This window comes from Alosa pseudoharengus, unplaced genomic scaffold, assembly GCF_046254945.1.
Source record: "Alosa pseudoharengus isolate Yale_2024_CS ecotype anadromous, Long Island Sound unplaced genomic scaffold, YU_APseudo_1.1 YU_APseudo_1.1_scf_19, whole genome shotgun sequence".
Classification (NCBI taxonomy): domain Eukaryota; kingdom Metazoa; phylum Chordata; class Actinopteri; order Clupeiformes; family Clupeidae; genus Alosa; species Alosa pseudoharengus.
In genome coordinates, this window is record NW_027468657.1 from 36,218,754 (window position 1) to 36,362,932 (window position 144,179).

At 39.8% G+C, this 144,179-nt stretch overlaps 1 protein-coding gene and 3 long non-coding RNA genes across 5 annotated transcripts; 2 read left to right on the forward strand and 2 right to left on the reverse strand.

Moving 5' to 3' along the window:
* Positions 1 to 26,965: 26,965 nt before the first annotated feature.
* LOC143132824 (uncharacterized) lies at positions 26,966 to 29,328 on the forward strand. Its single transcript, XR_012988371.1, has 3 exons — positions 26,966 to 27,507; positions 28,115 to 28,250; positions 28,829 to 29,328. It is a non-coding gene; the product is annotated as an uncharacterized LOC143132824 (long non-coding RNA).
* Positions 29,329 to 53,037: 23,709 nt separating this feature from the next.
* On the reverse strand, positions 53,038 to 118,047 carry nme5 (NME/NM23 family member 5). The gene is made up of 5 exons (XM_076292808.1): positions 117,907 to 118,047; positions 109,156 to 109,361; positions 97,289 to 97,389; positions 53,213 to 53,331; positions 53,038 to 53,138 (listed from the first exon to the last, which is right to left on the reverse strand). Exons 1-5 carry the CDS (start codon positions 118,045 to 118,047, stop codon positions 53,064 to 53,066), a joined length of 642 nt encoding a protein of 213 aa, XP_076148923.1. The 3' UTR covers positions 53,038 to 53,063.
* On the forward strand, positions 56,306 to 62,567 carry LOC143132825 (uncharacterized). 2 transcript variants are annotated; one of them, XR_012988373.1, is made up of 4 exons: positions 56,306 to 56,670; positions 56,754 to 56,837; positions 56,921 to 57,004; positions 57,086 to 62,567. It is a non-coding gene; the product is annotated as an uncharacterized LOC143132825 (long non-coding RNA). The 2 variants fall into 2 exon arrangements; XR_012988372.1 differs by having other exon boundaries at positions 60,136 to 62,567.
* LOC143133273 (uncharacterized) lies at positions 86,308 to 88,909 on the reverse strand. Its single transcript, XR_012988496.1, has 3 exons — positions 88,452 to 88,909; positions 87,202 to 87,262; positions 86,308 to 86,921 (listed from the first exon to the last, which is right to left on the reverse strand). It is a non-coding gene; the product is annotated as an uncharacterized LOC143133273 (long non-coding RNA).
* Positions 118,048 to 144,179: the final 26,132 nt, after the last annotated feature.

The window sequence follows — 144,179 nt, forward strand, 5'->3', positions numbered from 1 at the left end:
ATGAAAATTTGGTTAAAAAATGAAATGTTCTAATTAATATATTAGGTGCGAATTCCATATGTGACTTTCCGGACATGGGGAAATTGGCCATGTCCTTGGTAAAGATGACTAAAAAGTGTAGGATTTATATTTACAATGACATTGAAATATGCATTATGTAATTCATAACACTTAAATTAACAGGTTTGATCCTTTGAAATACATTTTGACACATTTTTACATTGTTGAGAGCTCATGAAATGGACCGGACGCAAAAGGCACCGGTTTCGTAGAATGACCCGTATGACAATACTACAGACAGATGTCTGCTTTCTTGGTTGGTACTCAACTGCGGAATACAGACTTCTGTAATCTTTTCAAAACTTATTTTCCACCTCATCCCTTTTAATAGGTATCTGCCTTTTTTTAAGGATTAGGGTTTTATTCAACTGCGGAATACAGACTTGTAATCTTTTCAAAACTTATTTTCCACATCATCCCTTTAAATAGGTTTTTAAGGATTAGGGTTTTATTTTCCTCTTTTTGAAATATAAAAATTAGACAAACAAATTCACATATTGTACTCTGAGCCTGAAGAAGACTGTTCCAAGACCATTTAGGCCTACTACTTGCCAGAGTATTACAGAGTTTCGACCTGTAGCTGGCATTTTCATGGTGTCAGGTGACACTCAGAAACAAGTATAAAATCACTCACTAAAGATGGCTTCAGACTAGAGCCCTGCGCGGGACTTCATCCCGCTACCGATGAATTTCTGACCATTACCTCCCGCTCAGGCAACGTGGGTGTTACACTACAGCCCGCTCCCGCAATGTGTATGTCCACTCCGGCCCACTCCCGCAAAACTTGCAATAATAGAGATGCATTGATTTTGTGTCTTCTCCTGTCCCGCAGGAGAAAACACGTCATTATTAATTAAGAGATTCATGGGGATTTTTTGTTTCTCCATCCTGTCGTTAGTGTTAACCTTTCCTTATTGCTTCGTTTCTGACCGTGGTCAGAAAACCAGGGGAGACTCGTTACCTCTAGGGCTGACATTATAAAATAAATAATGTTGGGGTAAAATCCCGTTTCTGGTGAGCAAATGAATGAGCTTGGCTTTTAGCCTGGGGTTTATTTCGGACACTGCACACACTGTACAAGGCTCTGCTCTGGGGCCGTATTCACAAAGCCTTTTATCTTACCACTAGGAGTACTCCTAAATCGCACTAAAAGATTTTACCTAGGAGTTTTCTCTTAGAAGTTATTCACAAAGCCTTTCAGACCTACTCTTAGTAAGGAAAAATGACAACTCCTAAACTAAGAGTGAGTCTTCGTTGCTATGGATGACGTCATTACTCATGCACGAGCTTGACTGAAGTGACCACCTTGATTGGCTGATGATTGTAACGCGGGAATGATTCCAAACACCTCCCTTACGATGATGAGTGACAGGTGACAGGTCTGAGAATGTGTGCGCTACACAAGTAGTGCGAAGGATGAAAGATGATGAATAACTGAATAAAAAGGCCTAGCCTAAATTAATAAAGAGTAAGGGAAAACAAATAGCCTAGTAGCCTAATGAAACATAGGCCTACGGATTGATGCAGTATCTTTGCAACATTACAAGGATACAAGGAAGTTTATTGTCACATGCATATAGTTACTGGAAGTAAGAAATGCAGTGAAATTATGTCTGGTGTCAGCCTATTTGTGCATTTATGGGGGGGTGGGGGGGGGGTAAAAAGTGCAGTAGAAGCGGGGTTTAGTAGATAAAGTGGCAAGGGCTGCATAAGAAAGGTGGGGGAGGATTGGGATTGGGGGGGGCACCAACAAGGAGCACCCAAGAGCAACAGGGGCAAGGAAAAACTCCCTTACTAAGGAAGAAACCTTGGGCAGATCCACGGCTCAAGGGGCTAACCCAACTGCCAGGGGTCTTGGTGTGTGTGTTGGGGGGATGACAGGGGAGATGGGATAGTGTGCTGTGTATGTGGGGAGAGGGCAGTGTGCAATATGTGTGTTGGAGAAGCTTCCTCATGAGACAATGTGCTGTGTATTGGGGGGGGGGCAGTGTGCTGTAAGTATGTTGGGGATGTGTGTTGGAGAAGCTTCCTAATGAAATAATGTGCTGTGTATGTAGGGGAGGGGGGGGGCAGTGTACTGCAAGTATGGTGAAGGGACTTACTATTGCAAGCATAGTACTGTATGTATGATGTATGTGAGTGATGACAGTGAAGATGTGTGTGTGGGCGGGAGGGGAGTGGAGCAGTGACTGTGTGTGTGTGTGTGTGTAGTGTGTGGGTAGGTGGGGGCAGTGTGCTGTAAGTATGTAGAGCAGGGGTGTAAAACATGGCTCGCGGGCCGGATGCGGCCCGCTAGATGGTTTAATCCGGCCCAGACTTGTAGAGAATAAATTTCTGACCCATTCCTGTGAGGAGTTATGAATTTTCAAAGAAATAACCGAAATGGAGTTGACTGGTCCTGTGCTGTCAGTTTGGCTACATTGTCGGGAGAAAAGCAGGCGTTGCGACAAAATTCAGAGACAAAGTGCAGCCTGCAAACGGAGGACAAGATGTTTGGGCATTTTATTGTATTTTGCACCAGGAAGTGTTGTGTTGTAAAACACTAAACTTGGATCATGTTAAAGTGTGGTTGTGCAAACTGTAAATTTAATCAGGTCGCGAGGTCTGACTCACCGTCAGTTTGACTGTTTTCTTAGTGATAATGACATTCTGTCTGGCTTACCATACCACGCTGTAGTACGGTGGTTAAGCCGAGGTGCCGTACTCAATCGTTTCTTTGAACTACGAGAGGAAATTGGACAGTTCTTGGAGAAAAAAGGCAGACCAGTAGCAATTTAAATGCCCGGAATGGGTGCAGGATCTGGCCTTTATGGTGGATAGCCTATTACACAGCACCACCACCTAGCCTACAAAATTATTTGATCTGATGTAACCTAATCGTATCAGTTGATCGTATTGCTCATGCACTGCTAACTTGTGTTTGTTAAATTCATTTTATTTTTCATACATTTGCACATTTACATTTTTAAGGCAGGATGTTAACTTTCTTCATAGCTCCCACTTGAGTTTAGTGTGGTGAGTTGGTTCAGGTGGTCAGATGTAAAAATGTAGGCCTAGCCACTCAACTATAAAAATAAACCAGTTGTTTATGAGAGTGAAATGCATTTTATTTCAATTTCATTGGCCTCTCTGGATAAATGTGTAATAATCTAATATATCCCTTGTGATTATGTAGGCTACAAATGTAGGCTGAAGGGTAAAGCATAGGCTACTGAAAAAAACTAAGCTGTGGATGTTTTGCAATTATTTCACTGGTCCGGCCCACTTGAGATCAGATGGGCTGTATGTGGCCCCTGAACCAAAATGAGTTTGACACCCCTGATGTAGAGGATGTGTGTTGGAGAAGATCCTGAAGACAATGTGCTGTGTATGTAGGGAGGGGGGGGGGGGGCAGTGTGCAGCAAGTATGTAGAGGAGGCTTACTGTAGGAAACAGTGTGCTGTATGTATGTGAGATGATGACAGTGATGATGTAAGTGTGTGTGTTTTTTGTGTGTGTGTTGGGGATGGGGGTGGGGCAGAAAGGCTAGGCAATCAAGGACATGGGTAGATGGAGGAGAAATCAAAATAATAAATAAAAAGTTCTATGGAGATGTGCAAAAGTTGGAGAAAGTCAGATGTGTGTGTGTGTATGTGTGTTTTGACGTGTGATGAAATAAGAAAATAAAATATAGCTGCAAGCAGCAATAAGGGGGCCAAGCAGATAAGCAGTTGAGCAGGAGTTGGAATGGAATGGATTGGACTGGACTTGACTGTGTTGTGTTAGATTGGATTGGAGTTGATTGGATTGGATTGGACTGGACTGGATTCAAAGGTCACCGAATTTATTGTGTGTCCTTAAGATGTACTCCTAAGACCACATACCAAGTTTGGTATAAATCGGTGAAAGTGTTGATAATTATAGCACCCCTAGTGGTCAAAGGTCACCAAAATAATTGTGCAGTCTTAATATGGGGTCATGACTCCACATACCAAGTTCAGTTTAAATCAGTGAAAGTGTTAATAAATATAGCGCCCCTAGTGGTCAAAGCACACCAAATTAATTGTGCGTCCTCAGGATGTAGTCCCAAGTCCACATACTAAGTTTGGTTGCGATAGGTGAAAGTGCTAATCATACTGCCCCTAGTGGTCAAATGTCACCAAATGGGTGTGGTCCTTAGGATGTGTTCACGAATCAACGTACCAAGTTTGGTGTCAATACGAGAGTCTTCCTAATTATAGCGCCCCTAGTGGTCAAAGTACACCAAATGCATTGTGCGTCCTCAGGATCAGGTCCCTAGTCCATGTACCAAGTTTGGTTTTGATACGTAAAGGCGTTACTGAGATATGAGCTAATTTCCTGTATCTCTAGCACCCCCATAGTGGTCGAAGATCACCAAATGTATTGTGTGTCCTCACGATTGGGTCCCAAGACCATATACCAAGTTTGGTTTCCATATATGAAAGCATTGCTGAGATATGAGCCTACTTCCTGTGATTATAGCGCCCCCCTAGTGGTCAAAAGACTCCAAATGTATTGTGCATCCTCAGGATGGGGTCTTAAGTCCATGTACCAAGTTTGGTTTAGATATGTGTAAGCATTGCTGAGATATGAGCCTACTTCCTGTGATTATAGCGCCACACAGTGGTCAAAATTTACCACATTTCTTGAGCCTCCTCCTAATTGGTGATACGTGAAAGCATTGCATCCCTTCACTTCCTGTTTGGTGGCTTCGCCGCCAATTTTGATTGGCTGTTACGGGCGAACGGTTTTAGGTTTTAATACAAAAAGGGATAACTTTTTTGAGGCTTGGACCGAAGATTATGTGTGTCAAGTTTGGTGTCAATCAGACAAACTTTCTGACCTGTGAAAACTTTTAGGTGTTTTTGATTAAATCCAATATGGCGGCTGGATCAATTACGTTGACGTCACAAATTCACATCTGTCGGACTTAGGACCTCCCACAGTATTAACAATCACCATTAGTAAGTTTTAATTCCAAACACAACACCCGTTACAGGCCAAAAGGTAATTTTGCTAATTATAGGGCCACCTATAGGTCAAAAGTCATGATATTTTTTGAGCCTCCTCCTTATTTGGTCCTGACCCCATGTACCTAGTTTGGTTTTGATACGTGAAAGCTTTGCTGAGATATCACTTCACTTCCTGTTTGGTGGCTTCGACGCCAATTTTGATTGGCTGTTACGGGCGAACGGTTTTAGATTTGAAGACAAAAAAGGATAACTTTTTTGAGGCTTGGACTGAAGATTATGTGTGTCAAGTTTGGTGTCAATCGGACAAACTTTGTGACCTGTGAAAACTTTTAGGTGTTTTAGATTAAATCCAATATGGCGAATACATCATGGCGGAAAATGACGTCATAGAACTCGGCCTGGTCTAAGGATTCCAACGATACCTCATATTTGACAATCGGGCCAACGGGTCAAAAGTTACTTGCATGAACGCACGTCCAACTTTGGCCTGTTGGTGGCGCTAGAGTGCTCGAGGTGCCAACTTGAAACTTGGTGAAATTAATCATGGGACTGTGCCTAATTTGTGTGCCAAATTTTACAACTTTTTACCAGACGGTTCTATGGGCTGCCATAGACTTCCATTACGGAATAATAATAATAAAAAGGAAAACGTAGAAACACAATGGGTGCCTTCGCAGCTTCGCTGCTTGGCCCCCAATAAAAGGTCTGTAGCATAGGGAGAGGGATGTAAAAGTGCTAAAAGTCTTGTAGGTGTGTGGGGGGGGGGAGGTCATGAGTGCTGAGGAGTGAATGAGTGCAAAGTCAGTATAGTGTGAGTTCAGAGTTGGGAAATGTTTGAGAGTGCTGAGGAGTGAATGTGTGCAAAGTCAGTATAGTGTGAGTTCAGAGTTCGGATGGCCTGGGGATAAAAACTTCTCCTGAGTCTCTCAGTTCTGGCTTTGTGACTACATAGGCGTCTTCTTGATTTCAGCGGTAGGAATAATCCATTGTTAGGATGAGAAGAGTCCTTCAGAATCTTTTGGGCTCTTAGGAGTACACTTCTGGAATAGATATCTTGTAGAGCAGGGAGTTGAGTTCTTATAGTACGTTCAGCTGAGCGCACTATTTCTGCAGAGTACTACAATCTCTAACTGTGGAGTTCCCATACCAGGTGATGATGCTACCAGTTAGAACACTCTCAACCGCTGAAGTGTAGAAGGCCTTCTTAGCTGACGAAGGAAGTAGAGTCGTTGTCTGGACTTCTTCAGAACATATTGAGTGTTAACAGTCCATGTTAAGTCTTCAGTAATGTGGACACCAAGGTATTTAAAACTTGTGACTCTACAGGTTGCCCGCTGATCATTAGTGGGGTGTAACTGTAGTTCTGCTGCTACCTTCTGTAATCCACTACCATTTCCTTGGTTTCATTGATATTCAGTGTCAAGCTGTTAGATTGACACCACTGTGCCACCTCATCAACCTGATCCAAGTAGAGCTGTTCATTGTTGTTACTAATCAGGCCCAAGATCACTGTGTCATCTGCAAACTTGATGATGGAAGTATGACTACTGTTGGCTTTGTAGTCATGTGTGTAGATGTTGTACAGCTGTGGACTCATAACACAGCTTTGGGGAGCACCAGTGCTGATGGTTAATGAGTCAGATGTCAGACCCCCCACTCTAACCACTTGTGAACGGTTGGTGAGGAAGTCAAATATCCAGTGACACAGGGTGGAGTTCATTCCTAAGGCCTTCATCTTTGTGACCAAGGTGAGAGGTACTATCATGTTGAATGCTGAACTAAAGTCGATGAACAGCATCCTCACATAATTCCCATTCCCCTCCTCCAGGTGAGTTAAGGTGGTGTGCATGAGGTTTGAGATGGCATCCTCTGTAGACCTGTTGGCTCTGTAAGCAAATTGGAGGGGGTCGAAGGAGGCAGGGAGGGATGAGCAGATAATGTTTTTCACAAGCTTCTCAAAACACTTCATCACTGTAGACGTCAGGGCTACTGGGCGGTAGTCATTCAGACATGATGGACTTTTGTTTTTCGGTACTGGAACAATAACAGACTGCTTGAGGCAAGTAGGAACTGTCTCTTGAGCCAATGATGTGTTAAAGATATAAGTGAACACAGGAGCTAACTGAGCAGCGCAGGATTTCAAAACCCTGTTAGAAATTCCATCCGGTCCAGCAGCTTTTCTACAATTAACCCTCCTAAAGGCATTGCTCACATCGACCTCAGACACAGAAAGGTGCATCCTCATTTGCTTCACATGCTGCAGCTAGTGCAAGATAGTCTGTGTTTTTCATGTCAAAGCGAGCATAAAAAGCATTAAGTTCATCAGGGAGGGCTTTACTCACATTCATCATAGGAGGGGACTTTCTTTCAAAGCCAGTGATGGTTCGGAGTCCTTTCCACACTCGTGCTGGATCACCCTCCAAGAAATCAGCTTCAACTCTGTCTCTATAGCGCCACTTAGCATCTTTAATAGCTCTACGTAAACTATAAGATGCTGCTTTGTAATCCGTCATATCCCCTGAAATAAGCCCAGCATTATAAGTCATGGTGCGTGTCTTTAATGCCGTTCTCACTTCTCTATCCACCCATGGCTTCTGGTTAGGGAAGCTTTGGATCTTTACAGTTGGGATGATGGAATCAGTTAGCATATTGATGTAACTCAATGATACTTCCGTAAATTCATTGATGTCAGCAGAGTTCGTCTTGAACATCTCCCAGTCAACGTTGCTAAGGGCGTCCTGTAGCCTGGCTTCCGATTGGTCAGTCCAGCGCTTGACCTCCTTCGTCACTGGGGGATCCGTATGACTTCTCTGTTTGTACATAGGCAGTAGGAAAACAGCGGCATGATCTGATTTTCCGAAAGCTGATAGAGACTTCGCTTTGTAACTGTTCTTGAACTGTGTGTAGCAGTGATACAGTGTGTTGTCACCACGTGTAGGGAAATGAATGTGTTGAATAAATTCAGGCATGGACCGGTTCAGATGTACTTGATTGAAATCACCGGCCACAATAAGCGCAGCTTCAGGGTGCGTGTGTTGTTGTCTATTTAACACTTCTTGCAATTCTGAAACTGCAGCATCTGTGTTGGCTTGTGGAGGAATGTAGACATCGTTGAATATTACTGAAGTAAACTCACGGGGCAGGTAGAAGGGTCGACAGACGATCGCTAGATGTTCTAGATGAGGCGAGCAGGACTTTGAGAGAACGGTGACATTTCTAGGATCACACCACCTGCTGTTCGTCATGAGGCAAACACCGCCACCTTTCGATTTTCCATTCCTCAGTCCTGTCAGAGCGAGCAGCAGAGAAAAACTCCACCGGAGTGATGTCACAGTCCGGTACAAGTTCAATTAGCCATGTCTCAGTAAAGCATAGAATTTTACAGTCCCTGATGTCTCTTTGACACTGTATCCTCGCTCTTAGTTCATCCATCTTGTTCACAAGAGACTGGACATTGGCTAGGAGAATGCTAGGCAGTGGAGGCCTATGAGCTCTATTCCTCAATCTGTTACGGGCCCCGGCTCGTTTTCCTCTGTGTTTTTTCCTTCTGCGCCGAGATGCGTCTCCATGGTTCCCTGATGCATCTCGGAGAATCTCAGTCGGCCACGTAGAATCGTCGATTAAAACATCCCAAAACAAAAAAGGCAATTCATTTCCGATGTTTCCGAGTGTAACGCCATCATACGTAATCAGTGCAGTGGAAAAGTGCAAAAAAGTAGGGTTTAATAAAAGGTAAAAGAGTAAATATAAGCACAAATTATTAAATTAATCTGTCACTATGCCTACGTTTGCAAAGAGGAGACCATTTTAATTTGATTCACAATGAAACGTTACATTTAATTTACATGTTAACAATGAGTAGTTTTGGTTGTTGTTGGTGGCGTTATTGCATCCCTTTTATAAATGCAAAATTGTTCCCTCGCGATTGGAAGCTCCTGTTGCCGCATAGGCGACGCATTTCAAAACATTGCAACGTGAAATGCCACAAAAAGCTGTTTGTGAATAGGTCTTAGTGAGTTAGGAGTCCTCTCGACTTCTTTTAAGCTGTCCCAGACTTAGGTGATACTTTTAGGTCTAAAATGCTTCGTGAATTAGGCCTACTTTTAGTGAAAGAGTCCTAAAGTTAGGAGTGACACGCCCATTATTTTTAGGAGTTGCTCCTAAATTCGCCACTTAGGAGCTATTTTTAGCCTTAAAATTCTATGTGAATACGGCCCCTGGTCGCATATACACGTCTGCTTCCTCTTTCTCTTTATAGAGTGTCCCAGTGACTTCCGTTTTACTTCCGCTACAAGGGACCTATCTTTCAAAAAAATATGAACGGGAGTTAATGGAGAGATAACAATTATTTTTTTGGTCTAGTTTGAATTGTGCCACGAATTTCACAGATGATGTGTGTGAATTTAAAAGATAATTTTTCACGTCAAGAAAGTACTGTTGTTCGATAGACTTCAAAAGTTATGTTGGTTTTGTGCGAAACCGCTCAGTGTACGTCACCAACGTAATTCAACGATAAGATTAGCTGTTATGCTAGTTGCATACGGTTGCATCTTGCTGCCTGCTATGTGACTTAACAGTATTTAATGTACAGTCTATGGACGAATACAACTTACCTGATGTGTTTAATCCTCTGACTCATGGTATTTTCATCGGCAAGGAAAGCCCAATTAAGACCTGTTGCTGGTATGCTTGTACAATCTAGTGTGGCTGTGAATGAGCTAACGTCACTAGCACGACTGATGGGTTTGTAGTCGTTGGAATTACGATCTTTCACAATGTTCAATAGTTACGAAACAAACTGCAAATGTCTTTACATGAAAGATTGTCTTTAAAATTGACAAACATCATATGGGTAATTCAAAGCACAAGTCAACCGGGACCAGAAAAGAATTTCTTTTTCGCCATAGACTGGCGTTCAAAATGTTTTGAAAGATAGGTCCCATGGAGGCAAACGGAAGTGGCGTCACTGGGACACTCACTTCCCACACACACAGACAGACGGAGCTCTGTCACTCCCCGATGTGAGTCGCTACCCGATGTGAGTCACGCATGCTCAGATTGATAGGTTTTACGGCATAACGCCAAGGGATCCGACTGAAATCCATAAAATAATTCACTTTTCTGTTTCAAAAACGTTTTAGCTATCTAAGATTGTTTGATTGCTACCGTTAACAAACGCCATTCAAGTGACAGCCTTTGTTGTGCTTGATTGCTTACTTACTTGCCAGCAGTGAACAAACTTCGTTATAGGTCAATTTTTATTGATATTACAGAAGTCTCTCGCTAGCAGGCTACTTCAGCCTCTAATCTAGAACTGACATTAGAGATCATGCCGTGAAAATGTGATGCCTTACGCTAAATAATACATTACTGTTGTGTAGGCTAATGCCATTATTCTGTGGCTAACAGCACTGGTAGTCGCAAAGTAGCAAAGTGACGCATGCGCGACTCACATCCGGTAGCGACTCACATCGGGGAGTGACAGCTCTCTTAAAGGAGCCTCAGCACAATTTTACAACACTAGGCTACATCCCGATCCCGCAGTGTTTTTTTTAGCCACCCACCCAATTGCGACAAACAACGATACTGATTAAAATAGACGATAGTTCCAAGTACGGTGACAAATCTCATTTGTACTCTGCTCCACTATGTGCTAGACATCCAGAGCTTCATTGAAACCCAAAATCGATGCGCAAAGTTTTCAGGAAATACTTGTATTAGCGAGAAACACAAAGACGTGCATTTGTAATGACGCGGAAGCGATGCAGGCCATAGTGTTGCATAAATTGAAGCAGAAATTAAGCAGAAATAGGCCTACACCAAATGTTGAAAAACGTTTACGTGTGATGAAGTCTTAGGTAGGCTGTTATTCACCTATTTTAAATCTGAAGGAGAATATCCTTTTGGAGATTATGATCGATCGTCTATTGAATGGAGGTGCGTCTGCGTGTATACGACGGTGTCCACTAAGCATACCATGCTTATTTCGACCTTCTGCCCAACATAGCTTGGAGGTTGCAGTGGTAATCGTGATGATAGTGTCCGTAATGGACGAATGGATTTCTACAGCAGGGCTAGTAGAAATAGGGCTCTAAACTACAAAGTCACCCGCAATATGATGCGAACTTCTGGGTAGTCAGATTACCCGCGAACTGATTTGAGGTTTAGAAACCATATACATCTTAGGTGTTGGTATACATCGTAGGTGTTTTCCTGTTAATTTGTTATGTGGGTAATATGAAAAAAGGAAAGTAAACCTGCTCAAATATGTTCATCCAATATTTACTGAAAGGTGCATCATTTGAGGTGGCAAATTAGGTGGGTAAATTTACCCCCTTCATAAACTTTTGTTTTACTCAAAGATTTTTACATTTACAGTAGGACTTTATCTCTGACCACTTTCAAGCCATGGCCTTTTGAAATTTTGATTTAAAAATCCAATGGTGTTGCTTTCTTAACCCTGACGCCTATAGTTTGCCAGGTTTAAAAAAGTTATCAGAGGAAAATATTTTTATTTGGTGTGAAACACACACATACATGTTTTTATGTTTTTCATTTGTTTTATAATTTGTATTAATATTTATTTTATCATTATTTTATTTATAAGCTAAGGTTGCTAGCACAGGTGTCTAAAACTAGATAAAAACACTTGCACTTTCTGTTTGCAGTTTTGTGTGGTATTTGAAAAGAACATTGCATTTTCAGAAATAGCCGGCCCTCCAATCAGATGACGTTGGCAGAATTGGCCCCCAGCTCATTTGAGTTTGAGACCCCTGGTATAACCATAATTTGATTGGCTGGTGCCGTCTGTTGTTGTCCGTTGGTGCAGCAAAAGTTGAACTTCTCAATGCGAGCGACGGGAGAAACACGACGCAATGGACCCACAATTCAGTTCGGTTGAAACACTAGTGCATGTCGACATCTCATCTCTGGGGATAGCTGACTCCTTTCTCAAAGCATCCCCTGTATCTCACACCAGGAGAGCCCATCAAATCACAGCAGCAGCTCTGAATTTTTGCAGCATCTGTTATGACCAATATTGTGAAACACAGACATACTGTACCTCTAAAGTTTGAAGGTTGGTGGACCGAGGTGAAGTTAGTTTGATATTTGATATTCGACAGATATTCAATTTTTTTTAATGCAGCCGGTTTTACCCCGTGTTTGCAGACAATGTACAAACATATGACCTGTCTACTTGCTCCCAGCCGACCTACTTAGGGACCGTCTATAAAGTGCCTTCTGAATTACCTTCATAGTCTTTTTTTGTCAATAGCTTTGACATCATGTGACCTAGTGACTACAAACCAATGCAGAATAGTTATCCTATATGGGACTAATCAGACACACCTATTCTTATAGCCACTGTATGCATACTGTATTTTATATGAATATTTTGTAAAAACAAATACATTATTTCCTATATGAATGGTCCTCTTTTCTCAATACCTCCCAAGTCATGTGACCTAGTGACTCCACTACTCCACAGTGAGTCACTAGGTCATATGGCTTGGGAGGTATTGAAAAACAGGAGTCTGTTTCTTATATGAAATAATGCATTTTCTTTAAAAAAATACATATAAAATACAGCGTGCATACAGTCGCTATAAAAAAAGGTGTGTCTGATGAGTCCCATATAGGATAACTATTCTGCATTGGTAGTAGTCACTAGGTCACATGATGTCAAAGCTATTGACAAAAAAGACTATGAAGGTAATTCAGAAGGTACTTTATAGACGGTCCCTAAGTAGGTCGGCTGGGAGCAAGTAGACAGGTCATCTGTTTGTACATTGTCTGCAAACACGGGGTGAAACCGGCCGCATTAAAAAAAAAATTGAATATCTGTCGAATATCAAATATCAAACTAACTTCACCTCGGTCCTGGTTGGTGCCACCAGAGAACTGAAAACACCCCACAATTTCAGTACTGGTCTGTTGTACAGTGTACCAGGGAGGCCGTGTATGGGATTCAGAGGCTTGTTATCAACACCAGAGCTACCTTCACCAGAATCCTCCATAGAAATGCATGGGGTTAGTTTGTAACATCAGTAGTCCTATGAAGTTCACTAACAAAAAAATCTTTGCCCATATAAAGAGGTCTGGTATGAGATTTTTCCTATGGGAAATTAACATGGGGATGTTGAATTATCAAACCTGTTAAACTCTAGCGGGGATGAAGAAATTGGAAATGCAGATGTTTGGCTCGTCGCACTTTTGTCCTCTGCCTTCAAGTGGATACTATTATCTTCGGTACAAACATTACCTCATTATCAGGGTCAATAAGTGGGAAGAGTCCTTGTTCATATAATATTTTTAGGCTTTGGTATAAGTTCATATTCTTTGCAATTTGCGTTTCTGTTTATTCTAGCCTAAGAGGTGATGCGCCGCATCATCAGTAATTGACATCTTAAAAATGATGCGTGAGTGAGCAGGACGTCTCATTTCTCCTATCTGTCTCTCCTTACAAGGATATAATACAAGGAGGTTTTGTCACATACATAGAAATACTAACGTAAAGCATGTACTGACATTTCGTTTGGTGTTCAGCTTTTTCTTTGCAAGTGTGAAGAAAGAAAGATCAAGAAATATTTTTTAATAAATACAGGGATTAAAGTGAAAAAAAAAAATCGTTTGACTGAACTTTTTTCAGGCCATAAGTCATACGTTGTTCATATCTACCTATAGAGATAGCACCCCTTTTGCGGTCTTGACCTATTGGTTTTTAATGTACAAAAAGATGCAAACAGCAAAGTAAGGGGAGTATTCGCCTTATTCACATGGCGGCCATTGTTTAAACCAAAACGAAGCTACAGGGTACACTTACTTTATAATTAATGCCACCTACAGGTGAATGCATAGAACATAACAATCATATGTTTTGTGTACCCTGTAGCCTCGTTTTAGCCGCCAATGGCCGCCATGTGAATAAGACGAATTGAGAGTGTTCTTGATTGAGATTGAGTTTTCCTGATGAACAAAAATATATTTCAGTACCATCCCTGACCATTGCTGATTTGCCATTGCTGTTCTTTTCTACTGCAGCAATATTGTAGAAAGGCTTTAACTTACACTCTTATTTAATTACTTCAGGCCAAAAGTGTTTAAAGGGGAGATTTTTTTCTTGTTAATATGCAATTCAACACCAAGTAAAATCTATAACACCATTTCCTCATCAAAGTAACGAATCAGAACATTCTAGATCTTGTTCATATTTACAGTGCATGAAAATGCACTGTATTGTTATTCCAAAAGTGTTCTTATTAGAGTGCATGAAAATGCACTCTACTGTTATCCGATTTATTACAGTGCATGAAAATGCACTGTACTGTTATTCCAAGGCATTTTATTGTTATTACAGTGCATGGAAATGCACTGTACTGTTCTTCCTAGGCTTTTTATTACAGTGCATGAAAATGCACTATACTGTTCTTCCTAGGCTTCTTATTACAGTGCATGAAAATGCACTGTACTGTTATTCCAAGGCATTTTATTATTATTAGAGTGCATGAAAATGCACTGTACTGTTCTTCCTAGGCTTTTTATTACAGTGCATGAAAATGCACTGTACTGTTCTTCCTAGGCATTTTATTAGAGTGCATGAAAATGCACTCTACTGTTCTTCCTAGGCTTCTTCTTCTTCTTCTTCTTCTTATTAGAGTGCATGAAAATGCACTCTACTGTTCTTCCTAGGCTTCTTCTTCTTATTATTATTATAGTGCATGAAAACGCACTATACTGTTCTTCCTAGGCTTCTTTTTATAGTGCATGAAAATGCACTATACTGTTCTTCCAAAATTTCTTATTATAGTGCATGAAAATGCACTATATTGTTCTTCCAAGTCTTCTTATTATAGTGCATGAAAATGCACTATATTGTTCTTCCAAGTCTTCTTATTACAGTGCATGAAAATGCACTGTACTGTTCTTCCTAGGCTTCTTCTTCTTCTTCTTCTTATTTATAGTGCATGAAAATGCACTATACTGTTATTCCAAGGCTTCTTCTTATTACAGTGCATGAAAATGCACTGTACTGTTCTTCCTAGGCATTTTATTACAGTGCATGAAAATGCACTGTACTGTTATTCCAAGGCATTTTATTATTATTATAGTGCATGAAAATGCACTATACTGTTCTTCCTAGGCTTCTTATTACAGTGCATGAAAATGCACTGTACTGTTATTCCAAGGCATTTTATTACAGTGCATGAAAATGCACTGTACTGTTCTTCCTAGGCTTCTTCTTATTCTTCTTCTTCTTCTAACGCATTTAATGCAGCTTCAACCGTTTAACGTAGAAACTTCATTCAAACTTTGTTACGTAGGTCTTACTTGGGATAAGAGTGCTATGTATTTTTCATCTTTGTAACTTTTATACTTTTTAAACTATTAATTAAAAACTATCAAAATTTCCCCATTGACTTAACATTGCCCTTTATGACATCACAGCAATTAGAATCCTGTGGCAGGTGTTCGGGCCACCTGGATCAACTGCCACTTTCAGGCTTTAAGCATACAAACTGGCCCTATTAAGACTACACATCCTGTCCAACTGCTTCCTCTGCCAAAAACTGTTTCAAAATAAAAGTCCTCACTACAATATTTCACTGTTAAACAATTTAAGCCTTTAAACTACTGAACTTTTTAACTGTTCAGCCATTGTAACTGTTACTTGTCATCAACTATGACTCCTACCCACTGTAGCTAGTTAGCTAAGTTAGCTAAGTAACTTGGTTAGCATAGTTAGCATGCTAGCATGTTAGCATGCTAGTTAGCATTTTTTTCAAAACTGCTAAAAATGATTAGCTAAGTTAGCTAAGTAACTTGGTTAGCATGCTAACATGTTAGCATGCTAGTTAGCATTTTTTACAAAACTGCTAAAAATGATTAGCTAAGTTAGCTAAGTCACATGGTTAGCATAGTTAGCATGCTAACATGTTAGCATGCTAGTTAGCATGTTTTGCAAAACTGCTAGAAATGATTAGCTAAGTTAGCTACATAGATATATACACTAGATGTCGCCTTCTGCTTCTCAGCATGCGTCAACACCGCCGCCATCTTTGTACAGGGATCTGAATCGCTAAACTAGTTCTCCTGTATTGTCAGCGTTAACTATTTAGCGACGTTTGGCCATCCCCAGCGATAGAAAACCTTTTTAACGATTAGCGACAAATTTGGGAACTTCTCACAATGATGGCAGATCGGCTTCTTTGTTGTTGAAACGTAAGAAAATCATCTTTCTCATGGCTTTGTCATTTATGAATTCAGCTACATCTCGTTTGCCCATGGCACTGACCCATGATTATAAAAGTAACGACTGGCGTAGCCTATGTAGTAGCAGAGGTAAATGTTCTACAGATCTACAGCAACTTCTGGTGAGATTACAACTTACATGAGTAAACGAGACGAGGGGTATGTGGCCTCAACCAGAGCCTGTCTACGAAGAGCCTGTTTACTTTCATTGTATCGAACCTGGTTGCAGTTTACTCATTGTTCCTCTAGGGGCCGCCGCTAGCTAGTGCAGAATGAATGGGAGTCTATGGGGCTAGACGGGTAAAATGTATCTTTATTATCGTCTTAAGCTTAGTTTTCTGTAGACTCAACCATAAATACATGCCTGTCAGTTGGAACAACCCAAAAAGTTAGATAATTGCTTGAGATTTTGACGATTTATGGTGATTTTATTTTCGCTAGATCTTTGCCCAGATTGACGCTAATGCATTATAGAGGAGTGGATCACTGAAGCAAGATGGCGTCTCGATTGACGCATTCGTTCCAATGAACAGCAGTAGTCAAGGCGACATCTAGTGTATATATCTATGAGTTAGCTAAGTCACATGGTTAGCATAGTTAGCATGCTAACATTTTAGCATGCTAGTTAGCATTTTTTGCAAAACTGCTAAAAATAATTAGCTAAGTTAGCTAAGTCACATGGTTAGCATAGTTAGCATGTTAGCATGCTAGTTAGCATAACTGTTAAAAATGTTTAGTGAAGTTAGCTAAGTCACATGGTTAATATAATTAGCATGTTAACATGCTAATTAACATAGTTATCATAACTAATAACAATGATTAGCTAGGTTAGCTAAGTCATATGGTTAGCATAGTTAACATTTTAACATTGTTAGCATGCTAGTTAGCATGGTTACTTGGTTAACATTATTATCTTTGTTAACATAGTTAGCATAACTACTAGCAAACATTGGAGCCATTCCAACTGTTAGTTATCGTCAACTATCTGCCTAAATAATTTAACCATTTCAATTATCAACCTATTTAACTGTTCAGTCATTCCAACTATAGTAAACCTTATCTACCAAGCAAATAATTTAACCATATGAACTCATCATATTTTTGCGTTTTCATGCACTGTATTTCCTTCAGGAAATGCTTTTCTAGTTATAGTGCATGAAAATGCACTATACTGTTCTTCCTAGGCTTCTTATTATAGTGCATGAAAATGCACTATACTGTTCTTCCAAGTCTTCTTATTCTTACGATTATTATTATTCTTCTTCTAACGCAGTTAATGCAGCTTCAACCGTTTAACGTAGAAACTTCATTCAAACTATGTTGCGTAGGTCTTACTTAGGACATGGGGGCTTTGTATATTTCATCTTTGTAACTTTTATACTTTTTAAACTATTAATAAAAAACTATTAAAAATTTCCCCATAGACTTAACATGGGCTGATGACATCACAATGGACTAATTAACTTGATTTGCACCTGGTATCATCTTCCAGCTGCTCATCTAGGCCCCATCAAAGAATCAGTTCAACTGATTGCACCTGTATCAACTGCTTTCTACTGAACTAGACCAACTCTCTCTGTCTCTCCATTCTACAAGGATATAAGACACATTTCCTCCAACTTTCTATCCATTCATCCTCTTCAAACCATTCACTCATCCACCCATTAAACTATCCATCAACATCCATTAAACAATCTGCCTATCAACATCCATTCAACTTTCTGTCTATCAACATCAATTACACTATCTACATTTAACTTTTAAACTATATACTCTGTCTCAGGCTTTAAGCATACAATATGGCTCTATTAAGACTGCCGTTAAGCAATTAGAATCCTATGGCAGGTGTTCGGGCCAGCTGCATCAACTGCCAGTCTCAGGCTTTAAGCATACAAACTGGCCCTATTAAGACTACACATCCTGTCCAACTGCTTCCTCTGCCAAAAACTGTTTCAAAATAAAAGTCCTCACTACAATATTTCACTGTTAAACAATTTAACCCTTTAAACTACTGAACTTTTTAACTGTTCAGCCATTGTAACTGTTACTTGTCATCAACTATGACTCCTACCCACTGTAGCTAGTTAGCATGGTTAGCATAGTTAGCATGTTAGCATGCTAGCACGTTAACATGCTAGTTAGCATTTTTAGCAAAACTGCTAAAAATGATTAGCTAAGTTAGCTAAGTCACATGGTTAGCATAGTTAGCATGCTAGCATGTTAACATGCTAGTTAGCATTTTTTATAAAACTGCTAAAAATGATTAGCTAAGTTAGCTAAGTCACATGGTTAGCATAGTTAGCATGCTAGCATGTTAGCATGCTAGTTAGCATTTTTAGTAAAACTGCAAAAAATGATTAGCTAAGTTAGCTAAGTCACATGGTTAGCATGTTAGCATGTTAATTAGCATAGTTATCATAACTAATAAAAATGATTAGCTAGGTTAGCTAAGTCATATGGTTAGCATAGTTAACATTTTAACATTGTTAGCATGCTAGTTAGCATAGTAACTTGGTTAACATTATTATCTTTATTAACATAGTTAGCATAACTACTAGCAAACATTGGAGCCATTCCAACTGTTAGTTATCGTCAACTATCTGCCTAAATAATTTAACCATTTCAATTATCAACCTATTTAACTGTTCAGTCATTCTAACTATATTAAACCTTATCTACCAAGCAAATAATTTAACCATATGAACGCATCATATTTTTGCATTTTCATGCACTGTATTTCCTTCAGGAAATGCTTTTCTAGTTATTCTTCTTCTTCTAACGCAGTTAATGCAGCTTCAACCGTTTAACGTAGAAACTTCATTCAAACTGCGTTGCGTAGGTCTTACTTATGACATGTGGGCTTTGTATTTTTCATCTTTGTAACTTTTATACTTTTTAAACTATTAATTAAAAACTGCTCAAAATTTCCCCATAGACTTAACATGGGCTGATGACATCACAATGGACTAATTAACTTGTATTTGCACCTAGTATCATCTTCCAGCTGCTCATCTAGGCCCCATCAAAGAATCAGTTCAACTGATTGCACCTGTATCAACTGCTTTCTACTGAACTAGACCAACTCTCTCTGTCTCTCCATTCTACAAGGATATAAGACACATTTCATCCAACTTTCTATCCATTCATCCTCTTCAAACCATTCACTCATCCACCCATTAAACTATTCATCAACATCCATTAAACAATCTGCCTATCAACATCCATTCAACTTTCTGTCTATCAACATCCATTACACTATCTACATTTAACTTTTAAACTATATACTCTGTCTGAGGCTTTAAGCATACAATAAATATGGCTCTATTAAGACTGCCGTTAAGCAATTAGAATCCTAGGCCAGGTGGCCAGGCCACCAGCATCAACTGCCAGTCTCAGGCTTTAAGCATACAAACTGGCCCTATTAAGACTACACATCCTGTTCAACTGCTTCCTCTGCCAAAAACTGTTTCAAAATAAATGTCCTCACTACAATATTTCACTGTTAAACAATTTAACCCTTTAAACTACTGAACTTTTTAACTGTTCAGCCATTGTAACTGTTACTTGTCATCAACTATGACTCCTACCCACTGTAGCTAGTTAGTTAAGTTAGCATAGTTAGCATGCTAGCATGTTAGCATGCTAGTTAGCATTTTTAGCAAAACTGCTAAAAACGATTAGCTAAGTTAGCTAAGTCACATGGTTAGCATAGTTAACATGCTAGCATGTTAGCATGCTAGTTAGCATTTTTAACAAAACTGCTAAAAATGATTAGCTAAGCTAGCTAAGTAACGTGGTTAGAATAGTTAGCATGCTAGCATGTTAGCATGCTAGTTAGCATTTTTAGCGAAACTGCTAAAAATGATTAGCTAAGTTAGCTAAGTAACATGGTTAACATAGTTAGCATGCTAGCATGTTAGCATGCTAGCATGTTAGCATGCTAGCATTTTAGCATGCTAGTTAGCATAGTTAGCAAAACTGTTAACAATGATTAGCTAAGTTAGCTAAGTAACATAGTTAGCATGCTAGCATGTTAGCATGCTAATTAGCATTTTTAGCAAAACTACTAAAAATGATTAGCTAAGTTAGCTAAGTAACATGGTTAGCATAATTAGCATGCTAGTTAGCATAACTACTAAATATGAAAACATTAGCCAAGTTAACTAAGTTAAGTAACTTAGTTAACATTATTTTAATAACATAGTTAGCATAACTGCTAGCAAACATTAGAGCCATTCCAACTGTCAGTTATTGTCAATTATCTACCTAAATAATTTAACCATTTAAATTATGCATCTATTTAACTGTTCAGTCATTCCAACTATTAAACCTCATCTACCTAGCAACCAATATAGAAACCACCTCAAGTACCCTAGCAATAGCTTAGCAACCACTTCCACAGTTACAACCTAGCAACTAATATAGCAGTTTAACCTAGCAACCGGCATAGCAACCACCACAACTAACCTAGCAACAGCCTAGCAACCACCTCATGTACCCTAGCAACAGCCTAGCAACCATGTCAAGTACCCAGGCAACAGCCTAGCAACCACTTTCACAGTTACAACCTAGCAACCAACATAGCAACCAACGAGTTTAACCTAGCAACCAGCATAGCAACCACCACAACTAACCTAGCAATAGCCTAGCAACCACCTCAAGTACCCTAGCAACAGCATAGCGACCACCATAACTACCCTAGCAACAGCCTAGCAACCACCCTCAGTACCCTAGCAACAGCCTAGCAACCATGTGAAATACCCTAGCAACAGCCTAGCAACCACTTCACAGTCACAACCTAGCAACCAATATAGTAACCAATGAGTTTAACCTAGCAACCATTATAGTAACCACAACTAATTTAGCAATAGCCTAGCAACCACCTCAAGTAGCCTAGCAACAGCCTAGCAACCACTTCCACATTTACAAGCTAGCAACCAATATAGCAATCAATGAGATTAACCTAGCAACCATCATAGCAACCACTATAACTACCCTAGCAACAACCTAGCAACCACCTCAAGTACCCTAGCAACAGCCTAGCAAACATGTCAAATACCCTAGCAACAGCCAAGCAACCACTTCCACAGTTACTACCTAGCAACCAATGAGATTAACCTACCAACCAGCATAGCAAGTCAAGTCAAGTCAAGTCAAGTCAAGTTTATTTATATAGCGCATTTCATACACAGAGGTCATTCAATGTGCTTTACATAAACAAAACCAAACAATAATAACAAATAAAAGCATAGAAGGGCAATATAGTCAAAGAATAGTTAAAAGGTAAAGATCATAATAAAAAGGAAACATAAAACAAGGTAAAATAAAATAAAGAATAATTAGTAAGCAAAACAAAGGCAAAAGTAGTAAAAAAAGTAATAAAAGACAAAGTAGAATAATTATCAAGGCAGATTCAGAATTTGTAACTCGGCACAGTTAGCAGAAAGCATCTGAGAACAGTTTGGTCTTAAGTCTAGATTTAAAACTGGAAAGTTGGTTCCACAGCTGAGCCGCATAGCAGCTAAAAGCTGCTTCACCATGTTTAGTTCTAACTGTAGGTTTTACTAGCAGGTTTTTCACCTGGGACCTGAGAGGACGAGAAGGTGTGTACTGCTGAAGCATGTCTGACAAGTATTTAGGTCCTACTCCATTTACTGATTTATAAACAAGCAATAGTGCTTTAAAGTCAATTCTGTGACTTACTGGAAGCCAGTGCAAGGACTTAAGAATTGGAGTAATGTGGTCAGTTCTTTTAGTTTTTGTTAGAATCCTAGCTGCTGCATTTTGTATCACCTGAAGCTGTTTAATAGTCTTTTTAGGAAGGTCTGTGAACAGTCCATTGCAGTAATCAACCCTGCTGGAGATAAATGCATGAATGAGTTTTTCCAAGTCATATTTTGACATCAGCCCTCTGAGTAGCAACCACCATAACTACCCTAGCAACAGCCTAGCAACCACCTCAAGTACACTAGCAACAGCCTAGCAATTATGTAAAATACCCTAGCAACAGCCTAGCAACCACTTCCACAGTTACAACCTAGCAACCAATATAGCAACCAATGAGATTAATCTAGCAACCAGCATAGCAACCACCACAACTAACCTAGCACAACTAACCTCATGTACCCTAGCAACAACCTATCAACCACTTCCACAATGACAACATTGCAACCAACATTAATAACCTAGCAACTAGCATAGCATCCACTATAACTACCCTAGCAACAGCCTAGCAAGCACCTCAAGTACCCTAACAACAGCCTAGCAACCATGTCAAATATCATATTCCTTTCCAACTGTCAGTTGTCATCAGTTATGTCTCCAGACAGCTAAATTAAACCACCACCTACCTAGCAACCAATGCACAAGTTCAACGCTATAGCTAAATAGGTGATTTAGGAATACCTGGTTTACTGTAGTAAAATTAAGGTAGAATTTAAAGAAAGAAACTTCAATTTACACACACCATCTGCAGGATTTTGAGTGCAATATCAAGGGAAAAAAGAAATTGTAGAACTGGTAATGTAGAAATTGTAGAAGATAGTCGTTTGAAATAACATGCTGAATCATAATTTGATCTTTTCCTATTTCATTGTTGTCTACTGCTTGTTGGAACATAGTGTCAATAGGCGCATTCAAGATGAACTCTGACTGAGTCCATCTGGCGGCTGTAGATGGCTTGATGAAGTCAGATAATGTCGTATTCGCTTAATCTACCCCTACAACTCTTAAACAACACTTTCATAAGTAGGCCTATAACAATATGTTCACTTCCAAAATGTCTGCTGGAGTGTTTAAAGTTAGCATCAAATGCAATATTTTGCTCTGCTTCAGGCCTCTCTATTCGCATTAATTATATGCATTTATTACATCAAGACTTGTCTATTGTACCTCACTTTATTTTGGTTTGCCCAACTCTACTAGCGATTACAAATGGTTAAGAATGCTGCTGCTAGATTTCTCACTGGAACTAAGAAGTGTGATGACACTTTTTTCCTTAGCCTTTAATATGCTCTGATAATGTTCCTCGTTTATTTTAACTGCCCAGCCTTCAATTTGATGTGATTATTGTATAATACACTAGGCCTATATTATTTTCTTTTTGTCTCGTTAAACTATCATTTTGATTGCTGACAACTGTTTTATTTTATTTTACTTTATTTTAATCTCATTATTATTGATGTTATTATTGTTGTTTTTACTATTTTGTTTATTTTAAAGCACTTTGGATCAACTCTGTTGTGCATTAAGTGACCTGACTTAACCTACCCATGCTTTTCAGTCAATGACGTCGCTCAGTCTCGCGCTTGACAGCTTGCCTCAGAATCCGCGGAATCCCTCGTCTACTCCACCAGCCTCATTCTTGTTGTAACGTTACTGCTACCTGAGCTGACTGAGTGTTTCGTCGCCTCTGTCAAGTTTGGAGCCCCAAAAACTTCGCCCTGGACTTTGTCACATTACCACAAATGTAAGTTTTATTCTCTTAACGTTAACACAATAGGTATTTTGGTAAGGTTAACAGCGTTCTTTGTATCCATAGCTTAAATGAGCCTGGTACGCGACTAGCTAACGTTAACGTTAACTTTCGAGCTACTACCGTTAGCTGCTAACCTTAACGACCACGTTAATTACTCTAATCATATCACTTTTATTCGACGTATATGTTGTCAAAAACAATTGTTTCCGAACAATTAGTAGGGTAGTACCATAACGTTAGCTGACTGAACGTCTGTCATTTGGAAATTATCGAAATGTAACGTTAGAAGTTAGGACTTCTAACGTTATGATACATTGTTCGGTATCTGAGGTAAAGTTTGGCTGCTAACGTTATGTCTAGCTATCATTTACTTTAAATAGACATGTAATTTGTGTGACATTCATTATTACATAAACAACGTCTATGAATTATGTCCGACAGTTGGTCGGGTAACGTTAGTAGGTGCTAGTAGCTAGCTAGCAGCTAACGTTATAGTTGACTGGTGAAGTCTGCCATTTGGAAATAATGGAAACGTAGCTAGAAACTAACTGTACATTGCTCGCTAACGTTACGTTGTCTTGGAATGAAGTTTGGCAGCTAAAGTGGCCAACTAACAGGTCTAGAACTAGCTATTATCTAGCGCTACTTTAACTAGACATGTACTTTCTGTGACATTCATTATCACTTTTATTCGACGTAGCTTCTATGTGTTGTGAAAAACAACGTCTATGAACTATGCCCCACAGTTGGTCAGGTAGTAGTATAGTTGACTCGTGAAGTCTGACATTTGGAAACTATCAATAGTTTATGCTATATAACACTGCGGCAACACAGAAAGGTCAGGGCCACAACGCAAAACCGCGACCGAAATGAAAGGGTTAACGTTAACGCACGGAAGCGTTTGACGGTATGCCTTGAACTACAGGGTGTCCGCGCGGTAGTAAAAGGTAGTAAATAGAATCTACCAAAATTAAGGCCCTTGAAAGGTAGTAAAAGGTAATAAATGCAATTTGACTTGGTAGTAAATTTTTCATCACCACCTCAATATATGAGTTTACATGTTTTGCTTAATATTTGTGTCTACATGTTTTAACTTCATCTTGCCTAATTAAAAAATATATACGTGCTAACAGGACCTGAGTGAGTCGGAGTCGATAGCAATGACGTAGAAGTAAACTGTGTAGAGTTCCGTGGTTGACAGCCAACAAACAACATTTTCGCCTTTTTGCTTCAGTTGATATTACAGGGATACAAACAACACGCTTTTCGGTGTCTCCTTCACGTTGCTTTGGGCGACTTATATGAATCGTGCAGATCCGAAGAGTTTTTTAGGGGCCAGGGATGCAGGGATGCTTTTCGGCGACTCTCGCGTTTTTCACGTCATCTAGGCCCTACCGCAGGCTACCAGAGCTGCGTTTATCATATGGGCCTGCTGGTCTGGTGTCCGGTGCTTCTGTCACTCATCTAATAATATTTGTTCATGTAGCAAAGGAGCGGTAGATGTAGGCCTAGGCTAGCCTATCACTCGGATAGCAGCTAAAAAATATATAGGCTACACTCACTCCGTTAGGAGGCAACTCTCTCAGTTTACACTAGGCTACTTCAGCTGGAAGTTTTAACAACTGTGGACTTGACTAGTGTAAGCTTTCGTTCAGCTGACGGTAGCGCTGCCATCTGACTGTGATCATCCAGAACCGTGCAATAAAATTCCACCTATCCCATCAGTAACAAAGTTCAAACTAGTCACTGACATAGTAACCGACAACATTTTTTTAACGTAACCTAGACCTAGTATCTAATGTTACGGAATTGCAAGAAAACGAGTGAAAACAATTCCTTACTTTTAACCACGCAAGTGCGCGTGTCATTTATTAAAACGGTAGAAAACTGAATCAAAGACGGAACTGTCCATCAACAAAAACAGCATGCAGTTTAAAAGTCCCGTTATTTAAAGTCCCAGACATTTAAAGGGACAGCGGTCACTCAAGACAGACCTACACCACAACTGAGTGATGAACGTGAAATTCTTTGAATAGCCTACAAAACACTGCATTTAGATGACAACTGCGTGAAGAACCACGCGAATCTAGTTAATGGCGAATTAAGTTTATGGCATTCACATTTAAATCATTCAATAGCCTATGAAAACTTGATCAGTTAAATTGTTCTCATAAAAGGAACAGCAAATTATACAAAATATTCCAAATAGGCTAGTTTTATTGCAGTGACAGAAAACTGCAACATATGAGTTTAAAACCATGTTAAATTTGAAAGCATCTAGCTAGTGACAGGAGGTTTTAGGGGGGGAAAGAAACTCTGTAACCTACTTGATTCCACAGTCAATGTTCAGTATTTGGCCTATAATTTAGCCTATAATATTGGCATTTGAATCCATGAAAACTAACCAAAATATATCATTTCCTATCGACAACAGACCAGTAACGCATCGAATCGCATTGCTACACATTTTGAAGTATTGAAAATAATCAAATCATTGGCTTAAAGAATCTATATTTTATCAAATTGTGATTAAACTTGATTTACACTCCTAAATGGCATCCTTACCTACCTACCTAACTGTTGTTTTGGGAAGTATTTATCATGCAAGCCTCGTGCATCCATGCTGAGTAATGCAATGAAATCATAGTTTTCAATTTTGCATTAAAGCAGTCCACTGATGTGCATGTTTTCACGGACTGCTTTGTGTCAAATGTGCAACAACAATACCATACCAATAATAATGGCTTTATATATCCATATAAATAGATTTCTGGGCCTATCCTTAGACTAGAGTTGTTTCGGTGGTGTTTGTTCTTCATTTTTCACCACACATGTTTGGTGTTTTAGCGTCATTTGTGCCAAGGTTATCATTCACCTTATTAGGGCTAAGGGCTGGTTAGGATAACTCAAGGGCTAGGGTTAAGGTAAGGACAACTGAAACTGAACTCCTCGACACTACAAAAAAACATTGTCATTGACAATGACCATACTTAATGATCACAATTAGAAATTATTAGTGTACCTAATATGTATGATTTATACCTTATAGCAAGTAGTAAGTGGTACCCCCCCCCCCCCCAAAAAAAAAGGGCTGCTGCTTGATGTCGTGTTGGTAGTAAAAAATATTGTGGAGGTAGTAAAAAAGGTAGTAAAAAGTAGTAAATTCAACTCTATGATTCCTGCATATACCCTGAACTAGCTAGGACGTTAACGTTACATGACCTAAGGGCTAGATTTGGCCAACATGCCCATAATATGAACCTCCATAGGCATATGGGCAATGGACAACAGGATGATAAAACACAAAAATCTACCCTGAATCCAATGCTATCACATATTTTCTAACTTTATGGTGGCGGAAAAATAAGACATCTAGAAATTCTTAGCCTATCAACATACTGGCCCAATTCTTTTCTGATTAGAATGTTACAGACTTATTTCTAAGTGTGCCCCTAATATTTGTGTCGAGTACATGTTATGCTATTTAACCTAAAGGTACTACTTGGTCACACAGATGAGAGGTTGTGCTGCATTTTGTTAATTTAACATAATTGTGTTGCATTGTAATGTTATAGCAGTGGTCACGGTTTCACACAATTTTCTTTATTCAAAACAGAAAGCAATTGTCTTTTTAAAGACTCCCTCCATCTCCACCTTCCCTTGTGCTGCGACAGTCTTTGCCACAACTGCATCTCAAGACTCCCATCTCCCATCCTGTCTTCCCTTGCTGTGCTGCAGACTTTCAAGGTATGTCTTTTTATTATTTTTTACTGCTAGACCAGCTATGCTGCTTGCTTACACTTTTTTTTTTTGCTTTCACAAACATGTAAATTGTGTTTTACTTGATGGGGAAGAAAAATAGCTACTTCACTGATTTGGTGTAGACATATTGTAACCTATGGAGGCAATTTGAATGACAGAACTAGCAAGCTAGTTAAACTAGTTGATTTGCAGGTTGCTTGTCTTGATGTCAGAATGCTCAGTCCTCCATATTCTTAAGTGCCTACCATATCGGCATCGACAACTACAAATGTGTCCAAACTTTTTCTTTAACAATTAACCATCACATACAGTAAATCTAAGGGTGACGACAGACAATCTAATGTGCAGCTGCCTACAAAGTCTGGTCCTGAACAGTATAATATACAGCTGAATTTTGTATTAGTTTTCTTTGCTCCCTTCGCTTAATTCATCCTACGTCACTAAAACCAACCTATCATTAAAATAGATAGAACCAAGAAAGCAGCAATGTTGCCGTGTGTGTTGCTGCTTATTTTAATTTAACATAATTGTGTTGCATTGTAATGTTATAGCAGTGGTCATGGTTTCACACAATTTTCTTTATTCAAAACAGAAAGCAATTGTCTTTTTAAAGACTCCCTCCATCTCCACCTTCCCTTGTGCTGCGACAGTCTTTGCCACAAAAACACTGCATCTCAAGACTCCATTCTCCCATCCTGTCTTCCCTTGCTGTGCTGCAGACTTTTAAGGTATGTCTTTTTATTATTTTTTACTGCTAGACCAGCTATGCTGCTTGCTTACACTTTTTTTTTTGCTTACACAAACATGTAAATTGTGTTTTACTTGATGGGGAAGAAAAATAGCTACTTCACTGATTTGGTGTAGACCTATTGTAACCTATGGAGGCAATTTGAATGACAGAACTAGCAAGCTAGTTAAACTAGTTCATTTGCAGGTTGCTTGTCTTGATGTCAGAATGCTCAGTCCTCCATATTCTTAAGTGCCTACCATATTGGCATCGATAACTACAAATGTGTCCAAACTTTTTCTTTAACAATTAACCATCACATACAGTAAATCTAAGGGTGACGACAGACAATCTAATGTGTAGCTGCCTACAAAGTCTGGTCCTGAACAGTATAATATACAGCTGAATTTTGTATTAGTTTTCTTTGCTCCCTTCGCTTAATTCATCCTACGTCATTAAAACCAACCTATCATTAAAATAGATAGAACCAAGAAAGCAGCAATGTTGCCGTGTGTGTTGCTGCTTATTTTTGGAAGTGTGTAACGTGTGTTTTTTTTTTCTTTTTTGTTTGCCTTTTAGGCTTGTTCCAGACCAGCCCTGTCAAAGTGGTGTCTGCGTGTCACTTGTGACGCTGCCTGTCATCGTCTGCAGCACCCTGCACTACACTGCACTGCACTGCACTACACTCATATCCCACTAACGCCTACCTGCAAACATATCTACGACAAGAACCTAACACTTCCTGAGAACATATCTGACTGCACATACTATACTCTCGACTCCTTTGAATCCTTTGACTCCTTTGAATCCTTTGAACTCTTTTGAGATTGAAACGCACTTTGAATCATATCATATTGAGACTCTGAATCCCACTCATACACATACCTGCAAACATATGACCGACAAGAATTGACCACTTTCTGATCATACATACCTGGCTACACACACTGAATACTGCTCTGAATCATATTGAGACTCTGAACCAACAGAACATAACATACCTGCAGACATATTTCTGACAAGAATTGACCACTTTCTGTCAGCACATACTCTGAACTATATAAAGATTCTGAACCATACTGAGAACTACCTGTGAACTATTCACATACAGAACTATTACTGTTTGAGACTGAAACCTCCTTTGAATTCTGAACCATTTTGAGACTGAAACCGCCTTTAAATTCTGAACCATTTTGAGACTGAAACCTCCTTTGAATCCAATTCTGAACCATTTTGAGACTGAAACCTCCTTCAAATTCTGAACCATTTTGAGACTTTAACCTCCTTTGAATCCAATTCTGAACCATTTTGAGACTGAAACCTCCTTTGAATTCTGAACCATTTTGAGACTGAAACCGCCTTTAAATTCTGAATCATTTTGACACTGAAACCTCCTTTGAATTCTGAACCATTTTGAGACTGAAACCTCCTTTGAATTCTGAACCATTTTGAAACGGAATCCTTTTCTGAATACTACTTTGAATAATATTGAGAATAATATTCCTACAAGAATTGCCCATTGTGAATTGTGAACTATTCACATACAGAACTATTACTGTGAATTATACATACCTTATATATTTGAATAATACCTGTCAAAGTTGTTTTTGCTGTTATACCTACTTTTAGACCTGGCCTGTGCTGCAAGACTGAACCTGGGCTGTGTGAGGACTTTTTGAGATTCCATCCTAGTTCTGCATAAACCTGATCATCTCAAGAGCTTCCTCTCATTCTTCATCAGTGTCATCAAGTGTTACCTCTACCTAGCAGTTCCAGTGCCATATTCAGAATTGCCATTGATAAACAAAATACGCATTAAGATAAAATTGAGGGTAGTTTCATAATTTAATAATTAAACTGAAGTAAATATTGTGTGTGAAGGTAAAAATTGTCATTTTGTACTTTTGACAGGCAGCTTGTTATTTATTGGGTGTCAAGCATATTCTAATCAATTAATTTTAATTCTTTGCTTAGCAACATTTCATTTTGGTCCCACTAATTATTGTAATAAACCACTGAAATAAATACTAGTGTTTGTATATTGAGTTTATTAACATTTAATCTCATCTAACTGTTTTTATATACTCAGATTAAGTTCATTAAGTAACCTGTGAGTAGAACAGTAAGTGTTATTGTATAATCTGATAAGCAATAATTTGTACAACCAATATTAGACTTAACTTGTAGACTATATTAAGCAAAGATTGTAGCATTTTGAAACATGCCAAGGAAAGGCCGTCGTTCAGAGGCTCAAAAGAGACGTTGGCGTAAGTTGGACCTCTCTGAAGTTGAACCACATCAGTCTTCATTAGACCAGAGTGACTTGAATGAGAGAGAACAGGTAAATGAGGTAACTAGTGTTTCCCGCATGAACATGGAGCAGAGAGCCATCACATGTGTTCAAGCAACTCATAGCCAACGTGATGTAAGGTATGGGAACAACAGTAACAAGCAGTGCACCTGCAATTCCCTGGTATTTCTGGCAACTCTCCATTACAGAACTGAGCTCAACAGTGATGATCTTGACTACGTTTTGCTAAAGGGTAACTTGATGTACAGTGAAGCACTGGTAAGGTTGAGCGCGAGAGGCAATGAAGCACCCGACCACTTGGCTCTTGATGAATTACCTGATAGTGTTGAGATCTATGGACAGATGTATCATATTGAGAAGTGCCCGTCACGGTATGGTTATTTTAGGCAAGATGGACCTGATGGCGTTGACTTTCTACAGCTTCCTGAAAGACTGCATTGTTTGTCAAATGATGTAAAGTTTGCGCTGCTAACTGTAGGTAGCACAACAATAGCTTTGTTTAGAGATGATGATAAATATGGAGTTTTTGATCCACACTCAAGAACACCTCACGGATTTCTAGCAAACAATGGCACTGCTGTGATGTTGACCTTTGTCAGCTTGAGTGACATGATTGATCATCTGCTTGCATTCTGGACCTTACTTGAAGCACCTGATGAATGGGTTTATGAGTTAATGCCAGTGTTATTTACATCTGAGTGTAATAATGAACAAGGGAGCCACACTGACAATGTGCAACCTGCTCGGACTGCTGAGTTCCCGGCTCCAGCCATTTCTGAGAATTCACTTACTAAATGTGGTAAGAATCGCAGGCGCAGAAAAGCTGCCAAAGCACAAAAGGATATGTCCTGCAGTGAGAACAACAGAATCAGACAGCGAAAATATTATGAACAGAATAGAATGAAAAAAATTGAATATGAAAGAAAGAGGTATGCAAACTGCATTCAACACAGTAAGAAATCGTACCTCAGAGACCGTTACATGCATGAACCTAACTATAAGTTGAAAAAAAAGTTATACATCAACAGCCGCTATTCCTGTGACCTGAATTTTAGAGCAAGACAGCAGGCTTACATACATAAGCGTTACTCAAGTGACCTGAATTTTAGAGCAAGACAGCAGGCTTACATACATAAGCGTTACTCAAGTGACCTGAATTTTAGAGCAAGACAGCAGGTGTACGTACAGAAACGCTATGCCCATGATATAGCCTATCGTTCAAGACAGAAGTTGACCATGAAACATCACTATGCAAATGATCCAACATACAGGCAGAAAACAAATAAAACCTACAATGACAGATACAGAAATGACCCTTTATTCAGGCATTATCGTTCTCTACAAAAAAAGAAGAATGCAGGTGTGGGCCTAAATAACAGTTTCCAGAGAATGATTCACAAAATGCGTTGTGCTTTACATATACAACGTAAATACCGAAATCTTACACGCCTGTCTCGACTTCAATCAGAGCATGAGGTTGAACAACAGTCAACACCAACAGAAAGCACCCTTTTGCATGATGCCATCACATCTTTTCGAATGGATGTACAGAATGGCCCTACTTTTGTTTGCACAGTGTGTCACAGAGCTTTGTTTTATAATCAGGTAAAAGAGTGCAATCATGAATTATATAAAAAGAATCGAGCCATGGTTGATCGATGCTTAACAGGCAAATATTTACATACATGCAGCGAGCAGTGCAGTGCACTTGAATTATGTTGTGCACCAGATGAAAAGACAGAGTGGATTTGTTACAGCTGTCATGAAAACTTGAAGATGGGGAAAATGCCGGCCATTGCTGTAAACAATATGTTAGAGCTATCACCAATTCCTCCAGAGCTCAGTAATCTTAATATACTTGAAAGGCACATCATAGCACGGTACATACCATTTGCAAAAATAATCAGTCTTCCCAAAGGCCAGCAGAAATTAATACATGGTGGAATTGTCTGTGTCGCTTCTGAAATACAGGAAACAGTCAACGCTTTGCCTAGACCTAGTAGCCAGTCGCAACTTTTAAAAGTGAAGTTAAAAAGAAGAATGAACTACACAGGGCATTACCAGTTCCAAACTGTTGACATGACGAAAGTATTACATGCTTTATCAAAACTGAAAGAGATGCATTCAGAGTATAAGGACATAACCATAACTAATGAAACACAAGCTTCTGGGGATGGAATATCAGAGCATGAGGTTGATAGCTTGGCAGATGAGAATGACATCAGTGCTGCAGGAGAGGTTGATCTAATGGAGACTGATGCAGTTTGCAGGATGAGTTTGACATTACTGACCCAGGACATTCAGAAATAAATAGTGAAGGCAATCAGCTTAATAATGAAACCCATGAGTTACATGTTAACCAGGATTCACTTGACACTGAGCAGGACACAAGTCAGCAAAATGGTGGATGCTCTATAGATTCATGCTTACAGCCAGCTGATATTGCACAGGAAATGTTAACATTTGGTGAGGGTATATTCACTGTGGCACCAGCTGAAGGAAACAGACCAGTGAGTTTTTTCAGAGTTCCTAAACTAGAGGCAATGGCTTTCCCTGTGCAGTTCCCCACTGGAATGAACACTTTGGATGAAACACAAAGACCAATGAAATTATCGCCAAGCAGAATGTCTCTTTTGTGTTGACAATCGATTTGCTCTCGACTCCAATTATATTTTTTTCGCACAATTTATCACAGAAATGCATTTGGCAAAGTCTTCTATGTCTATTCAACTGCGTAAAGGAAAACCTATGACCAGAGATGGACGCAAAATCACTGCAAGAATGCTCCGAGACAAACGTGAAGTGGAAAAACTGGTACACAACAGAGATGCCACTCGATTCATGCAGCCTTTGAGAGGAACACCTGCCTACTGGGAAAAAACCCTCAGAGACCTCTTTGCAATGCTTCGCCAGCTGGGTACCCCAACATTCTTCTGTACATTTAGTGCTGCTGAAATGAGATGGCCAGAGGTCATACAAACAATAAAAGCACAGCAAGGAGAGCAGGTTGACTTTTCTGAACTCGACTGGGCATCAAAATGTGAGATTTTACGCAGCAACCCTGTCACCACTATGCGCATGTTTGACAAGCGTGTTGATGCACTTCTCAGACACCTACTTTTGTCACCAGCACAGCCCATCGGTGAGGTCATTGACTACTTTTTTCGAGTGGAGTATCAAGCTAGAGGTTCACCTCATATACATATGTTGGTTTGGTGTAAGAACGCACCTGTATTTGAGGAGGACCCAGATGAGAAAGTGTGTGAATTTGTGGACAAGTACATAACATGTCAGCTGCCTGACCCAAATACAGACCCTGAGCTCTTCAAAATAGTGACAGAGGTGCAAACCCACAGCAAAAGGCACTCCAAGTCATGTAAGAAATTTCCGAAACAGCCTGTCGAGAGCACATTTATAACACACCCAATGCCAGCAGAGCTCATGGATGAATCTGATGATGAATTTGATCATGACCGCTCTTCCATGTCTCCCGAAGACGCCAAAACTAAGCTGAGGCCATTATGGGAATTGCTGAATAATCCAACAGCATCATTTGAAAGCATCCCACAGCTACTTGCCCAATGCAACTTAAGCTATGAGGAATACCTAAACTGTGTCAGTTCATTAACAACGTCCAGTGTGCTAGTAATGAAACGTCAACCAAAGGACTGCTGGATTAATGGCTATAATGAGCATTTGTTAAGGGCCTGGAATGCAAACATTGATATTCAGTTCATCCTGAACCCTTATTCTTGTCTGATGTACATCTTATCATATATTTCCAAAGCTGAACATGAGATGAGTGAGTATTTGAAAAGAGTTGTCTCTGATACTTCTCAATCCAATACCTCTGACTGTGAGGAAATGAAACAAATCATGCAAGCATACTCCAAAAACAGAGAGGTTAGTGTTCAAGAGGCTGTTGCACGAGTCTGTAGCTTGAAACTGAAGTCTTGCTCTCGAAACGTGATATTTATACCCACTGATGACAATGCTTTGAAAATGAGCGTCCCTTTAAGGTACCTGAATGACAGAATCCCTGATTCAGAGAATGTTTGGATGTCTGGAATGGCAGACAAATACAAAAACAGACCAGATACACCAGAGTTTGCGACAATGTTTATGGCAGAGTTTGCTTCCACTTATAGAGTTGTGTATGGAAGGCAGAAACAAGGAAAAAAGGTTTTGCCACTTCAAAATGAAATGGGCTTCATTCAGAAGCGAACGAAAGGAAAGCCTGCCATTATCAGATACGCACGATTTTCTGAGCAAAAAGCTCCAGAGAAATTCTATGGCACATTGCTCAAACTGTACCTCCCTTATCGCTCAGATTCACAGCTGAAACCCAGAGGTTTTCCAACATATGAGTCATTTTATACATTGGGTTCTATACGTCTTCCTGGAAGAGACTATAATGAGAGAGTAGTTTCTGTTGTCAAGGAGAACAGGTCACAATTTGAAAAGAACAGTGATGCAATAGAGAAAGCTATTGAGAACATAGAAGAAAATGGACCTATGGAGGATGCATGGACAACACTTGCACCTGAGACAGAGCTTCTTCGGCTTGAGTGCATTTCTGAGCGTGAGGAAATAAATCCAGACGAAATGAATGAACGGGATGACATTCCTGAATATAGCTCAAGTACCACAGACAGAGGAAGTGCAGCACCAATGTTTGAGGCTCCTCAAATCGACCCTACTGTAGTCCGTAACATGTATCAAAATCTAAATCAAACGCAGGCATCTATATTCTATACAGTGCATAAGTGGTGCATGAGACGAGTGTGTGGACAGAGTGCCGATCAGTTTTTTTACTTTGTCACTGGTGGAGCTGGAACTGGCAAATCTCACCTTATCAAATGCATCTACACAGAGGCATCAAAGATACTCCGCAAGTTACCCCGCATCACAGAGGAAAGAGACATGTCCATGCCCACTGTCCTTCTCACAGCATTTACCGGCACAGCAGCTTTTAACATATCTGGCAAGACACTGCATTCTGTCCTGAAACTGCCAAGAAGCCTTAAACCACCTTACCAGTGCCTTGGAAACCGTCTAGATGAAGTGAGGGCAACCTTGTCCAATGTTGAAATAATTGTCATTGATGAAGTGTCCATGATATCAAAATCACTCTTTGCATATGTCAATTGGAGACTGCAAGAAATCAAAGGCAGCAAGAAACCCTTTGGCGGAGTCTCAATCCTGGCCTGTGGTGATTTCAACCAGATAAGTCCCCCTGGTAAAGCCAAACCTCTCTGTGTGTTTGAGGATCATGTTCTTGATATCTGGAAGGATCGATTCCAAGTAGTCACTCTCACAGAAATCATGCGCCAGAAAGATGATGTGCCATTTGCTGAGCTGCTCAACAGGATAAGGGTGAAACGCAAAGGAGAGGCATTATCTGAAGCAGACAGAGCTCTACTTGGCCAGGCCATATGTCAAGCTGATGACTGTCCCAAAGACATTCTGCATGTTTTTGCTACAAATAAACAAGTAAACCAACACAATGCAAACACAATATCTGCTCTATACTCTGAACTGGTCAACATTGATGCACATGACTATAAGAAAGATCTACAAACTGGTCGGATGGAAAGGCAGAGAGCACCTTTTGAAGGACGTAAAGGGGATTTACCAGACAGACTACAAGTTGCTAACGGTGCACGTGTGATGCTCATGAGAAACATAGATGTGGAAGATGGACTGGTGAATGGTTCATTTGGAAAGATTGGTAAAATTGTTTATCACGACCAAGATGGCAGATCACTTGTAAAAATGCTTGGTGTTGAATTGGACAGTCCCAATGCAGGGCAAAGACATCGCAATAAAGGACCAGAAGGACCAGACAATTTGGTATATATTGAAAGAGTAGAGGAACCTCTTAGTAAAAAGGGTGTGGTTCGTCACCAATTTCCAATGACTCTAGCCTTTGGTTGTACCATACACAAATGTCAAGGCATGACGACAGTTTCTGCAGTGGTCTCAATGCAGCGCATATTTGAACCTGGTATGGCATACGTTGCTCTCAGCAGAACTACCTCACTACATGGTCTACGTATAGTTGATTTTGATGAAAACCAAATATATGCTGATCCAGAAGTCACAGTTTCTGTGGACAGTATGCAAAAAGTTGAATTTGGAAACGCCATGCCCCTTCTTCACTGCCTCCCCACTCTGAGATCACCATCTTTAACACTGATCCATCACAACACCGAAGGACTGTCAGCCCACATTGATGACGTGAAGAGACATCATGAACTGTGCCTCGCAGACATTTTGTGTTTTACTGAAACACACCTTTTTGGCACATTTGTCCCAGAAAATATCCAGTTGGAAAACTATCAAATGTATAAGCGCAACAGACATGTGTCATACTCTACTCTTTCGCATTTTGCACAGAAAAATGGTGGGGGAGTTGCTATGTTTGTAAAAAACCATGTTCAAGCCCATCATGTGCCATACATACAGGGTGTGACTGATCTCGAATTCCTAGTATTGAAAGTTGTTGCTCCAGTTCCACTACTAATTGCAGTGATTTACAGACCACCAGATTACAACACAAACCTATTTTTGCCAAATCTCTGTCATTTACTGGAGTCTTTACATGTTATTGCTGATAGTCCAGTTATAGTCTGTGGGGATTTTAATGAGGACATGTTGACCAATGGAAGGAAGCCAATCTATGAGTTGTTCCAGTCTAAAGGATTCACAAATCTCATTACCACCTCCACCACTGAGAAGAACACATTGTTGGACAACATCTTTATCTCTGATCCTCAGCACTGTGCCCATTCAGGTGTTCTACAAACATATTACAGTTATCATGATCCTGTGTTCTGTATTCTTAATTAATTTCAATACATCATTTGACACTGCTCCAATCCGTTATATATATCAACTTTAGAATGAGGGGAAAACATTAATGAAATATTATGTACATTTTTTGTCAAAAAGTGATTAACAATTGTGCAATGTAAACAGGTTACCAAAATCAGGGTTGTGCCCTAGTCAAATATAAAATTCCATGACTTTTCCCAGACAAAAAACTGAATTTCAATGACTTACTTTAGATCAAATGGTACAATATATCAACCAATGATTTCAGACTGTGTAGCGTCCAAGAATCTTTTACTTTTTTAGAGCGGGAGATGAACAAATGGACATTGAATAATTCAAAGTTGGGCTACTCAAACAATAAAGCTGTCCTCCAAAGAGGAGGGGTGGTGGTGGGTTAATTTAAACCTGACTATACTACTGAAACCACTAGCATGTCTACCTGGATCATAGCTAAGCATATGTAAGCTTCCCCATGAGCTTAATATCCACCAAATTATATTTTACTAGTCATTCTCCTCCAACTTCACCCACTTAAAGCTTTACAGTGCTGGAGAGTATTTTGGTTACTAATATTTAACATTGATGTTTATGTATACATATTACATCCAGACCTTGGGACAATGTCAGATTTTATACTGTTTTTAGCTGAACTGAATAATGAAATAGACCTTTGACTGCTTGTTTTCAATATCAAGATTAAGATCATGATTATAATGCTATTTAATCGAAGGTCAAAGACTTCACACTCTACATCCACTGGCTATTTGACTTGTATAGATTTGTGCTCTATGAACTGTCTCTGCCTGAATTTGAGGCTAATGATTTTGGACATCAAACCTTTTACACGCTGACAATTTGAAACAGAAGTTTGTCTAAAAATCATAACCTTTAAAATCATATATTGCATTAATCAATTAAACAAACAATCCATATATTTTTTACTGATCTCATGTCATGAGCCCTCTCACTCCACCGGTTTACCACCTTAATTGGTTTCCATTATCTTCCACTCTGCTCACCACTCTCTCTACTCAGCCTAACTAGCTCCACCTGTCTCTGCTCTGCTCTGATTACTCTGCTAGCTGCGCCGCATTACCCACTAACCTCTCCCAGTATTTAAAGCCCTGTCTTTCAGCTCTCCTTTGTCAGATCGTCTGCAAAGCTCACACCCGTAACCTGTTTTGTGACCCCGGACCTGCCTGAATCCTGACTACTCTTCTGCCCCAGAAGACCAGACCTGCTTTCTGCCTTAACGACTCCTGACTACTCTTCGACCCCGGTAACTCAGACCAGCCTTCTGCCTTTGCAACTATGATTTCAGATTTCCCTTGAACTGTACTTCTGCCTTCTGCCTTGTTTCATCCGCCCTGTTGTGCCTGCAAAACTGCTAAAAATGATTAGCTAAGTTAGCTAAGTCACATGGTTAGCATAGTTAGCATGCTAACATGTTAGCATGCTAGTTAGCATTTTTTAGCAAAACTGCTAAAAATGATTAGCTAAGTTAGCTAAGTCACATGGTTAGCATGTTAGCATGTTAGCATGCTAGTTAGCATTACTGTTAAAAATGATAAGCGAAGTTAGCTAAGTCACATGGTTAACATAATTAGCATGTTAGCATGTTAATTAGCATAGTTATCATAACTAATAAAAATTATTAGCTAGGTTAGCTAAGTCATATGGTTAGCATAGTTAACATTTTAATATTGTTAGCATGCTAGTTAGCATAGTTACTTGGTTACCATTATTATCTTTAACATAGTTAGCATAACTACTAGCAAACATTGGAGCCATTCCAACTGTTAGTTATCGTCAACTATCTGCCTAAATAATTTAACCATTTCAATTATCAACCTATTTAACTGTTCAGTCATTCCAACTATAGTAAACCTTATCTACCAAGCAAATAATTTAACCATATGAACTCATCATATTTTTGCATTTTCATGCACTGTATTTCCTTCAGGAAATGCTTTTCTAGTTATTATTATTACAGTGCATGAAAATGCACTGTACTGTTATTCCAAGGCATTTTATTATTATTATTACAGTGCATGAAAATGCACTGTACTGTTCTTCCTAGGCTTCTTATTCTTATGCTTATTCTTCTTCTTCTTCTAATGCGTTTAATGCAGCTTCAACCGTTTAACGTAGAAACTTCATTCAAACTATGTTACGTAGGTCTTACTTAGGACATGGGTGCTATGTATTTTTCAGCTTTGTAACTTTTATACTTTTTAAACTATTAATTAAAAACTATCAAAATTTCCCCATTGACTTAACATTGCCCTTTATGACATCACAGCAATTAGAATCCTATGGCAGGTGTTCGGGCCACCTGGATCAACTGCCACTTTCAGGCTTTAAGCATACAAACTGGCCCTATTAAGACTACACATCCTGTTCAACTGCTTCCTCTGCCAAAACCTGTTTCAAAATAAAAGTCCTCACTACAATATTTCACTGTTAAACAATTTAACCCTTTAAACTACTGAACTTTTTAACTGTTCAGCCATTGTAACTGTTACTTGTCATCAACTATGACTCCTACCCACTGTAGCTAGTTAGCTAAGTTAGCTAAGTAACTTGGTTAGCATAGTTAGCATGCTAGCATGTTAGCATGCTAGTTAGCATTTTTTGCAAAACTGCTAAAAATGATTAGCTAAGTTAGCTAAGTCACATGGTTAACATAGTTAGCATGCTAGCATGTTAGCATGCTAGTTAGCATTTTTTACAAAACTGCTAAAAATGATTAGCTAAGTTAACTAACTCACATGGTTAGCATAGTTAGCATGCTAGCATGTTAGCATATTAGTTAGCATTTTTTGCAAAACTGCTAAAAATGATTAGCTAAGTTAGCTAAGTCACATGGTTAGCATAGTTAGCATGCTAACATATTAGCATGCTAGTTAGCATTTTTTACAAAACTGCTAAAAATGATTAGCTAAGTTAGCTAAGTCACATGGTTAGCATAGTTAGCATGCTAACATGTTAGCATGCTAGTTAGCATTTTTTGCAAAACTGCTAAAAATGATTAGCTAAGTTAGCTAAGTCACATGGTTAACCTAATTAACATGTTAGCATGCTAATTAGCATAGTTATCATAACTAATAAAAATGATTAGCTAGGTTAGCTAAGTCATATGGTTAGCATAGTTAACATTTTAACATTGTTAGCATGCTAGTTAGCATAGTTACTTAGTAAACATTATTATCTTTAACATAGTTAGCATAACTACTAGCAAACATTGGAGCCATTCCAACTGTTAGTTATCGTCAACTATCTGCCTAAATAATTTAACCATTTCAATTATCAACCTATTTAACTGTTCAGTCATTCCAACTATAGTAAACCTTATCTACCAAGCAAATAATTTAACCATATGAACTCATATTTTTGCATTTTCATGCACTGTATTTCCTTCAGGAAATGCTTTTCTAGTTACAGTGCATGAAAATGCACTGTACTGTTATTCCAAGGCATTTTATTATTATTCTTCTTCTAACGCACTTAATGCAGCTTCAACCGTTTAACGTAGAAACTTCATTCAAACTATGTTACGTAGGTCTTACTTAGGACATGTGAGCTTTGTATTTTTCAACTTTGTAACTTTTATACTTTTTAAACTATTAATTAAAAACGAATCAAAATTTCCCCATTGACTTAACATTATGATTATGACATCACAATACGGCAGTTAAGCAATTAGAATCTTATGGCAGGTGTTCGGGCCACCTGGACCAACTGCCATTCTCAGGCTTTAAGCATACAAACTGGCCCTATTAAGACTACACATCCTGTCCAACTGCTTCCTCTGCCAAAAACTGTTTCAAAATAAAAGTCATCACTACAATATTTCACTGTTAAACAATTTAACCCTTTAAACTAATTAACTTTTTAACTGTTCAACCATTGTAACTGTTACTTGTCATCAACTATGACTCCCACCCACTGTAGCTAGTTAGCATGGTTAGCATGTTAGCATGCTAGCATGTTAGCATGCTAGTTAACATTTTTTACAAAACTGCTAAAAATGATTAGCTAAGTTAGCTAAGTCACATGGTTAGCATTGTTAGCATGCTAGTTAGCATTTTTTGAAAAACTGCTAAAAATGATTAGCTAAGTTAGCTAAGTCACATGGTTAGCATAGTTAGCATGCTAGCATGTTAGCATGCTAGTTAGCATTTTTAGCAAAACTGCTAAAAATGATTAGCTAAGTTAGCTAAGTCACATGGTTAGTATAGTTAGCATGCTAACATGTTAGCATGCTAGCATGTTAGCATGCTAGTTAGCATTTTTAACAAAACTGCTAAAAATGATTAGCTAAGTTAGCTAAGTCACATGGTTAGCATAGTTAGCATGCTAGCATGCTAACATGTTAGCATGCTAGTTAGCATTTTTAATAAAACTGCTAAAAATGATTAGCTAAGTTAGCTAAGTCACATGGTTAGCATAGTTAGCATGCTAGCATGTTAGCATGCTAGTTAGCATTTTTAGCAAAACTGCTAAAAATAATTAGCTAGGTTAGCTAAGTCACATGGTTAACATAGTTAGCATGTTAGCATTGCTAACATGTTAGTTAGCATAACTACTAAAAATGAAAACATTAGCTAAGTTAACTAAGTTAAGTATTATCCACCTATTTAACCGTTCAATCATTCCAACTATATTAAACCTTCTCCACCAAGCAAATCATTTAACCATATAAACTATCCACCTATTTAACTGTTCAGTCACTCCAACTATATTAAACCTCATCTACCTAGCAACCAATATAGTTTGTTTTTACTCTGTATGATATTTTACATCATATTTTTTGCATTTTCATGCACTGTATTTCCTTCAGGAAATGCTTTTCTAGTTATTATTATTCTTCTTCTAACGCACTTAATGCAGCTTCAACCGTTTAACGTAGAAACTTCATTCAAACGATGTTACGTAGGTCTTACTTAGGACATGTGAGCTTTGTATTTTTCAACTTTGTAACTTTTATACTTTTTAAACTATTAATTAAAAACGAATCAAAATTTCCCCATTGACTTAACATTATGATTATGACATCACAATACGGCCGTTAAGCAATTAGAATCCTACGGCAGGTGTTCGGGCCACCTGTTTCAACTGCCAGTCTCAGGCTTTAAGCATACAAACTGGCCCTATTAAGACTACACATCTTGTTCAACTGCTTCCTCTGCCAAAAACTGTTTCAAAATAAAAGTCCTCACTACAATATTTCACTGTTAAACAATTTAACCCTTTAAACTACTGAATTTTTTAACTGTTCAGCCATTGTAACTGTTACTTGTCATCAACTATGACTCCTACCCACTGTAGCTAGTTAGCATGGTTAACATAGTTAGCATGTTAGCATGCTAACATGTTAACATGCTAGTTAGCATTTTTTGCAAAACTGCTAAAAATGATTAGCTAAGTTAGCTAAGTCACATGGTTAGCATAGTTAGCATGCTAGCATGTTAGCATGCTAGTTAGCATTTTTTATAAAACTGCTAAAAATGATTAGCTAAGTTAGCTAAGTCACATGGTTAGCATAGTTAGCATGCTAACATGTTAGCATGCTAGTTAGCATTTTTTTATAAAACTGCTAAAAATGATTAGCTAAGTTAGCTAAGTCACATGGTTAGCATAGTTAGCATGCTAGCATGTTAGCATTCTAGTTAGCATTTTTTGCAAAACTGCTAAAAATGATTAGCTAAGTTAGCTAAGTCACATGGTTAGCATAGTTAGCATGCTAACATGTTAGCATACTAGTTAGCATTTTTTATAAAACTGCTAAAAATGATTAGCTAAGTTAGCTAAGTCACATGGTTAGCATAGTTAGCATGCTAACATGTTAGCATGCTAGTTAGCATTTTTTGCAAAACTGCTAAAAATGATTAGCTAAGTTAGCTAAGTAACATGGTTAACATAGTTAGCATGTTAGCATTGCTAACATGCTAGTTAGCATAACTACTAAATATGAAAACATTAGCTAAGTTAACTAAGTTAAGTATTATCCACCTATTTAACCGTTCAATCATTCCAACTATATTAAACCTTATCTACCAAGCAAATCATTTAACCATATAAACTATCCACCTATTTAACTGTTCAGTCACTCCAACTATATTAAACCTCATCTACCTAGCAACCAATATAGTTTGTTTTTACTCTGTATGATATTTTACATCATATTTTTTGCATTTTCATGCACTGTATTTCCTTCAGGAAATGCTTTTCTAGTTCTTCTTCTAACGCACTTAATGCAGCTTCAACCGTTTAACGTAGAAACTTCATTCAAACTATGTTACGTAGGTCTTAATTAGGACATGTGAGCTTTGTATTTTTCAACTTTGTAACTTTTATACTTTTTAAACTATTAATTAAAAACTAATCAAAATTTCCCCATTGACTTAACATTATGATTATGACATCACAATACGGCCGTTAAGCAATTAGAATCCTATGGCAGGTGTTCGGGCCACCTGTTTCAACTGCCAGTCTCAGGCTTTAAGCATACAAACTGGCCCTATTAAGACTACACATCCTGTTCAACTGCTTCCTCTGCCAAAAACTGTTTCAAAATAAAAGTCCTCACTACAATATTTCACTGTTAAACAATTTAACCCTTTAAACTACTTAACTTTTTAACTGTTCAGCCATTGTAACTGTTACTTGTCATCAACTATGACTCCTACCCACTGTAGCTAGTTAGCATGGTTAGCATAGTTAGCATGTTAGCATGTTAGTTAGCATTTTTTACAAAACTGCTAAAAATGATTAGCTAAGTTAGCTAAGTCACATGGTTAGCATAGTTAGCATGCTAGCATGTTAGCATGCTAGTTAGCATTTTTTGCAAAACTGCTAAAAATGATTAGCTAAGTTAGCTAAGTCACATGGTTAGCATAGTTAGCATGCTAGCATGTTAGCATGCTAGTTAGCATTTTTTATAAAACTGCTAAAAATGATTAGCTAAGTTAGCTAAGTCACATGGTTAACATAGTTAGCATGCTAACATGTTAAAATGCTAGTTAGCATTTTTTATAAAACTGCTAAAAATGATTAGCTAAGTTGGCTAGGTCACATGGTTAGCATAGTTAGCATGCTAGCATGTTAACATGCTAGTTAGCATTTTTTGCAAAACTGCTAAAAATGATTAGCTAAGTTAGCTAAGTCCCATGGTTAGCATAGTTAGCATGCTAGCATGTTAGCATGCTAGTTAGCATTTTTTAGCAAAACTAATAAAAATGATTAGCTAAGTTAGCTAAGTCACATGGTTAGCATAGTTAGCATGCTAGCATGTTAGCATGCTAGTTAACATTACTGTTAAAAATGATTAGCGAAGTTAGCTAAGTCACATGGTTAACATAATTAGCATGTTAGCATGCTAATTAGCATAGTTATCATAACTAATACAAATTATTAGCTAGGTTAGCTAAGTCATATGGTTAGCATAGTTAACATTTTAATATTGTTAGCATGCTAGTTAGCGTAGTTACTTGGTTAGCATTATTATCTTTAACATAGTTAGCATAACTACTAGCAAACATTGGAGCCATTCCAACTGTTAGTTATCGTCAACTATCTGCCTAAATAATTTAACCATTTCAATTATCAACCTATTTAACTGTTCAGTCATTCCAACTATATTAAACCTTATCTACCAAGCAAATAATTTAACCATATGAACTCATCATATTTTTGCATTTTCATGCACTGTATTTCCTTCAGGAAATGCTTTTCTAGTTCTTCTTCTTCTTCTAACGCGGTTAATACAGCTTCAACCGTTTAACGTAGAAACTTCATTCAAACTATGTTACGTAGGTCTTACTTAGGACATGGGTGCTATGTATTTTTCAGCTTCGTAACTTTTATACTTTTTAAACTATTAATTAAAAACTAATCAAAATTTCCCCATTGACTTAACATTATGATTATGACATCACAATACGGCCGTTAAGCAATTAGAATCCTATGGCAGGTGTTCGGGCCACCTGTTTCAACTGCCATTCTCAGGCTTTAAGCATACAAACTGGCCCTATTAAGACTACACATCCTGTTCAACTGCTTCCTCTGCCAGAAACTGTTTCAAAATAAAAGTCCTCACTACAATATTTCACTGTTAAACAATTTAACCCTTTAAACTACTGAACTTTTTAACTGTTCAGCCATTGTAACTGTTACTTGTCATCAACTATGACTCCTACCCACTGTAGCTAGTTAGCATGGTTAGCATAGTTAGCATGCTAGCATGTTAGCATGCTAGCATGTTAGCATGCTAGTTAGCATTTTTAGCAAAACTGCTAAAAATGATTAGCTAAGTTAGCTAAGTCACATGGTTAGCATAGTTAGCATGCTAGCATGTTAGCATGCTAGTTAGCATTTTTTACAAAACTGCTAAAAATGATTAGCTAAGTCACATGGTTAGCATAGTTAACATGCTAACATGTTAGCATGCTAGTTAGCATTTTTTACAAAACTGCTAAAAATGATTAGCTAAGTTAGCTAAGTCACATGGTTAGCATAGTTAGCATGTTAATTAGCATAGTTATCATAACTAATAAAAATGATTAGCTAGGTTAGCTAAGTCATATGATTAGCATAGTTAACATTTTAACATTGGTAGCATGCTAGTTAGCATAGTAACTTGGTTAGCATTATTATATTTGTTAACATAGTTAGCATAACTGCTAGCAAACATTGGAGCCATTCCAACTGTTAGTTATCATCAACTATCTGCCTAAATAATTTAACCATTTCAATTATCAACCTATTTAACTGTTTAGTCATTCCAACTATATTAAACCTTATCTACCAAGCAAATAATTTAACCATATGAACTCATCATATTTTTGCATTTTCATGCACTGTATTTCCTTCAGGAAATGCTTTTCTAGTTATAGTGCATGAAAATGCACTATATTGTTCTTCCAAGTCTTCTTATTATAGTGCATGAAAATGCACTATATTGTTCTTCCAAGTCTTCTTATTAGAGTGCATGAAAATGCACTCTACTGTTCTTCCTAGGCTTCTTCTTCTTCTTCTTCTTCTTCTTCTTCTTCTAACCCTTAGAACCCGATTGACGCAAAGTGCGTCAAAAAACACACCCTTTCTTCTCTGTTACATTGCTCCGGAACGGTTCATCGCAGCGAGATAAAACCTTTATTGCACGACAGAGCAGAAGTGGGGCTTTCCAACGAGACTACACACTTGTCTGTACGATCAAGTATGAAAATTAAAAAAAATCATGAAATTAAATCAAATTGCATCATATTTACAGTCTATACTTCTCTGCATTCACCTGCACACACATTACTCTAGTTTGAATTACTCGCGAACCCGTGATCGCATCGATATGGCAAGCATATCAGATGAAAGAGGGGGCACAGGGCTATCCATTGGTACCATGTATATCGATCCTTCTGGCTTATAAAACCAGACGAAGTGACTGCAAAATAATAACGTCATGTACACAAACCAACGCTGCACACTCATTACTCTCGTATGAATTACTCGCGGACCCGTGATCGCATAGATATGCCACGCATGTCAGATGAAAGAGGAGACTCAGAGCTATCATTTGATACCAAGTACATCCTTCTGGGTTATAAAACAGACGAAGTGACAGCAAAATAATAACTTCATATAGCTGGACTTACCCCACGTTTGTGTCTGTTCTTGTGGCAAAGCATGTTTATAATCCAATGCTATCATGTGTTTCTCTATGGCAAAGCATGTTCATATTCCGGTTTTGAGATCCTAACAAATTCCTGCATGGCATCCAATTCGAGGCTCACATTGCATCCCAATTTGTTCAACAAATAAACACCTTTTTTGCCTTTACTTTGTTCATGGCAATGCAGTAAAGAGTTGAGAATTATTATGACTGCATACACACAGGCACGCAGGCTAACACGCAACCTCGGGTCAAGTCAGGTCAGATCAGTTCGTGTCACAGATATGGAGCGCAGAAAGGTCATTTTTCATCACTAAATAAAAAATGGCATTTATTTCCGTAAATCACACAGCAAATATTTCTGTAAATTGCTCAGCCCCAGAGTATCCCTCCAACATGGCAATTATATTGCCCGATTCAGGACAGTCTGCCCTACACACACATGAAATGCATGTAGAGCTGTGAGCTTGCAGTGGTGAGATACATGTCGAAATATAAGAATTTTTATAATACACTTTTTATATTTTAATTCTTTAAAAATCTAAATAAAATCAATGCTAGTATTAATAAATGAAATGATGGCAGATCTGAATAGCCTAAACTCTCCTGAAAAAAACAATATATAATATATGTGTGTGGCACTTACAATGACCAGAATAAATCCTTATGAATAAAGGTAGTGAAAATGCCCTAAAAACAGCTTAGGGTTCTAAGGGCTAACGCAGTTAATGCAGCTTCAACCGTTTAACGTAGAAACTTCATTCAAACTGCGTTGTGTAGGTCTTACTTATGACATGTGGGCTTTGTATTTTTCATCTTTGTAACTTTTATACTTTTTAAACTATTAATTAAAAACTGCTCAAAATTTCCCCATAGACTTAACATGGGCAGATGACATCACAATGGACTAATTAACTTGATTTGCACCTGGTATCATCTTCCAGCTGCTCATCTAGGCCCCATCAAAGAATCAGTTCAACTGATTGCACCTGTATCAACTGCTTTCTACTGAACTAGACCAACTCTCTCTGTCTCTCCATTCTACAAGGATATAAGACACATTTCCTCCAACTTTCTATCCATTCATCCTCTTCAAACCATTCACTCATCCACCCATTAAACTATCCATCAACATCCATTAAACAATCTGCCTATCAACATCCATTCAACTTTCTGTCTATCAACATCCATTACACTATCTACATTTAACTTTTAAACTATATACTCTGTCTCAGGCTTTAAGCATACAATATGGCTCTATTAAGACTGCCGTTAAGCAATTAGAATCCTATGGCAGGTATTCGGGCCAGCTGCATCAACTGCCAGTCTCAGGCTTTAAGCATACAAACTGGCCCTATTAAGACTACACATCCTGTCCAACTGCTTCCTCTGCCAAAAACTGTTTCAAAATAAAAGTCCTCACTACAATATTTCACTGTTAAACAATTTAACCCTTTAAACTACTGAACTTTTTAACTGTTCAGCCATTGTAACTGTTACTTGTCATCAACTATGACTCCTACCCACTGTAGCTAGTTAGTTAAGTTAGCTAAGTAACTTGGTTAACATAGTTAGCATGCTAGCATGTTAGCATGCTAGTTAGCATGCTAGTTAGCATTTTTAGCAAAACTGTTAAAAATGATTAGCTAAGTTAGCTAAGTCACATGGTTAGCATAGTTAGCATGCTAGCATGTTAGCATGCTAGTTAGCATTTTTAGCAAAACTGCTTAAAATGATTAGCTAAGTTAGCTAAGTAACGTGGTTAGCATAGTTAGCATGCTAGCGTGTTAGCATGCTAGTTAACATTTTTTGCAAAACTGCTAAAAATGATTAGCAAAGTTAGCTAAGTAACATGGTTAGCATGTTTACATTCTAGTTAGCATTGTTAGCATAACTACTAAAAATGATTAGCTAGGTTAGCTAAGTCACATGGTTAGCATAGTTAGCATTTTAACATTGTTAGCCTGCTAGTTAGCATAGTAATTTGGGTAGCATTATTATCTTTGTTAACATAGTTAACATAACTGCTAGCAAACATTGGAGCCATTCCAACTATTAGTGATCGTCAAGTATCTCCCTAAATAATTTAACCATTTCAATTATCAACCTATTTAACTGTTCAGTCATTCCAACTATATTAAACCTTATCTACCAAGCAAATAATTTAACCATATGAACGCATCATATTTTTGCATTTTCATGCACTGTATTTCCTTCAGGAAATGCTTTTCTAGTTCTTATTATTCTTCTTCTAACGTAGCTAATGCAGCTTCAACCATTTAACGTAGAAACTTCATTCAAACTATGTTACGTAGGTCTTACTTAGGACAAGTAGGCTTTGTATTTTTCATCTTTGTAACTTTTATACTTTTTAAACTATTAATTAAAAACTACTCAAAATTTCCCCATAGACTTAACATGGGCTGATGACATCACAATGGACTAATTAACTTGATTTGCACCTGGTATCATCTTCCAGCTGCTCATCTAGGCCCCATCAAAGAATCAGTTCAACTGATTGCACCTGTATCAACTGCTTTCTACTGAACTAGACCAACTCTCTCTGTCTCTCCATTCTACAAGGATATAAGACACATTTCCTCCAACTTTCTATCCATTCATCCTCTTCAAACCATTCACTCATCCACCCATTAAACTATCCATCAACATCCATTAAACAATCTGCCTATCAACATCCATTCAACTTTCTGTCTATCAACATCCATTACACTATCTACATTTAACTTTTAAACTATATACTCTGTCTCAGGCTTTAAGCATACAATATGGCTCTATTAAGACTGCCGTTAAGCAATTAGAATCCTAGGCCAGGTGGCCAGGCCACCTGCACCCTATCAGTTTCTCAGGCTAACCTTTTACACTATCCACCTATTTGACTGTTCAGTCAGTCCAACTATATTAAACCTCATCTACCTAGTTCAGTCATTCCAACTATATTAAACCTCATCTACCTAGTAAATAATTTAACCTTTTACACTATCCACCTATTTAACCGTTCAGTCATTCCAACTATATTAAACCTCATCTACCTAGTTCAGTCATTCCAACTATATTAAACCTCATCTACCTAGCAAATAATTTAACCATTTGAATCCTATGGCAGGTGTTCGGGCCACCTGCATCAACTGCCAGTCTCAGGCTTTAAGCATACAAACTGGCCCTATTAAGACTACACATCCTGTTAAACTGCTTCCTCTGCCAAAAACTGTTTCAAAATAAAAGTCCTCACTACAATATTTCACTGTTAAACAATTTAACCCTTTAAACTACTGAACTCTTTAACTGTTCAGCCATTGTAACTGTTACTTGTCATCAACTATGACTCCTACCCACTGTAGCTAGTTAGCATGCTTACATGTTAGCATGCTAGTTAGCATTTTGAGCAAAACTGTTCAAAATGATTAGCTAAGTTAGCTAAGTAACATGGTTAGCATAGTTAGCATGCTAACATGTTAGTTAGCATTTTTAGCAAAACTGCTAAAAATGATTAGCTAAGTAACATGGTTAGCATAGTTAGCATGCTAGCATGTTAAAATGCTAGTTACCATTTTTAGCAAAACTACTAAAAATGATTAGCTAAGTTAGCTAAGTAACATGGTTAGCATAGTTAGCATGCTAGCATGTTAGCATGCTAATTCACATTTTTAGCAAAATTGCTAAAAATGATTAGCTAAGTTAGCTAAGTCACATGGTTAGCACAGTTAGCATTTTAACATTGTTAGCATGCTAGTTAGCATAGTAACTTGGTTAATATTATTATCTTTGTTAACATAGTTAGCATAACTGCTAGCAAACATTAGAGCCATTCCAATTGTCAGTTATTGTCAACTATCTACCTAAATAATTTAACCATTTAAACTATCCACCTATTTAACTGTTCAGTCATTCCAACTATATTAAACCTCATCTACTTAGCAACCAATATAGTTTGTTTTTACTCTGTATGATATTTTACATCATATTTTTGCATTTTCATGCACTGTATTTCCCTCAGGAAATGCTTTTCTAGTTCAATTTGTCGCCTCATCCGCATTTAATGAAAACATGGTAATTTTTAGTTTTACAGACAACTCAGTTTTCCAATGAGCAGCAAGGCCTACTGTGTGTGCTCATGCAGGAGGTCTGCGCATTTGGAGACAATCTGGAGAGGGCACTTTGTCTTCAGCAACAGATTGTATAAGGTTGACAAGAGGTTGCGATATGGTGAGGGACAGGTCGTGTTGCGCTATGAAAGAACATGCGTAGCATACTTTCTAAACGTAAAAACGGTCAGCCATAGATAAACGTAGCCTACCTCTGTCGTGGTGGCTAGTTGTACCAGGTAGGGAAGTGCACGAACGTTGTCCTGAAGTGCACGAACGTTGACCTATGGCGGTCTTCTGATTGGTGGCGTGTTAAAACGTTTTCCTATTGCATCCATAAACAATTTTCTTGCAGCGAACCGCGCAAAAGCAAACCCCTGGCACTTTAATTTCTTTACACTATGGCTAGTTAGTTCTCCCCCGTTTCCAACAGCCGCCCATCTCCATTTATTTTTTTAACTTTTGACATTGCCTTCCTTTAGCAACAACGCATCCATGACAGCTAGTGGCCTTGCCAAATAGACGCACACACACACGACGCTAATATGCAAGGTTCTGGTTATGGTTTTGTGCTATAAATGAATAATATTTTATAGCAAAGTTTTAAGTTGACCGTTTTAATTGTATGGTTATTTTTTTGTCAACATACACTCACAACCTACTGTCGTTAAAAGTGAGGCCTAAGCAAAATAGGCTACAAGGCTGTCTGTGCGTCACAAACACGACTGACCCCCTTACTCGACAGTTCGCGATGATGACAATATTATTATTATTATTTTATGTTAACACGCTCAGTCAAAACCTTCCGTCGCAAATTGTGAAAAACATTGTTGTACATGTCATAACAGACGGGATAATAAATTGCATAGGCTACGGTTTATATTGCGTCGCTTTACACATAATGTTAGTTGCATTGATTAAAAACTGTAACAATAATAGTACCCTACATCAGGTGGCATAGCAGGCTATCTGTTCAAGTCATAGGTGACACCCAAAATGAATGACCTCCCCTGACAAGAGTTCGCAATAGTAATTGTCTACATTGATGCACGGAAAGAACACAGCCTACGCTTCTCCGAATTTGCACATAGAGCTCACAATATCATATCCAAAAAAGTTAAACGGATTGGCCAACTTCATCAGCTGTCTCGATTGTGTCACTATAATCCAACTTTTAGACCGTTATAGTCCTCCATACGTGTTCTTTTTTTTAAGCAAACGCCCGAGACGAGCGTGTAGCTACAAAACAAAGCGAAACTCATGGCTGACGTAGGCTATCTTCTTGAGCGGTCACTGATTGAGACACAGCAAGTTCTCAAGAACACTATTAGGTCTTTAAACATTTAGGCTACCTAATATTTGTAGTTGCCTTAAAAAAGGAAAAGCAAAGGTGATAGTCCCCCCCCCTCCTCGTATTTTTTTTCTTCTCATCGGATCTGCATCGATCTCAAATATGACATTTCTAAAATCAAATTGACGGAAATCCGTCCTACGACGGATAACTTTAATCCTTGTAAATAGCAAGACAGAGTATAAAGTGCAGTGTGTGTACAGTCCATGTGCAAGTGTGTAAAACGTGTAAGTGCAGTTTATTTAGTCTTGTGTGTGTTCAAGATACGGATGGCTTGAGGAAAGAAATGTTAAACTAGATTTCAAATCGAGTTCACATGGTTATCGTCTTAATTGTGTGCTGTTTTTAATTTAATTAGGTTTTACCCATCCCTTTCTATTCCCAATGTTTGTCCATATGTCTCACTATGCCCTCTGAAAGCCATGTGTGGACTCAGGTACAATAGGGAGACTGCATTCATTTATTCATTCATTCAGTCTTTATTTATTTTACATAACACAGACAAACCAATACAGTCACAGGTAAGTTGATGTAATCAGAGATCACACCATGGTTCCACCAACGCTTATTTGGGGTTTGTTAGGGTTGTTGCTCATCAACCAGTCAGCAAGCCATGTCTTAAAAGAAGAGACAGCACAATTAGGTAACAAAAATGCAAAATAAGTCAGGACTGGAAATGTATTATACTCACAAAGGGGTCTGCCGGTTTTCTCTTGCATAGTTCCGTTAGGCCTTTAAGAAGAGCTGAATTTACATATCTGTTGAGGTAGTCTTCACCTGCCACACCCATTGGAATAGGCTCAATTACAGCTGTGACAGAGGGCATAATAAAAGTTACTTCAGTCTTTACTAAAGACACTCCCTAATCCTTACTAAAGATACTCCCTAATAGGAATATGTTCAGGGTTTCTGCAGGGTTCAGTCAGTAAAATTGAAGACTTTTTATGACCATCATTAATTACAATTTATTACAAAAAATGTCGATGTCATTAAAATTCCCTTCAATTTTTTATTATTTTTTTTGGAACATTGTTTGGAAAAGTTTGGCTATATCTTCGTTCCCGTTGTACGAGTGGTGTTTGGTTACGGTATTCAACACCCACAGGACCTCCGCTTTCAAGGTGGAGGTTGATCCGAACCCACTGTGTGTGGAACTGTAGGCGACACAGACGGAATCCTAACGTGGTATCGGAGCTCGCTAAATGTACACTTTCCCACCGTGATAAATATTATAGGAGGTTTTAGTTAAACTAAGCAATGACTGGGGGCGCTGTGATCCCACCCCATCTCTTTCTTCCCGCCTGCTTCCTGTCTGACTCTCCACTGTCCTGTCATAATAAAGGCAAAAAAGGCCAAAAAATATACTTTAAACTATTACACTTTAATGTAATTACATTTGTGGTCTGTAGGTCTAATTGAGTGCCTGTCTCTTTCAGTCTCACAGTTTTAGTTAAAGGAAAATTCCGGTATTTAGCAGTTTGAGTTCCTTTTCTGGTTTGTTTTGGATGAGCTAGAGTGATGGACACCGAAATTTTGACGATTGGTCCTGTCTCGACTTTTCTGACTCGTTTTACCCCACCATAATTGGGGGGTACTGCTCCTTCAGTTCTTCTATGGCCATAATGGTCCACTACCATACAGTATCAATCCCCATCGTGATCGCCAAGTGCAACATGTGTTGTGCAACACACATACAAGGTCTAAACATGCGACAAACTGATCATCAGTAGGCTATACAGAATATCTCATTGTTATTATATATCCAAAAGAGAACTGTTTTTATCAGATCTCAAAAGTTAGAAGTTAAGTGCACTGAAATACCATTCTAATAGTAAAAGTAATACCTTTACAAGAAGCCTATTGCCTATTTCATGAAATATTGATTTGGTTCATTTTTAGATTTCGTAAGACCTGGAGGTAAGACCCAACCCTCTCAATACTGTATAAACAGAAACCAATTTTCTATTATAGTCTATGGTAGTCAGTGTCAAATCATCAATTGCTTAGAGATATGTGAAACCTGAGCAATATTTAATGTGATTAAGGAGCATACTAACAGAGCGGTAACCTACAAGAATCTGATAACCAGAACAAAATGGGTATCATTAACACTACAGTATCCTACTGTACAAATGAGTCACATACACATGCACACATACACTTTTCCTTTTCTTCATAGTGTCTCTGTGAATAAAATCAAATCCTAGTTTCATTAAGATAGCCTAGTATCAGGGTTCTCAGATGAAACTACATTTATTGAACTAAAAATATGAAATAATAGAATCTAAAAACAATAGCCCTACTAACCAATTAAAAACAAATTAAATGCATGTACTATTTAGCCTAGGCTACTTGGCTCTTTTTATGTTTCCACAGGTTTCACTGATGTTAAATAGGCTTAGCTACATCAGACCCTCTTGTGCATAATATAAAAACAACACAGGATCTGTGCCAAACTAATTTCAAAAGGGCACAATAATGTATTAAAGATAAAATTAGAATGGACACCTAGGCTATGGACTGGAGTTCATCTCATTGGAAATGACAATCGATTTTACCTCACCACAATGTAAAATAATAATAATAAATGATTTAAATAGAGAACACTCATACCAAATTTCAGGCATGTATGTCAAGGCATTTTTGAGAAATCACGCTCAGAGTATTCATGGACTTGACCTTTGACCTCCAACATCAACTCACTTCATCTTTGAGTCCATACAAACACTTGTACCAAATTTGAAGCATATGCGTCAAGCCGTTCTGGAGATATAATGCGCAAAGCATTAGATATGGCTGTGACTTTTATTTTGACAGACGGGAAACACTTAAACAGGATCTGTAGTTTTAGGGTGCGCCAGATTGTATGCATTAGAAGCTGAGACAGTTGGATTCACAGGTGACACCTGTGCCAGTGTTCTGATTAGCCCGGGAACTTCTCTGGGAGCTTAACAAGTGCAGCTGGCTTTAGGCCATTATGACATCTCAGCCATACAAGTCCATGGGGGAAAAATGAGCTTTTTGACATTTTTAATCCCCTATTTCTCAAAAAGTATAAACCTACACAACGGTTATTTCAACATGTCTGTATGTTAAGCGGTTAGAGTCGCATTCATTCTTGAAAAGGTAAAAAGAAAAGGTTATAAGAAGAAGAAGAAGAAGCCAGGAGATTTCAAGATAGTGGATTCCATCCACTATAATTATCTTGCTGACTAACCTTGGTAACTAACCAAGGTCCACTTTACTAGCCTCAGTGGGTAAGTAGCAGGTAAGTAGCCGCCGGGAATTAAATGTATGAAGACGTGACATGAGCTATGAAAGATCAAAACACGTGAAGGCTGTAAAATAGCACATTTTCAACAAGCTAGACGTCTGCTAGCAACTTACAATCACACATGCACGTCAGCAGCAAACCGAATTTAGCCTACTGGAGGAATCTACCTAGCGTTTTGTCATTCAACGTTGACATTTGCTTGAGAAGTTGAAGTTGTTCGTTCTCTATCTCCGTTGCTTCTAGCACCACGGTGGTTAAAAATGGTACGGTCCATAATAGGGGTGTCTGAAATCGCTTTACATTAAAATGTTCCTACAGTGAAAATATGAGTTGACTTGTATTGTAGCCAACTGTAATGATATTTTTTTCACAATATCAGAAAAAATATCTGACCCCCCCAAAACTGATATTCCTGTCTCTTTGGGGGGTACTGGGTCTTCACTGGGGGGTATAGTACCCTCCATTACCCCCTGTAATTCGAACTATGCCTTTGACTACTCAGATTGGCTGCCAACAGGCATACTCAAACATGTCCTAAAACAACCCTTAACGTTCGTTTTCAAAACTGTGCAACTCACCGAGTGGTTAGTGGTGTTCGTTGATGTTCCAAAACAAGTAGCGTAGCGAAATACAGTTTCTGTCGTGTTTTATTTGCCATTTTGTAAAATCCCATTGATTTCTGTTGGAAGACTCATTGCACGTTGATATTACTGCGCCACCGTCTATGCTTCAGGTTCAAATATTGAGCGGAAGCTTATATGTGCACCTGTGCTTTTGCCGAGTCGTCGCTGGTAGAATACTTGTCCTCAGTTCAGCAACGAAGCAAAGCATCTCGTTTAGGACGACTACTGTGGTGGTTTAGAGCTTTCACACAGGTATGCTATTTATGTTTGAGCAGACCTAGAAATGTATTGTAGCTGTGGTAGTCAAATGTCTTTAACCTAACGAATGCTTTTAGACTGGGTGCATAGTAACTTTGATGGACAAGGGATATGCCAAACGAACACTGGAGGTTCCGTACCCTTGCTGTGTCCATTATTAGGTATGACCTCCCGTTTTGTTCTAAGTGCACTAACTAACATCAGTTCAGTCGTAACAACTGCTACTTTTTAACAACTGTTACAGTGCGAGCTGCATCCACACGGAGGTTGGACTGCTTTATGCAGTGGTTCGGGAGTTTATGTCAACAGCGTTGCCATGACGGAGCAGGTACAAACATTTGAAGTTTACACCTACTACATTCATAGCGCATGGTTTGTAGTTTACTAACTATGGTTGTGTCTGTTTTAGGAACGACTGTGTTGGTAGTGATAATAGCCACTGTTTTTTCTGTTGACTGTTTTGTTTATTTTCGTTCTGTGCCACACTGATGTTGTCCATACTGGTGTTTGAAGGCCTATGTTTGGCCCGTTGCAAAGGATTGCGCTGTACATTGAAATTAAACATTGAAATCATAGATAAGTAGCCTACCATACTACCATAAGTATTTCCATACGGGAGACTGTTACTCTGGAGACATAGGGGTCTATGCTTCCCGGCTGTATTAGTTCATACTGACGGCTATTTCCTGACTTAGTACATACACACAGTATTTCCATACGGGAGACTGTTACTCCTGGGCATAGTGTCTATGCTTCCGACTGCATTAGTTCATAGATTTACTAACGGGTTTACCCATTGACTTTGCGCTTCCACAATGGAAACTGGTACTCCTGAGCCATAGGGGTCTATGACTCGGGTTGTATAGGTTGAATTAGATTTGCTATAACTCTGTACTTAGTACACTTATACTGTGAGCATTTAGCAGACTCTTAAAGTATCTGTGATACCCTCAGACCTAAGCTTTAAGTACTACATTAATCCCCAGAAGGTAATAATCTTAAGCAGGGCTCCTCACTCCTCAGTGTTTGCTGTGGTCACCTTTGTTTGCTCAGCTTGTAGTGCACCTTACCTTGGCTCAGGCCATTTTTTGCTGTGCTGTAAATCATACATTTCCCTTTCTTTTTGTTTTCTTTTGTGTCCTGTGTGCCACTATTTATTGTGAGGAGACCCCGTCCTGGTTGATTTTGTGAAGGCTCTTTGTAAACTTGAAGCCTATGTTGAGTGCCCTACCAAACTGTCATCATTTCTTTTTAAAGACTTGAGATATGTATACAGAACTTTTAGGATATTGAACTTATACATTTTGAATGTTTTTATTAGTCTCGTTCTAGAGACTGCTTGTGACAAACTTGAATATTTGGAAAATAAATTTTTTTTTTATCAGTCTCAACTCGTTTCCTGCGTGCTTTGGTAATTCTTAGCTGTAGGTCACATATGGCGTAGTTGGCAATCTTTTTCTCTCGAGTACTGAATACAAGGAAAGGGGCACTCATTGTTGGCTTCAGGTTGTTGTGGCACTCAGTGTTTTTTTTTAGAATCAATCAGTGGCTATTGTCTGAAGATTGACTGGAATCAAGACGAAGATTTTAACAAGCAGGATCTTGATTAGACTTACAATTAAGGCTTATTTTTGTTTGTGATTTTGTTTCTTTTTGTGTTGGTACAGCATAGTGCTATGTCCCGTTCACCTGGTGATATGGAAGAACAGCTTAGAGCCTTGACAGAACGGGTACAACAGCTACAGACTGACAATGAACGGTTAAGGGCTAGCACTAATTCCACACCACAATCTAGTCGTAATAGTACTGACACTCCTACTGTCTCAGAGCGATTTGTGTATGTACCAAGAGAGAGAAAATGCTCTAGATTTTCTGGCAAATCCTCTGATGGGTTAACGGTGGAAGACTGGGTGGAAGAGATGCACAGGTCCCTAGAGAGCCGTCACATGTCCCCTGCTGAGCAAGCTTTGTTTATATATGACCATTTAGACCAGGGGTGGGCAACTAATTTCCCCAAGGGGCCACATGACAAACTGGGACTGTTGAGGAGGGCCGGACCCAAAATACCGAACTCAAGTCTGAACTCAATTCTGTTCAATTCTATTCTGTTCTTGTATAACATTAAGTAAATCATATGATTTTGTTTAGTCGTAAGAACAGATGAAAATGTGAGGGAGACAATGGAAAAACAGCAATATTTAATCTATGTCCAGTATTTAATCCTCATTCTCGAAAAAATTTTTTTGACATTGACATTTTTTTCAGTTTTCAAAGACTGATATAAAAAAGTACTACAATATCTATATAATTAGGCTAGGTCATGAAAATGTGAAGGAGTCAGTACAACCGATAGGCCTGTGCCACCATTTCATCAACACTCAGCAATATTTCATCATTAAATCATTACCATCATTAAATTAACTCTATGTAGAATTAGACTACGAAAATGTGGAGCAGACAATAATAGGCTGTCATTAGTTAATCAACATGCACAAAGAAAACTATTTTAAAAATCTAGGCTATGTTTTTGCTTTAACTTTATGCACATAACTGTGATTGGTCAACTCGCTCTGTGTGTTGAGCCGGCTGCTTCAAGCAACCTGTGGGTAGTAGCATCATACTAGTTCGCTAACATAAGCTTTGCAAATAAACTCAGACATATTTTGGTTACGATTACGGGGTTATCCGATTGTAAACTGTCTATCTGCCAGTAACGTTTTGAAATGAACACTTAGTATCGCCAACGAGCAGCAGTAGGAGTTCGTTCTAACAACCTTTGCGGTGGTGAGCGACGCAGACAGAAGACACACAAAACTTTAAAAGGGTTACGCCGACGTAAAGGCAACTGCATTGTGTCGACGCAGAAGCATAAATTCTATTCACCAGCACATCAGTGAGGGTATTTACGTCGTATGCATCCACGCACAAATGTATGGGCGTACAAATAGCAGTCGCTTTCAAAAATAAAAACAACGATATTGATTTGCATGCATTATCTCTATCCTAGGCTCTTGACTATTGTTCTTTCACGGACCTTACGCGGGCCGGTCAGGGAAAGCCCACGGGCCGTATGTGGCCCGCGGGCCGTATGTTGCCCATGTATGATTTAGACGGTGAAGCTAAAACTGAAATAAAATTCCGGCCGGCAGCTGATAAGAACAACCCTGACAGAATTCTAACCATCTTAAGTGAAATCTATGGATGTTCTCAATCATATATTAGCGTACAAAAACAGTTTTTTCAACGCAGACAGTTGGAAGGAGAGTCTTTGCCTGAGTATTCACATTCTTTACTGTCGCTAATGGAAGTTATTAAATGAAGAAGTCCTACTGCCATTCCTAATGCTGACAATCTAGTGCGTGATCAATTTATTGAACACGTTCGGGATGGTATGCTCCGCAGAGAGTTGAAACGATCTTTACGGCAGAATCCTGATGTGTCTTTTCTAACTGTTCGCAGTGAAGCCATCCGATGGGTGGAAGAAGGTGATCATATTGGTAATCCAAGGACCCGTGCTTATTCCTGTGATACCCAGATTGAAGTGGTGGGTGAGTGTAATGTAGACAGCCAAACCTACTGATGATTTGTTAGAATTGAAAGAAAGTTTTCGGAAACAACAAGCTCAATTAGATTTTTTATTGAAACATTTTGCTTTGACTACCACCCAATCACCAACTACTACACCAGCCATGAGTAGACCAGCTAGAACGTACTGTTATGATGCTGCTGGGAAACCTATTTGTAACCGTTGTAATCAAGCTGGTCATATAGCAAGGTTCTGTCGGGCGGGGAGAGGGGTAGACGGTGCGTCTAGGAGAACAGAACATCATACACCAGAGGTGGGCTTGGTTGCAGATATTGGTGTGCCACAGGGAAACTAATGCCCTCTGATGTAGAGAGCCAAACATCAGGTGCGGGTAATGTGGGCTCAATAACAACATCTGAATGTATGTCTAAACTCATGGGAAAGTGTCCGGTAGTGGATGTTGTAATGCAAGGAGTTTCTGTTCCATGTTTATTAGACACAGGGTCAATGGTGACAGTAACAGAAGACTTTTTCTACAGAAATTTTCATTCTCTATCAGATCAGCTCCAACATTGTCGCTGGCTTCAATACAGAGCAGCAAATGGCTTAGATGTTCCGTACTTAGGTTATTTTGAGGTCGATATTCATGTCTTAGGTAGAAAGCTCCCAAAAATGGGGGTCTTGGTGGTTCGAGACTCTAGTGACCTTCACACTAGGGCACAAAAGTCCAAAGTACCGGGGTTGTTAGGCATGAATGTCATTAGTCATTGTTACAATGAGTTATTTCAGCAACATGGATCTTCTTTGTTTCAAGCCCCTCTTGTCAAATTGGCAGGGGAGGCCTGGAAGCAAGCATTCACAGAATGTCATCAAATTGATTGTTTGCCGCCTACCGGTTGTCTGGGGAAGTTGGTGAAAACCACTAGCAATCAACATTCTCAGTAGTGTTAATTTCGTCAGACGAGACGAGAGGAAATATGTTCGTCAGCGACCTTTTTTTTCATGACTAAGACGAGACGATGAGGAGACGGCAGTAATGTCCTGAAACACTGACTAAGACTATCTTAAGATGCATTATTGTTGACGAAAAAAGACGAGACTAAAATGTTTTGCATGAAATAAAAACTAAGATAAAATCTCTTCATTTTCGTCTACAAAATGAGAAGACAGAATATCTAGCTGTTACGTTTTCAAAATATTCCGAATGAGTTCATACGCAACAGCTTTCGTGTAGGCTAGTCTACGTGCTGTTGCTGCAACCCTGTGACTGCAACACGAAACTACATGGAACAAGAACACTGGAGATTTCTGCCAGAGAAGTTGAAGCTTCTCTCATACAAATTAACATCCCCCAGAATGAATGTTGTGTAATGTTCATCATGTAATGTCAACTATTTAACTAGTTAGACTGATAATGCAAAGTTTGCTAGCAAGTAAGCTAATATGGAAAGTTCGCTAGCAAGTTAGCTATGGCTAAGATGGAGAGTCTGTTTGGGGAATGTGTTGTGTTTGGGCGCATATCGCCATCTAGCGAGGCGGAGTAAAACATTAATACTTTGGTCTATGACAGTGTTTCTCAAACTTTTTCAGTTTCAGGACCACTTAACTAACCCTAGCTAAAAAAAAAAAGATTAGACCTACTTCAACAGTAGCCTATAATTAGTCTACACTATAGGCCTACTCACTGCACTGAACCACCTTGCTTATTGTGTGGATTCATACTGTATGATTTAAACTGGCATATTGTTGTATAAAATTATCCTATGGGTTGTAGACATCATGATGAGAGAACGAGTTTGAAACTGTAAAGCATGTATTCATATAACCTTAATCATAATCAAGTAATACACTGAAGTTATTCCTAACCATAATACTCCTATAACATTTTAAATAACAAGTTTAACTAATACTATTAACATACTGAAGCTATTCTACCAGAATTCCCCCTACGTGCGCTCTGTATCCCTATGTCTCTGTTTGCTGCCCTGTGTCTCATTTTGTTGCACTGTGTCTCATGCTGCCTTAGCCTAGGCCTTTTGAGTCGGCCTTGAGGCTGCAAGATAACGCTTACACAGGGCGAGCTCTACTCATAACAACCAGTAGGAGAGTGCAGGGGGCGAACGATATTTAACCCATGCACAATGTATGACCTGTGATCACTCTATACTGTACACCCCTGAACTTTCCATAAACTTAAGGTGAAAAGTTCGTTCGGGGTAGTGTTGTGTCAGCATTTTGGAGGGGTATAAGTAAGAGAGTTCTACCTTTGTTCGGGAGTGCGATCGTGCGATCCACTCAGGCTTTGCGCTATGTAGTCATTAAAGGAATTTTTGCACGGAACTCTGCCGGACTTTTGAGCCTTCTTTTTGGGACAAGTTTTTGACTTCAGCACTTATAATGGTGTATTTTTGTTACGTTGTGGGCAAGATGTTTGGACTTAATTTCTGGCCCGAGTCTGAATATCTGCCACGACATTTGGCGAGCCTAGCCAGGAGAGATAACGAGACACCCGAAGCTTGGGGGGACCAGCCTGCACTACAAGACACCAAAATTGAATACGAAGTAGACCTTTTTGTTTTCTGTGATTTTGTTGAGTGTGTTGGAGTGCAGGACTCCACCCAGGTTGACGGTAAGAAATTGTCTCTCCTCCAAAAGAACCTAGTTAAATTGTTAAACATAAAATTAAGAGTATTGAAAAGAGTCGCTGGCAGAGTTTGGTGCAAAATATATGTGTAATAACCCCGCATGTGTGTGCTTATGTTTTGTAAACTAACAACCGTATTGTGCAGTAGTAGGCTATGAATGAGAAATTACTAGGAGTGCTGTTTGGCATCAGATCACAGTTTTTGTGCTTATCAGACGATGACCTTGAATATCCCGGACAGAAAAGTGCCTGAGCTCAGTGAAAAAAAAAAAAAAAAAAAATATGGTTAGAAATGACTGAAACTGTTTGGAAGTGGCGGCATAGGTTATCAAAAGGTTGATTGATGTATATACCATTAGAAATTAAGGCGTAAATAATTAGCAAGGATCAGTTTTGAGAGCGTGTGGGCGACATCGGGTGTGCGCATTCTCATAAACCATAAACTTTCCTGTCGACTGAAAATGCATGACAAAAGATATAAATAGGGCTTTCAGTCTTCTGCAATCCCTTTGTATGTCCTGAATTACATTTGAATAGCTTAAAAGATGTTTGTCTCATCTTTCCCCATGAAATAGGTGAACCATAGTCATACAATTTGTTCCGTTCAATAAGTTTTTTTTTTTTTTTTATCTCTTTGTGCTTATTGCCCCCTCCCTATATACTGAGCCTTAAAGGAGCCGCACCATTTTTATACCATACCAACTGGATAGATATTTGAAAAGAATGTAAAAAAAAAAAAGCAAAAGTTTAAGAAAATGAAACAAAGCTGAGCCTAACATCTGAGAGTAAATATGGATGAATAGCCTATTAGAAAAAGCTTATTTGTGTGTTTAATTGTGTCTTGCATAAATGTTAGCTACTGCTGTGCTTGAATACCAGCTGTTAATTCGCTTTTGTAGCTGTAAGTTAGTTCACTAATTGACACAAATCTAATTATATCCCTGATCATTGCAAATGAAGTGTAAGATTAAAGGGCTTTTGTGAGACGGGACGCCTCTGCTATTAGCTCTTGACGAATAATGGGTCGGGTGAGAGCTATAGTTCAGAACCTAAAAAGATATAATCGCGATGAATTCCGCACGACAAAGATGTCGGATTTCGGGATTGTCGCTTGATAGAATCTTAATCGCGGACTAACGTTTCAGTGACATAAGGGTCACATGAGAGAAGTCACGCTGAGTACTGCGGTGGGCTGCTCATAGACATTGATGTTGTCGTGGGATAGCTGCCGGCAGGTAAAAATTGCCCTAGTCGCTCAGTAAATTTTATGTTTCACATGAGGACAGGTTTGCAATAGTAATTGCTATCCACTCGAGGCGCGCACGGGTGGAGAGGCTGGAAATGGCACACCTCATAGTAAGCTAAAGGATAAGAAGGTATTTGTGTTGGTATTGAAGGGCATTGGTGCGGGGAATAATTGGTGAAATAAAGGTGAATCAGATGTGGTATTACTGCACCTTACTGTAATTGCTTTTACTAATTTCAGTCATTTGAAATTAGAAAAATGTATGCTACAATTACTAGTGTTGCTGAGCATATGTTGTTATGAGTTATTGTTGAGTTTAGTTTGTATTTTCGTTGGTTATTGTTTGTTGGTTATGTTTTTTGAAACAAAGTAATAGCCTGCCTGGTGTGTTGTGGTACTGTCATTGGTTAGTGCAGCGTAAAATCAAAAGAAAAAGCAATTGATGGAAAAGAGAACATTTTGGCTGGAGAGATAACTTAGAAACGTGAGTGATATAAAACATTTTTGGAAAAGGTTGATGTAATATCTCATACTAACCAATGTAAGTGCATGCAAACCGAGGGCAAGTAAATGTTTCTGTGTGTCTGAGAAAGTGAGTTTATCTAACTTCTGATTGCTGTAGAGGTCTCCGCCACTGAGCCCTGACTCCCCCTCAAGGAAACCGGGAAAAGACTGTACAGCAAAAGTTAAGCCCAGTGCCTTGGACAGAATTTGTGCTGTGTCCAAGTGTATAAGCGGGTGTACCCGGGTTGAGGTGGAAGCATGACTCATGTGCGGATGGACACTGAATTGAGAAAATGGAATTGGAACTTTTGACCAATTATTGTGTTTAGTCACCAGTTTCAGTTAACTTGATAGAAAGGAAAGGATAGTATAACAGAAAAGAACATAAAAAAGAATATTGCATTCTAGAAAAAATCATAGTCTCAATTGTTCCGGTCAATATTGGGAATCACAGTCGTTTGCCACAATTATGCCATCCATCTTCTGAACTTAAAGTGAGTTTAATTGAAATGTTGAATACAATTTAACTGAAGAACTAAGATTATATACAATAAAATAAAAATGTTTTAAAAGGTTATCCTTAAAATAGTTACCACAGTGAAAGGAATGTACTGAATTGATAAATCTAAGAAAAAAAAAGAGTAGAGAAAGGAAATTTCGAAAAATACTTTGATTAAGTTGTTATTAGGATAAAAATCTAAATTGAAATAACAAATTGACTAACTGCACAGTGTAGTGTCTGTTCTGAGATACCATCATAATTTGGGGAATGATATGAAAACCAGGGTATTCTTTGAAACAAATAGAGTTAATGTTTTAGATAAGGCAGGGTACAGAAGCAGGGAAAGATTAGAAACTAACCACTGACTAAACACAGTTTTGAGTCTGTCTACAGGCTGTGTGCCCTCTGAATCCGAGACCCAGGCCCTGATTACAGCCGACCGACATGTCACCCACACCAACGTCTATCCATGTGATACCAATGCTAAGACTGTTTCAGAGACGGTTAGCCACTGCTGCCAGACTCAAGGGGGAGGAGCCACAAGTCCCACCTCGACAATAGGAGTGGACCACAGCAAGAGGGAGGAGCATTTGCCTTCGCCTGATACTGCTCACTGGGCCTGACTCCTTTTCAACCGAGCCTCATTTTGGAAAAAGGAGTGAAAGAACACAAAAAGGCAAACAGCCTCAGCAAGTGAAGTAAGAGACTACCAAAAATACACCAACTATGGCTGGAACTGTCTTTATGGCATTCAAAAAAAAAAAAAAAAAAAAAATCATACTCATCAGAACATGAGTGGGAGAGGGACTATGAGGTCCCCACTTGATCAACAAATGTCAACTGTCAACCAAGGTGCAGCAAATACCAATGCAACAAGTCTCGATGTGGCAACAATTAAAGAGACAGTATGATCGATCGGACCAGAGGTACACTTCAGTTGGACATCCACCAATATTCAAGTCACAACTAAAAGACGACACACATGTACTAACCCCCACCACACCTTAAGAAGGGACAGAACGATTGACGGCATGTTCTTCAAGGATACTGAGGATTGAAATGTAAGCCAGGAGTCTTTAAGGATGCTCTGGCTCAAAATTCAAATCATTTTTAATCCATGGTTCTGGTTGCCAGGCCAGTCCAGAATCAGTCTAAATTTGCATTCATGGCTTTAGGATGCCATGGATATGAATCCATAGCCAGTAATCCCCAAGAAAGGGTTCAATCTGATGTGTCATTGAAGAAGATGCTCTACTAGGGCTTAGAATAATACACATGGTCAACACACATTGATGATTAGGGAAACTGAAAGGGCAAGTAAAGGCCAGAAGAATTAAGTATTCTTCAATATTGATCTAATAACTGATTAAGGAGTGATGGTATTAAGAGCAGTAGGTAATAATGGACACTTTGCTGTGCTTCCCAAATCTCATAAAGAGTGAGAGTATGGCTTATGACAATCTATATACAGTAGGAAAAACTACAAACAATAATAGTGTAACAGTTGCCTTATAAAAACAAAACTTTCATTATTTTTAACTATGATATGATAAATGTCATATGCTGAATGAACAGACAAAGAAAATTTTAACAGAATAAATTTGATAAGCATTAAAACACTGTAGTGCTATGAGACATGTGTAATGTTGTGGCGCTCTATAAGTGAAATTAAATTGAAATTTAAATGAAAAGTAACAGAATAAACCAAAAAATCGAAATAAATCTAAAATCATAAATAATCGCTTTATAATAATCAAAAAACATAAACTATTTACAAAATGATAACTCTGTGAAATAATTAATTAGTTACAAGGAAGGTGGAAATGCGTGAAAAGTTGGTAGGATGATTGTGATCGCTTAGTATTGATTGACGGTCAACATGAGAAATAAGGATGTGGGTAGTAGGGAGTGAAGACCCAAAGCAACAATATTTCAGAATAACTAATAGCATAAAACCTTGCCATCCTACTGGAACTGTTGGACGCAACAGGGTGGGGCAGATTAGCTGTTACTGATTCAGAATGAGGCTTGAGTGAGTGACAGGTGAGTGAAAGATGTAAGAGTGAGTGTGCATGCAATGTGTGAATGGAGCGACGTACCTGGGGTCTTAATCAGACTGACAACCAGGAGAATACGAGACCTATCCCACTTTTTGTTGACATTGAAAAATGTCAAAAGGAGGGAGGGATAGGAAATTTGAATAACAGTATGTAGACATTGATTGCTACGAAATATTACTGTTATTAACCATTACTAACTATTAACTAACTACTATTACTAACTATTAATCTAAATATTAATCTAAATATTAATCTGTGTGTCATATAATCTAACATAATCTAACTAACCTTGGTTAAATTGTTTTACAGACTTGATAACGACTGACTTAAAGAAGGACTTATGGGCTAAATCTAACTGATTGTATGAATTTCTTCATCTGAAAATCTTCCAAGTTCCCAAATGGTTTAGGATTTGTGTGGCTGTATGGGTTGTGTGCTGTTTCTTTTTGTTCTATTCTGCTCTCTCTATAAATCTGACCAGGAGCGCTACATTGCTTGAGCGAGGTGTGAGAATTTGAGAGTCTGGGGGAGTCCACCTGTAACTGTTGCTTTCAGCTCAATGCGGCTACAGTCATCTACTCCAGTGGCAATGTCACACAATGTCCACAGCTAGATGACTTCAAACTACGACCAGAACCCTGCAACCAGATGATCTCAACTCAAAACCTCTACACCCAAATGACACCAAAGGATTTCAACTTCACTTCCATCTCCAGTCCACGCCCCAAGCCCATTCCCTATTCCTAGCCCATTCCCTACTCCAAACCCATTAACATACCCCAAGCCCATTCCCTACTCCAAACCCATTAACATACCCAAGCCCATTCCCTATTCCTAGCCCATTCCCTACTCCTAGCCCATTCCCTACTACAAACCCATTGCCACCCCAAGTCCATACCCTGCTCCAAGTTTAATACCTATTCCAGGTCCAGCCCCAGTCCTAGAACAAGATTGCGCTGGACTGGGATATGCGATAGCATGAAAGGCCAATAGGGAATTCTGAATTAAAGCCAAAGAAACGCGATTGACATGAGAACACAATCACCTAAATCCAACAAACAGCTCAGATGAGGAAGATTCATACACCGCATTGTACACATCTAGGGACGGTAACACCAGTTTCTGATCTTCTACTCTAAGATAAAACCATCAAGGAAGAAACAAACAGCATAATACCAAAGAAAGAGAAAATGCCATTATAGAAGTAACAAAGATCCCATTCATGACCACATTAATGCCTGTAGCATAAGCAGGGCCCACACCAAAAGAACCATGAAATGAACACAAGGTACCAGCAACAAGATCAGTAGGAGAACCAACAACTCAACGACCAACTATGCAATGTGACTTTGCAGCTTATAGATTTAACCGTGCTGGTGAAGACCATCAACAAATGGCTTTTTACCTTCAACAAGCAAATCATGAGTGTGATACTACATTAAGTAGTCAGTATGTTGTTTTTAAAGACCTATTGTACATATGTTCAAAACTATCCATAACTCTTTTGTGTTGAACGAAAAGATACAATCAGTGTGTATGAAAAGTGTGTGTGTACTAGTACTGCATTATCTTGTGGGTGTATAACATCAAAACCATATGTTGTGTGTATACCATGATGACTTAGTCAAAAGCGAAAATACGACACGGAAATGCATGTTCACTGACATGTTAATGGTGATATTCCTTCTTACCTCTACCCATTTTTGATACTCTTCAAGTGTACAAAGTCAGAGACAGTAGCCAGTATAAGAATTAAGAATCAGAAAGGAAGGATAATTTTTTAGTTTGTGAGACTATGCAAGTCTCAAAGGAGGGAATGTTGTATAAAATTATCCTATGGGTTGTAGACATCATGATGAGAGAACGAGTTTGAAACTGTAAAGCATGTATTCATATAACCTTAATCATAATCAAGTAATACACTGAAGTTATTCCTAACCATAATACTCCTATAACATTTTAAATAACAAGTTTAACTAATACTATTAACATACTGAAGCTATTCTACCAGAATTCCCCCTACGTGCGCTCTGTATCCCTATGTCTCTGTTTGCTGCCCTGTGTCTCATTTTGTTGCACTGTGTCTCATGCTGCCTTAGCCTAGGCCTTTTGAGTCGGCCTTGAGGCTGCAAGATAACGCTTACACAGGGCGAGCTCTACTCATAACAACCAGTAGGAGAGTGCAGGGGGCGAACGATATTTAACCCATGCACAATGTATGACCTGTGATCACTCTATACTGTACACCCCTGAACTTTCCATAAACTTAAGGTGAAAAGTTCGTTCGGGGTAGTGTTGTGTCAGCATTTTGGAGGGGTATAAGTAAGAGAGTTCTACCTTTGTTCGGGAGTGCGATCGTGCGATCCACTCAGGCTTTGCGCTATGTAGTCATTAAAGGAATTTTTGCACGGAACTCTGCCGGACTTTTGAGCCTTCTTTTTGGGACAAGTTTTTGACTTCAGCACTTATAATGGTGTATTTTTGTTACGTTGTGGGCAAGATGTTTGGACTTAATTTCTGGCCCGAGTCTGAATATCTGCCACGACAATATCTTACATAGACAGTGTTGCAGAACTGTTTTTACATACAAGTTGGTTCAATATTGCAAACAACTCATCTATATTATATTTTACCACGTCTGCTCGCGGACCACTTGGGATAGCTTGCGGACCACCAGTGTTTCCCTGACCACACTTTGAGAAACACTGGTCTACGAATATGACAGTGGTCCAGTCAAATTTTTTACTGTCTATGATCAAATCCCAGCCGAGCTATAACTGTAGCTCGACTTACCTGTGCATGTAAACATACTGACTGACAAAAAATCTGAATGAGTAATTATAACAGACGAGTAGCCCTGTGGACAAACAATATTGTTGGAAAATTGAGATGTGTGATAACAAATAATTCAGAAATCAGAAATAATTTGTTATAAAAAAAAAGACTAAAATGTGTTGACTAAAACTGACTAAGACTAAGATACCTTTAGTTTTCTTTTGACTAAAACTAGACTAAAATGACGAGACTTTTAGTCGACTAAAACTTGACTAACAAAAATGATATTTGAATGACTAAATATGACAAAGACTAAAAAGGACATTTCGTCACAAGACTAAGACTAAATTAAAAATAGGTGACAATATTAACACTGACTCAGCTCAGTCAGTTTTATTTGATCCCTTGGACAATGAACTCCCTCCTGGCATTTTACTCTCAAGAGCTTTTCTTTCTCCTGATCAAGGGCAGATATTGGTGCCAGTCGTTAACATGGAGACGAGAGAGGTCTGGCTGCCTGCCCGCATGTTATTAGGGACTTTTTTCATTGTTGAACAGATGAGCAGTCAGAAAGTAACAATTGAGGAAAAGTTGGATGGTAGTGAACGTGTGGCAGTAGTACAGTCACTGAGTCTAGAACATAACACCTTGGACCTGTCTAGCTTGTCCTGGCCGACATTGGCCCCTGATCAGGAAACACATGGTAAAGCACTTCTGCAGTGCTACAGCACAGTTTTTAGCCAGGGGGAGGGGGATGTTGGGTGCACAGATTTAATAGAACATGAGATTCCACTGATCGATGACACGCCAGTCCGTCAACCTTACCGTCGCCTTCCGCCATCCCAGTATGAACAGGTCAAAGCCCATATTCAGGATTTGCTGGATAGAGAGATTGTGCGGGTGAGCTGCAGTCCCTACTCTGCCCCAATTGTAGTGCAGAAGAAGGATGGGACTATTCGGCTATGTGTAGACTACCGTCAACTAAACGCAAAGACCAGGAAAGACGCCTATCCATTACCACGGATAGAAGAATCCTTGGATGCATTAGCTGGTGCCAAGCTCTTTTCTACTCTTGATCTAACCAGTGGATATAACCAAGTTCCAATGGCAGAAAAAGATAAACAAAAGACAGCATTCTGCACTCCATTCGGTTTATTTGAGTTCAACCGTATGCCTTTCGGTCTTTGAAACGCACCAAGTTCATTCCAGCGGTTGATGGAGCGCATCTTTGGAGATGAGCGTTACCAGTCCCTCTTGTTGTACTTGGACAACATAGTGATTTTCTCTCCTTCTTTCTCTTCACACCTGCAACGGTTGGAGATGGTTTTGGAAAGACTTCAACAGCATAACTTGAAGCTTAGATTGGACAAATGTCACTTCTTCCAGACTGAGGTCCGCTACCTCGGCCATGTTATTTCGCCCCTGGGGGTGGCAACGGACCCTGAGAAAATCCGTGCCGTTTCTGAGTGGAAGCGCCCGGTAACGGTGAAAGAACATATCTTTCCTCGGCTTTGCCTCCTACTATTGGAGATTTGTTGATCAGTTTGCAAAGCATGCGGCCCCATTTCGCAAGTTGGTAGCTCTACTCCAAGGCAGAAAGAGGAGACCAGGTACCACCGTGTTGGGAGAAAAGTGGGATGAGGCCTGTGAACAAGCATTCTGCTCATTAACCCTTACAAGCCCACCGTTCTAATTTCGTTAAAATTTTAACGATGACCAATCATCTAATATCTCAGCTGTCCAATGACTGATTTTATTTCTGAAATCTTCCCCATAATGCTGACAACATAAGCTTCAATTTGATATGATTGGTTAAGGGGTTTATGGCGCAAAATGTTTTGGATACTTGAAGATGAGTCTTGAAAAAATATTTTCACTTGAGTCGGTGCATTTGACGTGGACAGCCGGATGCCACCTGCACTTAAGTTGGAGTTTACCTCGACTGGAAACCACAAAGCTGGATAAACTGAGGTAATATTGTTTTTACATCGGTTATAGTTATGCTTAATCTTAATTTGAAGTCCTTAAATCATGTTATTTGACAGTAATATGCTTTCTCATCAGCGTCAACATTATCGCTTAGCGGGGGGCTAGTGCATCGTCACGTAACTTTAGCTAACTGTATAATTCTGAACTGCTTGCAATATTATCGTTTGCTTTTGATGTCAGTTATTTTCATTTGACAGTTTCATTTAAAAACCTGTTAGTATATAACCTGTAGGTAAGTTTGTTTTCTAGTACCAATTTGCTTGTTAGGTAAGCATTATATTGGCAAGACAGTATAGCAAACCAAAACCAAAATCAATGGGCGCCGCGTTTCTAAGTTGCGTTCTCTTACATGAAATAAGTTGAGCGATATTTTTACTCCTCTCAATATGTAACGTTAGTTGTAGAAAATAAGATGTGAAATCACATATTCTGTCAGAAATGTAATTAACTTATTGCCTTTCCTCCGGTTGTTATCTGTAGTGCAGTCTGTAGTGAACTATTTTAGCTTGCTAATTTCTAAATGACAAACATCAGACGTGCTTGTCTCAACATTTTCTAAGATGGCATGACTTGAAATAGATGAAGCACAACTCCTCACAATATTTAGTTATAGAAAACATGATGTGAAATCACATATTCTGTCAGAAATGTCATTATTGCATTTCAGCAGTTTGTTACTAGGTGAAATGTAATCTGTTTTTATCTTGATGCCAGCCAGGCAATCAGATTTAAGGTATCTAAACCCATGTGTAATACAATGACTTTTCATAGGCCTACTTAGAAATATTTCAAGTATATTCTGAGGATGCTTCAATAGTTTAGGCTACCTCTTCTTTTGTGTGCATACATGCACAAATCTGTAGTTTTGTGATTTTATTTTTTACATTAATAAAGGTATTTGTATGATTTCACTCTTGTTTCAGATGGAGGATGACAAGACCTACACAGACCTTCTCGCAAGCCTGAAGAGGTAGCTGACTGCTCATGAGCTTGCGCTCACAATGCTGAAGACCATGAGGGGATGGAGGAAGAAGGTATAGATTTATGTGCCATGCGTAGGATGGTGCAGACTAAAAAACTGTGAAATAGACTTGTTATGTTCTTTTTTACTCACATTGTTGTCCAAGGCATATGTGGTTTTACCAACCGGAAGGAATGGGAGCTTGTGCTTAGTAGGCCATCGTATGCAAACAGTGCAGGGGCATGGGACAAAGACCCCAGAAGAGTTTCACAGGTTTCTGGGATTGATCATTTACATGGGGTTCACTTCCCTCCCTAATATCCATTGCTACTGGGGAACCAAGTCTTGGCAGGAATCAGGGGACATTGACCAAATGATGAATACATATTGTGTACTCCAAAAAACGCAGAATACCAGAAAGCACTTTTTCTCCATTGACATTGCCGTTGTCAGTAGCTTCTTGTTATTTCAAGTTTGACAATGCAATGCAGAATCTGGTGTTGAACCTAGGTTTGGTAGCTACAACCAGAAAGAATTTGGAGGAAATCTATCACAACAGCTGGTAGGCATTTCCGTTGAAATTTCAGCCTCACCTTCAACTGCTCCAACTACTACTCTGTCGTCTTTCCATCAAGTACATATTCCTGTACAGCAGGAGCTTGTTATAAAACAACATACATAATAAAACTAAAGTAGCTTGTATGGCCCTGGAGTGTAACGGTAGGCGAATTTGTTTTATTGATAAACAAATTGCTGTCAGATTTGGCATTCTGCAAAAGGGGATGCGTTTAGTAATGAGTCATAGCTCTTCTGTGTTCAACCTTCAGGTTCCCCACCCCACCTTTCCCTATCCTCCTTTGTAAGTGTGTGTGTGTGGGTATAAGTTTGTGTGTATATGTGTGTATGTGTTTATTCTCCACAGGCTTGTTCTAAGTATGTAATCCACTTTCAAATGTTTAGAACACATTGAGTTTTGAGTGATGTTGATTGTATTCCTAGCTTTTTATGAATAATAATACATTTTATATATGTATAATATACTGATTTATATAAGGAAGTTGTATTTGTTGAATCAAATGTATTTTATGTCTCTTTTCCGAAATGGTCTTCAATGAATACAGTATACTTACTTCCTGTATTACTGGTAAGGTACAGTATGTTTTTTTTAATGTCATTCTTATTGACTGTAGCATTTGCTTATATACAAATAAATGGTTTATTCTTATAGACCAAATACATCTAAACCATTGTTTCTGACTTGATTATTAGTTTTTATGCATACTTTTATGTTGTTGGTGAGAAAGTGAATGTGAATTCTGTCAACATTCTAAATCCCGTTTCCTGCATTTTTTTACACTGATCACTAAAAATATCATAACTTTTGAAAGGTTAATGATATTCCAATACAGTTTTTTTGTTAAATAGCCCACAACTTGCTGAACATTTCATACACTCTATATTTTTCTCTATCTTGTAGAGAAATATGATGAAAATTAATTTTTATGTGAATGAAATTAAATTTTGACAAATTCCGGATATACATTTGGAGAGGATTTTCAAATACTGTTCATTACTATATCAACATTACCATATGTATTTTACATCATTTCATAGAACCTTCTGATTACAATGGTATGTATATCCCATTGATGGTATGTATTATACTCAAGAAATAAGGTTTTTTGTGTGAGGAGGTCATCCAGCACCAAAAATGGAATGTTCGGCACGGGCACGAAAGGGTTAAAGGACAAATTGGTGACTACACCGGTACTAGCTTATGCTGACTTGTTTTAGAGATAGATGCAAGCCAAACGGGATTGGGTGCAGTACTCTCCTAAGAACAGGAGGGGAAGAGGAGACCCGTCGCCTACGCCAGCCGAGGACTGCATGCAACTGAACGGAACATGTCCAACTATAGTTCAAAGAAGTTAGAACTCCTCGGGTTAAAATGGGCAGTCATTGAAAAGTTCAGGGAATACTTGTTGGGGGCCAAGTTTACCATCTTCACTCACAACAACCCCCTGAGATATTTGCAGACAGCCAAACTGGGAGCTGTTGAGCAGCGCTGGGTCTCCCAACTAGCCTTGTTTGACTTTGAGATCAAATACTGTCCAGGGCGTGCAAACCAGAATGCTGATGCATTGTCCCGTCAACGTGATTGTCCAGCCCCGGGCACAATGGAAGAAGTGGCATCTGGAGTCTTCGTTCCTTCATCCATTGGGCGACAGTGTCCCACCACAATCTCTCTGATTGATGCTTTCCCAGTGCGCCAACAAGTAGATTTAGTGGCCTTGCAAGCAGCAGATCCAATCATCCGCACCTTTCTGGTGTACTGGCGGAGAGGTCGACCTCCTTCTGCGGAAGAGCGGGCAACTGAAACGAGGGCAGTCTTGGACTTACTCAAGTCAAGTCAAGTCAAGTCAGATTTATTTGTATAGCGCATTTAACATGCACTCAAACAGTGGGAAAAGATCCGAGATCGGGGGGGGTTGTACCGCCACACACATGTGCCGGGGGAGAATAGAGAGGTGTTACAGCTACTGCTCCCAGACACGCTTAAGTCTGAGGTGTTGACGGCCCTCCACTACAACCATGGCCATCAGGGGTGTGAACGGAAAACTCATCTGGTCCGACAGAGGTGCTACTGGCCCCAGATGAGAAGAGAGATTGAGCAGTGGTGTCAGCAATGCTCCTGTTGTGTGATGGCCAAGGCTGTTTATCCAAAGGTGAGGACCTTTCCGGGCATGCTGCTGGCCTCGAAGCCCTTGGAGATTGTGGCAATTGATTTCACTGTGCTAGACCGATCGAGTGATGGACGATCTCTTTGCACGATCTCTTGCCGGCCGATAAGAAGAGAAGATGGCCTCAGCATCTCCCGCAGCTGCTGTTTGCATATAATACAACAGTGCATCAATCTACTGGCCATTCACCTTACGAGCTAATGTTTGGACGCAAACCACAGCTTCCCATCGACGCACTATTGGGGGCTGCGGAAGAGGACCCGGTGGAAGGATCCATAGAGCCGAGTTGCGGGTGGTCCCATAGCATGCAATCAACAGCCTGCATTACAGCCCAGCTGGTCCTCCGCAGGAAGGTCCCTTAGAGGGAAGTGAGCCACCAAACCAGTACTGTAGCAGTGACGAGGTGGATGTTGGCCAGTGGGTGGTGCAGCGGGACAAAGTTCCACCAGCAGAACCAGGACCCAGCAGTGATGAGGGTGACTTTGGTCAGTGGGTGGGTCAAGGGGACGAAGCTCCACGAACTGAACAACCAGAGTCCCTTTCACCTCAGTCGTTGTCTCCAACTTTCAGACGGTCATCCTGGAAGACGGCAGGCATACACTCCAATCCACACAATCTTCCTCGCCCAGTAGTCCAGTCATCAGGGCCAGTGGGGGCTGTTGCTCATCTGGCACTTTACACCGTACAGTGTCATTTCAGACCATAGCAAAATTCTCCATGCATGTCACCGGGACGGTGACCTTTTAAAGGGGGGAGGGGGGGATATATCCTGCAGCAGGAGCTGTTTGTTGATTTGGGGAGTGTTGATTTGAGTGTTGCACTGGTATTGTGGGGGTGTGGGCTTGGGGATGACCACCTCCTTGATGTCCCTGTCAAGGCTGTCAGAGTCGTGGACGCCTCAGCAGGCACAGGCAAGGAGGCGTCAGGCGGGGGCAGGGCGTGAGGTGGTGATGGTTTAGGTCGTTGGGTGTCACCAGGATGCAGAGCTGGAGAGACTGGGAGGCTGGGAGGTGGGGATAGGGCAGGCACGCAAACAAGAGCAGTGCCTGAGTCTGCAGGGGGTGGTGGACAGACCACTCCCATTGGAGCTGGAGCAGGGCAGTCAAACCTGTTGACTGTGTAGAAGTGGTTCAACTGGTTCACCCTATCCAGGTCCCCCTCCACAGAGCTGCTGCTCTTCTTCAGGCCAGTTATAATTTTCATGCCGTCCCATGCCTCCTTCATGTTGTTTTCCTGCAACTTCTGTTCCACCTTCTTTCTGTAGTCCTCATTAGCCTCCTGCAGCTTGACTTTGAGTTCCCCTTGCACGCGCCTCTCTGTACGCCATCTTTTTCCTATTAAGAAGGGTCTTGACATTGCTGGTTATCCAAGGCTTGTTATTAGGAAAGCAGTGTACAGTTCTGGTGGGAACAACAATGTCCATACAGAAATTCAGGTAGTCAGTTGTGCACTGTGTGACCTCCTCTAAGTCCTCTCCATTCTGTAACACACTCCAGTCAGTGCACTCAAAGCAGTCTCTCAGAGCCTCATCCGCTTCAGGTGTCCACTTTCTGAAGGTGCATGTGGCAGCTGGTAGCCTCTGTACTTTGGGCTTGTACATTGGCTGGAGATGAATGAGGTTGTGGTCTGACTTTCCCAGAGGGGGGAGGGGGTTTGCACTGTATGCATCCCTCACATTTGCATACATGAGGTCTATTGTCCTGTTTTTCCTTGTAGGGCAGTCAACAAACTGGTAGAAATTTGTGAGTGTGGAATCCAGTGTTATGTGATTGAAGTCGCCAGAGACAAAAAAGGCATCACTGTGTTGGGTTTGAAGCCTTGCGATTGTGGAGTGGATGACGTCACATGCTAGCCTAGAAATCTAGACGCGCCCCTAGCGGCAGCGAATTACATTTGCTGCCAGGGCTAGTCTAGCAACTCTCCGTTGGCTTGTGAGCTCCAGAAATCGAAACTTAATCAGGCCAATGAAATCGTGTATAGAGTCGTTAGGTGGGCTTAACATAATGATTGATGGCAGAGTTGCAACGGTTTGGCTTGAATTCCCTGCTACTTGAAAACAAATATGATGGATGTTGCTGCTGGCGAACAGTGTGACATGAGTTAAGCTTTTATTAAGTTGGCAAACGTTTGAACTAGCCAACTAGCTCCGCTGGTGGGAAACGCATGGGACTCATAGCGCTGCCGCTGTCCTATTGCGTGCAGAGGGAATTTGAAAGACAACTGATTATCCCGCCCCTCGGACTGAGCACTGCGAACGGTGAGTGTCCAGACCCTACATTTTAATGTGGGTCTGGCTCGTCAGGCTAGTCACATGCTGTATCCGGGAGAGCTCGAGGTGGAACGTAAACACACAGGAATTGCGTGCGAGAACTCCCTCGGCATGTAGTACGGACGGAGACTAACCGCTAATAACTCCACATCCTTGCAGCATACAGTTTCCTTCACTGTAACATGTCCGGGGTTGCACCATCTATTGTTTATGTACAGCACCAGTCCACCACCCTTCTTTTTGCCATAAAGTTTACAGTCTCTGTCCAAACGAGCTACACTGAAGGCGGGCAGCTCAACATTAGAAGTGGGGATATGGCTTGTTAGCCACATCTCCGTAAAGCATAGCAAACTACATTCTCTGTATAATCTCTGGTTTCTTACCAGGGCAGCCAGTTCGTCAGTCTTGTTAGCCAGCGAGTTCACGTTTCCCATCACAATCGATGGAACTGAGGGCTTATGTCTCCATTTCTTCTCCCGACGCCTCATCTTCACTTTTACTCCCGCTCTGCAACCCCGAAAGCACCACAGTTCCTCTGGGATGTTGTCGCGAACACAGCCAGCATTCCGTCGTAGTGCGATCAGCTGATTCCTTGTGTACACAAGTTTGCTGCCGGTGGAGCGTTGTAATATGTCCGTATCCATAGGATAGAATAAAAACACTCCTCAAAGTGTGTAAAAATCCAAAAAGTTGCAGACACAGACACAGAGCTACTTGACGTGCTGCCACTCTCGTCGGCGCCGGAACCGGAATTAGGGCAGTTCATCACAGTTCATCAATTGTGGTTGTGATCTAGGCCTACTGCAACTGGATTGATAAAAGGTCATATAGTTGCAAACATCTCACCTGGCTACATTGTGTTTGAGATTAACAAAAGCTATCAGCATGATATGTTATTTGGTTGTTGTGTTTTTGTAAAAACAAAAAAACAATCCCTGACAGTTTCATGCAGTTCGACTTTTAAACGGGTATCAGGAAGACGGGTCATGCCATGGATTTTTTGTTAATTTTTCGTATGCATTGGAAGTCAGTTCATTTATTTTTAAATAAATAGAAGATATGCTGAAGATTTTATTTCACTAAGATTTAATTCACGTTTAGTTCATATTTCTACGTTTTTAGATTAGAGTAGGCCTACATTCAACCTTATTGTCATTGCACGAGTGAAATACCATTTTACATCTAACCAGTGGTGCATATATATATATATATATGTCGCACTGTACAGCCCTGCCCCAGCCATAATTTGAGGATTTACGCTAAGCAAGTAGCCTGGATTATTTTATGATAGTTGTTACAGTAGTAGACAAACTGGCTTCAGATATCCAACAGAGTGAATAGAGATTGTGCAGACTTAGATGGCTGTGGTTAGTGATGTGATGCTGTTAATGGGGAGTTTTACATAGCTGGCATAAACCTATGTTATTATTTATTTAGTGTACCTAAGGCTTTTTTTCCTTATCAAAAGTGAGGGGGACGACGGCCGTCTCTTCAGCACTGCGGGGGACATATCCCCCACGCCCCCCGTGCCGCACCTGGGCTATGCAACCATTTATATCTCGGGATAGCTCCTCCATGATGTAGTTAGCTTACATCATGTCTGCCAATACAATTTAATGACATGAAAGATAAGTCTAATAGTTTAGTTCACAGGTGAGATATGGCCTATGATTAAGCTTTAATTTTCAATTAATTATAAAAAAAAATCTGTATTGTGCCAGAACGAGGCTACAGGGTACACTTGCCATTACACCTCAGTCCAGCAGATGGGGTAAAGCTCACAGAAAAAAAGAAGGGTTCGCTGGCCTGTTCTTCTTCTTCTTCAGTGAGTTTTTTTGGCAGTTTGGCAGTAGCAAACGGAGCATCTGCTGGACTTGTACAAGTGTACCCTGTAGCCTCGTTCTGGCCGCCGGGTGAATAAGTGAATAATCTGTTGATGGTTATTTCATATTTGTAACACTCAATCTGTCAATTTCTTCCGACAAAATCCATAATTTTTTTATTTTTAATTAAGGAGGGGGGGGGGGGCATCTTAGCTGAGCTCCATTAACCCGTGACTAACAGCTTCGCACATACGGGTGCTAAAACTGCCATGTCAACGTCTCATGGCCCAATTCACATATAAAAATGTGTCATACTTTGTCCCATTTCCTCGGTGACCTTCAACCTGCTAAGGGGCACTTCTTCTAATTTTGCTTGGACCCCAATAATTACGGCTTGCGGTTATATTTATTTATACAAAAATTGGGTTCTGTGGAACTATGTATTTGTTTCTGATTGGCCGAGAGACGTTCAATGAGTTGGAATATCCCTGGACATTTCAACTCAGACTTCGCACAGCTAATAATAAATCACTCCGCGATACAATGTGAAGATTTGACACAATGTTCTTATCCCAGCTCTCCACTATTTCAAGCAATGGGTTACTCCTTAGCAAACCATAACGAAACAGTGCTTCACCACATCTGTGGATTAAGCCACACAGTCAACTCAATGTAAGTACGATAAACGAGGATGCTCTCAGCATTGCCAGCATTGTGTATAATATAATTGTCACTTGGAGGAGACTTGTAGATAACTAACGTTAGCATAATTAGCTAACCGCTGCTAACGTGCTAGCATCGTCACATCAGGCTGTGCACAGTAGTGTAACATTTATTCACCATAAATTAATAAAGTTGAGTGGTTCTGCAATGTGGACTATGTTTCCGTTTTTTTGCAGTAACATGTCCCTTACATGACATGGCCCAGTGTCCTTGTAACATGCATGCAGCAAACCTAGATATGAATGTGATTTCAGCCCGACTTTTAACATTTCTTTCAAGAAGACATTTAAACCACAAAGACCGGTAACAAGGGATCTGGAATGTTGGTTACCTAGCAACCAAGACGCTGTCTATTGAAAAAGGAACTATGTTTTGATGCGTAAGAACGATGTCGAAAGTAACATTTTTAAACAATGGGGTGTTTTCAGATTATTTAGTTTGTGGTAGAATTGTTGTATAAAAGCAATATAGCACTCGTGATCGTGGGATTGGTCATGGATATTCCCACGGCTGTTGTTGCCTGCGCCACTCGGTCTCCGGCCTCGTGGCTACGGCCGAACAACACCCGTGGGAATATCCATGACCAACCCCACTCTCACTCGTGCTATATTAGGGGTTTGCACGGCGTGTCATCAGATCTGGACGTTGCCATATTGGAGATACTCGCCTCATTAGAAAGCATTAGGCACTGAAGTAAATCCCTAACATTGTCAAGGAAAATGGTTAATTATTGCCGTGTTTTAGGTTGTACCAATAGGTCCGACTGAGAAAAACATCTGGTGTAGGTATCGACTTCCAAAAGTTATTAAAAAAACAGGGAGAAAGGAGAATAATGCCAGAAGTTATCGGAGGAAAGGGGGCGCTTGTGGTTGAACTTGGTACTTCGTCTCCCTCACCCAACTCATATGGATCTGCGCTGCCAATAAACCGTAATTTCTCGAAATATCGCACCTTTTCTTGTGGTCCAAGTCCTGCCTTATATGCCTTTGCATCTTAGACGGATTTTGATTAGCTTTTCTGTTGTTTAGACACGGCTACAATCACGTAAGATATCCAAAGTGCATAATACTCCATTGTACTTCATTCACAGAGTACCGCCAATATGGCCGCGCGTGCTGGGTTACCATGGTTACCGGCCAGAATGTGACGTCCGCGCAAACCACTAATTGCTTAATTATTGGGGGCCAAGCAGCGAAGCTGCGAAGGCACCCATTGAGTTACTAGCTTTTCCTATTATTATTATACTTCCGCCATTGGAGTCTATGGCAGCCCATAGAACGCCTGGCTAAAAAGATTTTTTGGCAGAAAGTTTCGGGACACTCCACTGATCACTCACTCATTTACAGACCTCTAAACCTAGCCGTTTAGCGCCACCAACAGGTCAAAATCTGGCCGAAAATTGAACCGCTGGGTCTAAAGTTATGAAATTTGGCACACTGATTCAGCACTGTCCCATCATCACTCTCACCAATTTCCAGAACTCTATGCCCAACACTCTAGCGCCACCAATGGGTCGAACCTGGATTGCATTCACGCATGTGACCATTGAACGGTGCGTCGGATTTTCACATATCAGGCACCGTTGGAATCCCTGGACCGACCTAAGTTCAATGACCCCTATTTCGTCACTTTCCGCCATATAGGACCTCCGACATATTGGATTTAGTCTAAACTCTACGAAAAGTTTCAGCGGTCAGAAATTTCATCCGATTTTCACGGAACTTAGCAGAGATGATCTTCTGTCCGAGCCACACAAACGATACTTGCCAGATTTTTCAATTTCAATTTTGTTTGCCCGTGAGAGCCAATCAAATATGGTGATGAACCCGCCAAACAGGAAGTGGACTAACATCTCCGTGACGCTTTGAGTTAACATAACAAAACTCGATACCATTAGGCAGGACACTGTCCCAATCACTCACAGCAATTTATATGCATATACATTGAACACTCTAGCGCCACCACCAGTTCAAAGCTGGACATGCGTTCATGCGCGTGATCCTTGACTCTTTTGTCTGATTTTCACAATTGAGGTAGCGTCTGAATCCTTGAACAATCTTGAGTTCATCGACCCCTATCCCGTCACTTTCCGCCATATTGGACCTCCGCCATATTGGATTTAGTCCAAACTCTACGAAAAGTTTCAGTGGTTACAAATTTCATCCGATTTTCACAGAACTTGGCGGAGATGATCTTCAGACCGAGCCGCACAAACGATACTTGTCAGATTTTTTATTTTCAAGTTTGTTTACCCGTGACAGCCAATTACACATGGCGACGATGCCGCCTAACAGGAAGTGGGCTAACATCTCGGCTACTCTTTAATGTATGAAGTCCAAACTTGGTACAGGGACTTGGTATCTGATTGTGAGGACGCCCTAGGAAATTGGCATCATTTGGCCTCTATAGGGGGCGCTGCAATACAGGAAGTGAGCTTGTATCTCAGCAACGCTTTGATGTACGAAGTCCAAATTTGGTATAGAAACTTGGTACCTGATTGTGGGGATGCACTAGGAAACTGGCGTCATTTGGCTTCTACAGGGGGCGCTGCAATACAGGAAGTGAGCTTGTATCTCAGCAACGCTTTGATGTATGAAGTCCAAACTTGGTACAGGGACTTGGTATCTGATTGTGAGGACACAGTAGGAAATTGGCATCATTTTGTCTCTATAGGGGGCGCTGTAATACATGAAGTGGGCTCAAATCTCAGCAACGCTTCGTTGTATAAAGTCCAAACGTGATACATGGGCATATTATCTGATTGTGAGGACATGCAAGGAAAGTGGTCTCAATTGGCCTCTAGGGGTGTTGCAATAAAGAAAATGAGCTCACATCTCAGCAACACTTTGGTGTATGAAGTCCAAACTTGGTAGACGGACATGGGAGCTGATTGTAAGAACGCACAAGGACATTGGTGTAATTTGGCCTCTAGGGGCGCTGTAACAAAGTAAATGAGCTTATTTCTCAGCCGTTCTTTATCCAATTGCCATCAAACTTGCTGTGAGTGGTTGCTCATGCCATGGCAACGCCATTCCTGCTATAGCGCACTGCTTGGCCCCCACATTGCTGCTTGCAGCTATATTTTATTAAGTGTGCTTGCAAAGCAGCACACTTATTGTTCTTCTTAAGTTTTATTAAGTGTGCTTGCAAAGCACACTTATTGTTCTTCTTAAGTTTTATTATTATTATTTTTCCCGTCTCCCTAATTTTTTGTCAGCCCTAGCGCCTAGGCCCTTTGAGACAGAGACACCGTTCCAACTTTAAAACGTCCGTTCAGTACCGGTGTAAGTTGGTCGCGAAGATGACGTCAGGTGGGTGTGCCGTTCGTCCGCAATATTGGATTGAACAGAAAGCGAAACTAAATTTTCACAAGTCACAAATTTGATCCGAACGCCACGAAACTTGACGTACATTATCCTTGGACCAAGCCTCACAAAAGTTACCGGAAGGATTTTTGATTTTCGAAAGCGTTTGCCCGTCACAGCCAAACGAAATCGGCGGCGAAGCTCCGAAACAGGAAGTCGTCCATATCTCAGGAACACTGTCACATATCGATACCAAATTTTGTATATGAACTGGGGACTCCAATTGGCCTATTTCACGCCGCCATTTTGAATATCGATAAGCCGTAAACTCACTTCCGGTTAACGATGTCTTATGGAGAAACTAACGTTATCAGAGCTATCTACAAGTTTACAAGGAATTTGCGGCATCTGCCAAATATTAATCTGTCACAGGTGGCAGATATTGTGGAACATCACACGAAAACTAAGCGATCCAAACTGGATCGGGGATATAAATTGTTCCATGAACAATTTATATATAAATATGAAGGTAAAGTCAGTCAGCTAGCTAGATGGCTAATACCAGATAACTAGATGGGTAATACTAGATAAGACACAACAGCTTGTAAATTCACTTCAATAAAGCAGTGTAACAAAATTATCCTGTAGCCTACTTCTATTAAACCATCAGAATTGGATTGTAGATATAGATTGTTCCATGAACAGTTTATGTTTTGTGAAGGTAATGTTGATGTCAGCTAGCTAGGTGGCTAACGTCAGATCCAAACAGCTTGTAAATGCACTTCAATAAAGCTGTGTAAAGAAATGATCCAGTATTTTATTTTGAAATTATTACATGCATGTTTTTGTATAGTCTCCAACGTAGTAGGCCTAGATGGTAGTGTCATTGTGAGATCACTGTGCTACCAATCTCTTAGAAAAAACAAGGAGCCGCACAAACGAGGTGTAGTGAACATTGAATCGTCAGGGGCAAAAGGAACAAGTACGCCGAAATAGCTATTGTTTACAAGTCTTTTTGAAGGGGGTGCGTTGGCCAAATAATATTTAAAAGATTCAACACAAATGGCTATGGTTTGTGAACAAAAACGTTGTCTAGAGCAGGGATTCCCAAACTGTGGTACGCGTACCCCCGGTGGTACGCGAGCTGCTTCTAGGGGGTATGCGAGATGAAAAGGGCTATGGCGGACAGGTATAAAATGAAAATTTTAAATCTTTTGTAATTAATTCATGAATAAATACATAATTTCGAATCAGGTCATAATGATATGATACATGAAGTTAAAGGATATCATTTATAAACTCTGTATGTGTTCATCAAAAAAAGGGCAGCTTATTAAACATAACGCCTGGAATAGCTAATAGAATGCGTTACTTTTGAATGTGTTGGATGGTCCATGGGGGGAAAGTTTCGCGGATATAACAGGTTTTTGAAAACAACAAAAACAGAAAGGAGGGAAGGAGCAAAGCTAGGAGTTATTTCAGATGGGCAAGAAAGGTAACATAGCTAGGCTTTACATTTAACAAACTAAAGGTAGCCTAAGTTTAGCCTTTCTAGGCTGTATAGCCTAATGTTGTCCAAACGAATACATCCTTGTCATGCGTTGTTGTAGGCCTATTATAAGATAAGATATTGTATGTGGATGTAGTTAGGCTACTATGCAGGCTAATTATACTGCTGTTATAATTTTCATAACTTTTTAACTGACCAAATGCACGCACCTAAAACCGGGAAACGGACAAATATTGTCAAGGGGGGGGGGGTTATAGAATGCGTTACGTTTTTATGTGTTTATGTGTCGGATGGTGGGGGTACGCGAGCCGAGTCGGAATGTAGGCGGTGGTACGCGGGGGGAAAAGTTTGGGAACCGCTGGTCTAGAGTATGCATCAATAATTGACAAACAAACGCTACCTACCCTGTTTTTCGTGCTAAACGTCACTGAAGCCTAGTTGATTGAAGGATGACCTCTTACTTGCAACAGTGTCGATGTCTGAGACCTGGGCGATGTTTGAGCATCTTGCAATGTTAATAACAAATGCACCTTCCTGTGTAGACTACAGTAAGGAGCCTAACTTGTGAAAGTTAGGTGTGTTTTATGGGGAAATGTTTTGGATATCATAGAAATGATGGTCATATGAAGGACAGATATACATTTAATCAATGATATACCAGCTTGGCATATCATTGATTAAATGCCTTGTGTGTATGTGTCCTTCATATGACCATAATTTGTATGATATCCAAAACATTTCCCCATAGAAACACACATAAGTAGCAAATTGTTGCAACACTATGGAAGACAAAGCTCTTATTTGTTTCCCAAAAGTTTTAGTTGTTGTTCCACGAGTTAAGGTTCAGAAACTTTTGCTAATATGTTCCACTCACCGTGCTATTACTAACACTACTTCGGCCAGCAAGACGGGGATATGCTGTTTTGTGTGTTGGTAGAGGACTCTGTAATCACATTGTTGCACATGCCACGCACTCAGGTAAACGTAACCTAAACAGTTGGTCATTAAAAAAACTAAAACATTGGGACGCTGCAGAGTGAAATCCACATTATATATGCCCTATAAAAGGTTAGTGTCAAAGTAACAAGTAAACAAGAAACATATTTTATTGAAAAACTTGTGGACATCATAGAAATACACAACATGGAACAATACATGAACACCCAAAATGAACACAATGAACAAACTATAAACCAATTATATATATATATATATATATATATATATAATGTACACCCGGTGCCACCTGTGGAGAGCAGGCTCACAGCAAGCCATGAGGTCCTTGCTGCCAGGAGAGATGAGACCCAGCAGTGGTTGGCAGGGAGGATCCTCAAGGGAACGTGGCAAACCGCAGATATGCGGCAGGGGCTGGAGCCAGAAGTGTTCCACCACTACGTGTATCTCTGGTAGGTCAAGGTCTCCCACTGCAGCATCGTTATGATACATCTGGGTGCAAGCCTAGATTGTCAGGTGGTTGACACCTTACATCAAGTTCGTTGGGGCGAAACCTCAACTAAAAATGAGTCACCAGAATTTCACCCAGGTGCAAGGTCAGCTTGCAGTCACTGGCCTTCCCTGGTGTGACAGTCACTGACACCAAGTCAGACCAAGTCAGACATTTCCGTGTAGAGGAGAGGATTTGGTGAGACGAGTCCTTCATTGAAGTTCTGAAAGACAATCATTCCACATTTATTAGACATATTTCTTCAATAGTATGTGTGTGTGTGTGTGTGTGTGTGTGTGCATGCGTGCGTGCTTTGTTCAATTTTCAATTTGTCTGTTTTACAATTATTCTGTTGATCATGTGGGTGTGCATGTGTGTGTGACATATTTCTCGATGTATTTTCTTGATTTCGGATTCAGTGATTATTACTAACAACTTAGCATGTGGGAGTGTATGGGTGCGTGCGTATGCATATAGAAGAGCAGGGAAGTGAAAATACTCACGTGACAACACCAGCACCTCCAGTTCCACTATCCTCGTGTGAGCTGCATCCAATGCACCTACCTGATGCAAAGTAGAGAAAAAGTAGAGAAATAATGAAACAGATCACAGCACCTCTTTAAACTCAGTCTATATCAAGAATAGCTTATTTTCCTGATGCTGACATCCTGCTAAACTGTAAACAACAATGCTTATTAATTAATTACGGTACACTACAATTACTGTAGTGTGCAATGATGACATACTGTAGTAAGTTATGAGTGCTGTGACACAAAATAACATCACAATAATCTGTGTTTCAGTAAAAGGTGTATGAAATATAAATGTATGAAATAATCTCTCGTTTAGTTTAAAAACAGACACACTAACACAATTTGCTGTCTAAACCTAGCTAAGATTACTATCTATATCTTTGCTTTGTTACCTAGGGCTATTGGCTCTGTGCAGCACTAGGTAGAGACAAACTCCACGTAGGCGGGTGGAAGCTAAAATCACGTAAATATCTACTTGAAACAGAGCAGACTGGCACACAGCAGTGCTCCGTGGAGCTGCCCACGGGTTTAAGAAGCGTAAAACACTTACAGCAACTGAAGCATTCATCTTTAGGTGTTTTTTTAAAAGCGATTACAACGAGCGAGAAACGTGTGCCGTTCACCCACCATAACACAAACACGAAGTTCGTCTTTCATGTCATGCCGTAGGCTGGTGTATTTAGGAAAAAGGTGGAAGCTAAAATTGCGTTTAAATATCTACTTGAAACCGAGCAGACTGGCACACAGCAGTGCTTCATGGAGCTGCCCACGGGTTTAAGAAGCGTAAAACACTTGCATAAATTGTATTTCATACATTTTGGCACAACTGAAGCATTCATCTTTAGGTGCTATTTAAAAGCGATTACAACGAGCGAGAAACGTGTGCCGTTCACCCACCATAACACAAACACGAAGTTCGTCTTTCATATCATGCCGTAGGCTGGTGTATTTAGGAAAAAGGTGGAAGCTAAATTTGTGTTTAAATATCAACTTGAAACCGAGCAGACTGGCACACATCAGTGCTAATCAGTCACCCATGGTTTTAAGAAGCTTAACACTTGCACATTTTAATGTTATTTCTTACGTTTTTGGTACAATTTAAGTACTCATTATCTAGTGCACAGAGCCAGTAAAATCCTCCAAATAAACATAATGTATATGCAAATGTACACCTGGCTATTTATCTCCTTGCCAGTTCATCTACTCAGATCAAATCTTACCAGGGGATGGTCGTGCATCGTAGTCGTGGTCCGTAGCTAAGCTAGCTAGCTTAGCTAGCTAGCAACATCAACATCTTCGTTTCCACAAGGTTGTTGGACTTCATGAACATCAAACCCCAGTCTCTTAGTTGTCCTCTCAAAAACAGACTTCCTGGCTTGGGTTGTGTCGGAGACCCATGAAAAAACAAAAGGTACCGCGTCTTGTTTAACTCTGGTTTGTTAAAACCACTAGGTGTTTTGTACAGGTCACTGCTATGGAAATGCATACTAGAAATGACTGTGCTATTAGAGACGTTAAACAGTGGGCCTTCCTCTCTCCTGATGGCTTGAATCCATTTTCTTCGATGGTCCACATTGCGGGGAAAATTATGAAAGCTCAAATATGGTTGTTTTTATATGCTGTTGGTACACAGAGGTACATAATACCGCCTTGTACAAATCATCTGTGCCATTGCCATTCACAGTGAACGGTTTTCCACATGACCGGAAGTAGCGATCCGTCTTAACGTAGCAAAACGGAAGAGACGCCATTTTTAGATGAGATAGGCTTATGTGAGGGTGCATAAACTAAAAAAAAAAGAAATATTCCAAAAGTATCCATCATTTTGCAAACCACCCACAGGTATTTGGTAAATCTCACCATTCACCTTTGCACCATACACCTTCTATCACAAAGCCTTCCAAGTATGCTCAATGCCTCTGGGCAGCCACAATGTCTCCGGGCAACCTTGCCCAATCATGAAATCCTTGCTCTGCCATGGGATAGTATGGACTTACAAACTGAAATAGCAAGGAGAACAGTAGCTATATATAGCTTACATAATAGAGTTGTTTTCACATTGACGGTATTCAAATTACATTTTTCATTATTGTTAAATATCATGATGGAAGAGTATTATTAAAAATGTTACAAGTATGCAAATGCATATGTTTACGGGCATTTAGGTTTTACTGTGTTGTTTTGTTGTAAAGACATGCAAGGCATTCTGGGCCATAATGAACAGTGGTCGGCAGCACTCCATAGGCTACGTATTAATATGAATAGGTGTTTCTGTAAACCTAGGGACAATAAACAGCTATCTCTGTTACAAAAACGAGTTGGTAATCGCTCATTGAAGAGGGAACTATGATAAAAACATTGTTTTCCTCAAAGCATGGATTTGACGACAGTACAAGCCGGACATGTCACGTTATTGTTAAATACATACGCTAGGTGGCAACGTTGTATTACATTTCACATACGGTGACATCATTAGAATTATGTGAGCTTCACAAGGAAGGAAGGTGCAAATATTATGTAATTTATCATGGGAAATTATTGGAAATGTTATTTCTTGTTTTTTCTAATTGCAAACCACACACATCCATTCGTAATCACACGTACACATTTAATACTGAAAGACTCTCATTTGGTGAGGGTGCAGCCTACAGTAGTCCAGTTTGAGAGTGACGAGTTCGTGGTCAAACAAGTGCCCAACATATCGGTTTCCATGTGTAGAACTGTGCTGGATGGTGTGCGTCCTTTATGAAAGTAAGTGTTTTATAGAGTTACAGACATGAGTCATGTTGTAGTGGTCAACATAAATGTGCCCCTTCTGTTATTAGAATGCTAAGCGGAGAAGCATGCTAAGCAGAGATTAAGTATCATTAATTTCTTGTGTGGCTAGCTATAGGGAGGAGATGTATGTTGCTAATTGGGATTTATGTTGTTTAGTGTAATGTCATGGTCATTTAATATGAGATGCTTGCACTCGTAACTTCGTCACTTGTAACTTTAGGACTGTTTTTTTTTTAACTAACAGTAATTCACGAAGTACTTTAGCCCTAAAAGTAGCACCTAAGTCTGTGACAGCTTAAAAGAAGTGGCGAGGACTCCTAACGCGATGTTTTGAAATGCGTCTATAATAACTACAGGAGCTTCCAATCGCGAGGGAACTTGCATTGTAGGCATAACTAGGGATGCAATAACACCACCAAGAACCAAAACTAGCCTACTCATTGTCAACATGTACATTCAATGTAACGTTTCATGTGAATCAAATTAAAATGTTTTCTTTGCAAACGTAGGCATATGGTGACAGATTAATTTAATAATGCTGCTGTGTGAATCACGGTATGCACGAATGAAGTGGCCACTTCATAATGGGACTCACTGTATGGAAGTAGGCTAAGTAAAATAGAGATTTTTCAAATAAGATAAGGTTATGCCCGCTTGACAACGGCAGAGATAACTGGCCTTTGGCCATAGCAACCATCCATTTAGAACGACTGGCCTTCATAGCAACCAAGGATCTTAGCTGTGATTCATGTAGCTACAGTATGCATGCAATGTGATGCAAAGTATAGACCCTTTCAACAAGGTAAACAAAAACAATGCTTGAACATTCTATTTGGGCCCTAATCTACTTCCTCTGCACTAAGATAACATATGGTATGTTAAAAAGGAAGTCTTGTGGGGCCAACTATGATGCTGATAATGGAACTCTCTTGAAAGGGTCTATAGAAAGTTGATGAAATCCGGCATCTTTTGTGTTTGTTATTTTTTAAATGTATTTGTCATGTCTTGATGTCACGGGCACGCTGGCGACTACGCCGCTCCACCCAGCATCTTTTGTCTTGTTGTTATGTGTCTTGTTTGTGGAGCGCTTTGGGTTGCACTCTGTGCATGTTAAATGCGCTTTAAAAATAAAACTGACTTGACTTGTATAAAGTATAGAAAGGTGATGAAATATACAGAGACAGGTCAAGAAATATAGTGCAATGTAGACAGTAGTATACAGTTGATTTACAGAAGGTGGTTTAGAGTAATATGAATTAAATATAAATATGTGCAGTGTAGCAGTTATCTCATACAATAAGTAGAATAACATGTAGATGTAGCAGTAACATTATAATAGTAGAAATAATAATATAGATATATGCAGTGTATTAACAGAATATAATAAAACAGAATAAATATGGATATTCAATATGACAAATATATAACAGATATGTACATAACATACAGCTATGTGCAGTGTGGAAACAGTGTCATTGTAGTGCAGAAACAACATTATAAGAGTAGTAAGAGTAAGTCTATGTGCAGGATGAATAGTATGAAGATCAGTAGAATAACTATGTATAAATGTAATTACAGTAGGCCTATGTACATTTGTAAATAAATAGAAAACTATGGGTGAGAGGGATAAATTAATTTTATTTAATCGTAAAAGTAAATTGCATTCAATTAAATTGCAATTAAAAATCTTTCCAGTAGGCTTTAATGTCACGCAAAAAGTACAACCAAAGCTGAGCTTGATCAACTAGAACGTCTAAAGAACCAGAACTTGAGTGTAGTTTTTTGCTGGGTCCCAGGCCATGTTGGTCTGAGGGGAAATGAGAAAGCGCCAGACCTTAAACCTATACTGAACTCTTACATCACAGATAAGTGGCAATCTGAATGGGATTAATGTACCAACAAGCAAGGAATGTGAATTTTGGCACGTTTTCATGATCCACTGGGTCGTTATGGGCCACACAAAATACGGTGTTGCTAAAATTACTCCTATTGTGGCTATTAGAGACATGCGTTCATGAGTATCCAGCTACATTCAATGAGTTAAGTAAAATACATTCACACACACACAAAAAACATCACTAATGTTGTGGACATTCCTTTATTCTGAGATACATCAATAGGCTCTCAAAACAATCCCAAACAGACATAAGGTCTTTATAGAGCAAATCCATATCAGATTATTTGTGAAATAAACCAGTAAAACAGAATTAGGGGATGGAATATATAACATTCACACTCATAGCTCATATTTCTAAAATAAATCAGTGAAAAAGTATCCTGACAAACAAGCAGCATTTTAATGCCTTAGTCATATTTCATAATTTCACATTTTTCTCTAGGTTACCTGATAGCCCAGTTTGAGAGGTGCAAGACGCGTGACATTATTTATTTTTGCAGCCAATCACTGCTGTTGTTTTATTTTATTGATTTGATTTTAGTCATAGAAGCTAAATTCAAAGGCAGGCCACAGGTAAAAGCCAACGAACCGCATTCACCCCGCAAGGCAATAGTTGAATAGAGCTCATTGTCAACATGTACATGAAATGTAACGTTTCATGTGAATCAAATTAAAATGTTTTCTTTGCAAACGTAGGCATAGGTGTATGGTGACAGATTAATTTAATAATGCTGCTGTCTGAATCACGGTAAGCGTGAATGAAGTGGCCACTTCTTAATGGGACCCACTGTATGGAAGTGGGCTAAGTAAAATAGAGATGTTTTAAATAAGATAAGGTTAATCAGAATTCTACGATATGCCCGCTTGACAACGGCAGAGATAGAACTGGCCTTTGGCCATAGCAACCATCTATTTAGAACGACTGGCCTTCATAGCAACCAAAGATCTGAGCTGTGTTGCAATGTGAGGCAAAGTATTCACCTTATTCCGCGCGCATACATGGGGGCGCTAGCTTTGCCCACATTGTCTCCGAACTTCCGTTTGAGCAGTAGCATCCATTGCGATACATTGAGATAGCAGAGCTCTATCGAGATGACGCATCATCTGTTATGGGTCATCCTAAAGTTAGGAACGTTTATTTAGGATTTTGGTGACTTAAGACATTTCTGTTATACACCTTTCCTATCTGAAGTTAGGAAAACACAGACTTTGGAGCGGCTGTTCTGTAATGACTTTCTAAACTAGTTACCATAGTTACCAAACAGATACGGATTTGCGAGTTTCTCCATGATACAGCGGCCACTGCCGCATATCGTCTACCCACTCCATAGGGGTGAATAGCCTTGGGTAGCGAAGTACAATTGCAAATCTGACCTCCTGATGGCATTTGTCGTTTTCCTCCCAAGATAGCCTCTCTATCCTCTTCTGCTGTGTTATCCCAATGAAGCTAACTAGACGTAGCTAACCGACCGGAAGTTTAAAGACAATGTGGAATTTTAAAAAATGGGCGGGGCTGAATAAGGTGAATAGAAAGGTGATGAAACATACAGACAGGTCAAGAAATATAGTGCAGTGTAGACAGTAGTATACAGTTGATTTACAGAACGTGGTTTAGAGTAATATGAATTAAATATAAATATGTACAGTGTATTAGCAGTTATCTCATACATTAAGTAGAATAATGTTTGTAGATGTAGCAGTAACATTATAATAGTAGAAATAATAATATAGATATATGCAGTGTATTAACAGAATATAAATAAACAGAATAAATATGGATATTCATTATGACAAATATATAACAGATATGTACATAACATACAGCTATGTGCAGTGTGGAAACAGTGTCATTATAGTGCAGAAACAACATTATAAGAGTAGTAAGAATAAGTCTATGTGCAGGCCACACATTTTTAAAATAAATCAGTGAAAAAGTATCCTGACAAACAAGCAGCATTTTAATGCCTTAGTCATATTTCATAATTTCAAAATTTTCTCTAGGTTACCTGATAGCCCAGTTTGAGAGGTGCAAGACGCGTGACATTATTTATTTTTGCAGCCAATCACTGCTGTTGTTTTCAGGGATTAAAGTGAAAAAAAATCGTTTGACTGAACTTTTTTCAGGCCATAAGTCATACGTTGTTCATATCTACCTATAGAGATAGCACCCCTTTTGCGGTCGCGACCTATTGGTTTTTAATGTACAAAAAGATGCAAACAGCAAAGTAAAGGGAGTATTCGCCTTATTCACACAGCGGCCATTGTTTAAACCAAAACGAGGCTACAGGGTACACTTACTATATAATTAATGCCACCTACAGGTGAATGTATAGAACATAACAATCCTATGGTTTGTGTACCCTGTAGCCTCGTTTTAGCCGCCAATGGCCGCCATGTGAATAAGGCGAATTGAGAGTGTTCTTGATTGAGATTGAGTTTTCCTGATGAACAAAAATATATTTTAGTACCATCCCTGACCATTGCTGATTAACCATTGCTGTTCTTTTCTACTGCAGCAATATTGTAGAAAGGCTTTAACACACTCTTATTTAATTACTTCAGGCCAAAAGTGTTTAAAGGGGAGATTTCTTGTTAATATGCAATTCAACACCAAGTAAAATCTATAAAATCAAGTTTGCAAGACTTCCCATTTCCTCATCAAAGTAACAAATCAGAACATTCTAGATATTGTTCATATTTCCATTTGTTGCCTCATCCGCATTTAATGATAACATGGTAATTTTGAGTTTTACAGACAACTCAGTTTTCCAATGAGCAGCAATACTGTGTGTGCTCATGCAGGAGGTCTGCGCATTTGTAACGACAATCTGGAGACGGCGCTTTTGTCTTCAGCAACAGATTGTATAAGGTTGACAAGAGGTTGCGATATGGTTAAGGACAGGTCGTGTTGCGCTATGAAAGAACATGCGTAGCCTACTTTCTAAACGTAAAAACGGTCAGCCATAGATAAACGTAGCCTACCTCTGTCGTGGTGGCTAGTTGCACCAGGTAGGGAAGATGTCCTGAAGTGCACGAACGTTAACCTTATGGCGGTCTTCTGATTGGTGGCGTGCTAAAACGTTTTCCTATTGCATCCATAAACAATTTTCTTGCAGCGAACCGCGCAAAAGCAAACTCCTGGCACTTTAATTTCTTTACACCATGGCTTGTTAGTTCTCCCCCGTTTCCAACAGCTGCCCATCTGCATTTATTTTTTAACTTTTGACACCTGCCTTCCTTTAGCAACAACGCATCCATGACAGCTAGTGGCCTTGCCAAATAGACGCACACAAATCATGACGCTAATATGCGAGGTTCTGGTAGGCCCACTGGTTATGGTTTTGTGCTATAAATTAATATTTTATAGCAATGTTTTAAGTTGACTATTTTAATTGTATGGTTATTTTTTGTCAACATACACTCACAACCTATTGTCGTTAAAAGTGAGGCCTAAGCAAAATAGGCTACAAGGCTGTCTGTGCGTCACAAACACGACTGACCCCCTTACTCGACACGCTCAGGCAAAACCTTCCGTCGCAAATTGTGAAAAACATTGTTGTATGTCATAACAGACGGGATAATAAATTGCATAGGCTACGGTTTATATTGCGTCGCTTTACACATAATGTTAGTTGCATTGATTAAAAACTGTAACAATAATAGTAGCCTACATCGGGTGGCATAGCAGGCTATCTGTAAGTCATAGGTGACACCCAAAATGAATGACCTCCCCTGACAAGAGTTCGCGATAGTAAGTGTCTACATTGATGTACGGAAAGAACACAGCCTCCGAATTCGCACATAGAGCTCACAATATCATATCCAAAAAAGTTAAACGGATTGGCCAACCTCATCAGCTGTCTCGATTGTGTCACTATAATCCAACTTTTAGACCGTTATAGTCCTCCATACGTGTTCTTTTTTTTAAGCAAACGCCCGAGACAAGTGTGTAGCTACAACATACAAAGCGAAACTCATGGCTGACGTAGGCCGTATAGGACGTATCTTCTTGAGCGGTCACCGATTGAGACACAGTAAGTTCTCAAGAACACTATTAGGTCTTTAAACATTTACCTAATATTTGTAGTTGCCTTAAAAAAGGAAAAGCAAAGGTGACAGTCCCCCCCCCCTCCTATTTTTTTTCTCATCGGATCTGCATCGATCTCAAATATGACATTTCTAAAATCAAATTGACGGAAATCCGTCCTATGACGGAGAACTTTAATCCTTGTGTTTTATTTTATTGATTTGATTTTAGTCATAGAAGCTAAATTCGAAGGCAGGCCACAGGTAAAAGCCAACAAACCGCATTCACCCCGCAAGGCAATAGTTGAATAGAGCTTTTGAGGTATTGCCACTGCTCCAACACTGAAAGGCACTGTTAGAATGCTTGGATCAAGCCAGGTTCAGCATAGCATATGTCACTGTCTGCTCACGTTGGTGACCGGACCAGGGCAAGCACACTTTCGCAGTTCCCGCCGGAAATGCAGTCTAGTTGCTACTAGGCTCCCTCTATAGTACAGTATTTGTATTTCACACAATTTTCGTCAATACCACTCATGGCTTGCATCCTTCTCCATGGACAAGTATGACTTACAAGGTAATATTTCATACAGATAGTGACTATTGTAGATTTGATTTGATTAATTTGGAATAAAGACATATTCAAGGGAAAGAAAAAAAACATGACAAAGTGCAAGCACTTATTTCCATCATGGTCCATCATTGCACCATTACTGCAAAGCAATCTGATTCTCCAGGTTAGGTGAGAACGAAGTTGCAAGACTGGTACCATCTACATGGTACGGGTAGGGCACAGCTGAGAAGGCGTGCTATTCCTAACTATTATGAGTTGGTTTACGACCAAAATGACTTCAAATCTGTTATATTAAGGTAAAAAACTTGCTTTGGATGCCTTCAAGTTTTCTCTTTGTCTCAGTTGAGGAGTTGGTGTTGGAGATTTGACTTCTGTTTGAAAGTTTCACAGTTATGTTGGGTTAACCTTATTTTGGGCCAAGAACTTTTTTAAAAGTATTAATATAGGAAATAATTTAGGGAAATAAACCCATCTCTTTTTAGACCCTGTACCCCTGCTTCTACTGTGCGGTCCCTCACACACACACACATACCAAAGATTTTTAATATGACATCAAAGAAACTATGAAGTTGGACCGAAAGGCTCATTGGCAAATTTTCAGCATGTGTTAATATATTAATATGTTCCAACATACATTCTAGCAAGGAATCTGAAGAGCAAACCTTGAGGAAAAAGGGCCGAGGAAAAACTCGAGAAAAAATGTGTTGTTTTTACTGAAAGATGACCTGTATACTAATCGGCAAACACCAAATAAAAAATAAGAATGCATTTGTTAACATACTCACAATCTGGGAACATGAATTTTATCTCTCGTTCTGCAGCAGAAAAACTGTCACTGCCATGCACAGCATTCCGAAGGTCAGAGGTCCCATATCTGACTCTCAAGCTGTAATGAGGAGTTACAAACTAATTAGTAAATATTAAGTTAACAAATAAATGTATTGTCTTTAGGATTTCTTTTTTTTTTTGTCCTTCCAACACTTCCAATGAAATAATCCTTCATTTAAAGGCCGGGACACACCAACCCGACGACTGACCATCGGCAGAAAAGCAGTCGGACTTATCAGTCAGCTCCCGTCTCCCCGAGTCGGTCAAAAAAGTACCTCGGAACACACCGAAGTGACGCCGAGCGTATGTTCTGCGCGTGCGTGAGACGTAATACATTTCCGTAACAGCAGGCGGCGCTAAAAGATTCAGAGCCAATGGAACGAAATGGCACTAGTTTCGGACTTCTCTGGTTAAGCAATAAGAACATATAAATATAAATTGTGTACTATTTTATTGTCATTGCTTGTGTGTGATGCCAACACTCTTTCGGACACAGAATAAATAATTTAATTTTAAAACTCTTTTAAAACGCAACCGCAGCCGTCTTTTTCTGCAGCTCAGAAGTTGAGAAATATTCAACTTCTTTTTTTTTTACAAGTATTTTTATTGTTTTAAAGAAGGTCCTTTCACAATGTGTTCAACATGTGTACATTACATTCAACTAGTCACCTAGTAACTCCCATCCCACCCACAACAATTATGCCAAGAGATAAATTCCTTGCAAAAAGCAAAACAGAGAATTTAATAAACAAGTAATTAAAGTAAAATTAAAGTAACTTATAAGGGAAAAAAATAATAATAAAATATAAAAATATATATATAAAAATAATAATAATAAATAAATTAATTAATTAAAAAAATCATGGTGATTGACTAATTTTACAGCTTTGCACTATCTGCTATTATGAAGGAAGAGTTGTTAGATTGTCAAAGTAGGTCAGTAGAGGATCCCAGGTCTTATAGAATTTTTTGTTGGATCCTTTAAGGAAATATTTGATCTTTTCCCGTTTTAGAAACAACATCAGATCCGAAAGCCATACAGATGCTTTTGGCGGAGTCACTGATTTCCATTCTAAGAGTATTCTCCGACGTGCTATGAGGGTTGCAAAAGCAATAACAGTCTCCTTACTGCTGGGCATTACAAAGTCTCCTCCTTGCACCCCAAATATAGCTGTTGCAGGGCTGGGTTGTAGATCCAAGCCAAAAGCCTCATTCAAGATCTCAATTACTGATGCCCAAAACTCACTTATCTTAGAGCATGACCAGAACATGTGTGTTAAATCTCCTCTGGCCATTCTACAACGGTCACATAAGTCGTCCTCGTTAGCATATATTTTGGCCAGTCTAGCCTTACTGTAATGCATACGATGAAGAATTTTGAACTGAATTAAGTTTAAACGTATGTGTTTGAATAAAATGACGAATCTGCAGGAATCGGAAGAAACTGGATTTGGAAATATTAAACGTGTTGGAAAAGTCAGTAAAGTTAGGAAAGCCCTTGGCTATGAAAAAATTATTGCAGGAAGTGAGGCCCTTATGATTCCACTGTCTGAAAGTGTTGTCCATCTTAGCAGCTGGAAAATTATGATTATTGCAGACAGGACTAAGTATGGAAAGACCAGACAAATTAAATGTTTGCCTAAACTGTATCCATATCCTCAGTGTAGAACTTAGTACTGGACTGGAGGAAAACCGTGATGGACAGAGGGGGAGCTTTGATGTAATCAGCGCAGCAAGCGATGTTTGTTTACAACATTTTGCTTCTGCATTGCACCAGTCTGTTTCAGGGGCCTGGAACCAATAAACAATTTTTTGTAAATTTGCTGCCCAGTAATAACCCATCAGATTAGGTAGGGCAAGGCCACCTTCTTTTCTTGGTCTTTCAAGATATATCCTTCGTATCCTTGAGGCTTTATCTCCCCATAAAAACTTTGAAAGTTGCTCATCAGTTGAGCGAAAAAATGACTTTGGTAGAAAAACGGGAAGACTTTGAAAAAAGTACAAAAATCTGGGTAGGACATTCATTTTTATGCAATTAATTCTCCCAGCTAAAGATAAATAAAGAGTACTCCAGCGCTGAAGTTCAGACTTCAGTTTTTCAAGCATGGGAGAAAAGTTTGCTTCAAATAAACCAGAGAAGGAAGGGGTCACAAAAATTCCCAAATATTTAAACCCTAACTTTGACATAGAGAAGGGCAGGTCTGCATCCTTAATCTTGTGGGCCTTGTCATTTATGGGAAAACATGTACTTTTAGAGTAATTGATTTTATAACCAGAAAAGCTACTGAAATCATTTAAAATATTTAAAATCACAGGTGTGCAAGACAAAGGATCACTAATGTAAATTGAAAGATCATCTGCATACAGTGAGAGTTTATATTCCATTTCCATCCTATTAATACCAAATATAGATTGTGTAGTCCTAAGCCTAATTGCTAGGGGTTCTATTGCAATAATAAACAGCAGTGGGCTTAGGGGACAGCCTTGACGCGTTCCTCTGGACAATGGAAAATATTGAGAACATAACTTGTTGGTAACTACCGCAGCCTTTGGGGAAGAGTACAATAAACGAATCCAGGATACAAATTTTGGACCAAACCCAAGCCTATTCAATACAGAAAACAAGTATCCCCACTCCACTCGGTCAAATGCCTTCTCTGCGTCACCACCACCTCTGCTACATCCCTGGACGGCGGAGAATGCACCACATTCAAAAGCTTGTGAATGTTAATGAATGAGTGGCGTCCTCTGACAAAACCTGTTTGGTCGGCTGAGATTATACTTGATATTACGGTGTTAATTCTAGCTGCTAAAACTTTGGAAAGTATCTTGACGTCTACATTCAATAATGATATGGGTCTATATGAGGCACAGTCTACCGCATCTTTGCCTGGCTTCAGTAAAACTGTGATAAGAGCCTCTGTGAGGCTCTGTGGTAGGGATGACTGATCAAAAGAGTAATTAAACATGTTAAGAAGTAAAGGTGCCAGTTGCGAAGCAAATTATTTATAAAACTCTACTGGGTAGCCATCTGGCCCAGGAGTTTTCCCACTCTGCATATCCCTGATTGCACTCTCTATTTCCTGTATGTCCAGACGTTTTTCCAGGTTTTCACTTTGTTCCTTTGTAATATTTGGGATGTCAAGATTTGCTAGAAACTCTGTCATAAGAGTGGTATCTTGGGGGAATTCTGACGTGTATAGTTTTGCGTAATATTCTTTGAAGGTATTGTTAATTTCTTGTGGGTCTACTGTCAGGTCCTGAGTTGTTTTCCTAATAGTTGGAATTAGCCTAGATGCAGACCTGACCTTTAACTGATGGGCAAGGAGGCGTCCAGCCTTCTTCCCATGCTCATAGAAAAATGCTCGCGACCGCAATAGGCCTTGTTCAGTCTTCTCTGTAGATAATAGCTCGTATTGTGCTTTTAAATTCAATTTCTCTTTGTATAATTCAGGGGTTGGGGCATTTGCGTATTGTTGATCAGTTGATCAGAGTCTATTAGTTTCTCCTGTGCTTGTTTCCTTTCTTTATTGCGTGATGCTGAGAATGAAATTATGTGTCCTCTGAGAACAACTTTTAATGTTTCCCAGAGTATGGATGGAGATACAGAGTCCGTCTGATTGGTTAGAAGAAAATCGTCTATTGCTTTTGCTATATACTGACAAAAGCCTGAATCTGAGAGTAGGGTTGTATTCAGTCTCCAATTTGGCTTTCCAGGGCACTAAAGTGTGATGTTGATGTCAAGGCTGATTGGTGCATGATCCGATTCTACAATAGCAGTGTATTCTGTAGCTTTTACTGCCGGGATAAGACGTTTGTCAATGAAAAAATAGTCTATTCTTGAATAGGACTGATGCACATGAGAAAAACAAGAAAATTCTTTCCTAGTTGGGTATATAAACCTCCATGGGTCAATACAACCCATCTGATTCATGAGATTGAGAAGACATCTAGACATCTTTGATGTAGGTTTCATTTTGGGGTTAGAACGGTCCATAGTTGTATCCATCACACAGTTCATGTCCCCACCAAATATCAAATAATGAGTATTCAAATCAGGTATCCGTGCCATTATCTTCTTAAAAAAGTCTGCGTCATCCCAGTTCGGGGCATACACACTAACCAATACCACAGGAGTGTGAAAAAGATGGCCTGATACTATAATGTAACGCCCTTGGGGAACTGAAACTATTTCTGAGGCAGTGAATAAGACTTTTTTGTGGATTACTATTGCTGCTCCCCTGGCTCTACTACTAAAGTTTGAATGGAACACCTGTCCTACCCAAGCTTTTCTTAGTAGTATTTGGTCTTGGACCCGCAGGTGTGTTTCCTGTAAAAAGGCAATTTCAGTGTGTAGTCTCTTTAGATGTGTAAATATTCTAGCTCTCTTCACTGGCCCATTCAGACCTCTAACATTCCAACTGATAAAGCGTACTGCAGATCCTCCTGATACACCTCTACTTTCTATGTTTGTTGTGCAGATAATAAAGCATGCGAAGCTGTTTTATAACCATGATAAAAATATAAGGGAAAGGAGAAAAAAAAAATAGGAGAAAGAAAAGAAACCCTTGACAAAAAAGTCCTACCCACCTCAAACAAGAAAAAACAAAAACTCTAGGTTCATCCTCTGAACACTGACGAACCACAGCCCTACAGTACTTAAACTTCCCGTAGTCCATCGTCACGTTATCCTCCCCACATTGCTCCCCATTATGCTATACAGGTTAACACACATTTATGCAGTCACTGTTCTGACTTAGCATAGGTAAATAAGCCTATCCATTAAATCCACTTAAATTCTAGCAACACAATGAGGCTAGGCCAAACAATAAAACGGTTGCATAGATCTCCATTTAACGGACAAAATAGGCCTAGCCACAAGTAGAAAAAAAAACAGGAAAAAAAAAGAAAACAATCTAAGCAAAACGTTGCCTCTTGCTGTTCACACCTCGGTGCGCAGGCCCTATTAGGCTACATCGGCCTGCTCGCCTCAACATCAACATCAGGGCTAAACGTTTCGCTTCTAAATGCAATAAGATGGCTATGCATCGTAAGAGATGTGCAACTTACAAATTTTAAGCAGATCGCCAGTCCATTTCACCCATGGGTCTATTGTTAGTGAGTCCAAAGTAGCCTAATCATCATCTCCGTCCGCAGGCCCATCTGGTTGTTTGAAAGCAACTCGGCGGTCGTAAAAATCTCGAGCCTCCTCAGGTGAAGAAAATATGTGCGACTGCTTTTCAAATTCAACTCGTAGTCGGGCAGGGTAGAGCAAATTAAAGCAACACCAAAGAACTTTTCATCTGTCGCACGCACTATTTGTTTATCCAGCACCGGCTTTGCAAATAACAATGTCCACAGACAAGGTAGAATAAGTTGCATGATTTTATGAAAGTACGATGTATTGCGACATCAGATGCAAGTCAAATTTGTAGTTTCTCATGTCTCATTCCATCAAACTACAGATCCGCTACCCGATGCAGCAAACTTACATAGTGCGGTAATAGCCGATAGAGGGCCGCGAAGCGAATGCAGAAAGTGCCGTTCACCCTGTTACGAGTTGATGAACCACTGAAACGATTTTGGAAACATTATTTTAAGGTACAAAAAACTCTTTGGTGTTGCTTTAAATCGCACATTCTTCCCATAAAGGAGCTGTTTGACATCCTTAAATGCTGCGCGTTTTTTCGCCAATGCTGCTGACATATCTGGATAAATCCTCAGCGCAGTACCGTTGAACTCCACGTTGTTCGTCCGGGCCCACCGCAGTGCTTTTTCCTTCTCCTGAAACCGGTTGAAGCAGACTGGTGTTGTTGAGGCTTCTGGCCAAGAGATCGGTGTGCTCGTTCCAGTTCAGGTGGTTTGTCAAAAGCGCCTGGCATAAGCTGCATTACCGTGGTAAAGTTGGTTTTATATTGGACGTTGGATATTCGACACATTCGAAAAATCTATTTAGCACTGACTACAAGGGTCGAGTTTGTGTCAAACCAACTTTAATGTGTTTAAACAAGGCCTGCCTATATTACACAAAGCTTCTTTTGTCCAAAAACCCATGTTTTGATTTTATGAATTTTTTATGCTGATGAAAGATTTCAATCTATTATGCGGCTTCACTTAGTTGCCACTTCCACTTTCGACCTAGCCATGTTAAAACACATCTCTTGCACTCAGCTAACTGCCCTTCATAGTACACAAAGCTTCTTTTTCCCAAAAACTCCCTCTTTGATTTTATATACATTTTTTACTGTAAAAAATTTATATAAAATCAAAGAGTGAGTTTTTTGGAAAATATAAGCGTTGTTTGTTATGTAGGGCATTTAGCTGAGTGCAGCAGATGTTTTTTGACATGAGTAGGTCGAAAGGGGAAGTCGCATAATAGATTTATAGCATTTTTAATAGTAAAAAAATAATGTAAAATCAAAGAGTGAGTTTTTGAAAAAAAAAAAAGCTTTGTGTACTATGTAGGGCAGTTACCTGAGTGCAATAGATGTATTTTGACATGGGTAGGTCAAAAGGTGAAGGCACATAATAGATTTATAGCATTTTTGAATAGTAAAAAATTTATATAAAATCAAAGAGTGAGTTTTTGGACAAAATAAGCTTTGTGTATTATGTAGGGCAGTTAGCTGAGTGCAGCAGATGTGTTTTGACATGGGTAGGTCAAAAGGTCAAGCCGCATAATAAATTTATAGCATTTTTGAATAGTAAAAAATTAATATGAAATCAAAGAGTATGTTTTTGGACAAAATAAGCTTTGTGTATTATGTAGGGCAGTTAGCTGAGTGCATCAGATGTGTTTTGACATGGGTAGGTCAAAAGGTCAATTCGCATAATAGATTTATAGCATTTTTCTAAAGTAAAAAACTAATATAAAATCAAAGAGTGAGTTTCTGGAAAAAAGAAGCTTTGTGTACTATATAGAGCAGTAATCCGAGTTCACCAGATGTGTTTTGACATGGGTAGGTCAAAAGGGCAAGCCGCATAATAAATTTGAAACATTTAACATTAAAAATTGTATAAAATCAAAGAGTAGGTTTTAGGGAAAAAGAAGCTTTGTGTACTAGAAAGAGCAGTTCAGGAGATGTGTTTTAGTATGGGTAAGTCAAAAGGTGAAGCCGCATAATAGATTGAAATCTTTTATCAGCATAAAAAAATCATAAAATCAAAACATGGGTTTTTCGACAAAAGAAGCTTTGTGTAATATAGGCAGGCCTTGTTTAAACACATTAAAGTTGGTTTGACACAAACTCGACCCTCGTAGTCAGTGCTAAATAGATTTTTCGAATGTGTCGAATATCCAACGTCCAATATAAAACCAACTTTACCACGGTACCTGCATTAGCATGTTGGATACAAACTTCACTGTAGGCTGACCTTTTTCGCTGTCCTCCGGAACATTTAGAATCAGATTAGCTCTACGTGAGCGATTCTCCAAGTCCTCCAGTCGGTCAAATAGGGTCGCGTTTTGGTCCTCCAAAAGTTAGATCTTTTTCTCCGCAATGTTCAGCGCAGTGAAGTTGTCCCCAGTTAGAGATTCAGTTGCAGTAAGCCTTGCCTGGTTACGGTTTCTGTTAATGCGTTCACTGACTGTTGGAGAGGAGCAATCGACTCTTGAATTAAAGTATAAATGTCCTCTTTAAGCGAAGCTCGTTGTTTGCCCAATTCAGCAACTAGTTGATTCATGGAAACTCCAGTTGAGCTTGGTGTTTCATTGGAATCATTGCTAACCATGGCGGAGACTTTGCTAGCAACACTGGTTCTTGGCGTAGCAGCAGATGATTGTCTACTGTATGCTTGCTCATTTTGTCAGTCAGTAGGCTACTGTCTTCTTGGTGTAAAAGTATTGTTTTCTTGTCGATTCAATTATTTCTACAAAAATGGCCGTGATGTCGTTTTTTAAAGGTTATACTGTAAAGTTAAACGGGGAGCTCTGCTACCTTGCGACTTATCTCCTCATGGCCAAAAAGAGAAATATTCAACTTCTAGCCGAGAAACGCCATACTGTACGTCACGCTGTTTTTTTACAGTTGACCAATCACATTTTGTATCCACACGTAACGTTAACGTAAGACGCGTCCAGCTGCTTTTGGGAACAAAAACGATGGCAGATTTCTTTTTCAAACTGAAAAAGCGGTCTGCACAACGCTTAGTCTGAACGTACCCTTAATTAGCATCAGCCTTGATTGACCTTCTTCTTGTAATGTAATGTTAGAGTTGTAGTCTACAGTGATTACATATACTGCAATTTCTTTACATTTTTTGAAAACTTGTTCCTCCATCTTAACAACATAGATGCAGAACTGGATTGTTAATGGAACAGTTTGGAATATTTACATATGAAAACACATTCACCTCTAGTTGCTGAATTAGATAGATAGATAGATAGATAGATAGATACTTTATTGATCCCCAAGGGGAAATTCAGGGGGTCTCATAGCATATACAGACATCACACACAACATGCACTTACAGCAGAAATGGTAAATATAAGTATAAGTATAAACATATAACCAAACTCCACTGTACAATAGAGACAGTAGGAGATAAGAAAAACTAACAAAACTAAATGCTAAATATACTATATAAATTAAATGTAAAAAGTCCAGTGTGCTTGAGGGTGATCAAGCATGAGACGCTTGCAGTGACAGGGCCTGTAGTTCTGTGTGCATGGTGAGGTGCTCAAGAGAGTGAGTGTCATGGTGAAGATGCAAAAGTAGTCAAACAGTAGTCCTGTAGTTCTGTGTGTATGGTAAGGTGCTCAAGAGAGTGAGTGTCATGGTGAAGGTGCAAAAAGTAGTCCAACAGTAGTCCTTTAGTTATGTGTGCATGGTAAGGTGCTTAAGAGAGTGAGTGTCATGGTGAAGGTGCAAAAAGTAGTCCAACATTAGTCCAACAGTGCAACAGTGCAATAATAAGGTCTAGTTCCATTAACAGTGTGCAATACGCATGCATTCTGTGGCCAAGTTCATTTGGATTCCATAGCTGTAATCACTTCAGGAAAAATTGTCCGTTTTGGATAAATAAATTAAAAAACGCACAACTAAGCACCTTTCACCCTATGCACATTCTGCTCTTAACTTAGGTCTGTAATTTACGCGCCATCAAATTAAGTTTTTTGGGGCAAATTCTTTTTGTTTCTTATGTAAACAACTCTTACGTGCAATCTGCCACTGATTACACGCTTTTTTAGCTAAGTACTTCTGAGTGCTATATTAAAGTTGAGGGCCACTACAAGGAGAAACAGCATATTGCGTTTGATGTTGACAGTAGGCCTAGTTCTAACCACATGTAGGTTACACATAGAATGTTACAAATTAATATTACAGTCAAATTTGGTTATTATTAATTATTATTATTATTATTATTTTTATATAGAGGCATCCCATTGCGACCCTATGTATATAAAACAATTTTACTGTAGCTGTAGCTTTTTTTCACTACATTCGGATTAGCTGCCTGATACATGAAGAGAACAAGAAATGGAGAAAAATCTATGTGATGCCTTGGTAACATTATTAGGTTGGATTTTGTAGTTAGGCTGCTGCAAATTTGTATGGCAGTAGTTATAGCCAAATATTTGTTTAGAGTTAGACTAGGCTAGCTAACGTTACACTGACACAGCCGAACTTAATGCTCTGAATTCGCAGCCAACATCTAATCTATAACTTTCTGATCACCAAGTCAAAATTTCCAGGTTAACCACAAATAATTCCACTACTTTTTAATATCATCCGATAACTAATTCAATACTGATTTATTGCTTAGCCTACTTTCAAATTGTAGCCTAATGTTACCTGTAACAGTTCAACAAAGCAAAACATTGCGAGCTCAATGTGCATGTGAGTTGCTATGGGAACACAGACACCAATTTTAGGAAGAGGGCTGATGCTGACTGGTCTTCAGCTATTTTGGTACGATTTATTACCTATCCAGAAGAATACATTTGAGTCATTATAGGCTCTGGCTTATTATGGAGCATAATAGGAACATAGTTGTAATTACAACTAGAGAACGTAATTCCAGGGAATTACGAGTGCATGAAAATGACGCTAGGACAGACATGGTGGTTGCACAGCTTAATAAAAGTTGATAGTTTAAAAGTTCAATGTAAATTGGGAGTTGATCACACTAGTTGACTAAAAAGCCCAGGCTGCCACAGTTGTGGGCAGAGGACACAATTGGCGGGAGTCATAGCTGATGACGACAGTTGGATTGGCTGAACAGTTAAATAGTTGGATAGTTTAAATGGTTCAAATATTTCATAGGGAATTATTGTAGTGAGGACTTTTATTTTGAAACAGTTGACGGGAGTCATAGTTGATGACAACTGACAGTTGGAATAGTTGAACAGTTAAAAAGTTGGATAGTTTAAATGGTTAAATAATTTAATAGGGGATTATAGCAGTGACGACTTTTATTTTGAAACAGTTGTGGGGAGAGGAAACAGTTGACTGGAGTCAAAGTTGATGACAACTGACTGTTGCTAGAGTAGTTATGGTGGTTGCTATGCTGGTTGCTAGGTTAATGATGTTGGTTGCTAGGTTTTAATGGAATGTGGTTGCTAGGCTGTTGCTAGGGTACTTGAAGTCGTTGCTAGGTTGTTGCTAGGGTGTCCATGGTGGCTACTATCAGAAATAAAGGAGTTACTACAGTGGTTTGCTAGTATAATCATCTTGGTTGCTATGGAAACTGACATAGATGCTTCATTTCAATGGTTGCTAAATTGGTTGCTAGGTAGGTGGTGGTTTAATATAGTAGGCTAGAGGCATAGTTGATGATAACTGACAGTTGGAATAGTTGAACAGTTAAATAGTAGGATAGTTTAAATGGTTAAATTATTTAATAGGGAATTATTGTATTGGAGACTTTTATTTTGAAACAGTTGTGGGCAGAGGAAACAGTTGAACAGGATCTGTAGTCTTAAGAGAGCCAGATTGTATGCTTAAAGCCTGAGACAGACAGTTGCTGGAGGTGGCCGGAACCATATGGCTCTGGCCGGAACACTTGGCATAGGATTCCAAGTGCCCTATTGTGATGCCATAATCGGCAATGTTAAGTCTATGGGGAAATTTTCAGTAGTTTTTAATTAATAGTTCAAAAAGTATAAAAGTTACAAATATGAAAAATACATTCCACACCATAACGCAGTTTGAATGAAGTTTCTACGTTAAATGGTTTAAGCCGCATTAGACGCGGAAAAAGCGTTAGAAGAAGAATAATAAGAAGAAGAAATCGGATAACAGTAGATTGCATTTTCATGCACTCTAAAAATGATCAGGGAGGGAAAATTCAAGGGGGCACATGCCCCCTTTACTTCAATGGGCATGACGCCTCTGGTTTGAGTTCCTGTTGATATCTAGTGCACGATGGGAAATAATTTAAAAGAATCCAGTTGCAGTCTTGTAAATAGTGACCCTGCAAGATCCCTAGTTGTTGCAAATTCATTGTGACTAGTCTGTGACTTAAAAACTCTATGACTTGTCTTTAGATGTGAGAGGGTCTGAGACTTTAATCTTTCAAAAATCTTTTCCAAATATGGAATCCACACTGGAAGCGAGTAAAAATGGACTTGTAAATGGGAGAATTTGGGCCCTCTTAGTAAACAAATATATCCTCTGCTGCAACAATCACACATTGCTTTGCAAAAGTGCATCTCTAAAGGTGATATTTAAACAAGTGCACAATTGCAAATATGAATGAATTGCAATCTCATCAAGAGTTTTTGGAATTGGATTGGATTGATCTTAGAATCATCTTCTTGGCCAACCCAATCCCTTGCAGTAAATTACATTAAAACACGAAATGAATATGTAGTGACACTTACCAATCAGGGTGTGTCTCTCTTGCTTTTATGCTGTTCACTGGGCCCATCAGCACCTTCCAGACTGCAATGGCCTGGTCTCTGGCCAGTACAAGGGCAATGATTGGTCCAGAACTCATGAATGCTGTCAGACTTGGGAAAAACAGCTTTCCATATTGTTCAGCATAAAAGTCACTGCATTGTTCTGGACTCAGTTGTAGCTGCCGTTTCTGTCACACATAAAGAGAGATATAATAGACACATTGTATGAAGACAGGTATAGCAGAAGACACACAACAGGGCATAGTACATGATGGTACACTTAGTAAATGATACTAATTACAGTGCATGAAAATGCACTGTACTGTTCTTCCAATGTCTTGTTATTCTTCTTCTTCTAATGCAGTTAATGCAGCTTCAACCACTTAATGTAGAAAACTTCATTCAAACTGCGTTGCGTAGGTCTTACTTAGGACATGCGGACTTTGTATTTTTCATCTTTGTAACTTTTATACTTTTTAAACTATTAATTCAAAACTATTCAACATTTCCCCATAGACTTAACATTGGGCTGATGACGTCACAATAGGGCCATTAAGCAATTAGAATCCTGGACCAACTGTCAGTTTCTCAGGCTTTAGGGGCTGTGTCCACCAATCACGTTTTTTACGCCGACGGCAGCTATTTTCAATACAAATCCTATGAAGTTCAGCGTTCACATCGCTCAACGCCCTCGGCGCTGACGGTTTTTTTCCACAGAGCGCTGAAAGTTGAAATCTGCGCTGGGCTCGTCAATGTCACTTCTCTCTTGCTAGCCAATTCAAATCAAGGAAGGGGCGGGACCTACACTGTCAACAATGGCAGAGGAACACTCAATCAGCCAAGTCCAATGTGATAAATATTAAACCACTGCTGCAAACCGAACGCAAATTGCAAAGTCTAGAGGGATGACATTCTATTGTAATGCAAAATTAACTCCTTTTATCGGTCAAGGTCATATTTAATGAGCCGAGTCCTGAACGATTACTGCCATTTCAGGTTAGCTAGTAAGCTAGTTAGTTACCATTAGGCAACATTCCAAAAAGACGGCAATATAGACAAAATAGCAACAATAAACACTTGACCGAAGCGCTCTGAAAATGAGGTTGAGGGCGCTGTCACCGCAAAAAAACGTGATTGGTGGACACAGGCCTTTAAGCATACAATCTCATTCTCTAAAGACTTCAGATCCTATTCCACTGCTTCCTCTGGCCACAACTGTTTCAAAATAAAAGACCTCACTACAATAATTCACTATTAAATAATTTAACCATTTAAACTACTCAACTAAACTTTTCAGCCATTCCAACTGGGTCATTCCATGTCAAATCAGATAAGGTTGTTGCTGCACTGTCTCAAATTTTGTTCAAACCTTGTCTATATCATCAATGGGTCCTAAACCAAGGCCTGTGAAATATTTCTGTGCAAATCTTATGTCTTCATATCTTTTTCAGACCTTGAAATTCTTTCATTTTTACAGTTTGAAAAACATGGGCATGTTTGGGCATTAATATCTTGACAAATATTTCCCCTAGCCTCCTCAATTTTTTTAGGGTGGAAGACCAACTCATAAAAAGCATGTGTAAATAATTTAACGTCTGTACTAAATGTCTCCTGAGTTTCGAAAGGGACCTAGATTTCGGAAAAATATGCATTAAGTGTGATATTGAGGGTATTAAAAAACAGTTTTGTTTTTTTCATTTTGGTATCAGTCAATATTTCCTCTTTAAATACATTGGTTTATTAATTTCCCACAATTTGAAGTCTCCACATCAAATGACCATGATAATAATAAGGATAAAACAAGGCGTGTTTGTATTTTTGTGTAATTTCCAAGCAACTGAAATGGTATGTGGGGTAGCTAGTAGGACTATACAAATCTATGTGGAAATAGCTAAATATATGGTTATTTAATAGCCTGGCTAGCGCCACCACTTCTCAATGAGACGTGGTCTGGGAACCAAACGTTCATTTTCTCGTATTTGAAAAAAATGCCCAGATCCGTTTATTGGGTGCCACGGATGTCTATCAAATGCGTCTGTGCATAGCTCATCATCGTCTTGCTTTCCCCCCTGTTCTGTGATTGGTTCCCTATCTGAGGCAAAAATTAGGGTGGTAGTTTCCAGGCTGCCTTAGCAGCGTGAATCAAATCGCACGCAAGGCAGCATGGGAACACCCAGGCTAGATATTTAATGTGTAAAGTACCAATATTATACCAAGTCCCATTCACAGAATAAATGCATGTAGTTACAGGTGTTTTGGGAACACCAAAATAAACATTTACAATAAACAATAGATTTTAGCGCCCCCTCAGGTGAAACACAGCATAGCAATTTGCTCCTTTCATAAGGCATTAACTCCTTTGGGATGAAGAAGAACTTAACATATTCTTTACACTATATGTTCTGTAGCGTGACTTTACAATATGAAGATGTGATAATTAATAATCAGAATCATAATTTACTATTAAAAGATTTTTAGTCATATAACTGCTTAAATCCAGCTTGCTCTAAAACAAATAAAAATGTGCAAATGCTGCAAGGTAATGATAGACAACCAGTGTGAAACAAGATAGACTTATAATGTTTAAAAACTTAGAATTGAGGTGTGTTTTCTTAATTAAAAGCATAAATTGTTTTTGCTAGAATAACCTGTTATAATATTGCTTAAATTTAGAGTTTGTTTTTCTTAAACATAAAAGAAAGTTTGCTTATGAAAAGTATTTTGCTCAGACTTCAGGAATATTTACTTGAAACATAAAATGTGTTTGCTTAGATATAAAAAGGTTGTGTTAGAATTAGAGTGTGTTATGCCAAATGAGATGTGCTTTGAACAAAATGTAAAGACAGAATCTAAGAACATAATGTACCAGCTGTAAGAAACTGTTTGTCAGCAAAACAAAAAGCTGACTGGCAACTAAGCAAAAAAAAAAAAAAAAAGCAGAACCAATATTATATGGCAAGACATAATACCAAACTTGGACATGTTCTGCCTGACCGAGAGGGGTATTAAAAGAGAACGGCCCCTTGTTCAGGTTCTTTGGCTCTTTGTTCTTCTTTTTCCTTTTCATTTTTCTTTGGACCGAGCATTTAGCCTTTATACTTAGACAGTTTTCATTCCTTGTATTTTTTATTGGTATTTAATAAAAGTCAAAATCCTAACCTTTGATTAGGAGTTTGTAAAAAGACCGTCCAGCGTTTTTTTCGTATTTTTCTGCCTCTCCTACTTTCTAAGACACTGTATATGGGCATACACAGGAGTAGCGAACTCAGCCAGGCATTTGGGAAGGAAAGTCCTATGCTCCAGGGCAGACAAAAAACCAAAAAGGCTTTGTTAGCAAATTTATTTGGCGCGACAAATTGTTTGTGAAGCTAAAGTCTAGGACCCGTCGTGGTCTAAATGCACATCACACACCCAAGCGAGGATACAGAAATCTGTCTGATAAATACAAGTGTATTTATAGATAGAATCTAAATTGTTATGGATCCGTTGTGGTCAATTGAAGTTCTTATATGTTACAAGAACTGTCATTTAAAAAGAGCCTTAATTTCAATTTGACAAAGCTCCCAAAAGAATAGGGTAGTTGATCTTCCCTCCGATCTAGACAGACAGATGAATGTCTGTAGTGAGTTTTTACCCTCTCTCAGATTTTGATGACAAACAACTATGGCAAATACAGCTCTGAATTTCTTCCTCTTTTAGTGAAGTTAACCACATTCTGAAGTACGAGTCGAAGGGAACAGGGAATAGCGACTAAGAGATAGAGAGAGACTCTGAAGTGGTCTATTTTCCTTAGCCCCTAAACCCCAAATTAGGGATTTTGATTCAGATAGGGAGAGCCTCTCCATCAAGTCAATCCTCTTGTACAGCCTAAACCCGTCGAAAAGGGGCCCTCGCATCAGACACACACACTGAAAGATACTTCCTCTTTTACCCTGTGAAATCCTCACAGTCCGAAGACGAACGCACCCACACCTACAGGAATAGCGATCTCTACTGTGTTACGGGAGCCCCGTAGACACCAGAGTGGACACAAAACGCAACAGTTCACACCAGTTGAAGAGATGACTATCTGAGAGGATCTGACCATCCTCTGGACTCTGGAGGCTAGCCCTGGCAGCTAGGCAATTAAGAGTGCCACCAATGCCAACGCATGTACTCTTACCATGGCTTGTAGCAAAAGAAAATGCTGAAGAATGCAAAAGAAATGACCTCTGCAGCTTTCAGCACTTATATGATGTAGCGTTTGTTAAGAACACAGGTAAGTAGTGCAGTCATCCTGCCCGGCCTGCTTGGATGTAAAGTATTGGCCCTGGCCCAGGTAGGATTCAAACCAGGAGAGAGCAGAGCCGGAGATTCTCATGTTGGAGAGTATAGAGAGAAGGATGTGGTGATTAACCGTGTCAAAGGCAGCCGATAAGTCAAGCAGAATGAACCCAGACTGATTTGGATCCAGAAGGTTGTTCTGTGAAAGGAATTCAGAGACCTATTTGGAGACTGCTCGTTTGATACCTTTGCATAGGAAAGGTAGGAGTGAGACAGGACGGTAGTTCTTTACTTGAGCAGGGTTGAGAGAAGTTTTCTTAAGTAACGGTGTTACCCGGGTCGTTTTGAACGCTGTTGGAAATGTGCCAGAGCGCATTGATCACATGTGTGATAGCTGGTGTGATGGTTGGGCTGATGGACTGAAGTCAAGTCAAGTCATATTTATTTATATAGCACACTTAAACGCACTGTTATTGACCCAAGGTGCTCAGAAATAAAATAAACAGTAATAAAAACATAAATAATGACATAAATGACAAAAAATAAAAATAAATAAAGGAAAATACAAAATAATAATAATAATAATAATAAACAGATTATGATTGTAGATAAAAGAAGTAGGCACATAGGTATAGGGTCCAACAAGCATGTGGTAGGACGGCTACATGTCAGGAGTCTAGATACCTCACTCTCGGAGAGAGGCGCGAATGCTGAAAAAGATGTTCCAGCAGCCGCCAGAGGTTGTAGGAGTGCAGTATCTGAGTCATTCACGTCTTGTGGGCATGTAGAGAATTGACTGCTGATTGCCGCCACTTTGTTTGTAAAAAATGAGGCAAGGGTATCCGCAGTCAGGCTGGATGGGGGAGGAGGCGGCTGAGGGTTGAGTAGCGATTTGAAGGTTGAGAAAAGTTTCCGAGTGTCTGTAGCGCTGTTGATTTTGTCATTGTAGAAAGCCGTCATTCAGCCATAAATGAGTGTTTGGATCGAGCTGGCCTTGTAGTAAGATATAATTAACCCTCTGGGCGCAACGGTCGAGTTTTCGAGTTGCAATGAGAATGACAGTAGTCCGAGCTGTGCAAATTCTCTCCACTCGGCACGTGCGAGGCAGATCTGGCCGTGCTGCTCGCAGCAGGAGCAGAGGCGGTGTGACATGGGGCAGAGGAGCCATTATGCATAGTCTATCGCAAAATGATGGGAATGCCAGCTTTGACTGCCAATGAGGGGGAGTACCAAAGTTGGATCACGCCCTTTGATCAGCCAATTGGATATCTGGGGGAAAGAGAACTCTCCAATGCCAATTCGCCTCTAGATTTTCTATCCCTCTTTCTCTCTGATGATTTCTGGAATTTACTTGTAATTGAGACAAAACGCTACGCCCATCAGTTTTTAGTCTCCCATCAACTCCAGCCACACTCCAGATTTCATCAATGGTCTGACGTAACTGTCAGTGAAATGAAAGCCTTCTTTTCTCTGCATTTGAGTATGGGTCTGGTAGAGAAGTCAGAGTTGGAGGATTATTGGGCCGAATATTGGCCAACAGCAACACCTGGATTTGGCAAGGTGATGTCCAGGGATAGATTCGAGATGATTTTGTCTTTCCTTCATTTCGCCAATAATGAGTGTGTTGACAGGGGTCAGCCAGGCTATTCAAAATCCGCCCAATCATCAATTTGGTCATCCCCGGTTTTCAGCAGTGTATAGTCCATCTAAGCAGCTGTCACCGGATGAAATGACCATTGTATTCAAAGGGACCCTAAAAATGTATAACCCCAACAAACCAGACAAATATGGCTACAAAGTATTTGTTCTGAGTGAAGCCAAATCAGGCTATGTGCTACAGTGGTCCATGTACACTGGACAAAGTAGGCCTAATGCAAACACTGATTTCGGTGCCACACACCTTGTTGTCCGTGAGCTGATGGCCCCATACACAGGGAAAGGGCATGAGGTGTACATGGACAGCTATTACACCTCGCCAGCCATAGCAGATGAGCTGGCAAGAAATGATTTGGGTTTGTGTGGGACTGTCAGCAGTAAGAGGAATGGGATGCCAAAGGGCCTCACCCGTGAACAGTTACCGTTGAGCAAGGGAGATGACCCAGTCTTCATGAGCAATCGGAAAATGCTAGCTTGTGCATGGCATGATACAAAGCGCCTAACAATGCTCTCTACACTGCATTGCAACACATGTGTCAGAAAGCGCATCAGGACCAAACACACTGATAGTGGCTAGACGGAGATAAATAGGCCTGTTTGTGTTGATGACTACAATTCTTTCATGTGGGGTGTCGACACAGCAGACCAGAGAATGAAGACCTACCTCTTTCCCCATAGGTCAAGGAAATGGTACAACAGGATATTCAATGCCATTCTCAGTGTAAGCATGGTGAATGCCCACATCATTTACTGCCGCTGCACTGCTGCTCCTCACAAGCCCCTGAAAGTCTTCATGCAGGATGTCATCACTGCTTTACTGGAAGGCTTCTCCAGGAAAGAGAGCAACAAAGGCCGAAAGTCGTCCTCTCTGGGAAACTTGCCACAGAGACTCAATGAGCGTCACTTTATCTGCCAGGCTGATGGTTACCCAGATTGTGTAGTTTGTTCTGATCGGACCCGCCCTAAAGGCCACCGTCAAACAAAATACATGTGTAGGCAGTGTGGGTTGGGTCTTCGTGTTGTGCCTTGCAATGAGAGGTACCACACCATGAAACACTACACGAAATATCACCTGGATGGATAGGGAGTCATTATCTTTACAGCAAAAGGCCTGCTACATAGATTTATTAGTAATGATTTACACTGTTGATTTACTATCTATTTCCCTGAACATTTAGTAGTGTACAATAGAGTGTCCCAGTGACTTCCGTTTTACCTCCGCTACAAGGGACCTATCTTTCAAAAAACGGGAGTTAATGGAGAGATAACAATTATTTTTTGGTCCAGTTTGAATTGTGCCACGAATTTCACATATGATGTATGTGAATTTAAAAGATAATTTTTCACGTCAAGAAAGTACTGTTGTTCGATAGACAAAAGTTATGTTGGTTTTGTGCGAATCCGCTCAGTGGACTACATCTCTCGTCTCGAACGATGTACGTCACCAACGTAATTCAACGATACGATTAGCTGTTATGCTAGTTAACGGTTGCATCTTGCTGTCTGCTATGTCACTTAACAGTATCTAATGTACAGTCTATGGACGAATACAACTTACCTGATGTGTTTAATCCTCTGACTCATGGTATTTTCATCGGCAAGGAAAGCCCAATTAAGACATGTTGCTGGTATGCTTGTACAATCTAGTGTGGCTGTGAATGAGCTAACGTCACTAGCACGACTGATGGGTTTGCAGTCGTTAGAATTACGATCTTTCACAATGTTGTAATTCAATAGTTACGAAACAAACTGCAAATGTCTTTACATGAAAATTTTTCTTTAAAATTGACAAACATCATATGGGTCATTCAAAGCACAAGTCAACCGGGACCAGAAAATAATTAATTTTTCGCCATAGACTGGCGTTCAAATTTTTTTGAAAGATAGGTCCCATGGAGGCAAACGGAAGTAGCGTCACTGGGACACTCAATATGTGTTCTTTTTTGTGCGTTCATGTCCTTGTGATGTGTGTCTTTGTCAGCTCAAAAAAAAAAAAACAACCAAAAAAACATCAACAAAAACAACAAAAATAAAAAAAATAAAAATAACATTGTCTCTCGTCTTGTCTCGTCATCTCACTCGTGATCTGTCCGTGGCGAGTGAGCTTTTGAACTAAACAGGTCTTGTCTACTTGTGTACAATACATTTTTTTCAGTAAGTATACTTCCAATGAGGCTATTTGCATAACATTTTCACCAGACATTAGTATTAACTCAGATAATCCACCAATATAAAAAATCCAAACATCCAAGTCCATAAGTTATGTAAAATAAAGTGGAACGACACAGCTAGGCTAACGGTGGGTACGTCAGACTGAGTTACTGCACGCACAGAGATGAGAAGGGCATGTATCATTTTATGTAACTCTGGAGAAGATGGCAAATAAGCTAATTTCCAAAAATGTTAGTTTGTTCCTTTAAGACACACACAGAAGCAAGTATAACCTGATAGGACCGAGACGTTTCTTGGTGTTTTAAGCCCCCAATGTTGTCTACAAGGCAGCGCTCCCTGGAAGGCATTAGGGCTAGGCATGGGTTAAGGTTAGGGTTAGGTGCCTTTAAGTCAACAATGGCAGCGCTGCCTGGAAGACGAAGTTGGGGGCTTAAAACACAATCAAGTGACCGAGCCATGTCATTCATATGGGGAAAAAGCACAATAGCTCCCCGCCAGTTAGGCAGGTTGCATTATGTTGTGTAGTAATATATTTCATTATTTTACAAATAATGATATTTAGTTACCCAGAGATACAAGACATATACACCACATCACACATCAAACATTCACAATCAAACAAAGTTTTTAAAGCTGACCTACTTGCAATATACAGAATCCAGCTTGAAGAATGATGTCCTCTATTTCAGGAAATTTGTGAACAGCATCTGGTTTTATCATTGCAAAAGTCCTCTCAACATAAACACAGCTATTTGGCATTGGTGGCAATAGTCCACTGTCCATTATTTGTTCCTGTTGTATTTGAACTGTTTTAAAGAAAGGTGAAAATGGTTATTTAGAATGACTGGCCAACTTCAAACTATGCAACAATAATAGTGTTTCCAAGAGATCTGAAATATAGCTGTGGTGAAAAGAAAAAAGTAACAAAAACACTGCATTTCTATAAAAGACAATAATACCAGTGTTTCCACAGTGATGACTGGTATCATATGGCACTTATCCTAGGATTTGCCAGCAGCATGACAATGTTGTTTTGGGAGACGTTCAGGTGACAATTTGTAGGTCAGACTCCTCAATAATGCCTTGAAGGTGCTGACCCCTGCATTACAAGTCACTACTAGAGCACCTGGGTTTCTTGAGCAGTATCCTCATACAGTCATTATACAACCTTAAGCTTCTGCATGCTTGCACTTAATCCATAAGGGAGTGCAATATGCTTTAAATAGGCTGATTTTGACGTCATCCGTCCTCATGTAGAATTTTCGTACCAGCATGTTAGCTTGACCTAATATGTGACGCTGCCTGTATCATCATCAGATAACTGATCTGTAAGGTAGTGATTCAGATATTTTGTTTTAAGACACTCATAAGGTTTGATATGAATGTTGAGTCATGTCTCATGAAACAGTCATGAATGCTGTATACAGTTTATGACAGCTGCTATGAATGTGTTATGAACTCACCCGTCAAGTAAAGTGTTACCGGATAATATTTATGTTCATGAAAAATGGTTTATAATTATGATGAATATGGTTTAAATGTACGTAACTGTCTGGCCAATTGAAAGTGACATTTGGCCGTCTGATTGACGGATAGCTATAGACCTGTCCGGAATAAGTCCCGCCTCCGAAACTGCCGTGTCCACCCAACTTCCGGGCGTTGAATGTCTATAAGAATCTGTAGGTGGCGAAAAAGAAAAAAAAGGTGGGCCGATTGGCCTACACACTTCTGCAATCTAGTTTCCACTGTATTTTTTTTATTGTCGGTGCCGTTAAAGTAGAAATATATCAGTAAGAAGCACTAAGCTAACGCACGCTTCGGACGCCGCGACTCCCCGGGTCAAGGTTGCATAGCAGCGGCAATGTTTCATAGTTTGTCTTCACCGAAATGTAGTTCGTGGCACCAGAGCCTGTCTAGGGAGGTGGCACTAACCCTGCGTGAAATCGTCATGTTTGATAGGTTGTTAATATATTCTGAAAATGTTACTGTTCTGATCAAGGTCATGCAAAATAAAGCTATCGACTCAATACGACTCTGCCTCTGATTCCTAGTCTGCTTATCATTATCTGTTTTTCGTGAAAAAAAAAAAAAAAAAATCTTGTTTCGTCATGTCTTTAGTGTCTATGAGTTACAATCTGCAAGCAATCGAATATCTCAACAATATCTCAATAACAGCCAACAAACTCTCAGCACAGTCAAACCAAAGTTAAGTCGTGTTGAAAAGAGGCTGAACCTTGCAAACGATTTACTTTTATAGACCACTGAAATGGACCCATCACGTTAGGTTGTGACTGGTTGTGAGCGTGATCTAACGCCCTCCTCTGCCCGCGTACATCGAAACTAGCTCCCGGTTAGCATTAATAATCGTTTACTAGGCTACTTTAATGGCACCGACAATCAAAAAATCTAGTGGAAACTAGATGGCAGAAGTATGTAGGCCAATCGGCCCACCAGCTTTTTCTACTTTGCCACCTACAGAGTTTGACAGTGTACGATATTTTGAAACGCCATGTTATTTCCCATAGACATTTGACGACCGGAAGTTGGGTGGACACGGATGTTTCGGAGGCGGGACTTATTCCGGACAGGTCTATAGGGCTAGGACACCTTTGGCCAGGTAGAGCGAAAGTCGCAAACAATTTTTCAACCGTGTGAATGCGATAGAGGCTTTTGTTTGTATTTTGAGTAAAATGTGAATAAATAAACTACTCTTTATTCTAAGACGCGCGTTGTCCGGAGTTATCCGCTCTCAGAAGCGGCCACCGAAAAGCTGCAACTAGGCTACTGTACATCAAGTTAAAAAATTGTTCACGAAACGTCGGACAAGCTGGGAAACTTGTGTATTATTCCGTGGCTTATACACCTGGATACCTTTAACTACGTTCACCGTCTGCTTGTTTCGTAAGTAACCTGGCGATTTCCATTGTCTTCAGACCCAAGTACAATCAGACATTACGGAAAAGACTTTGAAATGTTTGATGGGACAATCTGTGCAGTCGTTGAAAACTCAAACTGATTCTGATCATTGAGATCCAGTATAAGTAAGTATAAGTAACTTATACACATTTAAGAACAATTATTCATACCCCTGGCAAATATTGATGCAATGTTGATTTTCCCTTGACCAATATGTTTGTTCTGACTGAAAATTACACTGCCACACGTATGCCAAAAGGTTGTAAGACAATGTGGTAGAAACATGGAATCAAAAAAATAATCATTTTGATCTTTTTTAACATTTTTATGAACAATGGCATGTCCAAAATTATTCATGCCCTTTTTAAATAATCAATAGAAACATCTTTATTTGCCATCAAAGCTTTCAAAATAGTTCTTATAATACCTACCAAGCCTCTCCATGTCTCCACAATAAAGACCGCACCTTTTTAGCAGCAATCTGGGTTTTGAGGCAGGAACGATTATTTGCATCACTTTGGCCTTGTGCTCACTTTTTTGACTGATTGAGGTCTGGACTCTGGCTGGGCCACTCTAAAATGTTGATATTGTTCTCTGTTAACCATTGCTTGCCTTGTTTGGCTGTATGTTTTGGATCATTGTATGGTTTAATGGCCCAATGATGCCTATTGGGGCAGGTCTCTTGGCACACTGCCTGAACTTTTCCTCCAGAATCTCAGTGTAGCCTCTTGCTTTAGTATTACCGTTTACTTTGAGAAGGTCACCAGGGGGGTATTCCATCAACCTCGCTAAAGGCAAAACCTGGCTTATTTCGATAAGTCTCACTAATTTTAGCGAGAGTTCCGTTCCATTAGTGTAGTGTGGTTAACGTGAATCCCAGCTTGGTAACTATGGGAATTTATGTCACAGAACTAGCCTAGTCCCTAGCAGGTTAACTTTCAAGCTAAATTAAGCTGTGTTGCAAAAAACTCAATCAGTCGGAAAATGAGTCCAAAACGATGGTTCCGTCAATCTGTGCTTTCGTCACCTGTAGCCTACAACTTCAAAAATAGAATTAGAAATGTTTTTTTTCCGACAGTGTCACCAATAATGGATTTACATTCACTGGTTCCAAAGAATTTATGAAAATTATGCGACTTAAAATGTTTTAACTTGAAATGCGTGTGGTTCTAGGAATCTTGCCACTCTGCGTCATTTACGATCTGTGATGGTGTAACGCGTAGCGAGACGGCATGTGAAAGGAATTATATTCTTGCCTGTTCACAGGTTCGCTTCCCATACAAACTATTTAGGCTACATAGCTTATCACCTTGATAATGGCATTTTTAGTTATACTCTTTAATGAAAGACATGGCCTACTGTTGATAAAGGGTCATGCACATTTGGTAGGCTGTTCAGTGACAGTAATATGCTTTGCCAGTGGGCTATATTATATCTGATGCAAACCAAAGGATAATTATGTAGCCTGTAGGCCTATAGGCAGCTAATAATTAAAACTGCTTCATGTGTCGACGATTGTTCATGAATGTCAAATCAACTGTGTGCTACACAGATTAAATATTAGCCATAAATGACAAATTGAAAGCCATCATATCTTATTTTAGATTATTATATTTCAAACACTTTGGGACTTATGGGAGACAAGTAAGGGATAATGTATAGAACACCGGTCATTATTGGGAAAATAAGTCCCGACAGGGCGAACCGGACCCCGACGCGCAGCGGAGGGGTCTTGTTCCGCCCTGAAGGGACTTATTTTCCCAATAATGACCGGCGTTCTATACATCATCCCGCTTATTACACGGCTACTTGCCAAAACGAAATAATGATACGACTGATGATATGACTTTAGCCTACATAGCCTAGCCTATTTGTTACCGTTCATCGTGGCATTTGCTGAAACAAATAGTTTGCAACAACACGCTGAACTTGAATCAAACATTCTTTAGAACACAGCTGATCAACCGTCTGCTTTCACTTTTGAATGAAGTTCCAGTCCTTTGCGTAGGGATATGAATTAGAAGCACAAACTCTGTTGTCATTATCGGCGGTCATTATTTTTTTCAGAGGTCCTTTCCCAAGAAATAATGACCGCTAGAACTTTGGGAAATCCCATTCAAGTCAATGGAGCGTTCTACTTGCCTTGTGAAGAGCCGTGTAATAATAGGCTATATTACGTTGATACTAATTTATTTTATGACCACCTACACCTAGACAATAATTTGGAGTGAACCCTTTTAATCTAAGAATGTATAGATAGTTTTGAATAGCCATATGCCAAAGTTGTTTTTGAGTTCAAACTATTTATTCATTCACTCGTTTTGTTCAAGAGTGAAGACAGTCAAACTCGGAATTGATTTCAAACCATTAGCATTGTTGTTTTGTTGTAGGCCTATGCTTTCATTATTCTCCAATTTCTGTAAGCAACTATCTATTTTTTTCTCTCGATGTTAAATTTGATGACTTTCGATGAAAATCCTGTAGATGGCGCTTGCAAATCGAACAGAAATCGCCTAGTATTGTCTTAATTTTACGACATATATCCTCTTTTTGTCAATCTACTGTTTTCAATCTGCTGGGTCAGTTTGGCTACTTTTTGGCTGGATTTGGGGGATTTTGGACTCTTTTTGGGACAGTTATGGGCATATTTTGGAATGAGTTTTGCCTCCTTTTGTTTCTACACTGACTACCAGGGAAATAAAGCTAATATGCTCTTACCAAAATGAAACAAATGTATACATAAAAGCCTGTAGCCTAAATATGCTTTAAAACTTGCCATCATAGTTATCCCTCTTTTGCCAAACTTTCTGAATTAACAAGGAATTCTTATTCAAATTTATCTTACGCTAGCTGTTTTTTGGGTCACTGTACCATTTAAGCCCACCTTGGAAAAAAGGCATTTTTTGAAAATATTTCACCCATCCAAACCCTTATTTGTGTTTTAATTTGAAGATTTATGTAAAATGAATCAGAAAAAAATTAGTTTGTATACTCAAAATTGTTAATCCTTAAAGGAACACGCCACCCAATGTCAGTAGTAATATATGTTCTTACCTTAACTTTCACGAGTTGAGTCATACCTCTCCCGTGTCCGTACGTGCACTCAAACGCTCTGGTGCGCGGCTGGACTGTGTTAGCATGTTGCTATGCTAGCGGGCTTTGACGGCAACTAAGCGTAGGAGTAATCAAAAACATCCACGTTTTACCGACTTAAATACAGTTGCACGAGTAGTTGATAGAAATGCTACGGCCACGCAACGTGAAACGTGGCGATTTTCCAAGCGAATAAACCGGAGAACTACAATGTGTGGCGCAATAGCACTTGGGAGTACTTCGACCTAGCGTAGTAGTATTGTTAACACCTAATTGTAGATCGATCCTATCCACCACAGAGTTTAGAATCCATGCTGGATCGACCCTCAGCCTCTCCCTCCCCTCTGAGCGAGAGAGGCACACACACTAGAGATGCGCTGATGGGCTATTATTTCAAACATAACTGCATAGCAAAACTTATCATCAATCAGCCATCCATCAACACCAAAGTTTTTTGACCAATTTTCGAAACGGCACCTGCCGACCATCCGCTGGTTGTTTTAATGTAGGCTATAAGTTATGGGTGATACAGCGCTGCTGACGTGAGGCTAGAAAGCCCTTGCCTGTTCTAGGAAGACTGATCCAATGCAGCAAATATATTAAAAGGCTAAAGTCGTACATTGGCTATGTTGTAGCCTATCCCCAGAATATCAGCAGCAAACTCAGTCTCTGTCCCGCGAAACAGTCTCCAAATAAAACGCACATCGCCCTGTTGCCTTTTCTGCCAGCTTGTGAAAATATATCGTCCAAAATGCTTGATTGCATTGCATTCTCCACATTTTTAGCTACATTTTCATGTACCACATCAGCATTTTTGTTCAGTGAATCTTTTGTAAATTGCTTTACAATTACCGTCGGGCCCATAGGCCTATTGCCTGGCTTGCCTCAGCTTCGGTCACGTCCTTTTACAATTTTATCATTGTAATAAAAAACGCAATTTGCCACATAATTTCAACATGCTCCTGGCCTACTAATTAATGCCTATTGTACTTTATTTTTTGCAAAAAGAAAGAAATCCTTGATAAAATAACAAGTCATTCACATTATAGGCTACTTTACACACTGTTATGTCAGGGTGACTGAAAGCCTGTTCTGAAGACTCCCATTCATTTTGACTGCACGAGCGCGTCTTTTTCAGACAGACAGCGCAATTCATTTTTAAAGCAATTTACAAAAGATTCACTGAACAAAAATGTTGATGTGGTACATGAAAATGTAGCTAAAAATGTGGAGAATGCAATGCAATCAAGCATTTTGGACGATATATTTTCACAAGCTGGCAGTATAGGCAACAGGCCGATGTGCGTTTTATTTGGAGACTGTTTTGCGAGACAGAGACTGAGTTTGCTGCTGATATTCTGGGGATAGGCTACAACATAGCCAATGTACGACTTTAGCCTTTTAATATATTTGCTGCATTGGATCAGTCTTCCTAGAACAGGCAAGGGCTTTCTAGCCTCACGTCAGCAGCGCTGTATCACCCATATAGCCTACATTAAAACAACCAGCGGATGGTCGGCGGGTGCCGTTTCGAAAATTGGTCAAAAAACTTTGGTGTTGATGGATGGCTGATGGATGATAAGTTTTGCTATGCAGTTATGTTTGAAATAATAGCCCATCAGCGCATCTCTAGTGTGTGTGCCTCTCTCTCGCTCAGAGAGGAGGGAGAGGCTGAGGGTCGATCCAGCATGGATTCTAAACTCTGTGGTGGATAGGATCGATCTACAATTAGGTGTTAACAATACTACTACGCTAGGTCGAAGTACTCCCAAGTGCTATTGCGCCACACATTGTAGTTCTCCGGTTTATTCGCTTGGAAAATCGCCACGTTTCACGTTGCGTGGCCGTAGCATTTCTATCAACTACTCGTGCAACTGTATTTAAGTCGGTAAAACGTGGATGTTTTTGATTACTTCTACGCTTAGTTGCCGTCAAAGCCCGCTAGCATAGCAACATGCTAACACAGTCCAGCCGCGCACCAGAGCGTTTGAGTGCACGTACGGACACGGGAGAGGTATGACTCAACTCGTGAAAGTTAAGGTAAGAACATATATTACTACTGACATTGGGTGGCGTGTTCCTTTAAGCAGTGTATCTATATCAGTAGAGCTACATGTATTGACTAATGATTAGCTCGCTATGCTATCTAGCATAACTCATCTTTCCACATAAAACCAAATAGTAAAATATGACAAAGAACTACCTGTTTATACACAAAAAACAAATCAATAATCTCCAATAATTTACATATTATGAATGTACATTTACCAAGTCAGTGGCTGAAAATAGTTGAAAAGAGGGTCCGAAAACTACGGTGGCGCATTGCATTCACATCACAAAAAAAAAAAATCAGGTTATCTCGTAATTATGAGATAATTATCTCATAATTACGAGATAGTATCTCATAATTACGAGATAGTATCTCATAATTACGAGATAATTATCTCGTAATTACGAGATAATCACGATTTATGACACATTTCCAATTCTGCCCCCACTTGTGTGAGGCAATGACATGGTCTATTAGAGAAGATAGACCTAACAGCTTCCCAAGAGAAAGTCTGAAGCTGAAGTTCCTTTCAAACCTTTACTTAGGATTCACTGTAAAACTATGCAGACCAACAGAGTACATCTCAGTTATTTCCTTCGATGTTTTGTTTAAGAGCAATTATGTAGACTAGCATTTCAAGTTACAGAATAGAAACTAATGTGTTAGCTTGTGGCTAATGGATATGAGAAATCCCATAGAGATGCTAACGGTTAGCATAATCAATAAAAGTAGATATGTAGAGCCAACTTCAGTCCATTTACGAAAGGGTTACATAAGAAGAGTTCTTTGTTTACAACTGACTATTTTCTCTCAATATAATACGTATTTGGGGTTGTTGGCGATTTGACAGGCTTATTTTTCATGCCACTTAAAGACATGTTAAGTACGAAAGTCATTCAAAGCAGGAAATCAGTAGGAAATATGTGCTTGCTTTTATTGAAAGGCTGTTTAGATCCTCAGCACGGATCCTATCCTTATCTCATAATTACGAGATGATTATCTCGTAATTATGAGATAATTATCTCATAATTATAAGATAACCTGATAAAAAAAAATTTGTGATGTGAATGCAATGCGCCACCGTAGAAAACACCAACGTTTTGAAGCGACTTTATCTGAGCCTCCTTGAGACTGCACGGATGTAGGCGGGCCTTATTTAATATTGACAAATGTGATTGGTGCCAAATAAAAACTGATATATAATTAAGAAATTGAAAATGAAAAAGCATTAGACAGGCCCCTCTTTTTTTTAAATTGACTTCAAAGTTGAAAATGGGCTTAAATGGTGCCTGGGCTTAATGGGTACGCTTACCTTATGTGTAGCGTGTGTGTATCATCAGTTGGCGACACTTAGAGGCAATGCGGCCTAGTTGATCACGACTAGGCCCTTATTTGCACAGCATATTGTGAAATGTGGGCTATTAAAAACGATAACTTTTCGAAGCAGGCCTATGTTTCTAGATAAACGGGCATGCAACATGCGCAAATATTACTATGCAGCAGCCTACAACTATAATGACAATAGTCATATCAGAGGATATCAAAAGGGAATGTAAAACCTATTTAGAGACAGCAGGGCTCTCAAGTTTTGAGGACAGGCAAGAGTGACATTCCCCGTTGACAAACCCCCCCCCCCCTGTCCGGGGGTTAAAGGGGTGGCTGGTCAGACGGGTTGCAAGAATGGGGGTGTTTCATTAATAATACTACAACTTTTTGTTGCTGTTATTAATATGCCTTCAGATGTTCCAGTGTAAAAGGAGGTCGTTTCGTCCTCAGCGGTTAGAGCCGTTCTTAAGGTTAGGGATGTGAGGATTTACACGCGCAACTAGCATCACCAGCTAGCATACACCAGCCCCAGGTCCGTTACCAGTTGATCCAATATTAGTTGTGCAGAAATATAGCCCATCGTATACACACCAATTGAATTGAAATAGAAATTGTAAAGATTTGTATTTTTTGTAATTATTCCATATTCAGTGTAGTCATATCAGAACCTGCATGCAAGCATGAAACTTCAGAGTATTACCTTTCATTTGAGGCCAAGATTATGCTTATAAGGGATTCATATGCAGTAAGCATTTGATTGCCAGTATGCATTTTGGATGACCCAAAGTCCTATGGGGAGTTTTCATAGGGCATTTTACAAAATGCATGAGCATACCTTGGCAAATAATGATCATATTACTCATATTGTCATTCTATATTGATCTACTTTTGCACACAGCATGACAAGACCTAATGCTAGGACTCAAGTCATATCAAGTCAAGACCTAGAGGGCTGAAATGTGGTCAGTTCAAAGATGCTTGTTATCCGGTAGAAAAAGAAAAGAATAATCTAGCCTTTGTAACTTTGTGTCAGTACATCACACAGTTATTCTAATTGTTTTCCAACAGTGTCTCAGCTTTCCAAAAGAGAGCAGGCATTTGATTATTGGCTAAAGTATGTAAGAGCAATGCCAAGTCAAAATGGGGCAAAAGTATAATTTATAATTGCTCAGATTTGCAAAAGAAAAAATTTGACACATGGCACTGACAATTCAATAATGGGCCTTTTCACCACCTCTGAGCATCCACTAACCTGGACCTTTTAGGGGGCTTTTCTCTCAGGGTGAATAAGAGGATGCTTAAATGCTTTTTAACATTTTTGAATACAGATGCAATGATTAATGCATCCATGGCCAGGATATAATTATATAATATGACATGATTTTAAAAGTGACCTATAACAATAGGCTATGCAATACACTTTAATTTGTTTAGTGCTAATAACATGATTAAGCCTATTTGGAGAGTGAGATGTTTAGAATGTGACAATATGTCAGTCATCGTGTGAACGAAAGTATGACTAGGCATATAGGCTACTTTTTCTGAGCAAGTGTTGTCAATGAACAGGCTGTGAAACTGTTGGCTAAGTTATAGTCATGAACAACTGATGCTAATTATCTGGGAAACATTCTATAGCAGCAGTCACGTTGTCATTGTTTGTGTCAAACAAGTTGTGGATTTGTTGTATCATTAAAAGATGACTTACTCTGTGCTGAAACCATGAACTGATGCTCGAAGCTCCAAGGTGAATGAAACTTGCAAGAAGTAAGTAAGTAAGTAACAGGTTCGCGTTCAATAATTCACGTTCAACAATTCCAGGATACGCGTTTTTCATTGGTTGTTGCGTTAAATCTTACCCAGATACAATAGAGCTATTTTTTGATTGGCTATTGTGTAGGCCTCTCGTTATTTTTGATTGGCTGATAAGTGGCAGGGTCAACTTCAGGGGAGACGCGCTTGATTCCTGCCGGTTTCATAGTGAGAGCGGCGCGGCCAGAGACATTTTGGGCGCTGCGGCAGCATATTAAATATATAAATAGTTTTTCTGCGTGAGAAATACAATGTGTGGCGGGAGAGCGTGACCAAAGACTGAAATGAGTGACTGTCACGCTCAATGCGTGACACTTGAGAGCCCTGAGACAGAACCTATATTCCACGATTGTTAATGACTGGCTTATCAAACATTTCAGATTTTGAAGAGCTTTCCTCGAAACCTGTGATGAATGGGGGTCGGTTTCACGCATTTGCGCATGCCTTGAACATTTGCCGGGCGTTTTCACTTCACATCTCCAATAGTTTTCATTGAAAAAATACATGGGGCAGGATCATCCAAGTGAATATAGCCTGACTAATAAGTGTGAATTGAAGCTATCTCTCTTAGTGTGATTGACTGCTACGCTACTTTGACTTTCCTCAAGTAAGCATTCGCATCATGGACACGATTGGTTTAATGACTTTTTAATTGATGCAGTTATTTTGTAACGGTCCAAATGCCCACCAAACCCTGTTATGCGAACCCTGTCACCCTGTTGCAAACTGACCAATGAATTTGCCACGATCTCTGACCCTAAGTAGCCCTGCCACTTTCTGCCACTACTGTTTTTTGTTATTAATTACAGATGATAAAGACGTACATTTCTTGCCATTTCGTCGGATAAGAGCACTTCTACGCTGGAAATAAATGTTTTTCTTTTAATTTTTTTATTTGATGCTCTTAGTTCTTACATTTTGAAGCAAGTTTGAGTATGGATGGATCCACAAATGTGTTTTCACTCTTATTAATATTGTGGGATAGGCCATTTTGTCTCTACGGAGGTCTGCGTTCTCGAGTGGCCTTCTAGTTAGCATATTAAAATTAGTGTGATTGAGGGAGGAGAGGATGGAGTGTAATGCTTGTGCATGTGCACTTAATTTCATGTTAATTGGGATGTACAAAGAAAGGTTGTGCAGATTGCTGCTTACGCACAGTTTCATACATCTGGATTTTTTTGTGTGTGCGCAACGTTCCAGATTTTCGCGTATGCGATTTAGTAAGAATTTTACGCAAGTCTTTGTGTGAGGCCCTTGCCTCTTCTGGAGTTGATGTTTCAAGGAACACAGTTGTGAGGGCTCTCCATTGTGGTGGGCTTCAGGGCCATCGTCCCAGAAGAACCCCTTAACTCAAACGGCACATCACAGCCAGACTGAGGTTTGCCCATGAACATTTGAAAGGTAAAGATGAGTTTTGGAAGTCTGTGCTTTGGTCTGATGAGACTAAACTGGAACCGTTTTGGCACATGGATGTTGCTTAAACAAATAAAATAAAGCTTATTATGTTTGGCAAAGGAAGGGAGAGGCCTTCAACCCTAAGAACACAGTTCCCACAGTAAAACATGGTGGTGGGAGCATCATACTGTGGAACCTTTTTAGATAGATAGATAGATACTTTATTGATCCCTAAGGGGAAATTCAAGATTTTTGCAAAATTCAATTTTTGCAGCCTCAAGCACAGGGAGCCTTGTTTGGGTGCATGGCACCATGAAAAAAGACATTTATGTTGACATTTTGAGGGATTATATGCAGAAATCTGCTAGTCTAGCCTTAGGCCGTCGCTGGGTCATCCAACAAGACAATTACCCAAAGAATACATCAAAATAGGTCCAACAGTTCCTGAAGGATACCAGAACCAAGGTCCTGGTTCTGTCCTACTGAAAATCTGTGGCGGGTGCTCAAAGTGAATGTCCATGCTCGGAAACCACGCAATTTGGACCAGCTGGAACAATTTGCAATGGAAAAATGGGCCAAAATCCCTCAGGAGACCTGTGCTAACCTAGTAAAGAACTAATAAGAGGTTGTTGTCAGTTGTGGCTCAGAATGGTCAGGGGGCTAATCATTTTGGATGTCTCATTTTTTCCCTTTCTTGTTTCAACTCGGCGTATAAACATGTGTTAATGGTCATTTCCATGGAGAAATCAAGAGTTTTGTCTAATTTCATAAGGGGGGCTAATAATTTTGGCCTCAACTATCCTTCCAAAACTGCCAAAATGACAAGCCAGTTTTGGGCCATAATGAGTTTGCTATTGGGCTATTGTTCTCTCTTATAGTGGGCATAGCTGACCCAAAACCAGAGGTGGAAAGTAACCAATTACATACACGTTATTGTATTGAGTATTTTTTGTGTGTATTTTGTATTTTTTAAGTTGATTTTCACTTGGTTACGTTTTGAGTTAAGTATTGTACTTCGCTACATCTCAAATCCCATTCGTTTCTGAGAAAAAAAAATAATAATCGAGCCCGGAACCACTACAGTGACAATGATCAGCATGGCTTGGTCTTTCTGAAAAGAATTGGAGATGGAGGCGGATCACGACATAGGTCAGATCTCTCTCCTTTTCCTGTTTTTGCCTTTGTTTTTTGGTAACCTGACTTGGCTTTCTTGGAGAAAGACATTGCACCAGCAGCACAACAATTAGTGGTCCACTACTAGCGATGCTCAACTACATAAACAAAATCTTATGAATCGTTGTGTAGGCGGACTAAACCATTTTGCACTTTAGCAAGGGAGAGTGAGAGTGACCTTAGACGACTAGGGGTGTCGAACTCAGGTAGTGGGCCGGATTTGTTGGAATGAGACCTCGTGGGGGGCCGTCATTGTCATGGGCATTATCATTTTTCTGCATGGGTATCAGAGTGTTATTTGATGATATTGTAAACCTTGATATGTTCAGGAGGAGATAGTAGTATAAGGATTCACGTACAAACGAGTTCGAACTGAAAAGCGTGTTTATTCACCAGCCACAACGCCAAATCTAACTTTCCCTCTTCTCCCTTGCCACTTCCTCTCTCCCCCGCTAAGCATTCTGGGCCTTGTAGTTCTGGCCAGGTATTACAGTTCTTACACTACTTCCCCCCTTCTGAAAATAAAACGTCCTCGTTTTAGATAATGCACATCAACCCTTCACACTGTCAAAAGTGAAACAAGTGAACCCTGTTTACAAACAAACACACACACAAACCACAACAACAACAAAACCATCCAACAGAATGCAGTTATGCTGTATTCTGCCATGTAAGTAGGCTATACATCCTGGTCCATAGTGTAGTGTACCTATACTCATCCATACCTATTTTCACTATATCAGCTGGGTCAGTGAACAATTTAAGCGTAAACATACACTTATTTAACAAACACTTAATCCAGTAATCGGCACACTCCATCAGCTGAACAAAATACATGCCATACTGTATGTGAACATTCAAAACAGTTGTTTTACAGAGAGTATTTAAGTGTCAACTCTAAAGCGTTGAGGAGAGCGCACCATGCGCCCACATCTGGTTCTCTGTTCCTGAGGGGCAATGACCGGTGTGTTTTCCACCAGGTCAAAGGCACTGTCCACTGTTAAGGAAGTCTCAATGGTAGGTGTGTTTGCCACCGGGTCAGGGGCACTGTCCACTGTTGAGGAAGACGTAGGTGTGTTTGCCACCGGGTCAGGGGCACTGTCCACTGTTGAGGAAGACGTAGGCTCACTTGCCACAGTCTCACAGCTCTGATAGACATAGGGCCGTGAAGCTGAGAGTGCCGTGAGCTGCTGATTGGCCTCAGCCCGGTTGTACACAGGAGTAGTGGCCAAGTTACAAGTCCATGGTGAACGGTAGGGCTTCAGGCGATTATAGTGAACCACCTTTGGCTTTGCCCTTGGGTCCAGTTGGTCTTGTAGGTTGTAATCCACCCCAATTTCCCCTGGGGATGGGTCAAGGCGTTGCAGTACTTTGAAAGGTCCCGTCCATCTGGGAGACAACTTGTGTCTGGCAAGTGCTGGAAGATTAACCCACACAAGGTCACCTGCTTCATAAGCATTGTGCCTCATGTGGCGGTCATAGTAATACTTCTGTTTAGCACCTGCGGCCGCTATGTTGTCTGCTACCATATTAAATGCAGAATAAAGTCTGTGTCTCACAGCCGTGGCGTATTCACCAGGCGTTCCAGGTGTAGCATTTGTCGCTGTTGGCAAGTCCCCAAGAATGATATCTGCCGGCAAACGAGCTTCTCTACCATGAATCAGAAAGAAAGGAGTGTGGATAGTTGATGAATGCACACTTGTATTATATGCAAACTCAACATGGCGTAGATGATCATCCCATTCACCCCCTTTGGTGTATAGGCACTTGGCTAACTGGTCTTTAATAGAACGGTTAGCTCTCTCTACCATACCATCTGTCCGTGTCTTGTGGATTCCTAGGTGTGTGCATAACTCTTTGACCAAATCTGAGTCGAACTGGCGTCCCTGATCTGTGTGCAGACTCAGTGGTACCCCATGTCTACTAATGTAGTCCTCAAACACGCATTTCGCAACGGTCGTTGCTTTTTGGTCCGGTAGAGCAAATAAATCCATGTACTTTGTGAAGTAGTCCATTATAACTAGTATATAACGATTGCCCTTGTGACTGAGTGGCAGTTCCGTCAAATCAGCGGCAATCTTTTCAAAAGGCTTAGTTGTCATTATGTTTTGCATTGGGGCCTGCTGGTGTGGAATCTGCGGCCTGCGTGCCTCACATGCAGTACATTGGAGGCACCACTGAGTAATGTCCCTGCTCATGTGTGGCCAATAACAACGGGTTACTGCATTTTGTAATGTTCTTTTGCAGCCAAAATGTCCAGCTAGGGAATGGCCATGTAACATCTTAAAGACTTCATTCTGCAACCAAGGGGTCTGACCCTACGACATAATATAGAATCCACAATGACCAGTCTGGGAAACTCTTTCCAGTAGTGACGTAACTCAGGCAGCTCACACTTCAGCTGTGAAAAGGGTGGTCTACTGTCACTCAAGACCCATACGGTAACTGTTTTCAAGACAGGGTCTTCTTTTTGAGCATCCTGAAGAGTTTGTATGTTCAGGTCAAACCAGAATGATTCACTGGGTACAGGATTAGCCGCAGCAGGCTGTACTGACAAAGTCAACGCGGTAGGTTCTGGTGATGACTGACAATCTGCAGGACTGACAATCTGTGTTTGTGCTGAAACTGAGTTTCTCTTATAGGCATACTGTCTTCACCCCGACATGGAAGCCGTGATAAAGAGTCCGCATTACAGTGTTTGAGACCTTGCTTGTGTTCAATTGTCCAGTCATATGGGTCTATCTCCAGTGCCCATCTTGCCCTGCGTCCAGGGCCATTTTTCTCAGTCCTAGGAGAGATTTGTGGTCTGTAATGATTCGGAATGGATGGCCTGAGAGATACTGGCGGAAATGTCTTATGGACCACACAATGGCCCACAGTTCCCGATCAAATGTTGACCATCGTCTCTCGGTGGATATGAGGGTATGACTACCATAGGCAATGACGTGTTCCTTGCTGTTTGCCTTTAGCTGTGACAGCACACATTGAATAGATAGAGGCGTCAGTGAAAAGCAAGAATTCTTTAGAGAAATCTGGATATGCCAGAATGGGGGTATGTGTGAGGGCATGGCAGAGAGTGTCAAATGCTTTTTGTTCCACATCAGTCCATGAAAAAGGCTTTCCTTTTTGAGTAAGGACATGCAGAGGCTGTGACATCTTGGCAAACTGATGTATAAAACGTCTGTAATAAGAACCTTCAATAAGAAGAGTACTAAGAATGCCCTAACCTCAGTAGGATTCTCTGGTGTTGGCCAATCCCTCACTTTGTCAATATTCTTTGGGTCTGGTTGCACACCTGATGCAGAAACAACATGCCCTAAGAATGTCACATGAGATTGTGCAAAGTCACACTTTGACGGTTTCAATTTAAGGTTTGCGGCTCTGAGACGTTCAAACACATCCCTCAAATGCAGCAAATGAGCAGAGAAGGATTTACTGTATACAATTATATCATCGAGGTACACTAAGCATGTTTTCCAGGACAATCCTACCAGCTGCATAAGATGAAATGTTGGGGGTGAATTGACTAATCCCATTGGCATGACTTTAAAATGATAGAGAGAGCGGCCAGTAGTGAATGCCGTTTTTTCTTGGTCTTCTTCGTCGAGCTGAACCTGCCAATAGCCTGATGACAAGTCCATGGTACTGAACACAGCAGAGCCGCCCAGTGCATCTAGGGTGTCATCGGTTCTGGGCAAAGGGTGTGCGTCTTTGATTGTGACTGAATTTAGTGCCCTATAGTCTATACAGAACCGCCAATTTCCATCTTTTTCTCGCAACATCACCACTGGCGCAGCCCATGGACTATGGCTCTCCTCTATTAAGTCTTGTGCCAACATGTCTTCCACTTGTGACTGAATCACAGATTGCATGTGTGGAGAGGTGCGGTAGGCGCGCTTTCTGATGGGGGAAGCTGAATTTGTATTGATTTTGTGCTTAACTAATCCAGTTCTTCCAAAGTCATTTGGAGTCTTGCTGAACACATCCGTGTATAAAAGTAAGAGACATTTAAGTTCAGAAAACTGAGAATCTGAAAGACTGCCACGCTTCACATCAAATGGCAAAGACTGTGGGGACATTGATGGCTGATATCTGACAAACTGCAGGAGTACCTGTACTGATTTCATTGTCTGTTACTGGAGTGAACTGTCCTAGCTGCATACCTGGTTGGAGTACAATGGGAGTATTGGTAGGGTTCATGACGCGTACAACAGTAAAACCGTTGTCAGCTCTTGCAAGTGTACGTGCTACTGCAACCCCGTCCAAATCTGTGTGGTAAGGCTCCAAGAGACCATTGTATCCTGTCGGTGAACAAAGATGAGCAACCGTAGGCATCAGTCTCGCTGCACAGTGCATTTCACAGTGAGGGGGTATGGTGGTGCATTCAACAATCTGGGCAGTGCAGCTGTCTGGTGTCATTTCTGAGGTGCGTAGCAGGGGCAGATCTTGATTGTGAAGATGACAAACCTCTACCTAAATCTAGCAAAGCATAATATTGTTGCAAAAAGTCCCAGCCAAGTATAATAGTCTGACCAACATTCCTAATAACTTGTACTTCATGTTGCAAATTCAGTGAGCCTAGACGCACAACAATGTTCACAGTGCCAAGTGTGTCCAAATTTTGCCCTGTTACAGACTTGGACAAGATAAAGTCCTTTTTGAGAGGCCTTTTGTTCAATGATGGAAGTGACATTCTTATATTCTCATTAATAAAGGAAATGTTTGAACCAGTGTCCAGCATAATATGCATATCAGACCCTTCTACTATTCCCCTTATGTAGGCAACGAAAGTGTTGCAATTGTCATTGTCTGTTACAGAAGAATTTTTGTGCAGGGTATTTTGTCGGCCACAAGGTGGCACCATTGCACAATGTGAAGAAGTTTGGTTCAGTGAATTACTATCTGGGTCTGGGTCTGATCACTCCTGTCGTCTTGGAAAGAGACCCGCTTGCGCACTGGACTGGGGCTGTACCGACGGTTTCTGAAGTTCCCTCTTGGTTCACTGTAGTGAGGCCGTGACATCTCCTCATCAGAGTAGTCTGGGTGACGATTAGGTGACGATTTGGAGTAGTGGTAGTGGTCTCGGAATCTCCCCCCTGTGTGGAGAGTGTGGTCTATCAAGGCTGCGTGCATAGTAGTCCTGTCTGCGATTGTCCACACTCTGGCGTGCAGACCAATTGTGGTGCCACTCAGGAGACAGATTACGACGACTCATGTGACTGGTAGGTGAAAACTGCGACCATATCTCTGTGCTGCCGAGGAGTACCCTTGGTCTCCGCCCCGTGGAGAAGAGGATCTCTGAGGGCGGGTTGGTGAATATGCATTGTGACGTGACTTCAAGGTTTGGGCATTAAGTGTCAGTTTTAGGTCAGTTAAGTCTTTGCTTAAGTGTCTGACGGTGTCTGTGAGATCTTGTACCACTTTATGAAGAGGTGCCGTATCATCTGAGATTGTGTTGACTGATGGACTTGTGGCACCGCAGCTGTTTGGAGTAGGTGCTGTTGGTGGGAGTAGTTTAGCAGCCTGTTGGGCACGCTCTGCTTGGGTAGCAATATCAAAAGCCTCTTGGAATGTTTTTACTCCTCGCTCATGACACTTAATCTGAAGTTCCTGATCCAGCCCAGCCAAAAAACGTGTGAGCTTCATATTGTTTGGCTCAAAGTCTGGAAAAGCCTCTTTTACCAATCTACATACATCAGCAGCATACACCTCAATGGCCTCATTTGGCCTCCTGCTACGTGAATTAGGAAAGGCCTGGAAGGAGGCTATTACGTCTGTTTTGCCAAAAGCCTCTTGTAAATGTGTCTTTGTTGAAGCAAACGAACGTCATGTTGCAGAGGGCAAATTATCCCAAACAATGAAAAATTCAGGCGGTAATCTAGTGGGCAACTCTGACGCCATTACTGCATCCATATTCACACCAGTGTCTCTGTAGCGCGCCTCCTGAATTACCTCGTAACGTCTGGCCCACAATTGGAAGGTCTCGCTGCCATCGTCCCGAAATGGTGGAGGCAGGGGAGCATCCTGCGCCTTCCGAGGGACCTGGGCGGCGACATCCGCAGGGGCTCGACGCTCCTCTTGAGACATGATGAGAATGGAAACGATACTCACTTAGCGCCAGCTAGCAAAGCAAAGTCGCGCCCTAGCAGTTAATCCAATTCACAGTTCACTGCAAACAGTAGCCAACTTTGTAGTGCTGGAGAAAACTTGAGACGAAATTCGAACGTGAAGAAACACCGCTGCCACCAGTGTAAACCTTGATATGTTCAGGAGGAGGTTCTCTGGATAGTAGTATAAGGATTCACGTACAAACGAATTCGAACTGAAAAGCGTGTTTATTCACCAGCCACAACGCCAAATCTAACTTTCCCTCTTCTCCCTTGCCACTTCCTCTCTCCCCCGCTAAGCATTCTGGGCCTTGTAGTTCTGGCCAGGTATTACAGTTCTTACAATATCACTTATGAGCAAACAAATAATGTACTGCTGTTATATACTGCTCTTCTTGAAATGTCCTACTTCCATGTTAGTTTTTCCGCTTCTTCCTTCCTGTGGATGGTTTGTAGTGCTAGGTTTAAAGGAGAATTCCGGTGTGAAATTGACCTTAGCTGCACTGAAAGATGTTGCCGAGTACTTACATGTGTCCAATAGGCACCTTCGGTCACCCCCTAGTATTCTGATTTGCGCCGATTTTCGCAGAACTAAGGTTTTCAGCTAGCTGTGGGGGCATAGCGTAGCCTATGCAGCTAAATTGCTATTTTTACAATATTAAAAATGTTCCAAGTAACTCCACACTGCATTGGTAGACTTCTGAGGGTCCTGACATTAAACGAGATACTGAAAACTTTGGAAGTGCACAGGAAGTTTATTAAAAAAGACTGTTTATACAAGCAGTACCTTCAGAGAATCTCTCCGCTGGCCACCATCTGCATGTTTGACACCTCTGCTTAGACAGTCTTCACTATTTTTTGAATTCAGTCAGTCAAACTTTACATTTCGTCTGACATTCATTTTGACATTTCATTTGGAAATGAAAAAAATTCAGATAAAATAAAATATATTCCTTTTAAAGGGCCCTCTCCTCCATTTGGGCCCTAGTAATCAGTCCCACTTTTCCCCTAATCCAACAGACCCTTGGATCTGCTGAACTCCTTTCCTTACAGTTTCTCTCTGAAACTCAACATGGGCCTGCCTGCCTCAGCTGCCTGTGAGCAGCTTTTCAGTTGTGCTGGATTACTATTCACTGCAAAGTGAGCAAGGATGAGCGCAATTTTTCACATAGATCTCTGTTTCTCCGAGGTCACCGAGTAGGCTACTGTCGGTACTGATAGCAATACATTTATGGTTAAAATGGATAATAATTTAACTTCAAGACTGCTTTTAGTTAGTTACTATCAGGCACACAAGACAAAGGATGCTACCTTGATATAATGTATCTATGTGTCATGAAATGTAAATGTATTCATGTTTGGTATCATTCTGATAGTCTCAGTACAAGGTTTGTAATGATTTGATTGTGAGAATGTTTGGAACATTCTATAAGTGATATTTCTGATATATAAGATATCTCTCCTCATGCTATTCAGATAGGTGTGAAGTGGGTGTGAGTGGGGGCTTGTTCTTGGCGCCATTTTGTTCTTTGTTTAAAGCATTTAAAAGTAACTAAACTGAAATGTTTGTCAGATTTTGGATTGTCAGACTAAGGATGTAGAGCGGAAGAGAGGAGTTGGCTACAGGCCAACCTAGGCCTTTCAGGCCTGGGATAGGCCTACATAGACCATAGACCTTTTTTGTACCCTCTCAGCTTGTAACAGAATAAACCTGATTCCTGAGTTTTCCTGAAGTTCGCCAGTCTAAGATTAATATTAAGTAATTATTCACTACAATTACTTTCATGGAGGTTCCAACCGCAGAGATAATATACTTTTGTCGCTGATTCTAAGATTCCGCAGTTTTTTCTCTTTTTCTTTTTCTCATTGCTCTGGTGACAGCTCCCAGGTAAGGACGCTTTTTATCTGCATTTCTTCTTTGGTGATGAACGAAGGTGGATCTGTAAATCCGGGCGGTTCCTGCTAACCAGTTTGGAACGGGCGTTAGATATTGGAGAAGGCATTCTGAGTGAGTAAAGACATTTTTGGCAAAACCGTAATTTAATAGTGGACACAAAATTGTGATTCCCTGATTTTGACAAAACGTCGCACAAGACGAATTAATCCATATCTTGTAAATCGCCGGACATATGTGTTGGATTGAAAGCCAATCCAGATAAAAGGAGCCTCTTTATTGGATATTAAGAGTAAATAGGTTAAGCGAGTTTGTTCAACAGCTCAATATTAAACACTGTGGTTAGTGTGCGACCTATTTTCCGCGGTTTTAGGGACACCAGGTCCTAAGAAGCTACGTAGCTTATGCCCCTTTTGTTTACAGAACATTTCATTCCTTCATTACCAAAACAGAATATTAGACAGAACTTGGCGCTGCTGTTTTTGTTTTTATCTCCAAGAGCGTATGAGCGGCTAGAATCCAAAGTGTTAAGCTAACACTAGTCTTGTTTTGTTTTGAGTAGATGTGGTGTTTATGTTTTACATCTACACTCAAGTATGATGAATCCAGGATTCATGTCGTAGGCTAATAACCTTTTTTTTCAAGTGTGCAAACAGCATAAGCTCAAACAGCATAAGCTCAAGAGAGCATGGTTAGGCCTCTTTTAAGTACGCCTGAGCTAACTAGCTGCCGCTAGGGGCGTCTAGATGTCTTTGTGAGCTAATGTGAGCTAACTGAAAAGGCTTGACTAAACTTCTTTTGTTCCGTTTTTTTTTTTTAAGCAGGAAAATATTCTTGCAGCCCGTTTAAGTTGTCCTCCAGCTCCATGGAGCTGTGTGTGTCTGTGTGTGTCCAGTATGAATGAATGCGCGTGTGGGCCGGCCCTGTGTGTGTGAATTTATTTTTAAATCTTTTATTTCTTTATATGTGTTTGTTTCCATTTTTTGTTCATCACTGTATTCTATAACCAACCCCCCGGCTTCTCCCCCATGGATACGGAGCTTCACTGGGGAGATATGAACCTATGAGGAGTGTTAATGGGAGACAATTGGCATTGTTGATTTCAACCATTTGTCTTTCTTTAATATATTTTATCTTTTGGGGTTTAACATGTTAAGACAGATTTTTATTTTTGCTTGTATGTCAATGGGAAATGTTTGCTACATGTTTACACCATGTTTGATGTGGGCAAATGTTCAATTGAATGGATTCATACCCACAACTTGAGTTTCTTTATGTTTGAAATTATTTTTTTATTTGTTTTGTTTTTTGTTTTTAGTGGTGTATTTTCTTTTCTTCATTCATATTGGGATCACGATCTGTTATAGTTAAGAAACTATAAAAAGGGGGAGATAGATGGTATTGACTTGAAATACTTTCTTTTCTAAGTTTACTGGTTTCATTGCTCAAATTGTCATTTTGTTTTAAATGCCTAATGTTTTGTTTTACTGACCCTCACTTCTAATGCAAAAATCTCTTTAAAAGACATGCAGGGATACCCTACCCATGTGAGTCTGTGGATTTTTCTTTTAAACATCTAAACTTAACCAAAGTTTATTTATTTTCTTTATATTGGCCTTTTGCCAATAGATGCAAATGTGTAGTCTCTGTTTGGAGATAAATAGCCCTGCTATGTTAGAAGACCCATAGGTGTGACTGTCTCCAATTGAGAAACTGAATACATTAGCATACTTTTGTTGACTTGTGAATCTGCATTCACGAGACACTGTTTGACTCTGTTTACACTCATGCTAATGTCTCTCCAAGTTGTTGTGAAACCACTCTCCAGTCTCTCCAGAATCTCTTTCATGCCAGAAGGGACAAAGGGAGGTGTGACATGACTTTGTCTTCGACTACCACTATGCAAACATCTCGAGAAGATCCTTTCAAGATGGCGGATGGCTCCACCAACCAGGCTCAGCTACCACGCCAGAGCAGCAGCCGTGGAGACCAGGCCATGCCACTGGATGAGATTGATGGACCAGACAACCCTGCCCTGGGCTCAGGTACAGCCAGCAGCAGCAGTGGCCAGCTAGGCCATGTCATGAGACGAGACTGGACGAGGCTCAGGAACCACAGGTCCAACGGAACCTGTGGCAGAACCAACTGCCATGACTCTGGAAGCAACAAAACTGGACTGACTGAAAGCAACGAAAGGGGGTGCCGAAAGCAGCCTCGCACTCCCGCATCATCAAAGACACTCATCGCACATTGTTCACTGCCCGCAATACATGTGGACATATTTGGACTGACACAAGGGTGCACGCCGAACGCGGCCTGCATGCACACCCTTTGCACTCGCATACACTTACACTGAAACAATGCAGACACATTCAAGTTTCATAAGAGGACCCTTCTTCAACGGAAGAGAAACGCAAGAAAGGATGTATGCTGAACTCTGCTTTCCTTGCTCACGCACACACTTACATTGATTATGGACTGATTATGGACTTTATAAAAAAATTAAAAAAAATAACAATTTTGTAAAATTGTTCAAGAATGCTCATGTTTATGGAATCTTATGTTAAAATTCAAGTCATTCAGACTTGAAAAGGGGGAATTGATAGCAATAAATTTATGGTTAAAATGGATAATAATTTAACTTCAAGACTGCTTTTAGTTAGCCATGTAACCCTTCATGGTTTAAACAAAGACACCCTCCCCTCCCCCAATGGAATGCTAATTTGCTGGTTAAGGATTATGAGGTACACAAGACAAAGGATGCTGCCTTGATATAATGTATCTATGTGTCATGAAATGTAAATGTATTCATGTTTGGTATCATTCTGATAGTCTCAGTACAAGGTTTGTAATGATTTGATTGTGAGAATGTTTGGAACATTCTATAAGTGATATTTCTGATATATAAGATATCTCTCCTCATGCTATTCAGATAGGTGTGAAGTGGGTGTGAGTAGGTGTGTCTGATGCCAACTGGAGAACCAATCATGTGGGCTTGTTCTTGGCGCCATTTTGTTCTTTGTTTAAAGCATTTAAAAGTAACTAAACTGAAATGTTTGTCAGATTTTGGATTGTCAGACTAAGGATGTAGAGCGGAAGAGAGGAGGAGTTGGCTACAGGCCAACCTAGGCCTTTCAGGACCTTTATTTGTACCCTCTCAGCTTGTAACAGAATAAACCTGATTCCTGAGTTTTCCTGAAGTTCGCCAGTCTAAGATTAATATTAAGTAATTATTCACTACAATTACTTTCAGTACGAAAACCTCCTGAAAACAACGGTTTTACCTAGTTCGAATTGCTGCAGCCAACAGGTAAGGCAGCCAGGCATGGACATGCCCCCAGAGTGCAGCGCTGTAGCTGCCTGGCTACTTTAGCAGCTGACTGCAGCAACTCGAGCTAGGTAAAAACAATTTTTTGGCTTTTTTTTCGTAAGTACTAAGTAACTTTTACTTAAGGCGAGACACGGCAGGTGAAAACATAGTTTTTTCATGCACTGGTCAATTTCGAGATTTTAAGCTAGTATGTTACCTTAGCATGTATTCTATCACACTACTACAACAAAAAAGTCCGATTTACACATTTAGGTGTTTATTTCATTATATTGTGTCTACTCGCGCCTGTATATTTCTCCTAAATTCAGCAAAAGTTAGCATTCTAACCTTGCATGCAGTCCCGCGACCGTGGTCCAAAACATATCATGTGTACTACCGTTGGAAAGCTCTGTTTTTCCTGTATCACGCTATGTGATCCATATATGGACACTTCATTTGTATCAGCAACCAATCGCGAAAGTTCAAAGGCGAGTCTAGGCTGAGAACGGAATCTCATTGGCTGTCTTTCAAGGCTGTTTTCTCAAAATGAGTTTCTCTCACACTCCACTCCACAAAAACTCCACTTCAGAAGCACGTACCAAACTTTGTAGACTTATGCCTAACTATATGTCGAAGATTTCTACTCAGGGGTTTGTTGATATATTATTTCTAGCCCGATTTACATGACATTTTATGCCTAAAAACATGGAAAGAAATCGATTTTTTAGGGCTAGTGACATCATTTTCTGATTTACAGGATAACAAAAGTAGATATTCACAAATCACTCTGTAAATGTTTCCCCATCTAATATCTGAACACAATGAAAACATAATTTTGAACCTGGCTGTATCCAATGCTCAGGTTTCGTGCCTTAAAATGTATGCAAATTAGCGCATATTTAATTAGATAATGCCTAATTTGCATATGTAAACATTAAATTACAGCAAACTTGTAATACATTTTGTATGAAGGGGACGGGGAGAATATTTACTTCTGCTACACTGGCAGAGAACTCATGTGAAACAGACTGTGGGAGGTGGAAGGGGTTTGAATGCTGTCCGGCAGTATTATGAGTGGAGCGTCTTAAGGGGGCCCTTTTCCCCATACAGCCTGATCTTATAGTGTGTGCCAATTCCATCAAGACACTCCACAATTTCATACTTGGTAGACACCCATGTATCCTGGATTTTGTGGTGACCATGAAAATGGTTCTTGCAAAAGAGTTTACATGTACATTATATTTAGCAGACACTTCAAGACCAAAGTCACTTACATACTGTATGTCAGCTATATTACAAGGGATCACATTGTCCCCGGAGCAACTTGGGGTTAAGTGCCTTGCTCAAGGGCATAACAGTGAAAGCCGGGAATTGAACCGACAACTTTCAGGCTACTGCACGCTAGCCCAGCTCCTTAACTACAACACTACCACCGCCTACTAGAAAAAGACTAGAGTGCCAGGTGGTAATATGGGTACAGTGTCAGGACCGCACACTGCAATCTCCCAGAAGAACTAAGTTTATTGAGTTAGAAAACATAACGCAAGGTTTCGACCCACCAGGGTCTTCATCAGGCCTGATGATGACCCTGGTGGGTCGAAATGTTGCATTATGTGTTATGATTGCAGTGTGCGGACAACTACTCTTCTTTCCTTGATAAGCTTTTTTGTCCTGCACCTGGCCTCAGTGAGGTGGGATGTGCATACAACCACTTTGAAGAGGACTACAGTGTTAGGACCACCATGCCTACGATATGCCGCAGCCTCTTCTAAGTGTCTCCTAGCACTAGCATAGACAGAAGTCAGGTACTCTTGATGTTGCACCACCCAATCAGTCGGTGGA

What these genes read in the sequence shown, in the direction of transcription:
- nme5 (XM_076292808.1), bottom strand. Translation starts at nt 118,047, where the DNA reads ATGGACAGTGGACTATTGCCACCAATGCCAAATAGCTGTGTTTATGTT. An exon ending in AGAGAGACACACCCTGATTG is followed by an intron (nt 97,390 to 109,155) that starts GTAAGTGTCACT and finishes TCCTCATTACAG; the next exon opens with CTTGAGAGTCAGATATGGGA. An exon ending in GAAAACCGGCAGACCCCTTT is followed by an intron (nt 53,139 to 53,212) that starts GTGAGTATAATA and finishes TCTTCTTTTAAG; the next exon opens with ACATGGCTTGCTGACTGGTT.